Consider the following 144,179-nt stretch of genomic DNA (forward strand, 5'->3'; position numbering starts at 1 on the left):
GATATACGGCTAAAGTTGGCAATAGCTGGTTAAATGTGTGTTTTGAAGGTAATTCTCGGTAACATTACTGAGCATGTTCTTTTTGCTTAATTTTTCTATAGCGATCACAATTAGTAGAAGTTACGGAACATGTGTTCAGTGACATTATTAACTTCACAATACAATGCATTTTCATATTTGTAGTAATTGATATGGAATCTCCCTTATAACACATTACTAACTCACCACAGTCTAGATAACACTATTATTCTTACTTTGTTGATATTGATATAACATATGAATTGTTCACACATGATGAGAGCTCTTTAAACAAGGAATATGTAAACGTACAGGAACTATTTTGGAGTTTTGCATGCCACTCTTGTATCAAACAATCTTTGTTTCGTCTTACAAGAAATTTAAAGCAATGCTGTTTGTCTCCAATCCCTGCTGTTTGTCTTCAACTCTGTGTCAGCTTCTACACGTAGTTAAAGTGTGGGAATATCTATTACAATTGAGGTATAGTTGCGGCATTATACTGGCATTGACAATATGCCACTGTTTACTATATAGGTACTTCTAAAATGTACCCCAGTCAACCAAGTTTAAAGTATCAAGTAACTACTGTTACCATAGTGACATGCATCCTACACCGATGAGGTGACGACGTCTGAATCTAGATAACCGACCTCCATAGATGGTAGGTCTCTCTTCCTCCCTCTCGCTTATTCCCTCTCTCATTCTTTCTCCCACTCCCTCCTTATTCTCTCCCTCCCTCCTCGCTTATTCCTCTCTCTCATTCTCTTCCTCCCCTCCCATTATTCACTGCTCCTCATGATTCCTCTCTCATTCATTCCCTCCCTACCTTTATTCTCTCCTCCCCTCCCCATGTATTCCTCCTCTCCTTTATTCCCTCTGCTATTCTCTCCCTCCCTCCCTTGTTCTCTTCTCCCTCGCTCCAGCTTATTCCCTCTCTCATTCTCTCTCCTTCCTTATGACTCTCCCTCCTCTCGCTTATTCTTTTCTCAGATTCTCTCTCTCCCTCCCAATGCCCTTATTCTCTCTCTCATTCTCCTCTCCCCCTCCCTACCTTATTCTCTCTCTCCCTCACATTCCCCTCCCATTCTCTCTCCCTCCCCTTATTCTCTCCTTCCTGCTCACATTATTCTCATTCTCTCTCCCCTACCTTATTCCACTCTTCCTGCCTTATGACCCCTCTCCTCATTCCTCTCCCTCCCTCCCCTTTATTCCTCTCCTCCCCTCTCACATTCTCCTCTTCTTTATTCCCTCTCTCCCCCTCCATTCTCCTTCCTTCCCATTCTCTCCACTCCTCCTTATTCTCTCCACTCTTCCATTCCCTATTATTCTCTCCCTCATTCCCTCCCTCCTCTTTCCTCTCTCTCCTGCCCTCTTATTCTCTCCCTCTCTTATCTCTCTTCCATTCTATTCTCTCCCTCCTGCCACCCATTCTCCACCTCCCCTACTCTCCACCTCCCTCCACTTCTCTCTCCACTTTCCTTATTCTCTCTATTCTCTCCTCCCTTTATTCTCTCCCCTCCTCACTGCATATTCCCTCTCCTCATTCTCTCCCCCTCCTACTATTCTCTCCCTCCCGCTCGCTTTATTCCCTCTCTCATTCTCTCTCCCCTCCTACCTTATTCTCTCCCTCTCATTCTCTCCCTCCTCTACCTTATTATCCCTCCCTGTTATTCTCTCCCCCTCATTCCTCCCTCCTCCATTTCCCTCTCATTCTCTCCCTCTCTCATTCTCTCCCTCCTCCTTCCTGTTATTCTCTCCCCTCTCTCCCTCCATTATTCCCTCTCTCATTCTCTCTCCCTCCCTCCCTTGTTCTCTCCACATGATTCTCTCTCCCATTCTCTCTCCTTGTGTCCCTCTTCTCTTTTCCTCTCCCCTCTCCTTGTTCTCTCCTCCCGTTCTCTTCTCCATGTAATTCTCTCTCCTTGTTCCTTATTGTCTCTCCTTGTTCTCCATTGTTCTCTCTCCTTGTTCCTCTCTCTCCTTGTGCTTGTGTCTCTCCCTCCATTCTCTCTCCTTGTTCCCTTTTCTTTCTCTCTCCCTCCTCCACGTTCTCTCCTCTCCTCCTCGCTCATCTCTCCTCCTTGATTCCTCTCTCCCCTCATGTTCTCTCCTCGTTTCCTCGTTCCTCCTTCATTCTCTCCTCCCTTCCATCATTCTCTCTCTCGCTCCTTGTTCCCTCATTCATTCCTCATTCTCCCTCCTCCCTTATTCTCTCCCATAGCTCATTCCCTCTCGTTCTCTCTCCCTCCTTATTCTCTCCTCCGCTCTGCTCATTCCCTCTCGTTCTCTCTCCCCTCCTTGATTCTCTCCCTCCCGCTCGGCTTATTCCTCTCTCTCATCCTCTCCCCCATTGATTCTCTCCCCTCCCGCTCAGCTCGTTCCCCTCTCATTCTCTCTCCCTCCTTATTCTCCTCCTCCCGCCGGCTCATTCCCTCTCTCATTCTCTCTCCTCCCTTATTCTCTCCCTCCCGCTCGCTTTATTCCTCTCATTCTCTCTCCCTCCCTTTATTCCTCTCCTCTCTTTTTTCTCCTCTCTCTCTTGTTGTCTCTCTCGGCTCCCCTTCTCTTTCCTTTATTCTCTCTAACATCTATCTATCTATCTCTCCCCTCCTCCCTCTTCGCCCGATAATGTATGGGACTAATTAGTTTATGGTTCTTTGGTGTGTTGTGTAGGATGGTAGAAATAAATCCATTAAAAGTTCGATCATCCTCATTAAGTCATTCTTAAAGTGTATTTTGATCCTGCTATTTTGTTGTGTTGTGTGATAAGTCCTTCATTTTCTTCTTACGAGGGATCCTCAATAGTATGCTTGTACACCTTCACCGACACATACACCCTTGAAGCTCAAGCAGTAACGAAGAAATACATTTTACGATGTAATAAATGGAGCCACAGATGAATACAAAGCTATAATTACTAAAGGGATTTTTCGGTTATGAACTTAAAATAATTAAAGCAATAAAATAATAAAACATCGATCAAACGTTGCTGCTTTCTATTATATTGTCGATAGGGTCCTACCAGTAATACGCAAAGGGAGGAACTAGTTGATGAAAATCACTCGACCAAATTAAGTTGGAACCCTAACGATGTTGCCAGGCAATGGACCTTTGATTGGATGCTGCCGTGAGGTATTAAATGCAATTCGAGCTTTACAGTGTTGCATGATATAGAAACATTTAAACATGAATTGGTCACCCGCCGAGTCCACGCAATTATCGTGTGCTGATGATGGTTTGCCGAGACCCGCCGAGTTAATCCAGTGCGCCGATAAGTTGGTACTTGAGCTTTGACCTGCTGGAGTCCACGCACGCGAGTTACCTGAGTTGATTATTGAGTGTGCTGATGTTGGTACTTTGCTGGTGAAGGGCAGGGTGGCTTTCCATTCCTTTATATCATTTTGTGTGTTGGTGGTGCACCTCCTGGAAGAAACGTTAGGACCCTTCGCTGATTTTGATTGCTTTGACACTTCAGTGAAGCGGAAGACTTTTGGATTGGTGTGTTTCCAAGAACTGTTCAATCTTCTTTCAAATCATTGTATCCAAACTGTGATGTTAGCTTTTTTGTAAAGTTAAAGTTGAACATGCAAATCGATACAAATACTGCACTAGACGTACATACCGATTAGTCCTTATCACCTACGTCATCACTGTCAATATAACGTCTTGTACAGTTTGAACATGCACAAATGTGCTAAACGTATAACCCATTTGTCCAAATAATTTAAAACTGATTATATTTTGTAATCTTTAGTGGTGTTTTTCTTAACATGATGAGGGTACAATGTATTGCTGGAATATTGTAAAACGATGCTCATTCACTCGCTCACTCAAACCTAACAAGACGACTTGTACTGAATGTAACCACAGATATTTTCTAGCGGTTGACATTTTGTTCGAACTGTTTAAATTCCTGTACTCGGCAGAAAGTCGTTTCCCCGCTGTTTTATTATTGATACTTTAAAGGCCAGACTATGCACGCAGACATGTACTTAATATGGAATACTGTAAGGGACATTCGCGCGATCGCATTCTCGCGATCTCGTCCTTTGGAAACAAGCTAAAAATGCCAAAAGAAGTGCGAGAATGCGAGATCGAGAACGCGAGATTTGGCCAAAATCTCGCGTTCGCGAGAATCACAGAATCGCGGAATGTCACTTACGGTATTCCATAAATATCTTCTTAGTGGCATAATTAATTTTTCTAAAATATAATGCTGGTATAGATGTCAGTAAGGAGAAAATTTCTGGTTTTGTGAAGCCTGTACTGCCGATCACAGTACAACTCTTTTCATTAGAACTATACAGCCGTGAGCATAAATCTGAGAACTGTCTGAGGAACTGACTGTGGAACTACTGTCTTTCCAAGCTCATGGGTTATTACCTGTGCGGATTAAGGTGCTTATTGCCCAGTTATGTATTTATAGATAAGCCGTTTAATAAAGGCTCAGTAACCTGGCATAAAGGAAACCAGAAAACATGATCATATTCAAGAATTCTTTATTCCGACAAGTAAGACAACGCATGAGGGAGAGATTTACATCAGTCCTTGAAATTAGTCAATCTCAGCATAGACGAAAAATCTTAACACCATGGTCTACAGGGGCGAAACATCTTGATTGGTAAACTGCAGGGGAGAAATGGTGTTGGATTTGATTACTTCGGTCTTATAATTCGCATTAGAAAAACAAATTCTGTAAGGTTTCATGGAATCTATGTTCACAAATGGAAAGATCGACAAACACATAAAGAAATTACGGTCATAAGCGTATCAAAATTAAATTGTGAAAAACATATGAGTTGAGAGATCTGCATTATACTCTTTGAAAGTAGCCAATATACACGAAGATGTGCAGTAACACCACAGTACTAAGAGGGTCGAAAACTCTAATTCTGCCATGATTTCAGTAAATACTGGATTGTGATTAGTTAATCAAAGTCAGTCAGAGGTATATAATCACGTTATATACCAGCGCTTTTGAGCATGCACTAGTTGCCTGAATATGTGCGCCGTATACCAATATCCTACTCAATTAGGGAGATAAACATACTGTATTTGGAAAATCAGAGGTATATAACGAAATTATAATAGCTCCTAAATTTGATTTAAAACCAGAACGCGTAGCATTATATACCTCTGATTTTTCAACACAGTACGTTTATCTCCATTACTGCCATACCACCATTATGCTCTTCCATCCATACCATGTTGGCATCCATTCCTCCAATATTCTGTGTGTTGTCCTTCACCATCCATTCCTTCCTTCATTTCTTTATATTTATGGCTTCCATATTCTTCTCATGTCCTTTCTTTATCTATGTCTATATACCCTTTTCCCTTTCAGCAAATCCATTTTCCTTCCTTTCCATTTCCACTTTCCATTTCTTTCCATTTCTTTTCACCATATGCCATGCACCATATCCACTCCATTATTTATTCCATATTATTCTTTATTTTTCATGTCCATTATTTTCTTTTTATTTCCCTGTAGATGTCATGGCTTTTCGTGTGTGTTTATTCCTGTTTCTTCACTGCATTATTTATAATCCATTATTCCTTTATTATTCCACTATCCTCCTTTTGCTACTGCCCATCCATATATGCGTTCCATTTCTGCCATTACCATTGGCTGTATCCATTATATTTATTCCACTTGTTATTGCTGTCATATTTATTAAACTACATTGCCTTTGTCATTATACTCATGGTGTGTGCAGTGCCGTTCATTTCCGTTATCCTTGTGTCCCTTCTTATTTATGCATTCATGTTATTTCCTTTGTTATTTATGTGTTTCTGTGTGTTCTTGCTGTGTCATTTTCTTCTGTCTATGAGTTATCCATGTTATCCATGTGTTGGCATCCACTTCCTTTGTGTCATATCCATGTCTATCAGATACACTGCCTCCAGTGTGGATCTATGGCTGTTATTCTGTCTGCTGTTATATGGCGTCGTTGATTCCTGTGTGCTGTGTTCTCTGTGTCATTCCGTGGATCCATATTTTGTGCTGTGCTGCAAGTTGTGTGTGTCCTTCCTTCTGTCCGTTCTGTCCATGTGTGTGTCCATGTGTTGTCCTGTGCTGTGCTGTCATGTTCCATGCTTTCGTTCCTTCCTGTGCCACGTGTTCCATGGGGTTTCCGTGGTTGTGTTCTGTCATGGGCTGTGATTCTTTGCTGTGTCGTGTCTTCTTGTCGTGTGTCATGTGTGCTTCCACTCTTGTCACCATGCCTTCTGGCTGTGCATTTGTCTGTGTGTGTCCTGTGATTCCTGTGTCCATGTCCTTTGGGGTTATGGCTGCTGTGTCCGTTCATGTCCTCCTCGTTGGGGTGTGTGTCAGTGTGTGTGTGTGTGCTGTGGTTGATTGTCTTTCCTGTCATGGTCTCATGTGTTTCCTTTGTTGCATGTCCATGTCCTTCTGTGTGTTCCATGTGTCCTTTCTGTGTGTGGGTGTCAGTCAGTGTGTGGTGTGTGTCCTTTTCCGTGGTTGTTGGCCTGTGTGGTCTTCGTTGATTCTGGATGGTCCTGTGTGTTCCTGGGTCTTCTGATTCTGTCGTTATCTGTCTGGTGACTCCTTCTCCTGTTGTGTGGTGTCCCTGTGTCGTGTCCGTGTTCATGTTCCTGTGTATGGGAGGCCACATTTGGCTGGGGCTTTCTTGTATCACCACCTTCATCTTGACTCCACAGGGCTGTTTCCTCTGTCTGGGAGATAAGATCCGGTCTGTGTCCATCTTTTCATTTCCATTCCTTGTGCTGTGCAGTCTGCTAAGACCTCAGTAAGTTATAGTGTCCTTTGGGCTGGGCTCTGTCATCTCAGTGTCTCCTCGGCGTCCATCCATTCCTCCGTCGGCTCCTCCGTCCTCGGCTCCTCGTCATCCATGATCCTGTTTCCACTGTGCTTCACTGTTGTCCACCTCTTCTGCTTCTCCTGTTTATTTCTGCCTGTGCCTTGTGTTCCTGTCCTTCCACCTCTCTACCTCTGTTCTGCTGTGTGTCCACCTCCAGTTCTGTGTCCACCTCTTCTCCTGTTCCTGTCTACCTGTCTTTCTACCTCCACCTCGTTTCTATCCTGCCTCTGTCTGTTCTGTCCGTCTGTCCATTCTCTGTTCTGTCCAGTTCTACCTCTGATTATCCTGCCTCTTCTACCTCCTTCTCCTACCTCTGTTCTATCAGCTTGATTTCTGTCCTTCTGCTGTTGTCATTCTTCCTCCTTCCACTCCTACCTCTGTTCTAATTCTATCCCAACTTCCTTTATTTCTACCCTACATCTTGCTCTGTCCTTCTACTGTTATCCCCTGCCTCTTCTCACTCCTTACTTCTCCTACCTCTGTTCCTACCCTATCCCAACTTTTATTTCTACCTCTACATCTCCTGTCCTCTTCTACTGTTATCCCTGCCTCTTCTTCTTCTCACCTCTACTTCTCTATACCTCTGTTCTAATCTCTATCCCTAACTTTTATTTCTACCTCTACATCTACCTGTCCTTCTAGTGTTATCCCCTGCTACTCACCTTCTTCTCCCACCCTGTTCCCAATCCTCATCCCAACTTTATTTCACCTCTACATCTACCTGTCCTTCTACTTGTTATCCCTGCCTCTTTCTACCTAATTCTACTCTCCCCCTGTGTCTCTAAAATCCTATCTCAACTTTTTATTTCTACCTCTACACCTGCCTGTCCTTCTACTGTTATCCTGCCTCTTCTACTCAATTCTACTTTTCATACCCCTGTTCTATTCCTATCCCAACTTTTATTTCTAATTCTACACCTGCCTGTGCTTCTACTGTTATCCCTGCCTCTTCTTTCTACCTCTACTTCTCCTACCCTTGTTCCAACCTCTATCCCAACTTTATTTTTTCTACTTCTACACCTGCCTGTCCTTCTACTGTTATCCCTGCCTCTTCTACTACCTCTACTTCTCCTACCTCTGTTCTACCCTATCCCAACTTTTATTTCTACCTCTACATCTGCCTGTCCTTCTACTGTTATCCCTGCCTCTTCTTCTACCTCTACTTCTCCTACCTCTGTTCTACCTTATCTCAACTTTTTATCTTCCTTTACACTCTACACCTGCCTGTGCTTCTACTGTTATCCCTGCCTCTTCTTCTACCTCTACTTCTCCTACCTCTGTTCGACCGTATCCCAACTTTTATTTCTACCTCTACATCTACCTGTCCTTCTACTGTTATCTCAGCCTCTTCTTCTACCTCTACTTCTCCTACCTCTGTTCTACCATATCCCAACTTTTATTTCTACCTCTACATCTACCTGTCCTTATACTGTTATCCCTGCCTCTTCTTCTACCTCTACTTCTCCTACCTCTGTTCTACCCTATCCCAACTTTTATTTCTACCTCTACATCTACCTGTCCTTCTACTGTTATCCCTGCCTCTTCTTCTACCTCTACTTCTCCCACCTCTGTTCTACCCTATTCCAACTTTTATTTCTACCTCTACATCTACCTGTGCTTCCTTTGTTTCTACTTCTGTTTCTTCTTCTGTTACAACTTCTCCTCCACTGCCTGTGCGTCTTCTTCTACGTCTTTTTCTTGTGTTCTACTTCTCCTCTACTTTGACTTCCGTTTCGAGTTCAGCATTCAACGTTTATACATTTGCCTCTACTTCTATGTCGTTATCTCTCCTTCTACTTCTTCCTCTACCTCCACTTCTAATTTTCATTCTTCCTCTACGTCTACTTCTACGCAACGATTATAATTCTTTTAAAGTGAAAACCCGTTTGTATTTTTCCGTGTGTTCCATATGATAAGCGTTAGTTTGTAGGAAGAAACACGTTTCAGATTTAATAATCTGTGGATCACAATCGGACAAACTTCAATTAAGAAAGTATAATGTCTGATGTCTGATATAATGTGTTATACACATCAGTTCCTCCAGAACAACCAAGTAGACATAAGTGAAATACGAGTTTCACGCAAACATGCAGTGTTATAACCAATGAGGGGGCGGTGGGGTAGCCTAGTGGTTAAAGCGTTGACTCGTCACGCAAACATGCAGTGTTAAACCAGTCATGGCTTACTACATCAAACTTGATACGTTTTGTGTTTGCAAAAATAGTTTTCAGCTTTTTCTAATTTTGCTGTGTGGTATCTTTAACTAATTGAATAACCAGTGCCTATGATAAAATCATAGGCAAAGTGTATTCTAGTCCCTTGTATGGAATCACTAAAGTACTTTGTATATTATAGTTTTGCGTGCATAGGAGCGTTTTCGTAGAATAAACGCAACAGTTATTAGAGCAAGTCACTATAATTGCTGTATTTGCCTACATATTTCTGAACGGTTTGTCCCAGCGGTTGTTAAACTGATCATTATTATTTTTATTTCCTTTTGTTTTCTCTACTGTTTCTTCAGGATACACATCTGCTTGGCATGCTGAATGTTTTTCGCTTCGAAGGCAAATCTGATACATGCATACATGTAAGACTGAATTAATATTTATTTAATGTTTGCGAATCAGTGAAGTGTGAAGTATGTAAAAAACAAGGAATATGTTTCACACTGTATTAACGAATAATGGTTACAAATAGTTGTGTATATACAATGTCCCTAAAATGCTGCTTTGAGCTCTCATATAAATCTTACGGAAAATGTGGGTCCAGATTAAAGAGTGAATTTAGTTTTACACCACTTTTAGCAATATTCCAGCAATATCATGGCGGGGAACACCAGAAATGGGCTTCACACATTGTACCCTTGTGGGGCATGGAACAAGGGCCTATGCTTAAACCACTAGGCTATTCAGGTCGGCACAACCATTATAGGGCAAACACAAAACGACTATCATGAAATTATTGTCTTCATGAGGAAGAATCATTTTAGCGAAATACCTATAGCCCAAGTTCATGATGTTGTGTCATGAATACAAAAGTAATTACATACGAACACTATATATTTTGTTATGGTGTCGCTGTTTAATAATTATTGGAATGCTTTGTGTGGATATTTGAATCGCTGACACATCAGGCATGTTTGAATATACAGTGCTGACCGGTCAACCGCTATTTTATTCTTAATTAAATATTCAACCGATCGGGATGACACCATCATGTCTTATCGCTCGCAGCTGCTTGGTAAAATATGTTAAGTAGGGTTAAGGTTTACTGTCTCAAGGCTGACATGACCCTGTGACACAACCGAGCGCCTCGGTGCGAGGTCACATGTTCTTGATCGCATGCAGGAATAGTGAAAATAGTATAAGTAGTGAGTAAGTGAGTGAGTTTAGTTTAACGCCGCATGCAGCAATATTCCAGCTATATGCTAAATGAACGTCGCCTTATTAGGACTTAAACTGTAGGTGTCGCTTCCAGGAACAGCATAGACACGGTTCATTACCAGACCAGACACTTTTATTAGTTTGATGAATATCGCAACACTCGTGCTTTATGGCGGTACACTTTTATTAGTGTATAGGCCACTCGGTCAAAAGTCCAAGTGCCATAACAGAGTGGATTTCTATGATTACACACTGCCATTTTGAAAGTGGTCAAATGTAACATGTGTTATATTTGGGATTACACTTTCTTAGTAAAGTACAAATTCTAGAACTTTTTGAGTTGAACCCCATGCAGGATTCGAACTTCCACCCTCGTTGAAGTCGCGGTAGCTGAGCGGGTTAGGCGGCCTACTTTGTGTGCTGGCCATTAGGTGCCTCACTCTGAGGGTGTGAGTTCGAATCCCGCATGGGGCTCAACTCAAAAAGTACTAGAATTTGTACTTTACTAAGAAAGTGTAATCCCAAATATAACACATGTTAGAGTGGATTTCTGTTCATAAGAGCATGAGAAATGAAAAAAGCAATATTTCAATTAATATATGGCTAAAAGCAGACAAAAGCTGGTTAAATTTGTGTAAATTAACTGAGTATGTAGCTATTTCTAAGGTTACTAAATTTATAATGATCACAAATTAGTAAAACATGGTAACAATATTTTCATATAGTAGGATTGTTAGGAAATTTTCCCTTATTAAATCATTATGAAGTCGAGATAAGGCTATTCTTACTGTCTTGATATTGATATAATGCATATATGGTTCACACATGAAGAGTTCTTTAGACAGGAACTATTTCGCAGTTTGGCGATCATGTTTAAGTCAATGTTTGCTTCATCTTACAAATAAGTCTCCAACTTCATATATGTCAGCTTCCAGTTAAGGTGTGGGCATACCGTCTATACAATATAGGTATAGTTGCAGTATTATGCTGGTATTAACAATAAGTCACTGTATACTATTTAGGTTCTTCTAAAATGTACCCCAGCTAACCAAATCTGAAGTATCAAATATTTACCGTTACCATATTGATATGGTTCCTTCCCCATTGTGGTAACGTCCGACGTAGATTGATGGTTAGTCTGTCTCACAGTCCCTGAACCACATTATTTTCCCAACTGCCAAGCCCTCTCTGCAGTGCTACAGCCCTAAATAAAGCAAGTCTAGATTTCCTTAGGTTCTGAATCTCTGGTCCTTCTAGGGCTCCTTTTCAATTTAAATGGGCTTGTTTGTTACTATCAAAATTATATATATTCAGAGACTAAGCATTAGTCTAATTGATGGTAGGCATCGGCCACGCCTTGAAGTTGCATGCTGCAAACCTGCCCTGATAGACTTTGTGTGACACACCTTTGAAGTACCAATCACCAGGCAGTAAGGCAATACATTTTACCATGCAATGAAATAGGTCAGATGAATACGAAGTAGTACCTAAAAAGATAAGGTATGTACTTAAATAATTAAAGTAATAAAACAATTGAAATAATAAAACATCGATCACACATGGCTGCTTTCTATTTTATTGCCCACAGGGTACTACCAATTATACGCTTTGTGGAGAAAGTAGTTATTGAATACAACATTCAGTTGTATATAGTTAGAAAAATACTAAGATTTTACAACTTTTAAGAAACAGTGTTACCAATAGCTTGACCCTTCATTAATGACGCCGAGTATATATTTCACAATTCATAAATGTATTTTGAATTTTTTAACAATGCAACTCCGTTCCTGCTTTGGATCTACATTTTATCAGCTACTTTGTTTGTATAGAGTGCTATGTCCCTCTACCCTTCTGACGAGGAGATCCTCAACAGTACATGCGAGTATACCTGCACTGACACATACACCTTTGAAGCTCCAAACAGTACCGAAATACATTTTACCGTGAAATAAATTAGGCCAGATGAATTACCCAAATGGATTTGTCGATTATGTACTTTAAATAATTAAAGCAATAGAATAATTAAAATAATTAAACACCGATCACACATTGCTGCTTTCTATTATATTGCCAATAGGGTACTACCAGTAATACGCTAAGGGGAGAAAGAAGGTATTAAAAGTCAGTCGACTAGAAATAAGTTGGAACCTAACGGTATAGGCAATGGACCTTTCGAACCATGGGAAGTATTAAATGAGGACTTTACAGTGTTGCATGATGTAGAAACATTAAAACATGAATTGGTCCTAAAACACTTAGTTTGTGAGTTAATCCAGTGGGAGCTAGGTGACCTGCTGAGTCCACGTACCGAGTTGATTATTGTGTGCTGATGTTGGTACTTTAGTGGAGCTAGGTGACCCGGTGAGTCCACGTACGAGTTGATTATTGTGTACTGATGTTGGTACTTTAGTGGAGCTAGGTGACCCGGTGAGTCCACGTACCGAGTTGATTATTGTGTGCTGATTTTGGTACTTTAGTGGAGCTAGGTGACCCGGTGAGTCCACGTACGAGTTGATTATTGTGTACTGATGTTGGTACTTTAGTGGAGCTAGGTGACCCGGTGAGTCCACGTACCGAGTTGATTATTGTGTGCTGATTTTGGTACTTTAGTGGAGCTAGGTGACCCGGTGAGTCCACGTACGAGTTGATTATTGTGTGCTGATGTTGGTACTTTAGTGGAGCAAGGTGGTTTTCCATTCCTCTATATTCATTAGCGGTTTGGTGTTGCAGCTCAAACGTTAGGTCATTTCACTGTTTTGGTTCCTCTTTGGCACTTCAGTGAAGCGGAAGACGTTTGGATTTGTGTGTTTCCAAGAGTGAGTGAGCGAGTTTAGTTTTACGCCGCACTCAGCAATATTCCAACTATATGGCGGCGGTCTGTAAATAATCGGGTCTGGACCAGACAATCCAGTGATCAACAGCATGAACATAGATCTGCGCAATTGGGAACGGATGACATGTGTCAACCAAGTCAGCGAGCTTGACCACCCGATCCCGTTAGTCACCTCTTACGACAAGCATGAGTTACTGAAGATCAATATTCTAACCCGGACCTTCACGGGTGTGTTTCCAAGGACTGTTCCAGGCTTCTTTTAGATATATTATCCAAACTGTCATGTAACGTCTTGTAAAGTTTCAACAAGCACAAAAATGCGCTAAACGTATAACCCCATTTGTCCCTATCGCCTACGTCAATACGCTTTGAAGATTTTGTCCAAAGATGCGTTAATCCCAACAACGCAGTTACACATGAAACCAGTTTTGTATCACGCTTCGTGCACTTGGTAACGGAAATGTGATTAGATATCTGTACATACTGGTTACACTAGACCAAATCAGATTTCGTAGTAGCTTTCAGCGCAGGTTGAATCATCAGAGAGATGTGATTGGATGATTTTGTGTCAGATTTTTGTGTTATGTAAATGCACACCGATCCAGTAACAACTGACCGTATTTTGTAATATTTAGTGCTGTCTGTTTTAAAAAAAGATGTCTTATGCTGAATTTGACTACAAGTATTTTCTAGCGGATGACATTTTGTGTGGAACTGGGGTCGGTCTATTTAGATTCCTGTACTCTTTAAGGCCAGACTATGTACACATGTACATGCAATAGCTGTTTTTTATTGAAACTTATAAATATTTGGTTTTGTGTCGCCTAGACTACTGGCAAACAAGGATGAATTGAGCACCTGGCAATTGACCTGTATTAACATGCATGAGTGCCGCCCACTGGAACTTGCCATTGTTACAGAAGGGGCCCCAGGTTGTCCGCGATCAAGTGTAGTGCGACTTGCTACACCGACCAGAGAGTCTTATGAGCAAGGCGTGTGCAGCTACACGTGGAATCAAATTCATCGTCACGTGCACTAGCCGACATCTGCTCTACCTTCCACAAACCACATGGGTTCGCTCATTGCCGTGCACCGCCTACTTCTCGTAAACGCGTTCTCTGCGCCGGTCCAACTTGTCCTTGTTTGCCAGTATGAGAACAGTCTCTCTGATAAGAACGCCCCCAATAGAACTATTCAACTGTGAGTATAATTATGAGAAATCCCAACTTCACTGACTGAGAATTGACTTTGAAACTATTGTCTGTGTATATCATGGGTTATAACACGTGTGGACTCTCGTGGAATTGTGTTATAACTCGTGCGGAATCTCGTAGAATTGTGTTATAACAAATGTGGAATGTCGTGGAATTGTGTTATAGCACGTGTGGAATATCGTGGAATTGAGTTATAACACGTGTGGAGTCTCGTGGAATTGTGTTATGACACATGTGGAATCTCGTGGAATTGTGTTATAACACGTGTGGAATCTCGGGTTATTATTGCCCAGTTATGTGTACATATATAAGCCACTTTATACGGTTCAGTAACCTAAGTAACACAGAAAATATGATTATATTCAAGAATCATTTATTCAGATAGGCATGACAACACATGACTAGGAGATCTACATCACTCCTTGAAAATAGTAAATGTATCTCAACATATACGAAAGATGTAACACCAGAGACTAAACATTCGAAACATCTTAACTGCAGAAGAAACGTAGTTTGATTTGGTCACCTCGAGATTGTAGTTCTACAAAACATATTTCTGTAAGGTTTCATGGATAATATATTTACAACAGGACAGATAGACAGCACACATGTTTCCGGAGAAGTAAGTAAAGGTATCAAACAATATAAAATTCTTAAAAAGCATCCCCCATAAATCCACCATCCATAACCCCAGTGATCCCAATACACCTATGGCTTATGTCTAGTAATACTGGTAGCCGCTCTTGGAGCCTCCGAAACCACCAGCAAGGCCACGGCCGTATCCAACGCCGACGACGCCATTTCCGACTCCGAACCCCCCGAATCCCTTTCCGACACCAACTCCATGGCCGACACCAACGTCATGTCCAACTCCGAAGCCGTTGTTGTAGGGGGTTCCGTGTTGAGTGGCGGCGGCGTGGTTGGTAGCAGCGCCGTGTGCATTAGCATGGGCATTGGAATTGGAGCCATAGTTGTTGTGGGCGTAGTTGTTGAGGACGTTGGCGCGGGCAGCAGCAGCGTTGTTGTAGTCGTTGTATTTAGAAGCAGCGGCGTTGTTGCTGTCTCCGGCAGCTTTAGCAGCGCCCTGGCTGTAGTAGTTCGATTTCTTAGCAGCGTTGCCGTTGGCGGCCTGAGCGACGTCATTGTATTTGTAGGCGTTATCAGCGTTGTTGGCGGCGTATTTGTCGTTGTTGTGGGCTGCTGCGTTGGCGGCGTCGTTGTAATACCTCTGAGCGTAGTTGTTGGCATTAGAGTGGGCAGCGTTAGCGTTCTGGGCAAAGTTATCCTTGTAGTCCTTCTTGTTGTAGTTGAGGCGTTCGTAGTTGTTACCGCCGGCGTTGTTGTGGTGGTGGAACTTCTTGACCAGATGATGTTTCTTGGCAGCGTCGTTGTAATTGCGTCTGTAGTTGTCCTTGGCGTAGGCAGAGTTGGCACTGTCGGCGGCAGCAGCTTGAGCATTGTAAAGGTTGGCAGCATCAGCACCGGCGTGGTCGTATCCGTGTCTGTCAGATGCAGCAGCATCGGTGTTGGATCTGTAGGCGTTGTTCTTGTCAGCAGCAGCACCGGATTTGTAGTAGTCGTTGCCTTGAGCGTTGTTGTAGCCGTTCCTGTGGTAGGCAGCGCCGGCATTGTTTCTCTGGTAATCATTCAGGTGAGATCCATATTTACCATTCCTGACATTGGCAGCATTGGCAGCGGAATCATAATGGTTGGCGTGTTGACCCTGGGCGGCGTTGTCGTACAGACCGTGTCCGTTCTGACCATATTGTTGACCATATTGCTGACCGTATTGTTGACCATATTGTTGACCTTTGCCGTAACCGTTGCCGTAGTTGTTCCCGTAACCGTTGCCTTTTCCGACACCTCCAGTGCCTACGACACCAGAGAATCCGCGTGTTCCGTAGACGCCGTGGTTGCCGTGTCCAGCGAGGTTGTGTGCAGCTTGTGCAGCGGCGTTAGCGACGCTGTTTCTGTCGTAGACGGCGTTCTTTTTGGCGAAGTTGTCGTACTGATCTTTGGAAGCGTCGTGAGCGTTGTCGTAGTATTTGTTGCTTCCAGCAGCTTCGCTCAACTTGGCAGCAGCGGCGTGGTTAGCAGCACCGTTGTTGGCAGCGTGGCTGGTTGCGGCACCGTATTTACCGTTTCCGTATTGCTTTGCTGCAGCGCCATGTCCGTACCCATTGCCCTTCTGAGCGTGTGCGGCATCGGCGGCGTATTTTTTGTTGGCGTGGTCGCGGCTGGCGTAGTTGGCGGCTCCACTGTGATCACGGTAGTCGCCGAGGTTGTGAGCACTGCTTGTGTCAAGGATTTCGTAGTCACCATCCTCGTTGGAGTTTTTGTTGTATTTCTTGTCGAAGCCGTAGTTGACATCGGTGTTGAAAACGTCCCCCTTGTTGTAGTAGTTGTTGTTGGCGTGGTTGTTGTAAGCAGCAGCTCTTGCGGCGTTGTCTTTCCTGTCGTAGTGGTTGGCGGCGGCGTCGTGGTAGCCGGCTTTGTTGGCGTGTCCGGCGTCACCGTAAGCGTTATTGGCGTGGGCGGCGGCCTTGTTTCCGTAATAGTTGGAGGCAGCGTCTCCCTTGGCGCCGGCTTTATCAGCTGCTTTGTAGTAGTTGCTGCCGTGGCTGGCGTAGTTGTTGGCAGCTTTGTTGTAGTTGTTGGCGGCGTTGTCGTATGTGTTGTATTTCTGGTCAGTGTTTTGATTAGCGTATTGTCCTTTCCCGTAGTTGTTGACGCCGGCTGACAGGTGGCCGTTGTTGGCGGCGGCGCCATAGTTGTCGAGGTAGTCGCATGTGGCAGCAGCCACACAGATGGCGATGACGGCAATGGAGAAACTCTGAAAACAGAATATACACACTTGCTTTAACTTTGAATATCTGTTTGAGTGGCTCTCAGAATCTACAAGCATTTAATTAAAAATTACAATTCAGGTATCACCTGTACAAAAGCCGCTGATGGGTATGTCGCCATCATTCACATCATCAGTGTTTATAGTATGGGGGGGAGATAATTTGCATACACATTTTGAAACTGAGCGAACTACTGAAATAGGAAGCAAGACGTTTCAACTGTATCTTACCTTCATCTTGACTCCCACAGGTGTTTCTCTGTCTGGAGATGAGATCCAAGTGTGGAGACTCGCCGGCAGTGTCCGTCTTTTAAAGCACAAACCATTTCCCATTAAACTTCACGAGACGCTGATAACGGTAACTGTGCGATCCGCTTCGCTGGACACTCAAGTCTATTGTCGTAAAGTTATAATTATTCAACAACAGCAACAACATCAACATGCCTTTGTTTATGGATTATAAAATAGGAGATGACCCATATACTAAGTAATACAGAAATAGACACCCCACCACCACCACCAAAATACACACCCCTATAAAAAATTAAATGAAATAAAACAAGAGTACATGGCACGTTTTGTGGATAACGTTTTTTGGCACGGCGTTTCAGAGCTGATTCTTGCTCCTTCGTCAGTTGAACGTCGTGTCAGTACAATGAATGAATATATATATATAGATTAAAACATGTTTACACACAAGCATAATTTATACCGAAACAAACGCAAACATCGGCAAAAACGCAAAGACAAAAGAAATGTACTACTATATCCTAGAAAAAGGTGCCCTGATGCCTGCTACTATATTTTCACTAACTCCACACTACCCTTCCCTCCACTACCACTATCTCTACCGCTACTTTACCTCTACCCTTTTCTCTGGTACTTCTTTACTATCTACCTGTCCTTCTGTTATCCCTGCCTCTTCTTCAACCTCTACTTCTCCTACCTCTGTTCTACCTTATCCCAACTTTTCTTTCTACCTCTACACCGGCCTGTCCTTCTACTGTTATCCCTGTCTCTTCTTCTACCTCTACTTCTCCTACCTCTGTTCTACCCTATCCCAACTTTTATTTCTACCTCTACATCTACCTGTCCTTCTACTGTTATGCAACCCGTGAAGATCCGGGTTAGAATGAACCTTCATTAACCCATGCTTGTTGTAAGAGGCGACTAACAGGATCGGGTGGTCAGGCTCGCTGGCTTGGTTGACACATGTCATCGGTTCCCAGTTGCGCAGATCGATGCTCATGCTGTTAATCACTGGATTGTCTGGTCCAGACTCGATTATTTACAGACCGCTGCCATATAGTTGGAACATTGCTGAGTGCGGTGTAAAACTAAACTCCCTGCTACTTCTTTTTCTACCTCTGTTCCTACCTCTACCTATCTTTCTACCTCTGTTCTACCCTATCCCAACTTATATTTCCACCTCTGCTTCTACCCGTCCTTCCTTTGTTTCTACCTCTGCTTATGCTCCTACTACCACTTCTCCTCCTCTTCCTCTGCGACTACCTCTTCTGTTCTACTTCTACTTTTACTTCATCTACTTCGATTTCAACCTCTGTTTCTACATTTACGTCTACTTCTCATTTAATTCTACCTCTACCCGTATGTGTATGATTCTTTAAAAGTGAAACACTGTTTGTATTTATCCGTGTGTTCCATATGATAAGCGTTATTTTGTAGAAAGAAACACGATTCAGATTTAATACACTTTGTATCACAATCGGACAAACTTCAATTAAGAAAGTATAATGTCTGATGTCTGATGTAATGTGTTATACACACATCAGTTCCTCCAGAACAACCAAGTAGACATAAGTGAAATACGAGTTTCACTATCTGTGCACACATGCAGTGTTATAACCAATGACCTACAACATCAACGTTGATACATTTTAAGTTTGCAAAAATATTGTTTGAGTTCTTTTCTAATTTTCCCGTGTGTGGTACCTTTAACTAATTAGATAACCTGTGCTTAAAATCGAAGTCAAAGTGTATTCTGGTGTCTTGTATGTTTTCGTTGAAGTATTCTGTATTGTAATATAGTTTTGCTTGCATAGGCCCGTTTTCGAGAGATTAAAGCAATTTTTACTGGAGTCGGTTATAATTGCTGTATTTGCCTACATATTTCTGAATGGTTTGTCTCAGCTGTTGTTAAACTGGTCATTATTATTTTCATTTCTTTTTGTTTCCTCTACTGTTTCTTCAGGATATACATCTGCTTTGCATGCTGAATGTTTTTCGCTTTGAAGACAAATCTGATACATGCACATACGTAAGGCTGATTAAGCTGAATTAATGTTTTATTCATATTTGTAATCAAGGCAAATAATTTGTTTGTGTAAAAGTGTCTGTGTGAAGTATCGCGAAACAGAAGAGGGACGGTAGGGTAGCCCAGTAGTTAAAGCGTTCGCTCGTCACGCCGAAGAACCGGGCTCGATGACCCACATGGGTACAGTGTGTGAAGCCCATTTCTGGTGTCCCCCGCCATGATATTGCTGGAATACTGCTCACTCACTCACTCACTCAAAACAATAGATATTCTTTAATACTGTATTAAAGGAGTACTTAGCCATATACAACATCCTTAAACACGCACCCACAAACACTCATTGGTAAATTTAAGTAATCCTGACTTATACTGAATTCCAAAAGAAACGCGAATATCACAAGTGTTTGAAATTACATGGAATGAAACATAAAACGGGGATAAGTGGTGTGTTCGATGCTCAGATGGTCATTCCTCATCGGTTGTGTGTTCGGATGATACCGAAGTGGCTGCGAATGGGGCCATAATCGATACTGGACTGTCATTTCCAATGGCTCTAAGGTGACGTTAGCAAATGGCGCAATCTATCGTCTTATTTACTTTTACACAAGTCACCTCAGGTTATGAATCAAGATCATTTATGTGTTCACTTATGTGCTGCCATGCGCTCTCATACAAATCTTATGGACAAGGTGGTTTCCAAGCTCACGAAGTCCAGATTAAAGAGGTTTCAGTGTATACGTTTATCACGCTGTGACAGGACGCTTCACCAGTCGGCGTTAAACTCATGTAAACAAGTATCTGTCAAACTGTAGCTGCTAAATATAGACTTGCATTGTAATGTGCCTCCGTATATGTTTATTTTTCGTACATCAAGTACATGAACTGCCATCGATAATAGTAAAACAAACCCGAACGAATAAACTATTTGTTTTCGCTCAAGTACATGAACTGCCATCGATAATAGTAAAACAAACCCGAACGAATAAACTATTTGTTTTCGCTCAAGTACCCAAACTGCATGATTTAGGTCGGCATAACCGTTAGTGGCCAAACACAAAATGACTGTCACTGAATTAACGTGTGTGTTTAAAAAATTAAGAAGAAAAAAGAAGTTGTTATCCATTAAACGTGTTATTGTATTCATGCTCTTCCAACTTCTAAAAGCCTTTCAAGAATTTCAGCAGGAAGACGCATTTCGACAAAAAATTATTCAACAGCGGCAGTATAACAAAATGTCTAGTTTTTGTCAGCAAAGTTTTATTCATGACACTACATGCTGAACTACAGCATGTAGTGTCATGAATAAAACTTTGCTGACAAACACTAGACATTTTGTTATACTGCCGCTGTTTAATAATTTTTATTTGAATGCTTTGTGTAGATATTTGAACCACTGACACATCAGGCATGCTGGAATATACAGTGCCGACAAGTCAGCTGCTATTTTATTCTTATTTAAATATTCAACCGATCGGGATGACACCATTATGTCTTATCGCTTCAGCTGCTTGGTAAAATATGTTAAGTAGGGCCCAGATTTATTGTCTCAAGGCTTAAATGACTGTATTGTGAAGCTGTGACAACCGAAATCCATACTTCTGTACACGTACTATACCTGCACCATTTGTTAATACAGCGATGGGGTAATCCGAAGATTTCACCGAGATCGATACCGTCCGGATTAGCCAGGTTTCACTGTACAAAATATAACAAATTTATCCATCAACTATATTGTTGGGCCTTCGTACGCATACACACACGCACACACACCCACAAATAGACGCGCACACATATATACTGAATCGCAAAAGAAACGTCACCTTTCTAAACCAAATGCAAAATGTTGTTCTTACAAGGTGGCGTTTTATTATGATTGTAACGTCTTGTTAACATGTCATGGATGCCACACACGATACTGACCTTCAGGTATCTTAATGGAACCATTTTTAGTGATTTTGTTTGTGTGAAGTCTAAATGTGATTCCCGAACATGTGTAAACCATAACTGTCAAGTTTGAACTCAGTCCTCCGGTTTGATTGTTAATTAGAGTGAATCAAAGTATGTGCTTTCAGAAACCTAAATCGATGTGCCGTTTCTTTCGAGTTTCAGTATATATGTATACATGTGGGTGGGTGTTTGACTGTCAGTGAGTATTACACTGTATGGTTTTCTTTTCCCTTGACTACACAGGGTTCTGATATGCATAATGTTTCGGAATTCAGAAGGTAAAGATAAGCATAAGTTTTTCAATCAATATACTTACATATATAGATCATTTACTTCACTGAATTTTATTTACATGAATAATTTAAGTAAAGAGAGTGTGTCTTCTGGCTAATGTCACCCTGATTGGTAATTTAGGTAAGTTGAAGTATTTCTGATTTAAATTGAATTCCAAAAGCAATGCGAATATAACAAATGTTTGAAATTTCATGGAATAAAACGTAAAACGGGGCGACATGGGATGTTCGATGCTCATACGACCATTCTCATCGGTAGTTTGTTCTGATGATACCGAAGTGGTTGCTAATAGAGGCCATACTTGATACTGAAATGTCATTTCCCATGGCGTGTAAGTGACGTTACCAAATGGCGTAATATGACATCGTCTTATCGACATTATCGCCAGACACATCTGGTTGTGAATAAAGATCATTTATGTGTTCACTGATTGACTTCTTTTCATGCACGTTTTCAAACACACACACACACACACACGCACGCACGCACGCACGCACGCACGCACGCACGCACACACACATATATATATCTATCTCTTGATTCACACTGAATCCGTTTTATATGATTAGCGTTTCTTTTGGAACTGCGTATATGTTACATACCACTGTTATGCTAGTTACATGACGTGTGCCGATGTTAATCAGGTTAATTTTACAGACATAATTGCAGTTTGAGTTATACAGATAGTTATAATTATCTCACATCTTTTTGATGTAACTATTTGTCAGGAAGCTACAGTAACTAATAAAAATACGTGTATTTGTACAGTGCTGACAAGTAACAGTTCATATGTACAAGGAAATACAAGGGTTTATGAAACATAGCGTTGAAAGAGATGTGTTTTGAGTCTGTTTTTTGAAGAATGGCATATATTAAACATACGATATTTGCATACGACTGGATATTAATTCGTTTTCTTTTTTATAACAAAAAGGTCATGCCTGGGATTAATTTCTATATGGAGGTAGTGTTTGCTATAGCACAATCCGAGTATATCATGAGTATATCTATATCTGATGAATGTGGGATTAAGTCGCTTTTCTTTAATATTTACATAATTATTTTAAAGAAAGTGCCTTAACCCAATATAAAAAAATGCCATTTCGGAAAAATCAAAACTAACGTTGCAAGTAAATGTGGCAATGTCATGTAGGTTTTGTATTGTCATGAATATTTCGTCAAATACCCATAAAATAAAATTATCCACAAAAAAATCAGAATAAATAATCATGATAATATTCATAACATAAATTCCAAAGAGTACCGAAACCTAAGTGACATGAGAAGTAGATAATACAATCCACTCTACCATATCAACTGTAACGATATGCGAAGGCAAAATGAAACAGTTAATATTCATTACTAACCTGTCATTAAAGGCCGATGTATATGAATATGTATGCTGTGTCCCCTATGTATCCCCTACCCCCGGGGATTGTGAGGTAACGCGGCCATCTGCCACCACCCGTCTCTCTACGGCCTCGGTTTAATGACGGAGCTGCCATTGTTTGATTAAAGAAGGTGGTCGCGGTGTGATCCCTCGTTATGGTCCATTTAAACTTTACGACGATGAAGACGATGGTTTATAAGGAGTGTTGATGCAGGGAGACAGCAGATCAGCCAGCCCTTCAGCGGACACAGGCACAGACACAGACAGGCAACAGTCAGAATGCAGGTGAGATACTTTTACATCTCTTGAAGTAAAATGCGGAACAGGATTTGACCAAAATGCGTCTGCTTGCTTTGTATTTTGTATTAAGAAACGAAATAGATTTTAACAAAAATAAATCTGCTGTTCATGCTTGGGTTAGAAACCAAAAATCATTTGACACTGAAAAGCTTCGGAGTGAGAAACGTAACTTGATTTGAAACTCAAAGTCAGAAACGAAAAATCATTACACATTGATGATCTTATGGTATATTGTAGTAGGAAACGAACTATGATTGACAAAAAGTGCGCTTGATAAATATAAGTTGCAAGAACGAAATGTTATTCAGCAATGCAATTCTTTGTGAAAGAGAAAAAAGAACCCGAATCAAATTAAACGCAGTAGTATGAAATATACGCGAATAAACCAGTCTTTGTATATGGTAGAACTTACAGGACTAAAATTCAGATTCCTTCATGTTCGTTCGGGACAAACGAAATATGTCTGCAGCGCATATTTTCAAAAAAAACAAAGTTTGAGGGTCAAGTAAAATATGAATAAACAAACCCATAATTTGACCAACGTTCAACAATGTGTTTTTCAGTGTCTCCTCGTCGCCGTCGTCGCTCTGTGCGGCATTGTCGTATCAAGCATGTCCTACAACAACAACTTTGGCGCTGCCAGACAGCTTGGCCACGTTGCCTCGGGTCTCAACGACTACGGCAAGGGACAATATGGAGGCGCCGAGGGTCTTCGTCGTTACGGAAGCTACAACAAAGCGGCCAATGTCAACAATAAAGCCGCCGACAACTACGCCGCCCGCGGTAACAACTACCACAAGGCTGCTGACCATGCCAGCGCAAAGGGGGACGCCGCCTCCAACTACTACGGCCACAAGAACGCCGCTCACGCTGACAAAGCCTCCGGTGCTGCCGCTCTGGCCAACAAAGCCAACTACCACGATGCTGCTGCCACAAAGTACGCAAGGAAGGACGGTGCATCCAAAGCTGCTGCCAACAACGACTACGCCAACAACAACTACTACAGAAAGGGGGACGTCTACAACACTGGAGTCCACTACGGCTTCGACAAGAAGTATAACAAGAACGCCGATGAGGGCGGTGACTACGAAATTCTTGATGACAGCTCTTCCCACAACCTCGACGAATACCGTGATAAGAGCAAGGCTTACAGCGCTGCCAACAGCGACCACGCCGCCAACAAATATGCTGCTGATCGCTCTCATGCTCTGAAAGACAGCAAGTACGGTAAGGACGCCAGCAAGGCTCAATACGGTAATGGTAAATACGGCTCTGCTGCTAGTCAGGCTGCCAAGAACGGTGCTGCCAACCACGGTTACGACGGCAAACTTAACGAAGCTGCCGGAAGCAACAAATACTACGCCAACGCCCACGATGCTGCCGTCGACAAACATGACGAGTTCGCTGGCAAGAACGCCTACTACAACAGAAGGAACGCTGCTAATGCTGCTGCACAGGCTGCCAAAAACATCGCCGGATATGGAGGTCTCGCCCATGGTGCTCATGGCGTCGCTGGTGGTGCTGGTTTCCAAGGTGTATCTGGAGGTGTTCTCGGCGGAGTAGGATACGGCAAGGGCTACGGTAACCAGTACGGCCGTGGATACAACAATGGCTACCTTGGACATGACGCACACAACAACAAGTACTACGGTGCTGCCGTCCAAGGTCAACACGCTAACCACTTTGATGGTGCTTCCAATGCCGCCCTCGCCAAAACCGGAGGATACGGATCTAAGCTGGGTGACTCAAGCCGAAACAAGGCCGGTGCCGCCTATCACAGAGACGGCTACAACAACGCTCACGCCAATGACTACTACAAGTCTGGAGCTGCAGCTGCCAACAACAACGCCTACAGATACAATAAGGACGGTGCCGCTGCCGACAACCATGGATTTAGTCACTCCGGTGCCGACGCTGCCAGTCTCTATGACAACAAAGCCGCCGCTCACGACAATGCCAAATCTGCCTACGCCAAAGACGACTACAGACGTAAGTACAACGAGGGTGCCAAGAAACACCATCTGGTCAAGAAGTTCCACCATCATTCTAAAGCCGGCGGCAACAACTACGAGCGTCTCAACTACGACAAGAAGGACTACAGGGACAACTTTGGACAGAACGCCAATGCCGCTCATGCCAACGCAAAGAAATACTCTCAGAACCTGTACCAGAACGCTGCCAATGCCGCCGCCCATAACAACGACAAATATGCGGCCAACCACGCCAACAAAGCCTCCAACTACTACGATGCTGCTGATGCTGCCAACGGCAACGCCGCAAAGAAATCCAACTACTACAACAAAAACGCCGCTGCCTCTGCTGGTGCTGCCAACGCTGCTGGCAAATCCTATTATGGCAACCACAACAAAGCCGCTGCTACGTATGCCAAGGGTCTCAACGACTACGCCCACAACCAGTACGGCAACAACGGTCACGCCTACAACGCCAAACATGCTGCTGCCAACCACGCCGGTGCCGCCCACAACACCCCAAGCTACGGTTACGGTGTGGGACACGGACTTGGAGGAGCTGGACGTGGAGTTGTCGGCCTTGGTCACGGCGTCAGTGGATACGGTAATGGTTTCGGCAGAGGAGTTGTCGGCCTTGGAAATGGCGTTGGTGGATTCCGTAACGGAGTTGCCGGCCTTGGTAGAGGCTTTGGCTCTGGTCAAAGTTATGGAGGTTACAACCAGTACCCTTACTACGGGTAAACGGTCATACTCGGATTTCAGTGTGAAAGAGACTTCGCTATTGAAAGCGTAAATGATCAGCGTTGTGTGTTCAAGATATGCCATCTGTATCAGATCCCGAGGTTGTCATGAAGTACTTCTTTAATATGTGTTTTGAAGCAATTGTTGAAACGGGCTTTTATAATTTTATCGTCTTATGAGCAAAATTTCATTAAATCAAGTTTAGATGTAGCGATTGTATGTTAATTATACACAATGAATTGTAGACTTTTTAAATGTTGATAAATATGTTTAGGGCAAGATACGTTACATTGATGTTGACCTAGCTGGCATTCGACAGTACTTAAGGGACATATGGGAAGAGTCTTTGCTCGGTGGTTTCTGTGTGTGAAACAGTTTTCTTTTCTTTTTTCAGTGTTGTTGATGATAATTCATATTGTCAACATAATGCATGATCTTAGCTTAGGTAAATAACAGTACTTTCATGACAACTTCAGATTCTTGTACATGTCTTTGTGTAAGGTGCCCTTTTTTTACCTATCTCCAATAAATATTTTCTTACCAGAAAAATGAATGCTTTGTTATTTTTACTGGGGAAAAGCTTGCTACTTAACATATTGTTTGTATTAGTTTCAACAGAATAATTAAAAGTACTCTCGTGTCACAGGATTATGTTGACTGATTTCTAGAAGTCCATTTATTTAGTTGTTGGAGATACTTGGTATTCTGTTGTAATACTAATTCTTTGTTATCATCGCGATTCCACTTGCCCTAAATACACCCTAGAGCAGACAACATTAATAAGAAAAACAATAATGTTTAAAGGTTTTGAAATATAAAGACGACATGAACGGTTCTAAGCTTAGTTTGACCACTATCTGAAACATGGTGGTGGGGTGGTTAAACCGTCGAGTCCGCTCGTCACGCTGATAGCCTTGGTCGATTGACCACAATGGGTACAATATGTGGTGTTCACGATACGTTTCCCTGGTCTAGTGGATGGGGCGTTTACCCGGAGAACTTAAGGTACTTGGTTCGATCCTAGGTTTCATGCCAAAAGAAGGACGTTCTTGCTGTTACCCTTTCGAAAGGCTGAGTCAGCATAATGTGTTTGAGTGGTGGTGTTCATGATAAACTGAGATATGACCACGGTATCTCCGTGGCTGCACTAAAACAAAACTGCATAACTCTGGATTAGCACACACAGCCACCCACACATGTGCAGATACGTCGATAAATGGAATAGACTTGAATGCAACGTTTAACCCCATTTCATCTTAATCACCCCCAGTCCCCTCAGCCATAGCGCTGGAATGTTTCTACAAGCGGCACAAAACTATACTCATTTACTTTAACTTGGTTTCTGCTTTATCATTATTTTGAGGCGGTTTTGCGTTGAAGGTTCACAATCTGGGGATGGTTTGGCCTCCTGAAGAGTGCAATTATGCTTAATGTTTAAAACATGTAAGTGTTCCATTATTTCGTTGATTTCCCATTTACTCTAGTGTGGATTATGATAAACGTCTTAATGTTTGTCCTGACGCTAAAAACTGCCGGATGTATGCACTAGAAAGACTTTGACCAAAGACTTATAACAAACGTTATCCAAAGTTTACTATGCTCATTACAGTCGCTGAAACACTGCAAATCTATTTCCCGAAACAGAACTATGATACCCGTATAACAAACGTCATCATCGAAAAAACATTATTGTTTGTGTTATTTTTAGCCCCATCTTGTACTTTCATTCGCCCAGCAGCTGATTTTTCAATGATTAATTTCAAGGTTAATTTTCCTCTCCTTTATACGACTGATCATGTGGATCATTTCTGACCAATCATCACAAATGGGCTCTTTAAATCGTGGACAACGGTTCTTTCTTAGAAGAAGCTACTTTCACTTTCACAGTTGCCTTTATAACAATTAGAAGTTATACTATTCAGTACGGCTGCACTAAACAAATCATTACATTCTCGTTCCTTTTGATACAAAATGCAAAACACGAATATTTTTTAAATGAAAGGAATCTAAGTACATTTGTTTCATGAGTGAGTTGGGTTTATTGCCGCTTGAACTATATTCAAAGCGACATCAGGGCATATCAGTTCATCGTGGAAGGAAGGGGCGGTTGGGTAGCCTAGTGGTTAAAGCGTTGGCTCGTCACGCCGAAGACCCGGGTTCGAATCCCCACATGGGCACATTGTGTGAAGCCCATTTCTGGTGTCCCCGCCGTGATATTGCTGGAATATTGGCATATCATTCAATGAGGAATCTTTACAACTCAATATATCTCACCACGGGTATGGTTATGGGGAACATAAAACATAGCCGGGGCGAACCGGGCGAACACCCTAAATTTGTGTACATGTAGTGAGTGAGTTGGGTCGAGAACAGGGTAGGGATGCTGATCTCATGATATCCCCTTGGTACCCAGATCCAAGTTCCCTGTTTGTTGCAATATACGACAATACCGTTATTACTATAGCCTGGCTGCTTTTGTGTTGACTAGCATATGGTAATGGAATCTTTACAACTCAATATATCTCTCCTTTTTAAATAAACAAAATAACCGTGATGTTTATATATGTATCATCTACCTAGATATCTTTGCCCGTTTTTATCATCTAGACTTGAAACCAAACGTTGATGTTTCGGTGATCCCGAAGCATACAACGTCATGGAAACAAGTTCCTGTGTATTCAAATGAGTGACGTTTCAATATGGATTCTTGCATCATTACTTTATTTTGATAACGGTGAAAGAATCTGTATCGAAACGTCGCTATAGATGAAAAACAAGAAGTTGTTATCTATAAAGTTCGTTTTTTTGTCATCAGCTTCTGGAATGAAGTTCGTGAAAGTTATAAGTTGGACGAACATGAATACAGGTCACCTGATGAAGGAGTGAGTGAGTGAGTTTTACGCCGCTTTTAGCAATATTCCAGCAATATCACGACGGGGGACACCAGAAATGGGCTTCACACATTGTACCCATGCGGGGACTCGAACCCGGGTCTTCGGCGTGACGAGCGAACGCCTTAAACACTATAGGCCTGATGAAGGAGCAATGGGTAGCTTTGAAACGTCGTGAAAAAGAATTAAAAGGTTGTTATCCATAAAAATACGCGTCATGGATTCATCTTTTAGAATGTTCATCGAACAGTAGGAATACATGATAACAGTCGAGAAACTGTTAACAATTCCTATCGATGACAGGGGTGAAAATAACCCATTGCCCGACGTCCGAGTCCAGTGTTTTTTTCTGTCGGGCAAGCAAATTTGTATATCACACTGTACCGGTGTCTAGTTGACTTTCCAATGTTAATTATGTTGTTTATCTAAAAAATCAACAAGAAAACGGACGGTATAGTGGAAAAATTATCAGGGCAAGTGATTTTACATGTGCCACTGTACCGGAGTACACTAGCAATATTAAAGTTATTTCCACCTCTGCGATGATATACCAACATATCAGGGTAAGTCTGACTGGCTTGAAATAGGTAGCACCGGGTCCGTTCTAAAAAGCGCTAAGTTGATCTTCCGTTCCTTAACCTACTTATGTTGACTATTGTAGCACCGTGACCGTTGTGTGGACCGAGGCACGGGGGTATATTTGACTGCACACATTTGACCTTGGATAAGGACAAACTTTATGGATGAACAACTTCTTTATTCAGGTGATTGCGACGTTTCGATACAGATTCTTCTATCGTTGTCAAGCAGGTCCTCCTTTCACAAAGCACTAAGGTGATCGTAAGTCACTAAGGTAACCTTAGTGCAATGTTAAAGAATGGGAGTTAAGGTTAACCTTAGTAAAGGTTGCTTCGTGAAAAGAGTCCCTGGACGATACAAGAATCTTTATCGAAACGTCGCATAACTTGAATAAAGAAATTGTTCATCCATAAAGTTTGTCCTTATCTGACTATCCAACTTCTAGAGATGCCACTCAAAGACGTTAATGGCCTAATTTGCGTATTGTTCTGTTATATTGTGTTAATGTAAATCCGTTAGATTCCTTAGATAAAACACAAGGGAACATTTTCCAGACAATATTTATTCTTTGTTTAGGAAAAATGCATGAATCACAATGCAAAAGCAAACAAGACAACAATGTAATCTTTACAACGACAACGAATATACTGGAATATCTACAAAACAATTTCTTGAATTTAAATTTTTAAAAACAGGTTGATGAGTCTTATCAATATCTTCTTTTTTCATTATGAATATAAAATCAGTTGCGTAATATGCTGTTCTTAGCTTAAGGCTTTTACTGCATGTGTTTTATAGAGGGCAAGTAACAGTACTTGCAAATTACAAATCTCCGCTTCACCAGCGGATTTAGTTGCACTCGTCATAACACATAATACGGATAAGACATACGAACACGCACACACATAAATCAGGTAAAAATCATTCAAACGTTAAGCCCTTGCACACTGCACACTTTTCCCATGTTCCTAGTAGTAGGGATAGTGTCCCACCCCTGTGTTCACTCCGAACCCTCCCACAGCACCAAATCCCTTCCCAAGGCTAGAAACTCCCTTTATAACGCCTGCAGCGTTGTTGAAGCTACCGACGTGGTTTCCAAGACCGACAACTCCTTTACCCACACCGACCCCGTTACCGAAGCCGCGAAAGCCGTGACCAAGGCCGACAACTCCATGTGCAGATCCTCCGTGTCCGACACCGTAACCGTAGCTTAGGGTGTCGTGGGTGGCATCGGCATGGTGGGCAGCAGCACCGTGAGCGGCGTTGTAGGCGTGGCCGTTGTTACCGTACTGGTTATGGGCGTAGTCGTTGAGACCCTTGGCATACGTAGCAGCGGCGTTGTTGTGGTTGTCATAATAGGATTTGCCAGCAGCGTTGGCAGCACCAGCAGAGGCAGCGGCATTTTTGTTATAGTAGTTGGATTTCTTTGCGGCGTTTCCGTTGGCAGCATCAGCAGCATCGTAGTAGTTGGAGGCTTTGTTGGCGTGGTTGGCAGCATATTTGTCGTTGTTATGGGCGGCGGCGTTGGCAGCGTTCTGGTACAGGTTCTGAGAGTACTTCTTTGCGTTGGCATGAGCGGCATTGGCGTTCTGTCCAAAGTTGTCCCTGTAGTCCTTCTTGTCGTAGTTGAGACGCTCGTAGTTGTTGCCGCCGGTTTTAGAATGATGGTGGAACTTCTTGACCAGATGGTGTTTCTTGGCACCCTCGTTGTACTTACGTCTGTAGTCGTCCTTGGCGTAGGCAGATTTGGCATTGTCGTGAGCGGCGGCTTTGTTGTCATAGAGACTGGCAGCGTCGGCACCGGCGTGACTGAAGCCATGGTTGTTGGCAGCGGCACCGTCCTTGTTGTATCTGTAGGCGTTGTTGTTGCCAACTGCAGCTCCAGACTTGTAGTAGTCGTTGGCGTGAGCGTTGTTGTTACCGTCTCTGTGATAGGCGGCACCGGCCTTGTTTCGGCTTGAGTCACCAAGTTTAGATCCGTATCCTCCGGTTTTGGCGACGGCGGCATTGGCAGCACCATCATAGTGGTTAGCGTGTTGACCTTGGACGGCGGCACCGTAGTACTTGTTGTTGTGTGCGTCATGTCCCAGGTAGCCATTGTTGTATCCGTGGCCGTACTGGTTACCGTAGCCCTTGCCGTATCCTACTCCTTTGCCGAGAAGACCTCCAGACACACCTAGAACACCAGCACCACCAGCGACGCCATGGGCACCATGGGCGAGACCTCCATATCCGGCGATGTTTTTGGCAGCCTGTGCAGCAGCATTAGCAGCGTTCCTTCTGTTGTAGTAGGCGTTCTTGCCAGCGAAGTCGTCATGTTTGTTGACGGCAGCATCGTGGGCGTTGGCGTAGTATTTGTTGCTTCCGGCAGCTTCGTTAAGTTTGCTGTCGTAACCGTGGTTGGCAGCACCGTTCTTGGCAGCGTGGCTAGCAGCAGAGCCGTATTTACCGTTACCATACTGAGCCTTGCTGGCGTCCTTACCGTACTTGCTGTCTTTCAGAGCATGAGATCGATCAGCAGCATATTTGTTGGCGGCGTGGTCTCTGTTGGCAGCGCTGTAAGCCTTGTTCTTATCACGGTATTCGTCGAGGTTGTGGGAAGAGCTGTCATCAAGAATTTCGTAGTCCCCGCCCTCATCGGCGTTCTTGTTATACTTCTTGTCGAAGCCGTAGTGGACTCCGGTGTTGTAGACGTCCCCCTTTCTGTAGTAGTTGTTGTTGGCGTAGTCGTTGTTGGCAGCAGCTTTGGAGGCATCGTCCTTCTTTGCGTACTTTGTGGCAGCAGCATCGTGGTAGTTGGCTTTGTTGGCCAGAGCGGCAGCACCGAAGGCTTTGTCAGCGTGAGCGGCGTTCTTGTGGCCGTAGTAGTTGGAGGCGGCGTCTCCCTTTGCGCTGGCATGGTCAGCAGCCTTGTGGTAGTCGTTACCGTGGGCGGCGTAGTTGTCTGCGGCTTTGTTGGCGGCATTGGCGGCTTTGTTGTAGCTTCCGTAACGACGAAGACCCTCGGCGCCTCCATATCGTCCTTTGCCGTAGTCGTTGAGACCCGAGGCAACGTGGCCAAGCTGTGCGGCAGCTCCAAAGTTGTTGTTGTAGGACATGCTGGATACGACAACGCCGCACAGAGCGACGAAGGCGACGAGGAGACACTGAAAAACATAGATTATCCTGATAATTGCTGATCTAACGATGTTGTATTTTCAAAATCTTCAACGACGGAATTTTCCATATTGAGAAGCTTGAGACGAACTCGATTCCCAATTTCGGTACAACGTACGTGTGAGGCCCTACATTGGTGTCCCAAACTTCACTGTGTCTTGATTTCTGGTAAAGGGTAAAACCTAGTTTATATGTAGTACTAAATATTTCTGATATTAAACCGAAATAAAACACGTATATTCGAGAATAGAGTATGTCCATTTTACACAAGTTATAAAAAACGAAGATGAATGACTTATTACGAGTAACGCCAACTTGGACTGCTTCGTGCATGTATCAACATACATCTATTACACCTTTCAACAATACAGTTTAAGTGACCAAATAGAATACAAACGAACACAAGATTATGGAAAAGGGGTATGTTGACAAAAATTCGTGTAAAACTGGAGATAAAGAGAGCCGGATGTTTAGAAGAATCAGACAATTTTGTTTGCGCACCTGGAAGGACAAAATGCATTTCGTATTTTCCTTGAAATGGAATCTAGAAATTAGAAATTAAAGGCGATAGCTACTCATGGGATAATATCTATGACGTGCACACACGCCTTTTCACCCATAAGAAATATACCTGTATAGTCTGTAGTATATCTTTATTATATTTAAAAACTAGTCATTTTCAATTCAGAATTAACTTCTGACGTTTTTAAATACGGGAACGAAAAGAAAGGTTCTATTTCATAAAAACACAAAGCCAGTGGCTCAGAGTTATCCGCCCTTGGTTTGCACTTCAATCATGAAAAACAATGCATGATAGAAGTCAATCCAGGCAAAGTCGTTCCTGACTCAAACCCAAACATTATAGGACTGTATCAACTGAAAACCCATATTTATGAGACAGATGAAACCAGAATGTTTTTAGGTGAATCGTGCCTAACAAACTCATTTCAGTATGCAACATTATTACGTGGAAAATATTACTAACCACACAAATGAAACCAGAATGTTTAGGTGAATCGTGCCTAACAAACTCCTTACATTTTGCAACGTTATAACGTGGAAAATATACTATTACACAGATGACACTGAAAAAATACATTATAATCCTTTCCTTACGAACAACTTACATTGAGGTATTAACTGAATAATATACGTATATATGACACAGATGGGAGCAGAAAAAATCTCCCAAGTGGTCTAAATCCTAAATCTACTATGTATCCTTACAATCTATCTAGGTATTAACTTTATAGCAACAGTATAAGAGTAGATACAAGATCATTAGCAGTAGAATAACTTGCAACCAGGAGCTCTTACCTTCATGCTGATGGAGAGAGTGTTGTGCCTGGGCTCTGTGTTGCCTGACTTATATCCCTCCGTAGTCAACGTCGTAAAGTTTAACTGTAGCTTAATGAGGGGTCATATCATCACCGGTGTCGTTAAAGAGACAATGGCGGTCCCGTCATGAAATCAACTTCAATGAAAGGGGTTTGAGTCAGACAATAGTGTTACCTCACTCACGGCGGGGGAGGGGCATTAGCGAGGACAGATCTGATGAAAACTTTATTTCATCAGGTCGAGAAAGTCTGCATGTGATTATGAAGTAAATAGACGTGAATATATTACAGGATTGTTGGATTCAACTGGAAAATCGCTGTGTTTAGAAATGCTTCGTGAGATGCTAATCTTATTAATATTAAAACTTAAATCTTTGAAGCAAAGTTTGAAAAGTGCAGAAATTATATGAACATTTTTTACCAACAGTAAAATAATTGATTATTAATGTAAATGTTCACCGCAAAATAATTTATAAATAAGCACATAGTCTTTTTTCTGGTCAAGTTCTCTTATCTAAATCGCTCAACAATAATTATTACAATTAGTAATGAGAGAGAAACCATTGAATCAATTAGCCGTGATACGTTCAAGTGTGATATTTTTGTTATATCTTGCTGACTCTTTATTCCAGTGATTGAAATTCAACTTGAATATCATTTTACATAAGCCAGGCGGTTTAGAATAATTAAGTCACCCATACATTTATATTAATTGCTTCACTGAGAATACCAAGTCTCTGTGAACCTAATCGGGATGAAGATATGTAAATAGAAGGCCTGAGAGTTGGGTTGTTTTTCAGTAATTAAATCTGACGAGAATACTTATCATACAATTTGTGGCTGACAGCATAGCATTTCACTATCAAGTATCTAATCTAAATACAGAAAAGTGGACTTTCAAGTAAATATGAACTTTTTTTCATGAAATAATGTGCGCATATGTTTAACTGTATGCCCCACTCACATATTCTGTATACGTGTAAACCAGGTGACCCGTTGTTCGAGGCACCGTAATTATAAATGCACAATTTCGCCCTTTGATCGTGAGTTCAAATTCCGGCTTGTCCAGATTGCATGTATATTTCTAGGTTTGTCAATACATTATTTGTGCTCGGGGTTCAGTAAAGTGTCTTTAATCAACATTCTATAATCACGAGAAATCTTTAAATGTTTTCATTATTCCGACTACATATCACAAGCATGGTACACATAATCAAAGCTTAGAACCCCCTCCTATACAGATTTACATAAATACCTATATACAATAAATACACCAAATGACAGAATGGGATGAAGCAAAATACAGAAATCGTTTGGTTTTCTTCATATATGCATATTTCGTTCATATGCTTAAGTATAACGGCATTGCCAACTCGCATCAGGTCAATATTAACACCACAAGTACATGTATTTTTCAGAGGGGCAATTCGTTTCTAGATGATTTAATAGATAGACATGCAATGAACGAATTATATGGATTCACATGGGCACCTTTGTTGGAACCCTTTCCAAATAAATTATGTTGAACAACCCTCCATAGATGCAGCTAACTGACCGTCCGTCACACGATCAAACAGGTTGTGTGTCTTTAGCTTGAGATAAAATTTTGTGATGATGATACGTATCAAGTGGACCCGTGAAGATCCGGGTTAGAATTGGTCTTCAGCTTGTCGTGAGAGGCGACTAACGGGATCGGGTGGTCAGGCTCGCTCACGTGGTTGACGCATGTCATCGTATCCCAATGGCGTACATCGATGCTCATGCTGTTGATCACTGGATTGTCTGGTCCAGACTCGATTATTTACAGACCGCCGCCATTTAGCTGCAATATTGCTGAGTGTGGCGTTAAACAACAAACAAACCAACCAACGTATCAACTGAGCCTTCAGTAATAAGGCATTTGTAACATTTACAGAAAATTAAACAAACATCCCATTTCACGAGTGCATCCATCTCAATACTGTGTATTTAGTTTAGCGTATTGAATAACTCAGAGTCCAGCCAAGCTCGTATGTCTATGCGTTTTCCCATATTTAACCTCTAACATATGCATAAATGTATCGCAAGTGACCATTCTGTAATAAGGTTCATGTATTTGTAATATTTAAAGAAATTCCCATTTCACATTGAATTATTATCACGAATGAATCCATCCAAATGACAACTTTTAATTTTTAAAATGTTTCAATCATTTCAAGTTCAAGTTGAGCCATTTAGGCCACAGCAGGCATATCGGCCAATCATTGTTCCTCAACTATTGTGTGTGGTAACACTTGTCTGCAATGAAAACTGTCTGCAATGTAAATCTACACAGAAGAGCACATGTGGAAGAGCTCTATTAGAAATGTCATTATATAGCCCAAACATATTCAATGATGTTAAAGTTAATATTTATATAGGGCCTGTTCCAACAAACTGCACTGAGGCACTCGGACAAAGGCACTGTAAAAAAAGCTGTGTTTTTCGCATTCGCTTGAACTGGTTTGCACATGTCCTGGATGTTGTTTGGCAGATTACTGGGTCCTGCTTTGGAGAAGGATCTATCATCGAAAGTCTTTATTTTGGTAGGTGGTATCGCAAACATTCGTGATGCTCTTTTTCTCAGAGTCCGCAAGGTAATGTAATGTCTGACAATTTAAAAAAGAAATTTGAAAGCTGTAGTACTCGCTATATCCGTTACCCAGTGAACTCACATACTTATTAGCGTACACTTGTCAAAGGTGGGTCATACTTTTCCGTCTCCGTTTTAACTAAATTTACATTACAAATATGTTTAGAAACACAAAACAATTCTAAACCCGCAATATGGACGCGTTGAGGTCTGAACGTGTTTAGGCTCTAGGGAAAGAACTGCGGATCTGTAATATGGAATGAGTGAGTGAGTGTGGTTTTACGCCGCTTTTAGCAATATACCAGCAATATCACGGCGGGGACAGCAGAAATGGGCTTCACGCATTGTACTCTTGTGGGGACAAGAAGAACCCGGGTCTTCGTCGTGACAAGCGAACGCTTAAACCACTAGGCTACCTCATCGCCCCAAATAATATGGAAAGTGTGAGGGGGGACAACCTAAAAACATTAAGGGTCTATTGTGGTTATCAAACATAGAATTAATGCCAGCTTAACTTTTTCTCGGTGAACGCAATGACATTAGTGACACAGAACCCCCAACATTATATTAACACTTCACTTTTAAAAACTCGACGGGATCAGAAACTGCAACGTTTTGTTATGTGTTCCTTCATGACACCATTCGTGCTGCGGAGTCTTGCGGAGACCTGCGGAGACCTGCGGAGACCAGCAGAGACTGTTGTTGCCGCAGGTCATAATTTTCTTATCACCTTTAATTCAGCTTTGTTTATTAGTATATTTAAATGTTGTTATTAGTGCATGTGAACCTGAGCTACACATGTCATTTCAATGGACATTATACGTCTAACCCAAACATGCCATTATGGCATTGCTTTAATAATCACTTTATTTCAACATAATCCCAGACATGTTATATCACCGGGATGTTGTGTTTTGGTGGTGTTAAGGCCGTGAGTCGAAAGCGCATATGATTATTTCGTAATGTAATCACCTATAACTAACTACTTAATCTGAATAAGAAAAAACAGATAATCTTTCCTTGATGTAGATCATGTAGATCATAATCTTGATGACTTGTAACATTTAGATGATTAAGAAAACATTCAAGGATAAGGCGAATGTCCGAATAGCTCAGGTAACATATTTCACGTGTGATGGCAAGCATAATTATGGATCCTGTCATTTTGTTGTTGAAATGTTATATGGAGCCGTTGACAGAGCATTTCACCGATTACACACCGGGCGTTCAAAGTGTTAGTCACTCATGAAAATACAATAGGATGAATCCGAAATTTTGATGAGGCCCTGGTCGAGAGCATTCATACTGTGTCCGTTTTGGAGACGCCCACGAAGAGGATCATGACCGTTCCCCTTCCGTAAACCTATGTTAAAGTAGTGGAGCTATGATCGTGCTATTGTCGATTTGTTGAAAGGTGCTTCATTCAGGGTGTTCACCTGGACAGATCACTGCGAGGTGTATCCCAGCTTATACAGTGTCATACAGAGACAGCCATGTTAAAGTATTGGAGCTATGATCGTGCTATTGTCGATTTGTTGAAAGGTGCTTCATTCAGGGTGTTCACCAAGACAGATCACTGCGAGGTGTATCCCAGCTTATACAGTGTCATACAGAAACAGCCATGTTAAAGTATTGGAGCTATGATCGTGCTATTGTCGATTTGTTGAAAGGTGCTTCATTCAGGGTGTTCACCAAGACAGATCACTGCGAGGTGTATCCCAGCTTATACAGTGTCATACAGAAACAGCCATGTTAAAGTATTGGAGCTATGATCGTCCTATTGTCGATTTGTTGAAAGGTGCTTCATTCAGGGTGTTCACCAAGACAGATTACTGCGAGGTGTATCCCAGCTTATACAGTGTCATACAGAAACAGCCATGTTGTTAAAGCTATGATCGGCTATTGTCGATTTGTTGAAATGATCGTGTTCACCTATTACTCGAGGTGTTTGTTGAAGAAAGGATCGTGCTTCATTCAGGTTCATTCACCTGGACAGATCACTGCGAGGTGTATCCCAGCTTATACAGTGTCATACAGAAACAGCCATTGTGTTAAAGTATTGGAGCTATGATCGTATTGGAGCTGCTATTGTCGATTTGTTGAAAGGTGCACCTCATTCTGCGAGGTGTATCACCTGGACAGATCACTGCGAGCTATGATCGTGTATCCCATTTGTTGAAAGGTGCTTCATTCAGGGTGTTATATACTGCGATGTGTCATACAGTGTCACAGCCATGTTAAAGTATTGGAGTTATGATCGTCCTATTGTCGATTTGTTGAAAGGTGCTTCATTCAGGGTGTTCACCTGGACAGACTGCAGATCAGTGCATACAGAAACAGCCATGTTAAAGTATTGGAGTTATGATCGTCCTATTGTCGATTTGTTGAAATCATTCAGGGTGTTCAAGACAGATCACTGCGAACAGCCAGTGTTAAAGTATTGGAGCTATGATCGTCCTATTGTCGATTTGTTGAAAGGTGCTTCATTCAGGGTGTTCACCTGGACAGATCACTGCGAGGTGTATCCCAGCTTATACAGTGTCATACAGAAACAGCCATGTTAAAGTATTGGAGCTATGATCGTCCTATTGTCGATTTGTTGAAAGGTGCTTCATTCAGGGTGTTCACCTGGACAGATCACTGCGAGGTGTATCCCAGCTTATACAGTGTCATACAGAAACAGCCATGTTAAAGTATTGGAGTTATGATCGTCCTATTGTCGATTTGTTGAAAGGTGCTTCATTCAGGGTGTTCACCTGGACAGATTACTGCGAGTTGCACCCAGGCTTATACAGCGTGTGGAATGTGTACACTAGCCGCGTGACAGATGCCAGTTCATAATTTGATTCAGACATAGAGCAATATACGCAACCCATCAAAAGTTTAAACTCACTTAAAGCACTCACTACATGTTACGTATATATATATGATTTCATCGAAGATGAATTTCTCCACTAACTTGGGGGAACCTACTGCAATCCTCATGCAGATGAATTGCACAAGGATCATGCATCAAATTGCTGAAAAGCATGTGCAAATATCGTGCATGTAAACAGCTGAGTTTCGGTGTAAAGTTTTGCTAAGAATTCGCCAATTTTCACTGAGTTTCATCATTTATTGAACTCATGACAATAATCTTTTCAAGGTTACGAATTTGTTTTACAATACATCAGTGAGTTCAAAGTTGTGATGGGTAATATATTTGCTGAAGGCGGTGTAAGGCTACATTCAGTGAAAGTATTGTGTTCCACTCGGTCTTGTTTTGTATAATGGACACTAAACAAATTTATCCGACAACATTTATTCTTACGATTGGGTGAAAGTAAGACATAAATCACATGACAATTGACACAAAAGGTACTACATGCAAAGGAACCAGTTAGAAATACTGTGTGTACAGGGAAATTCTTGATTTCTTCTGAAATGTTCCTTTCAATACCACCTTTCTTAACATAAATATTTCACTATAGGTATTTATCTGAACAGCAATTACATGTACAATCAAAAAGTTATCTAGGTTCCGAACTGCACTTATTTGTTCCAGATTATACCTTACAATTTAGTAAAACAAACAATACACACACACACACACACACAACACAAAACACACACACACAACAAACGAGAGGTAAAAAAACATTCACACTTCCTCATTCATATCAAAGGCACAGGGTTTGTGCAGTAAGGATGGTGTTGAAAACGGTCGACCACATATCACCGTTTACCCGTAGTAAGGGTACTGGTTATAACCTCCATAGCCTCTACCAAGGCCGGCAACTCCGTTCCCGAATCCACTGACGCCGTTACCAAGGCCGGCAACTCCGTTCCCGAATCCACTGACGCCGTTACCAAGGCCGACAACTCCACGGCCAGCTCCTCCAAGTCCGTGTCCGACACCGTACCCGTAGCTGGGGGCGTTGTGGGCGGCACCGGCGTGGTTGACAGCAGCACCGTGAGCGACGTTGAAAGCGTGACCGTTGTTACCGTACTGGTTGTGGGCGTTGTCGTTGAGGCTCTTGGCCTTGGCAGCAGCGGCGTTGTTGTGGTTGTAATGAAGAGACTTGGCGGCAGCGTTGGCAGCACCAGCAGAGGCAGCGGCGTTTTTGTTGTAGTAGTTGGATTTCTTTGCGGCGTTTCCGTTGGCAGCATCAGCAGCATCGTAGTAGTTGGAGGCTTTGTTGGCGTGGTTGGCCGCATATTTGTCGTTGTTATGGGCGGCGGCATTGGCAGCGTTCTGGTACAGGTTCTGAGAGTATTTCTTTGCGTTGGCATGAGCGGCATTGGCGTTCTGTCCAAAGTTGTCCCTGTAGTCTTTCTTGTCGTAGTTGAGACGCTCGTAGTTGTTGCCGCCGGCCTTAGAATGATGGTGGAACTTCTTGACCAGATGGTGTTTCTTGGCACCCTCGTTGTACTTTCGTCTGTAGTCGTCCTTGGCGTAGGCAGATTTGGCATTGTCGTGAGCGGCGGCTTTGTTGTCATAGAGACTGGCAGCGTCGGCACCGGCGTGACTAAATCCATGGTTGTTGGCAGCGGCACCGTCCTTATTGTATCTGTAGGCGTTGTTGTTGGCAGCTGCAGCTCCAGACTTGTAGTAGTCGTTGGCGTGAGCGTTGTTGTAGCCGTCTCTGTGATAGGCGGCACCAGCCTTGTCTCGGCTAGAGTCAGCCAGTTTAGATCCGTATCCTCCAGATTTGGCAAGGGCGGCATTGGCAGCACCATCATAGTGGTCAGCGTGTTGACCTTGGGCGCCGGCATCGTAGTACTTGTTGTTGTGTGCATCATGTCCGAGGTAGCCATTGTTGTATCCGTGGCCGTACTGGTTACCGTAGCCCTTGCCGTATCCTACTCCTTTGCCGAGAAGACCTCCAGATACACCTAGAACACCAGCACTACCAGCGACGGCATGGGCACCATGGGCGAGACCTCCATATCCGGCGATGTTGTTGGCAGCCTGTGCAGCAGCATTAGCGGCGTTCCTTCTGTTGTAGTAGGCGTTCTTGCCAGCGAACTCGTCATGTTTGTTGACGGCAGCATCGTGGGCGTTGGCGTAGTATTTGTTGCTTCCGGCAGCTTCGTTGAGTTTGCCGTCGTAGCCGTGGTTGGCAGCACCGTTCTTGGCAGCCTGACTAGCTGCAGAGCCGTATTTACCGTCACCGTATTGAGCCTTGCTGGCGTCCTTACCGTACTTGCTGTCTTTCAGAGCATGAGAGCGACCAGCAGCATATTTGTTGGCGGCGTGGTCTCTGTTGGCAGCGCTGTAAGCCTTGTTCTTATCACGGTATTCGTCGAGGTTATGGGAAGAGCTGTCATCAAGAATTTCGTAGTCACCGCCATCATCGGCGTTCTTGTTATACTTCTTGTCGAAGCCGTAGTGGACTCCGGTGTTGTAGACGTTCCCCTTTCTGTAGTAGTTGTTGTTGGCGTAGTCGTTGTTGGCAGCAGCTTTGGAGGCATCGTCCTTCCTTGCGTACTTTGTGGCAGCAGCATCGTGGTAGTTGGCTTTGTTGGCCAGAGCGGCAGCACCGGAGGCTTTGTCAGCGTGAGCGGCGTTCTTGTGGCCGTAGTAGTTGGAGGCGGCGTCTCCCTTTGCGCTGGCATGGTCAGCAGCCTTGTGGTAGTCGTTACCGTGGGCGGCGTAGTTGTCGGCGGCTTTGTTGGCGGCATTGGCCGCTTTGTTGTAGCTTCCGTAACGACGAAGACCCTCGGCGTCTCCATATTGTCCCTTGCCGTAGTCGTTGAGACCCGAGGCGACGTGGCCAATCTGCCTGGCAGCGCCAAAGTTGTTGTTGTAGGACATGCTGGATACGACAACGCCGCACAGAGCGACGACGGCGACGAGGAGACACTGAAAATACATAATTATGAATAAACTGAAGTTTAAAGCCTGTTGGTAAGATGGTACACTTGATGATGGTTTGAAAAAAACTGTTTGGAATCATCATTGCAGCTTTTCACGTTTTACTCTTACAAATTGCTTTTGCAATTCTTCATTGAATTCTAAGGCACATATCCATATTGCTCCATTGAATTTTCTAGTTATTAATACACACTGTATGTAAGACTGATTTTGTTATTATCAAGTAAGAATCTTGTGTTGAAGTGATCATTGTTTCTGGATGCCACCATCATTCAAGCCACATCACAGTAGGGAATACTCATTGAGTTTCACTCATCGTACAGATTCGAACCCATGCGTCTACTGAACGTGCCAACGCTTTAACCATTAACCTATCCCATTATACTTTAATGTGTGATGTTGATGTACAGTATAGACATGTGTATCACTTATAACTGCACTTTAACTTTTAATTTAATTATGAAAATGCCGAAACGCTTTAGACATGAATACTGGAAAGTGTTTTTCATAGCACGATCTTACATTTACTTTACTTCAAGGATGTGGATATGTTTACAGATAAAATCGATTTGAGAAAGAGTGTGGTAAGATCATCATTATCTTTAAGCAATCAAGCGTAGACTGAAGAAACCTTTCACAGAGAAATCGCATCCTGTACGCTTATTATACACCAGGAGGCCACCGGCCGTTCTCTAGTTCCAAACATTATTGCACTATCATGGGATATCGCCAAATCTCATAGATAAATGAACAGAATGACACTGGTACCTACATAACCATAAGGGCAAAAAGACCTCATATGTCGCCAGTTTCATAATTGCAATTCCTAAGACTTGATCCAGTTATGTGAATGCAAAGCGAAGAGTTTATTTCTTGTCATAAAACAGTTACAAAACATGCACAATAATTTTGTGAACAAAATGTATTTTGTAAGTTTCATAAAGAAACATACAGAAAGTACTGTTTATGTTCCAGGTTATAAAATCTACTGAAAGGAAGTAACTTTTATAGAAAACCCGGTTCTACTGTACATTTCATACATCGTTAAAATATTTAGTTCTGTATTTAGTCTCCCCTTTTCTTTATTAGATAAAATAGATTATTGGTCGAATATGTTGTGGGTCGAGTAAACATCATATATATGGGATTAAAATGCACCGTTACAATAAGGAATCAAGTGAGAGTATAATCTGATGTAATGTTTTAATCTATATTTAAGCCATGTTTTCATTCACTATAGTCACCAGAAACTGCACACGGGTGTAGTGTCAGTTTGAATTTCTCCGTTAAGACTACAGTGCCAAATGATATGCAGTCATATTTGTGTTTAGAAGGTCTCGGGGCGGTGGTTAAAGCGTTCGCCCGTCACGCCGAAGACCCAGGTTCGATTCCCCACGTGGGTACAATGTGTGAAGCCCATTTCTGCTGTACCCCGCCATGATATTGCTTGAATAGTGCTAAAAGCGGCGTAAAACCCACATCACTCACCCACTCACTCACTCATAAGGTCTCATCGGAAACCATTAATTTGAACTGAAAGGTACATCGTTTAGGCATGTTTGTACGGTTTTTAGGCAATAGTTTTTCTAGCAATTAAGCATCGATTTAAGGTTGGGGTTTAATTAAAGGTACAGTAAAGAACTCGTATAGCGAAGACGCCTTTATCGAATTGAACAACATGATACAATTTCATGCAACTAAAAGAAACGAAGTATGATTCGAAATTTAAGAAACCTTCTACAATAACGTATTTCGCCAGAATAACCAGTGTATACAGTAGGAACAGAAGGAGAAGTTTCATCATAATGATGAAAGGATGATTACTCTTACCTTCATGGTGGCTGAGATGATGTGTCAAGTCTCTCTCTTGCCAGGCTTATATACCTGGCCATTCAACGTCGTAAAGTTTAACTGTAGCTTAATGAGGGGTCACGTCGCCACCGGTGTCGTTGAAGAGACAATGGCTGCCCCATCATGAAATCAGCTTCCATGAAAGGGTTTGCGTCAGATAAAAGTGTTACCTCACTCACGGCAGGGGAGGTGCGGGTCTGTATATTTTCATACTGACTCTTAACGAGTAAATATTTAATATGATTAAAGGATCAAAGCATTACTGAACAGCGTGATACTGAAAACAATAAACCAAACTCTTTCCACGCCTGCAATGTCACACTAAAGAAAAGTTAAACGTACGTATATACAGTTTGCGTATAGCCCTAAACGAATTCCCTCGAGGAGTGTAAAATGAATAATTATGAACTCGGACAATGTCGTCCTTTTGAAAATATGCTATCGTGCATGTATGTTTAAGATAAGCCTGTTCCTAAAAAATATATTTTTATTTTATTTTGCACCAGAAGAGCATTGTGCATACACTGAATAGGACCTTGCATGATGAAATGTGAACTTGCGTTGCTAGGCATCACTCAACGCTTTACCATAACATTAATATCTTTAACTGAAATGGTCGTTGATCATAAACTATTATTCGTGGGTGACCAGTTTCTGTTTCCTTTTTATGTCTCTGTACATAACGAGATAACTCTTGAGAAACATAGAATAGTTCAGGGAAAAGGAAACACATCTAAACACAAACGTGAGAATCAGCAGAAGTATGATTACAATCGCGATAAAATCCTTGTATAACTGATCACTCTGAAGTATTTATATGAGATGCTTGATGCTGGGGAACATTTTCGATGTATTTTCCATGTACGTCGTACATGCATGCCAACCGCGTAATCATTGTATTATAAGGAATTGTTTAATGTATCCCCAAACTGGTAAAGTGTCATCTAACACACGATGCGTAACTCTGACGAGATTAATGGCTTAGTCTTTGAATAATTATATACTGAACATCATTGAAAACGACCAGTCTAAAATTGTCCATATTTTCATCAAGATGGATTTCAGCATGACAATGATCAATGAATATAACAAACATAAATGTCGAAGGGTATGTCCAGTTGAAAAAATGCTTTAGAAACACATTCCTGTCCACAGTATGACTCTTAATTCCAAAATGCATCAACATGCAGCCACGCCATGAAAAAAGCGCTAATTTCATTCTGAAATCATGCTGACTGTGACATTAAAAGCAGGTGTATGAGAACCGATTCTCATTGCTTTACTAACGATTGTGAAACGAGGACAGAGATGCCGAGGTTAACACCTCACGAAAGAGAACGTGCACTAGGCATGATTCATACTCGACAACTTGGACTTGGCCATTCCACCATCGTTAGGCTTCATAGACGACATCAGTAGACAGGCAGCACCAGTGACCTTCAATGCCCTTGGCAACAACGTGTTACGACGCTCCATCAGAATCGCCATATTGACCTTGTCCATATCAGTGATTGAACACTGCCGACTGCCAGGACTGCTGCACTAGTTCAAGGTTGACGTGGGGGTCATCAGCGCTGACTCAATGCGACGCCGTCTACACGCAACAGGGCTCGACGTCCTTACGTTGGACCAATTCTGACTGACAGACATCGTAATGAGCGTATACAATGGGCTAGCAGGCATTTTCAGTAAAGGTTACAACAATGGCATGGTGTGGTAGTCACTGACGAGTCACGTCTTCATCTACGTAATGCTGACGGCCGATTACGTGTTTGGCGTAGACGTTGTGAACGTTATGCTGATGAGCGTGTGGTTCACACAGACCTTTGGGTGGTGGGAGTGTCATGGTCTGGGGTGGAATAAATTACAATCACAGGACTTCCTTCATGTCTGTCAAGGGAGAGTTAATGCCCTTTATTATCGTGAGCAGTTCTTCAGAATCACATCGTATCTGTCTTCAATCACCATCAAGATGTCCATACTTTTCAACAGGACAACGCACGGGCACACACAACAAGACTTTCCATGCAGTATCTGGCCCAGCAACACATCCATATTATTCATTGGCTAGCACAGTCGCCAGATCTATCCCCCATGGAGCACTTGTGGGGCGAAACTGGTCAAAGTCTTTCGCGGCGAAACATTCGGGAACTTGAGGCTGCACTACTGCAGAAGTGGAATGCCATCCTCAAGAACTCTATTCGGACTCTTATTGGCACAATGAGGAGACGTTGAACTGCATGTGTCAATGCAAATGGCGGTCACACGCGATATTGACTTTTCGATTTGACCCCAAGTGTGTTTGATCCTTTCTGACTGTGGAACATTTCAATGAATGAACGTCTTTTCTGTGTTGTTGGTTTTGTCAGTCGTCCATCTGTTATTATCCACTCAAAAAATATCAATTCCTTACACGTGCTTTTAATAATCTGAACTTTTGTAAGTGGTGCGTTTTCAATGATGTTCAGTATATATAATTTCGATAGAAACAAATAATTCCTTTCAATTTGAAAAGGAGCACGCACTTGTCAGATGTAAGATTCATGGTGGTATGTAGGAAGGGGAGCCTAAAAATATTACGGTCAGAGGTGGTTGTGGTGGGGGTACGTAAAATAACCTGAAACGTTTTTTTGGGCTCAGGCCGGGATACTTGGCAGAAGACGTACAGGTATACAATTAAGTACTTACGAGTTCATAGGATGGCGGGATGGTTTACATGGAAGATTGTACGGTTTTCAGGACGGGATTACAGAATGAATAAGAAACACTTATATTTTTATTGTTAAACAATTGTTTAAATTTTAACACATTGTTTTTTTCTTCAAGATAATGCTTTTGGATATATGTATTCTTATGACGTTTGAAGAAAGGGCAGAGTAAAATATAATGAAATTCATCTCCAACATCACACGTATCGCAGAGGTTAAGTATTGTTTCTTGTTAGGGAATATTGTTCACCTACCTATTTCTATAGGTAAACGATGCCACGATATTCTGAACAATAAGACTTTAAGAGCCAAGGAGAAAGGGATATATGTGAAATAGTTTTCAAAGACAAGTTGAGATTTGAATATGCGTCCGTTGTTGTTATCAGACATACTGTCATTGCCAGCTTCCGTTGTAGTTATCAGACATACTGTCATTGCCAGCCTCGGTTGTAGCTGTCAGACATACTGTCATTGCCAGCTTCCGTTAAAGTTATTAGACATACTGTCATTGCCAGCTTCCGTTGTAGTTATCAGACATATTGTCATTGCCAGATTCCGTTGTAGTTATCAGACATACTGTCATTGCCAGCTTCCGTTGTAGTTATCAGACATACTGTCATTGCCAGATTCCGTTGAAGTTATCAGACATACTGTCATTGCCAGCCTTGTAGTTATCAGACATACTGTCATTGTCAGATTCTGTTGTAGTTATCAGACATACTGTCATTTGCCAGCCTCGGTTGTAGTTATCAGACATACTATCATTGTGAGCTTCCGTTGTAGTTATCAGACATACTGTCATTGCCAGCCTCGGTTGTAGTTATCAGACATACTGTCATTGCCAGATTCCGTTGTAGTTATCAGACATACTGTCATTGCCAGCTTCCGTTGAAGTTATCAGACATACTGTCATTGCCAGATTCCGTTGTAGTTATCATACATACTGTCATTGCCAGCCTCTGTTGTAGTTATCAGACATACTATCATTGCCAGCTTCCGTTGTAGTTATCAGACATACCGTCATTGCCAGCCTCGGTTGTAGTTATCAGACATACTATCATTGCCAGATTCCGTTGTAGTTATCTGACATACTGTCATTGCCAGCTTCCGTTGAAGTTATCAGACATACTGTCATTGCCAGATTCCGTTGTAGTTATCATACATACTGTCATTGCCAGCCTCTGTTGTAGTTATCAGACATACTATCATTGCCAGCTTCCGTTGTAGTTATCAGACATACCGTCATTGCCAGCCTCGGTTGTAGTTATCAGACATACTATCATTGCCAGCTTCCGATGTAGTTATCAGACATTCTGTTATTTTCAGCCTCGGTTGTAGTTATCAGACATACTGTCATTGCCAGCCTCAGTTGTAGTTATCAGACATACTGTCATTGCCAGATTCCGTTGTAGTTATCAGACATACTGTCATTGCCAGCTTCCGTTGTAGTTATCAGACATACTGTCATTGCCAGCCTCGGTTGTAGTTATCAGACATACTGTCATTGTCAGATTCTGTTGTAGTTATCAGACATACTGTCATTGCCAGCCTCGGTTGTAGTTATCAGACATACTATCATTGTGAGCTTCCGTTGTAGTTATCAGACATACTGTCATTGCCAGATTCCGTTGTAGTTATCAGACATACTGTCATTGCCAGATTCCGTTGTAGTTATCAGACATACTGTCATCGCCAGCTTCCGTTGAAGTTATCAGACATACTGTCATTGCCAGATTCCGTTGTAGTTATCATACATACTGTCATTGCCAGCCTCTGTTGTAGTTATCAGACATACTATCATTGCCAGCTTCCGTTGTAGTTATCAGACATACCGTCATTGCCAGCCTCGGTTGTAGTTATCAGACATACTATCATTGCCAGCTTCCGTTGTAGTTATCAGACATTCTGTTATTTTCAGCCTCGGTTGTAGTTATCAGACATACTGTCATTGCCAGCCTCGGTTGTAGTTGTCAGACATACTGTCATTGCCAGATTCCGTTGTAGTTGTCAGACATACTGTCATTGCCAGCTTCCGTTGTAGTTATCAGACATACTGTCATTGCCAGCCTCGGTTGTAGTTATCAGACATACTGTCATTGTCAGATTCTGTTGTAGTTATCAGACATATTGTCATTGCCAGCCTCGGTTGTAGTTATCAGACATACTATCATTGTGAGCTTCCGTTGTAGTTATCAGACATACTGTCATTGCCAGCCTCGGTTGTAGTTATCAGACATACTGTCATTGCCAGCTTCCGTTGTAGTTATCAGACATACTATCATTGCCAGATTCCGTTGTAGTTATCTGACATATTATCATTGCCAGCTTCCGTTGTAGTTATCAGACATACTGTCATTGCCAGCTTCCGTTGTAGTTATCAGACATACTGTCATTGCCAGCTTCCGTTGTAGTTATCAGACATACTGTCATTGCCTGTTTCCGTTGTAGTTATCAGACATACTGTTATTGCCAGCTTCGGTTGTAGTTGTCAGACATACTGTCATTACCAGCTTCCGTTGTAGTTATTAGACATACTGTCATTGCCAGCTTCCGTTTCATCTGTGATAGCCTAGAGGCTAGAGCGTTCTCGTCACGCCGAAGACCCGGGTTGGACTCGCCACATGGGTACAATGTGTGAAGCCCATTTCTATGGTGGCTGATTAGGGCCATCGCTTTTTCGCCTTAAAATTCGGAGGCGAGAAAGCGAGAAAGCGATATCACGAGACGAGAAAGCGATATCAGGAGACGAGAAAGCGATAACACGAGACGAGAAAGCGATAGCACGAGACGAGAAAGCGATAACGCGAGACGAGAAAGCGATAACGCGAGACGAGAAAGCGATAACACGAGACGAGAAAGCGATAGCACGAGACGAGAAAGCGATACCATTACGCGAGAAAGCGATAGAGCGAGAAAGCGATAAAGCGAAAGCGATAAAGCGAGAAAGCGATAGAGCGAGAAAGCGATATACCAAGGCGAGAAAGCGATAGAGCGAGAAAGCGATAGAGCGAGAAAGCGATATACCAAGGCGAGAAAGCGAGAAAGCAAGGAGAGAGCGAGAAAGCGAGAAAGCGAGAAAGCGATAAAGCGAGAAAGCGATAAAGCGAGAAAGCGATAGAGCGAGAAAGCGATAGAGCGAGAAAGTGATAGAGCGAGAAAGCGAGAAAGCGATAGAGCGAGAAAGCGATATTTCACATAATTCTGCCCTGTCTGCACATGACGTCTAACCTGCGTATGATTTCATCCAACAGGAGGCTTTAATTTCATTCGGTTTAGTCGTATAGAAACAACATGAACATGCTTTCAAATTCTGTGGCACTTTTCTAATTAATCCTTTAACTTGTCCAAACAATAATCCAACAATAACTCCAGAAACCGAGTGTGTTTTCGCTGAAATAAATGAGTGCTCTTAAAAAGTCTGTAAAAAGGATAACAATCATTTAATTTATTGTTACATCACTAATTAGGTCTGGATTAATTCCTGGCTTACATTTCTTTATTGTCATTTCCCTTGTTAAATGCCACCATTGTTATCTCATTATTCATGCCGGGATTAACAATCCATGGCTTCAATTTGTCCATCCACCCTACCAATTTAGCGCTAATTAAGTACTGGCTTCCCTTGTTATCTTATCACTGTTGTTTCAAATGTACGTCTTTAGCTTTCTGTTTCCTAGTTTCTAGTCTCTTCATTCACCTGATGAAGGATAAGAATATACTCCGTAACATCGTGTTCCAGTGCGGCGTTAAACAACAAACCAACCAAATGAACTCCCCGTCGGGCTTTATTGTATCAGTGATGGAATTTTTATACACCCTGTGCCTTTCATCTGGTCTTTTTATGTGTGCCTATTTCACACATACATATTTCTACTTTTATGTGAAAAAGGTATTGTTCTAAATGTATGTGCCATCGTCTTCCATACTTCTACAAGAATGGCTTGTCTACATACTTATATGTCTGTCTGTCCCCATATCCCAGCTATCTACTTGAGACAGTGCCACAAGTCATCGACCGACGTGATAGGTGTTTAACAAAAACGTAATATAATTATTACTTGGGGAATAAAGCACTATATCATAAAACACCTGTATATTGAAAATAATTTAGTTTAGATGGGGAGTTGAGAAGTTGGACGTAAGAGGGTTGGGAACTTGATTGCGTATAAGTTCAACTAAGTAAGTAATGTAAAGTATATTGTGACTTATTGGTTGTGAAACGTGCGGTGTGTGGCCTTGACATTGTGAGTTAGTCTGGATAATCGAGTTTACACTGTAATGTGTGGCTGGATAGGGATGTTTTAAAGGGTTTATTCTGAATTTAAGGGTGCTTTTTTTTTTTGTTTGGTGTTTTGATATTTTGTTTTCAGACCCAGTATAGTAGTTATTGAGTAATTTGGTTTCTTCTAGTAACTACTAGCTAGTAGGTACTAGTCTTTTCACCTATGGCTTTTTTTTTATATATTGTAAGGAGTTTAGTTGGGGATAGAGAAGGACGGGAGCGACTCACTCCAGTGTGTACATGATAAATGTTTTGTAGATGTGTAGGAGGGTTTATTTGGCTGCAGTGACCTCAATGCTCACAATATGAAACATACATTTTAGAAAGTCCGATATGCTCATGTGGACTAGTAAAAATGAGGATAGTTTTCACTTTTTCTTGTCCAATATATACTGTAACTCGAAATAACATGTACTGTTACCAAAATGGATATACATTAGACTCAGTACTATTCGGAAATGCCCATGCAACTGCACCTGTAAATATGCAGATTCTTGATATATGGTAAAATCAGGCAGATTTGACGCCCTTTTCTCATTTGTCTGCATCCCAGTGAATGTCACCTATTGCTCTCATTCGGTTTGAATCGTTTTGACATGAGTTGACCAAGTTATAAACAAGATGATACAGGTAGATAGTTCCATATATTGAACGAGTTTCAAGTCCTCCTCTGGAAACTAATCACTTTTTCAAAACCTATGCGACCACGTCTAGCTGTAGCCTTTGCTTTACTTTTATTTATTTATTTAATAGACCACCAATGGTGGTATAAGAGTACATATCACACACATCAATTACTACATACAGTCAAAGTGGCGGTGGAGGGTAACAATATATTGTAGAAAACCAGTTGTTGGTATAACATGTCTATTATCAAACTTTTGTCACAAGAAAACATGGTGGAAAAGATGGGTTTTGATAGATATTTTGATGGCAGAACAGGTTTGAAATTGGCGGACCAAAATGTCGCTTACATTATAATAAAGGAGTTGTATATCCATATAACTTTCCCCGTTGTTCAGCACACCAACTTCTAAATGCCATCCAAAGAAGTTCACTATATATGGCTAGACCAGCGTTTAACTGCGTACTATTTTCAGCTTTGATTAGACGAACGTTTGACTGCATCCTTTTATTTGCTTAGATTACACCATTGACTGTGGAATGGTTCAATTACTACATTGAGGTACCAAGGTGCTTTACTGTCACGTGCGTCTCCTCTATCTTTGGGTAGGAGCGAATTGGGTTCATGTAGGTGAAGTTCTTCAGTTAATAAATTTCATCGTCTTTATTAATTCAAAGAAACTACAGCTGTATTTGGATCACCCTGAAATACAATAAAGTGACATGAACATAAACGGTTAAGTTCCCATGCCTCATTTCTAATTCCTTCACCTATAACCAAACAGCGAGAATTGATAATTATTTTTGAATTGTCTACATACGGCTCATTTATAGTGTCACATACTTCAAAACTCTCTGAATGTGATGTATATGTAATAAACTGAGCTGCAAAAGAAACGCAAGCTCCAATTTGTTTGAAATGTAAGTGTAACTCACCATTCCATTAAGTTGGAATTGAACTGATGGCGTACAATATGGCGTCACAAAACCATCAACAATGAACCTAAAACATGAATATTGCTCTTAGGCGACATATATTTAAATTCACACACTCACTCAGTGATTTTATTTTAGGATGATGGTTTGGATGTGGTTGATTGTCTTAGTGCTGGCCACTCATGGTGGAAATCACCATGAAAATATACTCGTCACAATGCCTTATTTGTCATAGGTCCCTCCCGTTCATCTGGCACTGCCGACACATTTGTCACACAACATCATAATTCAAAGAAAACCATAGAAAAGAACCAGTCAGACTAGAAAATTCGGAAACTTTTGGAAGCAGTACACATCAAGAAGATACGATCCGCTCTCAACAGAGATGAAGGATAGTACATTCCCAATGCCTACCATCACTTGATAAAGTAATCAATAATATTTCTTGTGTACATTATCTGTTTCAATTCAACTATGTACATCAAACCCATCTTTTGTATATACATCCACCTGGCCTCCTATAAATTCTAATTCAGTCCTTGTATATCACCCTTCTGGCTTCCAATCAACTTACTCAATCTCTTCTACAAGCGTTGTACATCAACCTCATTTATTGTATAAACAAGTCATTCCCTATCTACTGTAACAACAACTCCTGTATATATTCTCTCAATTTGTTACTCATGTATCACTTGCTTGACAACGACATTAGAACTTATGTCGAAACATCGCCTCCACAAAATAAAAGAAGTTGTATATCCAATATAAGTGTCATTATATTTCATCAACTCAACTTTAAAATGCCCATCAAAGAAACAATTCAATTGGTTGGTGTGATTAAGTTGGTTAAGACAATTCGAATCCAGTCATGTCCTAAAATAAGTAATTCCTTAAGTCACATCACAAAATGAACGTTTCCGTTATTTCACGATATGACTATTGCATACGTGCAAATTGCATGTCAAAGGAAAGTCTACATCCCTATTATATATTCTCTAAACATCAAGTCATACACCGCCATTCGTGGGCAAGAACATTACTGAAAACCATTTAATAATATCCAGAAATTACGATGGCGACTGAGCTCCCGTTTGTAGTCGATGGTGCGCAGACAGCACCGAATTGTGGGTAATATCGCTTTCTCGCTTTCTCGCTCTATCGCTTTCTCGCTTTCTCGCGCTATCGCTTTCTCGCGCAATGATATCGCTTTCTCGTCTCGTGCTATCGCTTTCTCGTCTCGTGCTATCGCTTTCTCGTCTCGTGCTATCGCTTTCTCGTCTCGCGTTATCGCTTTCTCGTCTCGCGTTCTCGTCTCGTGTTATCGCTTTCTCGTCTCGTGATATCGCTTTCTCGCTTTCTCGCCTCCGAATTTTAAGGCGAGAAAGCGATGGCCCTAATCAGCCACCATACATTTCTGGTGTCCCCCCGCCGTGATATTGCTAGGATATTGCTTGAAGCTCCACTCCACTCACTCACTCACACTCACTCACTCACTCCACCTCCACTCACTCCTCACTCACTCACTCACTCACTCCTCACTCACTCACTCACTCACTCCACTCACTCACTCCGCCACTCACTCCTCACTCCTCACTCACCTCCTCACTCACTCACACACCACTCACTCACACACCACTCACTCACACCACACACACCACTCACTCACTCACACACACACACACACACTCACTCACACACTCACTCACACACTCACACACACACACACACACACACACACATGTAAAGTTGTAAGTTGTGCGTAATACAAGTGCCCGTGAATCTGACTTGATTTAAATGAATATTATGCATTTAATCCAAACGTGTCTTCATGCTCAATCACTTTACGTGTTTAAAGCTTAAACATGTCTATATTAAAAGTATGTTGCGTTCAGGCTGTGTTTCGGCTGTGAGACGCAAGCTCATTTCATGGAAGTCGCGATGGCTGAGCGGGTTAGGCGGCTGACTTTGTGTGCTGGCGATTAGGTGCCTGAGTCTGAGGGTGTGGGTTCGAATCTCGGATGGGACTCAGCCAAACAATAGTACTAGAATCTGTACTTGGACCTTAAACATATGCAGATACACAGTCACCATGTTTCGTTAAAACATTCAAACACCTTCTTGAGCATATCTGGATCAACCATTGTTTTAATCGTTTACTTTAAACACATATTGTGCAGTGTTATCAGGCTGATAGTGTAATGCAATGTAAACCCGTCTCTCGCTACGTAGTGAATGCCATCAATCATCTGCCACCATCGACTGAATCTAACATTTATACATTTTATACACTTAACTAGTCTGAACATTTGCGTCAACTGTTTTAACTAATGTAGTATGTAAGTGAAGAAAGGAACAGAAAATGTTTCCTTGATGTAGACCATGTTTGATGACTTGTAACGTTAAACTTTATATGACTGGAGGGGAAACATTCACGATTGAAACACATGGCATCAAAGTGAGGACACATTTCATGTGGGATTGATAGCATCCATGGAGCCCTAGGCATAAATAATTCCACCTATTAGACACCGGATGTTCCATCCAATGAAAGTGAGTGACTATCACTTCATAGAGAGAATATGGGGAAATTTTAGGATTTTGCACATTGTCTTGTAGAGAACTGAAAAGCATCCATGAGAGCATTTATTTGTACAGTTATTACCATGATGATGGCGTAGATAATGATTCCTTGTTATATAAAGAACTAGGCCTGGTAATTCACCGATTAGACACCAGGTGTTGAAACCAAAGTGAGTGTTAGTCATTTTATATGCCACGATATAAAGACAGGCGTAGCTATTTGGAGCTGGGGACGACCACAAAGAAGATAAGCTGGCAGACATGGCTCCAATTCATGGCCTGTTCCCGTTCCATGAACCTATGTTATTGGACTTTGTATCGTCATACAGATGAGTGTAAAGCTAGGGATGGCTAAAATGGTCGATAATCGGAAATATCGTCGATGGGAATCATTATCAATAATTATCTATATGAAGAATTGTGAAATAGTTGAAATTTTTACTCAGAAAATACACAGAGTTAGGTCTTTATTCACGTACTGCTCCTAAGGAATGTTCAGGATGTCGTTTTGCTGGTAATCCAAGCCAACACCGCTCATCGCTGATGTGAAATATGTTGATTGCTTTCATACGTTTTAGTTATTTTTGCTCAAAGTTACCTCTCCGATATATATCAATATCCATTTAACGAAAATCGATCTGTTGATCCATATCGATTGATAGCCCTATTGATAGGTGCCCCGTAACAGGATGTTCACCCAGACAGATCACTCCGAGGTGTATCCCATCTTACACCGTAAGTCGTACATGACCGTTTGACAACCGCTGCTTAACGACAGTTCATCAGTTGCTTCAGGCATAAGTTGCTTAGAGCAATATATACGCTGAAGGCGTTGTAAGGCTCCATGCAGTCGAAGCATTATTGTCCAGCTGGTGTTGTTGTGTATAATATAGACAAAGAACAAATTTATCCCACAACATTTATTCTTACGATTGGGTAAAAGTAAGACACAAATCACAACACAATAGAAAGGCAAGGTCCAACGTGAAAAGTAAACTCTTACAAAGAATTTGGATACAAAAAAATTGGATTCTGAAATGTTTTGCTTGTTTATTACCACCTTGTTGGAACATAATTGTTGCTTTATAGGCATTTCTCTGAACTGCAATCAATGTCTACAACTGAACTAGGTTTTGAATGACACTTATTCGTACCAGCATAAAATGGTATTCTTGTGAAAACGGTATTTTTCTGATCAGATTAGCAGGAAGTACTTTTCAATTTCCAAAACAAAAACAGAAAATACTTGAGAAACACACAGTTCACAGACACATCAAACGAAAGGTAAAAAACCATTCACACTTCCTCATTCATATCAAGCGCACATGGTTTGTGCAGTACGGTTGGTGTTGAAAACGGTCGATCACATATCACCGTTTACCCGTAGTAAGGGTACTGGTTGTAACCTCCATAACTTTGACCAGAGCCAAAGCCTCTACCAAGGCCGGCAACTCGGTTACCGAATCCACCAACGCCATTTCCAAGGCCGACAACTCCTCTGCCGAAACCACTACCGTATCCACTGACGCCGTGACCAAGGCCGACAACACCATGTCCAGTTCCTCCAAGTCCGTGTCCGACGCCATAACCGTAGCTTGGGGTGTTGTGGGCGGCACCGGCGTGGTTGGCAGCAGCACCGTGGGCGACGTTGAAAGCGTGACCGTTGTTACCGTACTGGTTGTGGGCGTAGTCGTTGAGGCTCTTGGCGTTGGCAGCAGCGGCGTTGTTGTGGTTGTCATAATGAGACTTGCCAGCAGCGTTGGCAGCACCAGCAGAGGCAGCGGCGTTTTTGTTGTAGTAGTTGGATTTCTTTGCGGCGTTTCCGTTGGCAGCATCAGCAGCATCGTAGTAGTTGGAGGCTTTGTTGGCGTGGTTGGCAGCATATTTGTCGTTGTTATGGGCGGCGGCATTGGCAGCGTTCTGGTACAGGTTCTGAGAGTACTTCTTTGCGTTGGCATGAGCGGCATTGGCGTTCTGTCCAAAGTTGTCCCTGTAGTCCTTCTTGTCGTAGTTGAGACGCTCGTAGTTGTTGCCGCCGGCTTTAGAATGATGGTGGAACTTCTTGACCAGATGGTGTTTCTTGGCCCCCTCGTTGTACTTACGTCTGTAGTCGTCCTTGGCGTAGGCAGATTTGGCATTGTCGTGAGCGGCGGCTTTGTTGTCATAGAGACTGGCAGCGTCGGCACCGGCGTGACTGAAGCCATGGTTGTCGGCAGCGGCACCGTCCTTATTGTATCTGTAGGCCTTGTTGTTAGCAGCTGCAGCTCCAGACTTGTAGTAGTCGTTGGCGTGAGCGTTGTTGTAACCGTCTCTGTGATAGGCGGCACCAGCCTTGCTTCGGCTGGAGTCACCCAGCTTAGATCCGTATCCTCCGGTTTTGGCGACGGCGGCATTGGCAGCACCATCATAGTGGTCAGCGTGTTGACCGTGTGCGCCGGCATCGTAGTACTTATTGTTGTGTGCATCATGTCCGAGGTAGCCATTGTTGTATCCGTGGCCGTACTGGTTACCGTAGCCCTTGCCATATCCTACTCCTTTGCCGAGAAGACCTCCAGATACACCTCGGACACCAGCACCACCAGCGACGCCATGGGCACCATGGGCGAGACCTCCATATCCGGCGATGTTGTTGGCAGCCTGTGCAGCAGCATTAGCAGCGTTCTTTCTGTTGTAGTAGGCGTTCTTGCCGGCGAACTCGTCATGTTTGTTGACGGCAGCATCGTGGGCGTTGGCGTAGTATTTGTTGCTTCCGGCAGCTTCGTTAAGTTTGCCATCGTAACCGTGGTTGGCAGCACCGTTCTTGGCAGCCTGACTTGCCGCAGAGCCGTATTTACCATTACCGTATTGAGCCTTGCTGGCGTCCTTACCGTACTTGCTGTCTTTCAGAGCATGAGAGCGATCAGCAGCATATTTGTTGGCGGCGTGGTCGCGGTTGGCAGCGCTGTAGGCCGCATTCTTATCACGGTATTCGTCGAGGTTATGGGAAGAGCTGTCATCAAGAATTTCGTAGTCACCGCCCTCATCGGCGTTCTTGTTATACTTCTTGTCGAAGCCGTAGTGGACTCCGGTGTTGTAGACGTTCCCCTTTCTGTAGTAGTTGTTGTTGGCGTAGTCGTTGTTGGCAGCAGCTTTGGAGGCATCGTCCTTCCTTGCGTACTTTGTGGCAGCAGCATCGTGGTAGTTGGCTTTGTTGGCCAGAGCAGCAGCACCGGAGGCTTTGTCAGCGTGAGCGGCGTTCTTGTGGCCGTAGTAGTTGGAGGCGGCGTCTCCCTTTGCGCTGGCATGGTCAGCAGCCTTGTGGTAGTTGTTACCGTGGGCGGCGTAGTTGTCGGCGGCTTTGCTGGCGGCATTGGCCGCTTTGTTGTAGCTTCCGTAACGACGAAGACCCTCGGCGCCTCCATATTGTCCCTTGCCGTAGTCGTTGAGACCCGAGGCAACGTGGCCAAGCTTGTCTGGCAACGCCAAAGTTGTTGTTGTAGGACATGCTGGATACGACAACGCCGCACAGAGCGACGACGGCGACGAGGAGACACTGAAAAAATAAACACATAAGGATAAATAAGCTGAAGTTTAAAGCCTGTTGGTAAGATGGTACACTTTGATGATGGTTTACAAAAAACCTTTTGGAAATCATCGTTGCAGCGTTACATGTTTTACTCTTACACATAGCTTTCGCTCCATTGAATGTTTAATTCTTCATTGAATTCTAAGGCACATATTCGTACTGCTCCATTGAATTTTATAGTTATTAATAAACACTGTACAGCATTATTATTTTATTAGTTTAAAGTAGGAATCTAGGGTTGGAGTGATCAGTGTTTCTCGATGCCACCAACACTCTAACCACATCACGGTAGGGAACACACACTCACTTCACTCATCGAACAGATTCGAACCCATGTGTCTACTGAACGCTTCTATCAATAAGCTGTCCCATTCTTATGTTTTAAGTTGTTGTTGAGTATAGACAAGCGCTATCACTTATAAATGCTCTTTAACATTTAAACATATTGTGAAAACGCTTGAGGTGAACACTGAAAGTTTGTTTTTGTCCATGGCATGATCTTACATGTGCATTGTTTACTGAAAGTGTGGAGATTCTTTTAGAAAGGATGTGATCAGATCATCATTCTTTTTAAGCAATTAAGCGTGATCATTTAAGAAATTGCATCCTTTACACGCATGTATATTATACGGTGTCCGCCACATTTGAAAAATACCAATTGCCACTAAAGCCACATTTCAAGTACAAACCTGGGTGCCGCGAATCGCCGCGAAAGCCACAATGAGTAAGGATATCAATACCGTTTTTTCTCAAATAAGCGTCACCCATTGATCACAATGTATTGATGGGCGGCTTCTTTATTCCCGTTGAAGTTTTTAGTTAACATATGATAATATTAATCTTTGTATGTTTATTTTGTTCTTTAATCTTGCATTCTCCGCTTTTATTGTAGATTGTATTATCTTCATTTCTATCTATAGAATCTGTTCTGAAATAAAATGATACATGCTAATGGGTCATTCTATAGAAAAGAGCAATTTCAGCTTTTGCCGGGACAGCCACATTCACACGATTACTCAACCATGCCCATTGCCGGTTGAGCCACACCATTTTCAACTCTGTTCTTCTTAAATGTGGCTCTCAAGGGTTATAACTATATTATACACCTTGAAAACATCAGCCCTTCTCTGTTTTCTGATGTCACTGCACTGCCATGTGTCAATGGGGTATCTTCAAGCATTTTATTCGATAAACGTATAAAATGATACTCGTACCTGATTTACCATTAGTGCAAATAGATCTCATATGTCGTTAGTTTCACAATTGCAATTCTTAAAAATGCATCAAGGTAGGGGAATGTGAAGCGAGGAGGGTGCAAATAGAAGGGTTGTCAAGTATTTGTTGTGACAGAAAAATAACTTACAAAACATTTATATAATAAATAATAATTGCGTTAACAAAATGTATTTCGTCACTTTTATAAGGAAATATATATAGTAAGTAGTATTTATATTCCAGGGCCTTCTTTCACAAAACACGAAGGTGATCGAAGTCACTAAGGTAACCTTAGTGCAATGTTAAAGAATGGGAGTTACGGTTAACCTTAGTAAAGGTTGCTTCGTGAAAGGAGACTCTGGTGTACAAAAATTACTATGAAGAAAATATTGTAAGTTATGGAAAACCCGATTCTATTATACATTTCATACATCGTTAAAATATTTAGTTTTGTATTTAGTCTCCCCTTTTATTTATTACATAAATACAGATTATTGATCAAGTGTGTTGTGGGTAGCGTAAACATCACATGCATGGGAATGAAATATTATATAATATACCGTTACAATAAGGAATCAAGTGAGGGTAAAATCTGATGTAATGTTTTAATCGATATCTAAGTTATATTTTCATTCACTATAGTCACCAGAAACCGCACACAAATGCAGTATCAGAGTGAATTCCCCCGTTAAGGCTACAGTGCCAAATGATTCATACTATTAGAAATTTCGAGTGAGTGAGTGAGTTTAGTTTTACGTCGCTTTTAACAATATTCCAGCAATATCACGGCGGGGGACAGCAGAAATGGGCTTCACACATTGTACCCATGTGAGGAATCGAACCCGGGTCTTCGTCGTGACAAGCGAACGCTTTATCTACTAGGCTACCCAATATAAGTAGACAAAACCATATTTCTTCTTTTCTCAACATATGTAAAACTATTGAAATGCGATCATTATACAATTGATTACAACAGAATGGAACAAGATTTAAGACAAATATACTTCAATTACCTATGTGTATCGCCAGAATAACCAGAGTGTACACTAGGAAAAGAGGGAGAAGTTTCATCATAATGATGAAAGGATGTTTACTCTTACCTTCATGGTGGCTGAGATGATGTGCCAAGCCTCTCTCTTGCCAGGCTTATATACCTTGGCTTCACAACGTCGTAAAGTTTAACTGTACCTTAATGAGGGGTCACGTCGCCACCGGTGTCGTTGAAGAGACAATGGCTGCCCCATCATGAAATCAGCTTCCATGAAAGGAGTTGAGTCAGATAGAAGTGTTACCTCACTCACGGCAGGGGAGGGAGATCAACGGACGGTGGGTCTGTATATTTCTCCATTCTGACTTTTAGTGAGTAAACATCTACGATTAAAGGATCAAAGTCTTACTGAACAGCGTGATACTGAAAACATTGAAACACTCTTCATACTTGCAGTGCCACACTCAAGAAATCTTACACGGACGTATATAGAACTAATTCCCTCGGGAGATATAGCCACACGAAATATTCATAAGACAATAGTATAAAATATATAGGATCTATCTACCTACTCTTTTATAATGAATGATTACACATGATCTTGGACAATATTGTTCTCTTGAAAATTTGGTGAGTGAATGAGTTTAGTTTTACGCCGCATTTAACAATAATGCAGAAATATCGCGTCTGGTGACACCAGAAATGGGCTTCACGCGTTGTATACGTTGGGAATCGAACCCGGGTCTTCGGCGTGTCAGGCTTTTACCACTAGGCTACCCCACATCCCCTTTTGAAAAACTGGTATCGTCCGCGAAGATGAATGAAAACGTGCATGCATGTTTAGTATAAGTCTACGCCTATGATATACTCAGTCTGTATTATGCACCAGAAGCACATTGAGCAAACACTGTATAGGACGTTGCAGGATACAATTAATTGGACTTGTGTTTCTGGGATCGTTCGATGCTTTGTTACATAAAAGATTCCTGTATTTTCACAGAAATGGTCGGTGGTCATAAACTATCTTCTCCCAAAAAGGAAAATAGGTGATATTGCTATTTGAAATTTCAAATAATTTTCAAAATAAGTGTTAATGGTTATATTTTCGCCATTATAATGCTGGTGTGTGTACATGGAACGAAAACGCAGCGCAAAAACACATCTTAGGAAACTTTACGTTCGAAAGTGTCAACTTGGATGAAATTTTTCATGGAGAAAAACTGGTTGGCAATATGCACATGCAGTTCTGAGGAATCTTGAGCAGGGACATTGCCTATGTAAGGCCGTTTTGCTTTTAGACGGTCATTTTAAGGGAAAGAATTATCGTTATGACAGGGCTCACTGCTGAAAATCGAAACATTGTGATATATCTGCCTATATTATACGCAGGTAACCAGTCTCAGAGTTTCCTGTTTTATGTCTCAGTAAGCACACAACTCCTTAATCACTTGAGAGTTAGGGCAGCATTTGTATTGTTTGTGTTTCTCATCACCCGACCGACCCTTCTAATTTTATTGCCGACCCCCGGAAAACACATTCCAACACCGCCGACTCGAACCTAAAACGTACCGCCTCGTCATATAAAACGTTTATCTATCAAAAATGTTTTAATCAGTTGCTGCCACAATAGCCCAGCGGATAAGTGATCAAATTGTGCACTTCGTGTTACAAGCATGAAATTTGGCATGATTGTAGCTTATACCATTCTTATTAAATAAAGATCGAGAGGCCTCGCAGATTTTTTATATTTTTCATATTTTTGGGGAAAAAAGTGAAAAATGATAATTTTTTCTACTATTTTCGTCATAACTTTTTCTAATATTCTCCAATTCTCATAAATCATATATCAAATTGTAGAATATTCATAGCTGATCATTTTCCATACATACATGTCTTGTCTATCTTTAATGGTTAGGTCTATGGAAGTCAATTTATATCATGACAACCCGATAAAGGGAAAATTGACAAACATTTTTCAAAATGGCCACAACAGTAAAATAAATATGAGATCATCCCATGATATAACATTTTTTTATCATTTCTTTGCAAATTCAAAACGAGAAGCCTCGTAGATATTGGCCATTTTTCATTTTATTGGGGAAAATTGGGGGAGAAAAAATGAATTTTCCGGAAAATGTTATCTCGTTTTGACAGTACAATGCTCTGATTTTGTACAATGCTCTGACAATGCTATGACGTCATGAACTGATGATGTCACAATGCTATGACATCGCTGCACTGCAAGTCTAATGGTAGTACAGTGTTGAGAGATTTACAGTTTTCATTGAAAAGTTATGAAGAATGATTTTTTATGATAAATAGAATCTCACACTCGTGTCTACTGATATCAATTATATCAACTCTCGTTGATAAAGGTAAAAATAAAATTTGTACCTTTATCAAATCGTGTTGATATGATTGATATCAGTAGACACGAGGGTGAGATTCTCTATGTATAATGTATGAGTTTGGTTGCCTATGGATCACCTATAAAAACCATATCAAAATCAACGCAAACATGTTTGATTTCAACATCAATGTCAAAGTAGCTATATTCAACAATCTGTGGCAGGTTACTCAATTATGTCTTCAGTGGAATTGTATCTAGCTTGACTGAATTAGAAAATCAATTAGTCTCTTCCACATTTGCACAGTGCAGTGCACTTTGGAGCTGGTTTTACATACTTGGACCGGTTTCAACATTTTTTACACAGTATGTATTATTATTAGCAAATTATAGGATATTTGTATAGCAAAAAGTTCTTTCTTGTTGGCATCACACCTCATAAAATCTTGTCAGTTCTGAAGAACACATGAATTGGCTTCCACTCGTCGTCCTTTCCACTTCCTCTGTTTGTTCTTGCACTGGATTTTACGTTGCGTGTTGATATTTGTCCAAAACAACATACACTCTCTGATTGGAGTTCAGAGGAGTATGGAAGTATTTCAAGAACACATTATAAGATATCCATCCAATGTTATTTGAGCTACGGGTTTTAGCATGTTTATTACTGCGACTCCATCAAGGTTTGATACGTCAACATCTGGTTTCGAGTCAGTTTGTGGTGAAATGTCTTCAAAGCAATTGAGAAGAACTGATTTTGTGCATGGACGTAGAGAACCTTGATGAGATATAGATGGTACGCAAGAGTGATATTCATGTCTGAAAAACTCATTCAGGCTTCCATCCCTTGACTCGTCTGTATATATCTTGTCTTTATGGAAGAAATTTTACATTCATACTGTTGACACAAATGTGGTTGTGTTGGCCATAGCTGCAACAAGCTTTTTCGATCCCTACCAATGTTTCACTGCTTCACAGGAAGTGACAGTGTGTCATCCTTTGGTAGAATAGGAAAGAAGACATCGTGGAATGGATGGAACGCGTTTACTGAAATTACAGGCACCTTTATTTCCCTTGCTCGTCCACCACTTGAAATCACTAATGCACAGATTCATCAGCTTGAGAGATTTGTTGTGCTGCTCACAGAGCAAGCAACCACATGAAAGTGAATGAAGCAAGAAAGCATTTGTTCCCCACGAAGGGGAGAACATTGGACAATATACCCCCAACAGAATCAGCTTTGATCCAACATATAGAGAGCTGTATATCAGAGGAGTTATGTTTGGGGGCAATCTCTGATGAAATCACAGGAGTTACCAAGCCCTCTGGATAGGGGCTGGCAATAACTTTCTCAGGGAGAGCTTGTACCTCTATTTTCAAGTCTTCTGAAGGCATCAAAGAGCTGCCAGGAATTGCTGAAATGCATTGTGGGCGAGCGGGGGGCATGGTGGGCGAGCTGTCTTAGGCACCAGGCTAGTGATCCAGCGAGCTTGCCGGGATCGAGCCCACCTGTAACCAGCTGTAAAAACCTTGGAGTCAACTTTCTGTGCAGACTTTTTAAGTGTTGTCACAACCCCTAGTGTACAGTACGCAACCCTGTGCACTTAAAAGAACCCATGAATCTGTTGGTAAATGACAAGATGGCGGCCACATGAATACGTGCAAATACCTAGTTGCGGGTACAGCAAGGTGCAGTAAACTTGGACAAAGTACTGTGACTATGTGTCCCAGTCCACCCAGCTGTGAATGGGTACCTCGCAAGGATGGGAAAGTCGCAATAACTTGGTGCGCCGAGTGGCTGCAAGAGTTGTTTGTTGCCCCGGGAGTTGAGATTGATAATACAATGTGCCGTTGAGATTGACATCCAATGATCAAGGGGGAAAAAACCAAGCGCCTTGAGCATGTATCAGTTCGTGGATATGTGCGTTATATAAATGTCCTATAATATAATAATAATAATGATAAATACTGTGTAAAAAATGTTCAAACCGGTCCAAATGCTTAAAAGCAGCTCTAAAGTGCACTGCACTGTGCAAATGTGGAGGAGACGATTTTCTAATTCAGTCAAGCTAGATACAATTCCACTCAAGACATAAATGAGTAACCTGCCACAGAATGTTGAAATAGCTACTTTGGCATTGATATTGAAATCAAACATGTTTGCGTTGATTTTGATATGGTTTTTATAGGTGATCCATAGGCAACCAACCTCATACATTATACATGTAAGTAAATCTTCTGACATATTCCTTCAAAAACTTTCATCTGTTCTCGCAATATTCATGATACATAATTTATTAGGATTTGGAAATCTAAGACTGACTTAAGGTAAAATATGTTGAAAAATTCCAACCCCATTGTATTAAAATGAATTGTTAAAATATATTACGCATCATAAACTAATATATTGTCATCTAATACGCGCCGAATGACTCTGACTCGACTAACGCTAAATCTCTGAATATGTATTTTTTAATCAAAGCAAGCAATTCCTTTTAAATGGAAAAGGAGACTTAAATTGAGATGAGGCTCTAGACTTGTTTCTTTGAGGGCTTTTGCATTGCAGAAATGGCTGGGCGGGAAACTAATGCCGTTCAGGAACTGAGAGACACACTTGACTGACGATTTTGATTAAAAGAATGTTGAACGCTTGTAATGCGCATAATATCTTGGATCTGTTGTAAACAATTACCCAAATGTCAGCGTACACTTGTCAAAGTCGGGTAATACTATTTTGTGCTCATTTTCATCTCTTCTATATTAACCTTTTAGAACGTGTTTAGATCATAAACACAAATCCTAATACATGTACCATGGTATGAAACTCCCAAAAATTTCAGCCAGACCACAGGGCTGGTTAGATGTAAAACTTGCCAGACCTGACCAAAACTTACCTGCCCACTAAAAATACTAATTTACTTAGTATGATTAAATTAAAACTTGTAAAATATTGAAAGAACTAATACCAGTGCAAGAAAAGAATTAACTGTTTATTTTAGATTTGTGTTTAATGCTTGACTTCATGTTATCACTGCCGCATGTTTTATTATCCTGAAATATGATGAATATTTTCATATATACATGTCTAAATTTTATCCCGACCGTCGGGCAGGTGAATTTGAGAAACTGGCAGTCCGTGTTGAAAATAACCCGTCCCGGGCGGTCGGTCAGGCAGGTATTTCGAACGCTGCTAATACGTTCCTGCTGTGTGGAAAACAACAAAACTTTTATTAGGCTCTGGCCGAGACACTCGGCATAAGAGGTATACGCATACACAGTTAAGAATACGTAACATGGCGGGATGGTTTACGTGGAAGATGGTACAGTTTTCATAATGGTATTACATATATACAGTTTTTATTAAAAACGTATTTGTTTATAGTTTAAACATTCTTTAAATTTTAGCAGACTCTTTTTGCAACATATGGGATGTGTGTTTTCGATGACGTTTGAAGAAAGGGCAAAGAAAAATTAAATGAAATTCATCGCCAACATCGCACATGCACATATCGCAGAGGATACATATTATTACTTTGAGGGGGAGGGGCGTTGGGGAAGCATAGTTATTAAAGCGTTCGCTCGTCACGCCGAAGACCCGGTTTCGATTCCCCACATGGGTACAATGTGTCAAGCCCATTTTTGGTGTCCCCCGCCGTCAAATTACTGGAATATTGCTAAAAGCGGCGCAAAACTAAACTCACTCTTTGGTGGGAATTTCGTGCCACCTACCTATTTCTATAGGTAAACTATGGCAGGGAGTTCTAAACAAGAGGAATTTAAGAGCCAATGAGAAAGGGATATACGCCAAATAGTTTTCAAGGACAAGCTTAGTTTTGAATTTGTCTCCTTCGTCTTATGAGACATGCCACCATTGCCAGCTTCCGTTTCCTCTATGATAGAAATACTAACAGCCACACACTGTACTTGTAAAATCTCGACGGGATCAGAAATTGCAACATTTTGTGTCTGGTCCTTTCAATTTTCCAAGTCACCTTTGATTAAGTTTGGTTTATTTGTATATTTTCATGATCATTTTGTACCGTGGTTTTAGTAGGTTCTCGTGGCACATGTGCAATGCAGGTGTCAATGAATATTGTGATCTAATTTAAACTTGCCTTCATGCTCCATTAATAGCTTTATATAAATGTGTTTCAACATGTCAATATTATGGGGATGTTGTGTTTGTGTAGTGAAGATAGAGTAGTGTGATGAAAATCGTGTAATGTGATTAAATGAATGCAATCAATCATTTGCCACCAAAGACTGAATCTAACATTTATAGATGTTAAATATTATACACTGGAGCATTTATTTGTACATTTTCATATCAATATTGTACTTAGTCCGTGGTGGAACATGCGAAATACAAGTGCCCGTGAATCTGATATGCACATAAAAGTTTAATGAATATTATGCATCTAACTCAAACTTGACTTTGTGCTTAAATATTCACTATATTTCAACATTGTAATCCCAGATATGTTTATATTATGGTAATGTTGTGTTTAGGTGGTGTTTTGACCGTCTGTACTTGCTCAGACGTTAAACGTGTGTAGATACACACCTAAATTAGTATTTCGTTAAAGATTTAAACCCCATCCTGAACATGTTTGGATCAAAATGAGCTGTCGTTAAAAATAATGTTATGATGATTGAGTGATGTGATCAAAATCATTTATGGGAACTAAAGGCTACTAATGAAATCATCTGCCACGAACGAATGAACCTGAACATATATTATGGATGAAAGAAACGTACAATCTTTCCTCGTTATATGGAGACCTAGGCTTGACATTTCACCGCTTAGACACCTGGTGTTCANGTCCCTAACTGTCCTCAAGTGTCAGGAATAATCCTTCAGTGAAAGTGTTGCAATTAAAGGGCAGGGTAATTTTAAATCATATTTCGTTTTTAATGTTCCTTTTCCGTTCCATGTCCATTCCTAGTCCTCAAGATTTTTGTGTGACGTAATTCTAAGTTGGGATATGACCTATGTTAATTGAATAAATAACAGAAGGGAGCGCTCTATGTTTGTTTATGTGACGGTATATCAACCCATCTAATCTTAGAACACCTCAAAACGACACGGGCACCAGAGTGATTGTGAGGTAAGATAGAGACCGCTTCACCGAACGACTGCCTAGGTTCAATTATGAGTTGCTTCAGGCTGAATCCCACAGTTCGCCTATAGTACATTGAAAATAACAGAAGAGCGCTCAGCTAATATAAGTTGAAGGCGAGGTAAGTAAGACCGCTTAAACTCATGAGTTGCCATTGCCTATAGAGCAGTATAAGCATTATTGTCAAGCTGGTCTTGTTTTGTATAATGAAGACAAAGAACAAATTTATCCGACAACATTTATTCTTACGATTGGGTAAAAGTAAGATATAAATCACAGCACAGCACAAACACAGAGTACAACGTGATAAGTATCCTATTGCAAAGGAAAAGTATGCAAAGAAGTTCTGAAATGTTCTTTCCAATACCACTTTATTTAAACATAATTCTTGCTTTATAGGCATTTCTCTGAACTGCAATCAATGTCTAAAACTGAACTAGGTTTTGAATGACACTTATTCGTACCAGCATAAAATGGTATTCTTGTGAAAACGGTATTTTTTAGATCAGATTAGCAGGAAGTATCTTCCAATTAACAAAAAAACACCAACAAAACATACTTGTGAAACACACAGTGTACAGACACATCAAACGAGAGGTAAAAAAAATCCATTCACACTTCCTCATTCATATCAAGCGCACAGGGTTTGTGCAGTAAGGATGGTGTTGAAAACGGTCGACCACATATCACCGTTTACCCGTAGTAAGGGTACTGGTTATAACCTCTATAACTTTGACCAGGGCCAAAGCCTCTACCAAGTCCGACAACTCCGTTACCGAATCCACCAACGCCATTTCCAAGGCCGACAACTCCTCTGCCGAGCCCATTACCGTAACCACTGACGCCGTGACCAAGGCCGACAACTCCACGGCCAGCTCCTCCAAGTCCGTGTCCGACGCCGTAACCGTAGCTGGGGTGTTGTGGGCGGCACCGGCATGGTTGACAGCAGCACCGTGGGCGACGTTGAAAGCGTGACCGTTGTTGCCGTACTGGTTGTGGGCGTAGTTGTTGAGGCTCTTGGCGTTGGCAGCAGCGGCGTTGTTGTGGTTGTCATGAAGAGACTTGGCGGCAGCGTTGGCAGCACTGGCAGAGGCAGCGGCGTTTTTGTTGTAGTAGTTGGATTTCTTTGCGGCGTTTCCGTTGGCAGCATCAGCAGCATCGTAGTAGTTGGAGGCTTTGTTGGCGTGGTTGGCAGCATATTTGTCGTTGTTATGGGCGGCGGCATTGGCAGCGTTCTTGTACAGGTTCTGAGAGTATTTCTTTGCGTTGGCATGAGCGGCATTGGCGTTCTGTCCAAAGTTGTCCCTGTAGTCCTTCTTGTCGTAGTTGAGACGCTCGTAGTTGTTGCCGCCGGCTTTAGAATGATGGTGGAACTTCTTGACCAGATGGTGTTTCTTGGCCCCTCGTTGTACTTACGTCTGTAGTCGTCTTTGGCGTAGGCAGATTTGGCATTGTCGTGAGCGGCGGCTTTGTTGTCATAGAGACTGGCAGCGTCGGCACCGGCGTGACTGAAGCCATGGTTGTTGGCAGCGGCACCGTCCTTATTGTATCTGTAGGCGTTGTTGTTGGCAGCTGCAGCTCCAGACTTGTAGTAGTCGTTGGCGTGAGCGTTGTTGTAGCCGTCTCTGTGATAGGCGGCACCAGCCTTGCTTCGGCTGGAATCACCCAGTTTAGATCCGTATCCTCCGGTTTTGGCGAGGGCGGCATTGGCAGCACCATCATAGTGGTTAGCGTGTTGACCGTGGGCGGCAGCATCGTAATATTTGTTGTTGTGTGCATCATGTCCGAGGTAGCCATTGTTGTATCCGTGGCCGTACTGGTTACCGTAGCCCTTGCCGTATCCTACTCCTTTGCCGAGAAGACCTCCAGATACACCTAGAAACCAGCACCACCAGCGACGCCATGGGCACCATGGGCGAGACCTCCATATCCGGCGATGTTGTTGGCGGCCTGTGCAGCTGCATTGGCGGCGTTCTTTCTGTTGTAGTAGGCGTTCTTGCCGGCGAACTCGTCATGTTTGTTGACGGCAGCATCGTGGGCGTTGGCGTAGTATTTGTTGCTTCCGGCAGCTTCGTTAAGTTTGCCGTCGTAACCGTGGTTGGCAGCACCGTTCTTGGCAGCCTGACTAGCAGCAGAGCCGTATTTACCGTTACCGTATTGAGCCTTGCTGGCGTCCTTACCGTACTTGCTGTCTTTCAGAGCATGAGATCGATCAGCAGCATATTTGTTGGCGGCGTGGTCTCTGTTGGCAGCGCTGTAGGCCGCGTTCTTGTCACGGTATTCGTCGAGGTTGTGGGAAGAGCTGTCATCAAGAATTTCGTAGTCACCGCCCTCATCGGCGTTCTTGTTATACTTCTTGTCGAAGCCGTAGTGGACTCCGGTGTTATAGACGTTCCCCTTTCTGTAGTAGTTGTTGTTGGCGTAGTCGTTGTTGGCAGCAGCTTTGGAGGCATCGTCCTTCCTTGCGTACTTTGTGGCAGCAGCATCGTGGTAGTTGGCTTTGTTGGCCAGAGCAGCAGCACCGGAGGCTTTGTCAGCGTGAGCGGCGTTCTTGTGGCCGTAGTAGTTGGAGGCGGCGTCTCCCTTTGCGCTGGCATGGTCAGCAGCCTTGTGGTAGTCGTTACCGTGGGCGGCGTAGTTGTCGGCGGCTTTGCTGGCGGCATTGGCCGCTTTGTTGTAGCTTCCGTAACGACGAAGACCCTCGGCGCCTCCATATTGTCCCTTGCCGTAGTCGTTGAGACCCGCCGCAATGTGTCCGACCTGTCCGACAGCGCCAAAGTTGTTGTTGTAGGGCATGCTGGATACAACGCCGCACAGAGCGACGACGGCGACGAGGAGACACTGAAAATAATTTCACGTTTCAATCAAACATATTCGTTTTGCTCGACTGAATGTTTTTATTAACTCAGTCCGTTGACGAACTTCAACGTGGGTGAGTGAGTGAGTATGGTTTTACGCCGCTTTTACCAATATTTTAGCATTATCACGGCTGGGGACACAAGAAATGGGCTTCACCACATTGTACCCATGTGATGAATCGAACCCGGGCCTTCGGCGTGACGAGTGGACGCTTTTACCACTAGGCTACCCCACCTCCCCAAGAACTTTATTGATTCGTTATTATGAAGTATTAATCTTTGGAGTGAGAGAACAGTAATTCTCGACACCACCAACATTCAGGTCACTGAGCCTAGTGGTTAAAGCATTCACTAATCACGCCGAAGTGGTTAAAGGATTCGCTCATCACGCCGAGGACCCGGGTTCGATTCCCCACATTTGTAAAATATGTAAAACTCATTTCTGGTGTTTGCCGAAGTGATATTGCTAAATGCGGCGTAATACCATAGACAATATGGGCATCGGATGAGTTTCTCGCACTGACAACCGTATACGTTGAAGAAGAAATAGGAGAACATAGCCTAATATATTTTGTTAATTAGATCATGCTGGCGGTAACACTTTTTTGTCTCTAGGGTTATCCATCCTTGATATTAAAACAAGGAACCAATGTAAACTGGAGAAACCAAACTATTTCTTTTGTAAAAACAATGAATGTGGACGTGATACAATTGCATGCAAATAGTAATAAACGTATGAGACAAGATTTAAGATAAATATTCTAAAATCAGTCCCTATATAAGGATAATAACCAGTGTATACACTAGGAAAAGAGGGAGAAGTTTCATCATAATGATGAAAGGATGATTACTCTTACCTTCATGGTGGCTGAGATGATGTGCCAAGTCTCTATCTTGCCAGGCTTATATACCTGGCCACACAACGTCGTAAAGTTTAACTGTAGCTTAATGAGGGGTCACGTCGCCACCGGTGTCGACGAAGAGACAATGACTGCCCCGTCATGAAATCAACTACCATGAAAGGGGTTGAGTCAGATAGAAGTGTTACCTCACTCACGGCAGGGGAGGAACGTTAGCGGATCGCAGGCATGTATATTCATTCACAATAGCATTTAATGAGTAAATATTTACGATTGAAGAATCAACGCATTACTGAACAGCCAGACACTGTCAAGTGAACATATTTAACCAAAACACTGTTCATACCTGCAATGTCACACGAAAGAAAAGTTACACGTATATATGAAGTTCGTTTACATGCACATAGCAATTTCAGGAACATGATGTTCTCCTGTCATAAAATAACAAACACTATTTTTAAAGTTTTCATATAAATTTCTTGTATTTATGCTTTGTATTTTACGTATAATTTGTCAACTTTCCGCACATATGTGTGGCATTTTTAGAAGCACACATCCATCTTTTGGTAAAGTACAAAGTTTGAGAAAATGTGGGGTAAAAAGAATTTGCTATGCATCAAGCCAATATCACACTCTCAAAGACAGTTATATATTAAAATAATTTCCTCAGCAGATGGGAAATGGCGGCCATATTTGAATTCTGTTCAAATGTAAAACCAGGAAACATAGGTTTTCTTTATAGGAGGTGCACCTTAACGGTTTTATACATTGTTTCCAAGACTTTTACCACATTTTTTTCGTGCCATTATTTCACAATTACAAAGTATCAGTTCTGCATCATTCGACCCGGTAATATGCATATATATACATCAACTGTTCAATATATACATCGAGGTGACGAGAGGAACTGTATGTTTTCCTTCACAAAATGGTTCAAGCTATGTGTAAATGAGCTTCTTCTGTAACCTTGTGTCCTTCTTACGAGAAGTGTCCTCATGCTATTTTTTTAATTCGTGTGATTTTGGCAACAATGCCTTAAAAGCTAAATAGTATCCAGGAGAACTTTATATAAAGGCTTAAGAATACGAAATGTTACCCTTAATATGCACATATTTATAAGGAGTTGCAGATAATACTTTGATGAAGACACCACTGATGACATGAAGTTTTTCCAGTATGGTGTCATTTGTATTATGGACTAGTATGGATATACCTTCATAGGGGTTTGCTCACGAAATAGTGCAACAGCAGGAAATGTTATGAACAGAAGCAGACATGTACACTTCCTTCTAAACGATACCTCATGACAGTGAAAGCAGTGAAGTCCCTGACTAAGGAGATTTTACTGTCTATTGTATCATTTGTTTGTTTGTTTTAACGCCGCACTAAGCAATAGTCCAGCTATATGAAGGCAGTCTGTAAATAATCGAGTCTCGACCAGACAACCCAGTCATCAACACCATGAGTATCAACCTACGCAATTGGGATACGATGACATGTGTCAACCAAGTCAGCGAGCCTGACCACATGATCCTGTTAGTCGCCTTTTACGACAAACATGGGTTACTGAAGATCAATTCTAACCGGGACCTTCAAGAGTCGTCTGTTGTATGAATATAGATTTGAAATACAGAGCACGGCACTTAAACTCCACGTTACAGTGCGAATGCAGGAATTACAGAAGGCTAAAGATCAACTGAATTGGAGGTGCATTAAATTACCTTTATAACGAACACGCTTATAACGAACTGACGGATATAACGAACTGTTTTAGTACTCTAAATACGACTACAGTCATAATATACTTCAATTAGTGGTCCCTTTGGGTTCGGTATAACCGTAGTTGACTGAATTTGCACTTTCGACTCTACCAGGGCCCCGTTTCACAAAGCTCTCGTAAGCCTAAGATCTCGTAACTTTTCTCGTAGCATTCGTACCTCATATGATACAGTATAGGAGGTACGAATGCTACGAGAAAAGTTACGAGATCTTAGGCTTACGAGAGCTTTGTGAAACGGGGCCCAGGTCCGTAAATGTCTTAATGACGAATTTTGAATTACCGATTTGTTATTCATGTCACTGTTTCTGTAGATAGAAATATTGAATAAAATATTTTCACAAAATATACGTCCATCGGGAGTTTTGGTCTGACAGAAGCTGCATACCTGCTCACACAAAAGTAATATTTAAGTCTTCACTTGGTTAAAACCGACGACCACCCAAGTTAATCGCTTGTCTCTTTCATCTCATTAAACTGTTTGTGGTATGTTAACTGAATATGAGGAGATGATAGGCAGGATATTCCAATGTGAACTTTGAAGATAATCGTGTATTCAATGCTTATAGCGAGCACTAAGTAATTCCATGCTGTTCCGAGTCTAGTCAAATCGTCCGAATTAAGAAGTCTCTAGATTAACAAACCATTTGTAGACCGTAGTGTTCCTATTGATATAATACATAGTGTTCAGACCAACGTGTTTCCTTTCGCTGTGTTTACCGTCACGGTGTTAGATCTATTTTGTGCATTTGTGTTTAAATGTATGTTACTATTTTTCTTGAAATTTAGATACTAAATTCAAATTTCACGATACTGTGTTCATATTTCAATAAATTGAGCTGAAATGTTTCGATACACACAAAGTTGAATTTTCAGTATAATTAGGAGATAAACATCATGTGTTGGCCAATTTCAGGGTTCAGATTCGACAGACTGTCAAGTATTTTCCACTGTCACTTCACTAGATAATCTACAGCGTTATATAGTCTCCTTGGTATAATGAACTGAATTTTATAAATACTAACTTGAAATACGCTACATTGGAACATATTTATACTGTGTACATGTTGTGTTAAAACATTACAGTAACATGGAATGTCGACTTACATATCCTGAAATTCAAACATAGTAAGATGAACTTTCATCTTTCAAAGCTTGATATTTCAACTTAGTATCTTGAAATTCCCTGAAAAGGTTGTAGAACGTAACACATCGCAAAAAAACATTTAATGATTAAAAAACCCATACGTACACCCCAGCCATCCGACAGTCATTTTATGTAATTAGATTGTTTATGCGTGAGCAAGAGCTAATATGCTGTTAAGTTTCATTTATTGCACATATGCATTCTTCACTATATCACAACTCTTTTCCGTTTCCAGTGCCACCACTTTTATAACCACTTTAAAGATGTTATTAAGGGAACATGGCTGAAAGATAGTTGAATTATGTGCAGATAATGTCCAGTTAACGTGGCAAATATAAATTAACTAAAGCAGTTTTATGTATATATTTTATACGCGTGCCCTTGGCACTGGGGCCCTTGGGGCACTCATGAAACAGCCAGACCCTCCTTATACTAGGGAGAAGAAAACTGGGCTCCACACATGCCACGGCTTATTTGCTTTAAGCTGTTATTTGGTGTATGAAGTTGTAAAAGTTTGAATTCGCAGTCTTTGATTAGCAAATTCCTTGAAGCTTAATCACCCGTGAACAGACGCTTATAAACCTTCTTACCGAATTGGCGTCTTATGAGATGGGGTCAATTTTCACTGTATGAAATATCTTGTCTGTTATTTGTGATGGGACCTTTGTGAAGTTCAAGCCGAATTTCAGAGCACCTGATAGAAACAAATACAGCATTTTGATAATGTATTTTTCATAACCAAAATCAGTTGGTAAAATCTGCAGAAATTGTTTAAAATATAGTTGGTTTAAACATATTTTACAGTCCAAAATGCAACGGGATTAGGCATAAGTGCACCACTAATTGTCTATTGTCGCCATCTCCGAAATACAGTTTAACATAATATTACATGATGGGAATGAACAATTTACAGTGGAAGCTTGTGTACAGTGTTGATATATGTATATATATATATATATAATGTGTTTTACAGGATATATACAGCATGCTGGAAAGCGAAAACTATGCATCTCATACATGTGCAAATATTATACAGTATATTATTTATATATAGATAGAACTATAATTAACATGTTGGAAACGATAATATTATATTAGCTGGTGAATCTGTTTGTAGTTTATTATACGTAATACTTCGTGTTTCGTGTTTCAGAGAGAAGTCAAACGGATTGACTTGTATCCATTACGAGGACGTGATGAGTATGTAACTTAAGCAATACTAAAGTACTGTCGGAAATAGAAAAAACTGTTTTTAGGCTGTTACTCTGTATCACTAAAATTTACACAATTGCAAATAGCATATGTCGAAATAACCCACATCGGCCTAACTGGGCGTTCAGAGGGATGCGTAATAGGATATCCAGAAAAGCATGTTTACGCGTGAAATCGGGCAAAACTTAGAAAAAAAATACGAATAGCTGCTGAAAACAATAGATGGCAATTAGGTCGATCAGCCAGGTATGACGACGGATCGTCGACTCACATGGCATGAAATGCACGTGCTGCCCACAGACACAAGGGGTCATCTCTAAGATATTTTATGTTTTTTCATGTGTATTGAATATGTCTCTATTGATTTTCTTATCTTAGCTAATATCTCAGTTCCCCAGCCCGACCCCAACCACCGTCTGCGACACCCGTCCTGGTTTTGCTTTTGAGACGATCCCTCCTACCTGTTTCTTTTTATAGTGATAGTGAGATGTCATGGTAGCTACATCCTTAATAGTTTCAGTATTAAATTTATTATTTTTTACGTCTGCTATCGTTTATATTGAAGCAAAGACTAATTTCAAAATGATCATTTAAAAAGTGTCCTTTGTAATACAATATCATCGCACACTAATTTGCATAAAGCCATGGTCTGTTGTGAATAAGTCGCATTGGACCGCATTGCTCATTTCTGCACTAATCTCTCCTCAGTAAAATCCTTTTACGTTTCCTATCTCCCTCCCACTGCGACTGTAGTTAGGCCGAATTAGTTTTAACAGATATTTCACACTTTCAAATATTAACTACCTAAATTGTAGATATAAATGTGAAAAACAGGTTTTTTTTCTATTTCCGACAGTACTTTAGTTCCTAGTACTTTTTTTAACTTTTTTTCATATTATTCATGTGTTGATCAGTCCAGGTCGCTGCAACATACCACTAAATTTGCGTCTCAAAGACGTGATGAAGTTGATTCCTGTTATTTCAACAATTTCTCAAGATGTACATATGCATATGTAAAGCTCTTTTCATCCACAATCCACGTGATTTTTGTGTCTTCTGCAACCTATACTTGTCAGAAAGGTCGATTCAAATGATAGAGTGGTCAGGCTTGATGACTCTGTTGATAGCTTGTCATCGTTTCCAAACTGCGTGGATTTTTGCTCATGGTGTCAATCTCCGGATTGTCTCGACAAGACTTGATAATGTACTGACCGCCGTTATATAGCTGTAAAAAGCTGCATGTAACAACAATCAAACCATTGTCGTGCTCATTAGCGCAATCATCAGAGACACACGACGTGATAAACCGCAATACCTTTCAAAGTGACGAGCCATCTGTTTTAGCTATAGCACCTGAGGAACATCTGTCCTATTCACGATGTGAAACAAGTCGAAATCATATCATAAGTTGAAATAAAACTTGAATCCATTTAAAGTACCCGTGAAGATCCGCGTTAGAATTGGTCTTCGGCAACCCATGCTTGTCGTAAGAGGCCACAAACGGGATCGGGTGGTCAGGCTCGCTGACTTGGTTGACAAATGCCATCGTATCCCAATTGCGTAGATCGATGCTCATGTTGTTGATCACTGGATTGTCTGGTCCAGACACGATTATTTACAGACCGCTGTCATGTAGCTGGAATATTGCTGAGTGCGGCGTTAAACAACAAACCAACCAAACAACCAACCAAGCATATGAAGTATTCGTGGCTGAAAGAACGTTTATATTAATAGTTCAGTGTAATTCAATTTCAGGAAAGAATTCTCCAAAGGTTGGTCACTGTTTTTACCATCACCTATAACACAATAGGGTTAAGTTCCTCAAGATTCGTCTTGATCATGATTCAAGGTTTATCACCTCCAACAATGTGCTCTGTGGTAGTTTGTCTGGGGAGAGTTAAACACAATATCGAACAAACTTTATTGACTGACTGAGTTTGGTTTTACGCCGCTTTTAGCAATATTCCAGCAACATCACGGCGGGGACACCAGAAATGGGCTTCACACATTGTACCCATGTGGGGATTCGAACCCGGGTCTTTAACGCTTTAACCACTTGGCTACCCCACCGCCCCCAAACTTTATTGACAACAACGTCTTTTATTTCGTGAATGCGACATTCCTGCTTGACAACGATTGAAGAATCTCTATCGAAACGTCGCACTCACGAAATCAAAGAAGTTGTTATCCATAAAGTTTGTTCAGTATTGTACGTTCCAACTTCTAAAATGCCACTCAAAGAAGAATTAGATTTAAACACGCCTTGGACATGCCCATTGTTCATCAGTTCCCGGTTACTCATCTCATGCATTTGCATTGATTATATCGTGTGGATAATATGCAAATTATAGACCACAGTAATATGCAAATTATAGACCACAGTTAGTGAGTGGGTTTGGTTTTACACCGCTTTTAGAACTTTCATGGCTGTGGACATCAATTAGGCTTCACACATGTACGCATGTTTGGAATCGAAAACGGGTCTTCATCGTGATCCAGCGAAAGCGTAAACAACTTGTAACAAAATATGAGTATGTTTTCTCATTAAACCAAAAATGATGAACACACAGTATAGTTTGCCATATTTTGCAAACATTAGTATGTAATATATATTTCTTAAGAATATGGAATTTATTAATTAAAAATACTTTTCACATATAAATGAAAATGAAATCGTACTCTTCACTCGTCAGTGTACAACTTGTCTTCAAAAACAGTTCTCTTTTGCGTGTTGATAGTAGTGTCCATGACCATGTATGAACTTTTCAAACGTACATCGCTACGATAACACTAGCAACAAATAACATATAAAAATAATTTGACCATTTCGTTGATTATGATGAATATAATTTGGTTTTGTCTTAAAGATGATCTGTTGTTGGTACGACTGAGGAGGCTCTTACCCATCGCGAAGATCGGCGAGAACGTTCTCTTCAAGAGCCCGGATGATGGATGGTACTATTCAGGTACGTTTATATCTCACAACCTCACAGCTAACAGATTTGGTATGGCATCATTTCACCATCTCACAACCTGTGGTATAGGTTTGTTAACATCTATAATTCTTACAATCTGTAGCACAGGTACGTTAACATCTTACAATCACACATCCTGTAGCTACAGGTATGTTAACTATTTATCATCCTACAACAGGAAGCACAGGTACCTTAAAATATTACCCAACGTACAATATTAACATCTGATCCCTCTCACAAAAGTTAGCCAGGTGCATTAACCTCGATCCTTCTTACAACAGGTGGCACAGGTACGTTAACGTCTTATCCCTCTAACGACAGGTGGCCCAGGTACATTTACATCTTATTCCTCTCACAAAAGTTAGCCAGGTGCATTAACCTCGATCCCTCTCACAACAGGTGGCACAGGTACGTTAACATCTTATCCTTCTTAAAAAAGGTAGCCCAGGTGCATTAACATCTGATCCCTCTCACAAAAGGTACAACAGGTACGTTATCCTTCTTAAAAAGGTAGCCCAGGTGGATTAACATCTGATTCCACTCACAAAAGGTAGCACAGGTACGTTAACGTCTTATCCTCCTAAAAAAAGTTTGCCCAGGTGCATTAACATCTGGTTCCACTCACAAAAGGTAGCACAGGTACGTTAACATCTTATCCCTCTAACGGCAGGTGGCACAGGTACATTAACATCTTATCCCTCTCACAAAACGTGGCACAGGTACGTTAACATCTGATCCCTCTCACAAAAGGTAGCACTGGTACGTTAACGTCTTATCCCTCTAACGACAGGTGGCACAGGTACGTTAACATCTTATCCCTCTAACGGCAGGTGGCACAGGTACGTTAACATCTTATCCCTCTCACAAAAGGTAGCACTGGTACGTTAACGTCTTATCCCTCTAACGACAGGTGGCACAGGTACGTTAACATCCTATCCATTTAACACGTACCGTTAACATGTTACAACAGGAAGCAAAGGTACGTTAACACCCTAACATTTCAGAGCATCGACCACAATTACATTAACTTAAATATTTATTCTCTTACAGCTCATAGCACATTGTTCCTGCTATCGATTACTAGTTTGTCTAGCCCTAACTGCATTATTTACAGCTTGCCGTCATAAATCTAAATTATTGCTGAGTGAAGTAATTGTGTAAATTAAAGAGAGCAAGATAGTTTGGTCTAAACAGGAATTATAATTAATGAACGACGGTCTACGGTGTTGGGTTACGTTAGCACACTATCAACCATGTCGTCGAGCCTGACCGCCCGTTCCATACGTCGCCTCATACGATCAATCAAGAACGTGTACTTGGATCATCAACTCCTTTGTCACACACAATTGTAAGCTGATGTACAGCGAAACCGACGATATATTTATATAGCACGGCCACATTTACCTCATTTGCACCCTTCCTAATCCGTCTAGCCCTTCTCCACGTGTAATTCTGAATATTATCACAGGCGAGGTGACCTACGACTGCTGTGACTTCAGCTACATCATTACTGACTGCAACGGCTTCCAAGAGAAGATCTGGCGGGAAGACATCATCTGTGAATCAGACCGACATGTTGATGCAATCAGGAAGCGTAGCAAGGTGAGCAAGAAGTGTTTCTACGCTTATAATGCGGCCTAGACCAGTTGCGATGTCGATATGATTCCCTGGATATAGACCGTTGAAAATGTCTATCGTTTCAATCTTGTCGTACGTATTGCTGATGATCATATTAAGGTCTTGCGTGTTACTCTGGAAGGCAATGGTGTCCAAAGGTCACGTTTTGACGTCTGTGTGTTGATGATGTGATGATACCACGATGTTTTGGGCGGGGATGGTGTCCAAAGAAAGACCATGCCTTGCAGTTCTTGGCACCGATGTCGTCCAAAGAAGGACCACATTGTATAGCTCTAGCCGCTGATTGTTTCCAAAGAAGGACCACGTGGTATAGCTCTTGGCACCGATGTCGTCCAAAGAAGGGCCACATGGTGTAGCTCTAGGCGCTGATGGTGTCCAAAGTAGCTCCACGCGGTATAGCTCCAGGCACTGATGTCGTCCAAAGAATGATCACGTGGTATAGCTCTAGGCGCTGATGGTGTCCAAAGAATGATCACGTGGTGTACCTCTAGTCGCTGGTGTCTTCCAAAAACGGACCACGTGGTGTACTTCTAATCGCTAATGTCTTCCAAAGACGGGTCGTCATATGAAATATTCTCAAGCACGACGTTAAACCCAATTCCACCACCACCACCATTCCAAAGACGGACCACGTGGTGTACCTCTAATCGCTGAGGTCTTCCAAAGAAGGACCACGTGGTGTACCTCTATTTGCTGATGTCCTGAGACCTCGTTAGGTACATCTGAGCGTTGATGGCTGATGTACTGAGACCACTTCGTGTATTTATAGGTGGCTTTGTTGACGTTAACAGATTCTGCATCTAAACTGAAAAACTCTTTACAGACTATTACTTCTGTCTCATCTAGATAATAATTATTCAGACTATTTTCTCTGTGCAGGTGCTGGTGATGCACTCCTTTGTACCCCAACAGCTACTGTCCCGCCACTGTGATTGAGGTGCAGGACAAGGCATGGAGAGTACACCTGGCCGGACTGACCAAGACCATAAGTGTGTCCCAGGAAAGAGACTACATCGCTTGTTTAGCTTTGGAAAAGGGTGCCTACGACGAAAAGATAATCACAATGTTAGCAAAGAAATGGGAAACAATGGAAGTTCTGGCAAAACACAAGAAAGGAGAATATCACATAGGTGAAACTGTTGTTCATGTAAATGGAAATGTTTTTTTATATACATTCGGACGAAATTCTAACAACGTCATACTATAAAGTGTTTAAATACAGATTAAAACATGACGAAAGCACATGCCGGTTTGAGTTTCAACTAAATCTGGAAACGGACTGCCGCGTCACCAGACTATCTGGTCCGCTGTCTGGTCAAGACTCGGTAGTATAGTGTCAAGGCAGGGGCACCGTCGTGTGACTTTATGCAACAAACTAACGCTTACCTATTATGCAAATTGTGTGAGAACCGGTTGTTAAGGATAGAGCAGAACATGCTTACCGTTTTCGCGAACACTTGGTGTCATCACCGATATATTTTCACTAATTTGATCAGTAAATATTCCTATACAGTCTGGATCATATCTATATCGTCGTTAAACTGATGAAATGATATCTGTTTAAATTATAAGAGCTTTAGACACGTAAAGATCAGTGTTAGAATTGATCTTCAGTAACCCATGCTTGTCGTATGAGGTGCAAACTGGATCGGGTGGCCAGGCTAGCTGACTTGGTTGACACATGTCATCGGTTCCCATGATGTTGATGCTCATTATGGCATCGTATCCCAGTTGCGTCGATCGATGCTGATGCTGTTGATCACTTGATTGTCTGGTCCAGACGTGATTATTTTACAGACCATACAGCTGGAATATTGTGTGAGTGCGACGTTAAACAAACAAACACATATAAGCCCTTAACACAATCAGTGATAAAACCCACCATCATAGGATTCTGGTACGCCTAAGGGACATAACTTTGCACAGTGATTTGGCCATTCGTGCTAATAGCTAATACGAGTGATTTTATATCACCCAGGTACAGTTAAAGAATTGTTAAGCGGGAGTTTAACCAAATACGTCATCACCTGGCTGGACAAGACAGAAACCGTTGTGGAGGCGATCCATGTGTTCGGGGGCCTGACGCCATTGCGGAAACTACGGGTGAACGACCACGTGTTGGCACCGGTGACGACTGACGGGCCAAAGAATCCTCTGTGTTACCTGCCCGGTGTGGTGGTGGAGAAAAACACCAATGTAACTGTCACCATCAAGATGATCCGCTCACACAGGTAACCAGAGGAGTTGTTTCTTTCTTTCTTTCTTTCTTTCTTTCTTTCTTCTTTCTTTCTTTCTTTCTTTCTTTCTTTCTTTCTTTCTTTCTTTCTTTCTTTCTTTCTTTCTTTCTTTCTTCTTCTTTCTTTCTTTCTTTCTTTCTTTCTTTCTTTCTTTCTTATTTATTTCTTTCTTTCTTTCTTCTTTCTTTCTTTCCTTCTTTCTTTCTTTCTTTCTTTCTTTATTCATTACACCACAGTCAATAATATAATGTCCAATCACGCGAAATAAAGATAATCGAGTGTTATAAACGAACATTAGGTTAATCTTATGAGCAATGCCCAACAAAGTCGGTACTTGAAATCGATAAACGAAGCCACCAAGTCTGACCGCCCGATCACGTTTACGTTGCTATTATTAGCAACTTTATGCACTATGCGATGCCATCCCCTCACTCACACCTTTCTCTAAATATTACTTACTGTCATTTAGTTTGTGCCTAGTGCTACTGATATTTGGTTATTCAGTCTGGGGTCTTAACAAAATATCTGTTTTAGAAATTGCACAATCACGCTTTCTAAAAATGCTATTATCTGTTCAAAAAAGTACTCCCCTACAATTGTATACGGAGAATCGGGTTCGTATTCTTTTTTGACGTCACAAACTATATATTGTGTTACTGGTCTAAACTTGTGCAAAGTAAATCTAATATGTTGACCTTTATTGTATATAAAATGTTAATATTTTCAAATTATGAATCTGACCATTATTTATTTATTTATTTTTATTGTTATTTTTATTTATTTTTAATTTTGTTTTATTTTATTTTATTTATTTTATTTATTTATTTATTTTTTTTTTGGGGAGGGGTTGTGAGGGTGTCTGTTATTGCTTGGAGCCAGCTGAGTGAGCCTGTTTAAATTAAAGTGTTATTGTGTTCTTTGACGCTCGGGGGTGCTGTTACTATGCCCATTAGTAATTAGTAGGCATTAACTGGTTGTCTGGGAATCTATGTGATTTAGTTTCCCTATAACGGAATCAGTGACGAGAAGAATACAGCACAAGCCCATCCCACTCTTTTATTAGCCAATAAGGAAACAGTCTACTCGTCATTTAGAGGGCGTGCCTATATTTTCTGGTTTCGAAAACATAAACACAAGAAAACAATTGCATGCCTAATCAAATGCCAGGGAATCTCTAGGAATTTATTAATTTGAATAATAATACATCTATAAGTTTGTATGATTTGAGCCAACGAAACTTCTGTAACAGATACCACCCGCCACCCCTAACACACCCCAACCCCTACATCCACTCTCTTAATATTCACCATGGCCTGGACTTAGGTGTACATATCATGGGAGGTAACTCGCGGTGTATTAATACGGACATGTCGTTTTACATCATATTTCTCGGTTGTGGGTAGAATCACGGACCTGGAATGGTTTCACTTCGCGTATACCACCGTCATACCACAACAGCTTCTTTGATATGAGATTTACTGAAAAAAACCACATCGATGCAGATACTGGTTCCTAGCATCGTATGGAAATAACACCAAACAGAAGATAGAAGTTGACTATCCATAGTTCTTGGTGTTCCTTCATCTTTACAACTTCCAAAATGCTTCTTAAAGAAGTAACACTAAACAGTGTTGTCTTAAGACAATAGACAGTGCCCTGGACTGACTGACTGACTGACTGAGTTTGGTTTTACGCCGCTTTTAGCAATATTCCAGCAACATCACGGCGGGGGGACACCAGAAATGGGTTTCACACATTGTACCAATGTGGGGAATCGAACCCGGGTCTTCGGCGTGACGAGCGAACGCTTTAACCACTAGGCTACCCCATCGCCCAGCATTGGTAGAAGAGAAACCTGACGTCAGCACGACCCCGTCATATTAGTAATTTAAATTAGGATTAGAAATATCAGATTTATATGAAAGACAACCATTGCTTTCTTTTCAGAAGTTTTCACAGAAGGACACCTTCTAAAACCTTGAATTAATTTAGTATCCGTGTTGCACAGGCCGGATGACCACACCACAATCGATGAGAAGGAGTGTTTCTACATCAGCCCTCTCTACTACTTCACAGCAGCAGCAGACTACCTCAACAACCACCACGCCGACGACAGATAATGATTTGAAAAAGACCAGGACTCTGGATGTTGTAGTGTTAACGTACGGTGTGTTTGTTTGCACCTCTTGTACGTGGTGGTTAATGTACGTCGATGTTTTCAAGATGTCTGCACACAGGAGTTATAGGAAAACATCTACGAGAAATAAGAAAGTTGTGATTGAAGCATGCTTACTATATCTGACATGTCCAACTCCAACGAGAGATAAATGCCTTCGCTCGTGACGCCAAAGACCCGAGTTCGATTCCCCACATGGTTGCAATGTGTGAAGCCATATTTCTGGTGTCCCGGCGTGATATAGGTGGAATATTGCTTATAGCGGCGTAAGATCATACACACTCACTCCAACGCCAATTAACGTCCTATCAAATCCGTGGCTAAAGCTTCATTTCTATCGAGTTTTGTACGGTATTCAAATCTAGGTCTGATCTAGATTCAAGCGCTTGCTTACATTCAAATATATATTATAACACTTACGCTAACCCTTCTACGTCGGTGTTTTGTCCGCATTGTATATCGGCTGACTGCGACAACAAAACACGTACTTACTATACAAAGTTTGTGAGAGGATATCCTACCGGGTAAGGGGCGGTGTGGTAGCCTAGTGGTTAAAGGGTTCGCTCGTCATGCCGAAGACAAGGTTTCGATTCCCAACATGGTTGCAATGTGTGAAGCCCATTTCTGGTGTCCCTAGTGATATTGCTGGAATACTGCTAAAAGCACACTCACTCAGCTCGCTCACTCAGGTATACACACCACTTTCTTGCCATTGAAGCCCATAGGATCTGTCCCGGTGGGAAAGCCACACACATGCACACACATCACGTGTATTTGTAAAGGCTGTCTGGACTACGGGCAGTGTTATTACTGCTAGCATACTGAGATACTATGCCTCAGTTTAACATTGATACTCACTCCAACACAGTAAACTGACTTTGTGCCGTTCAGCACTTGTATCCCCTTAATACCAAAAGCCAGGCAGGGAAACCATAAATATAACATATTTTTAATCTGGCGCTACCGGGAATCGAACTATACCGACCATTCATGCAGACGATCTATAAACTGTACCACAGAGGTGTTCGACATTCGTTGACCAAAGGACGGGATCACGTCACGTCAGCACAGGGTAAAATTTGTAAAGAAATGTAATACGGGTGATATTTTGCTGGAGCGAAGCAACGAGTTTGAATACATAACTCTTTTTAGAATGTGGTCAAATTTAACGGGTACGCTTTCTCAGTTAAGATACATATTCTAATACGTTTTTTGAATTGTAGTTGAGTCCCATCCGGAATTCGAACCCACACTCTCAGAGTGAGGTACCTAATCGCCCACACACAAAACCACAGATTTAATCCACTCGTCACCTCCACATAAATGGTAGTCTGGACCAAGTACTTTGTGTACCCCTCTCTCTCCTTCCCTCATGTGAAGCCATTTCTGGTGTCCCCCGCCGTGATTTTGTGGAATATTGCTAAAAGAGGCATAAAACCATACTCACTCACTCACTTACTCTGGTGTCCCCCGCCGTGATATTGCTGGAATATTGCTAAAGGCGGCGTAAAACCATACTCACTCACTCTCCTTCCCTCTTATGTCAAAGAGGGGCGGTGGGGCAGCCTAGTGGTTAAAGCGTTGGCTCGTCACGCCGAAGACCCGGTTTCGATTCCCCACATGGGTACAATATGTGAAGCCCATTTCTGGTGTCCCCCGCCGTGATATTGCTGGAATATTGCTAAAAGCGGCGTAAAACCATACTCACTCACTCACTCTTATGTCAAAGACGTACATCACTAAGTTGCCCAAACAACCTTCACATCAGCCCGTACACTGACATCAGCATGTACAACACAACCTTGTCAAGTCAGGGGCGGTGGAGGTACGCCGGAGACGATTCCCCACATTGGTACAGTGTGTAAGACCACACTCATTGACTGACTGTCTAGACAGCATTTATTTCAGCACGTACATCTTTACCTTGCCAAGGCAACACTCACGTCAACAAGTACATTATTAAGTTAAAAAACAACAACAACCAACACTCACATTCGCCCGTATATCGCTACCTTCCAAAACAGCGTTCAGTCGAACACATTATCGCTACCTTACCAATATGGTGTAACACCAACGTGTGCATTTTCCTTTGACAAAAGATCATGTTTAAAGGCACAATGCCACACCACATTTCTCTAAAAATACATAATGCATTCTCGTAGCCCTCAGGGAAGCTACCATGTAATATATTTTTAAAACAATTACGTATTTAGATTACAGTATTAAACTAAAAAGTTCGAATGAATTAATACAACGTTTCATTAAATCGACTTATTATACCGGCCGAACATTTTTCAAGCGAACCCCATAGAGTTATGTCCCTTTTTACGACTATCTTTACGAATATCCAACGCACATGATTGAAACCAGTTCGGCGAACACCGACAGTTTTGTTTACATTCTGTTTGGAAGCTGTTCGCCTCGATGTTTCAATTATCGATTTCAGGCAAGTCGTAAGGGATAACAAATCTTTTATTGCATCAATAGGAAGCTTAAGTGAGCGTATATGCCCCTTATATAAAATATAGGTTAAAATATTGTCGAAAAAGCGTAACATTGTTCCTTTAAGAAAAGAAAGGAACAAGTACACTTGCTCCAGGCTCGATACTTCGATTGCTCCGATTGTTTGACCCAGACAATGTCAGTTTGTTTCAGGTTCAATATGGACTTGTTTTCGTGCCACATTGTTTTTATCTACGTATATGATTATTACATCTACGTAGAAGATATTTACTTCCCGACATAGACGATACTTACAACCACCCAGACGATATTTTCACCCCGTAGAAGATTCTTCTTCATCTCCATATGGCACATTATGATCGTGCGTATCGTAACTTAGACCTCGATATTGTCTAGCGAGTCGCAACTTTAACATAACCTGAACTTAACTAAATGAAAAGTTACTTTATTGATTGTTCAGATAGTGCTTTTAAAAACACATAACATGTTTGAAAGTCATACAAATCGTATGGAATCCGAGAAGGGAATTTGTCGCTATGTCGCATTGTCGCCCTCTCAAAAACAAGAAAAGTGAGGCAAAATACACCAAAACGCGACACGCGACATCGCGACAACGCGACATTTCGCCTATTTGTCGCATTGTCGCGATGTCGCGTGTCGCGTTTTGAATAATATTTTTCTATTCCTCCAAAGAGCGACAAGCGGCAATGCGACAACGCGACAATGTCCCTTCCAGGATTCCATAAAATCGTCCTATTTAACTGAGCAATTTGTTCAAGGTTACACGAAACAGTCACGGAACTGTTGTCGATCAATAGAGAAAATATGGTTACGATATAAATTGATAATTCGATAGTAAATAATACCTTCTAAGTAAATTATAATATCATATGGATACATACATTGTATACGTATCATCTACGGAGAAATGAGAACTGTCTACGGTGATGAAAGCACCTTCTATGTTGATCAAAGTATTTTCAACCAAGATGAAGGTATCATCTAGGAAGATGATGATTGTGTTTGAAATGTAGGATTAATACGCTTTCATATTACTCTCCAGAAAGAACTCTGCGCTCATCACAACAACTGTTACTTGCTGTCCCGAGCTACAATCTCAAATCATTTGGCTCAAGGACCTTTTCATATGCAGCAGCTTCTCTGTGGAACTCTCTCCCTATCGAGTTAAAATCATCTCCTTCCCTAAGTACATTCAAAACACGACTAAAGACTCATCTATTTCTTCGCTACAAGTGACTTCCAATCATCCGTACCTGCCAACTGTATATAGTTTTAACTTGAGCTCAGGAAGCGCTTTGAGCATATCCCTGTGACGTGGAAAGGCGCTATATAAATGGCCTATTATTATTATTATTATTATAATGTTGCACTCAGTAACCCCCCTGCTATATAACGCATTTGTGTAAATAATCGGGACTAGACAGACATTCCAAGTGACAGTCATCACGAACATCGATATAGACAATTGTGATGCGATGCCATGCATCAACCAAGTCAGCAATCCTGACCAACGATAATGCATTCCTTAAACCTGTAGCAGTTGCTGCTGAATAAAAAAACAACAATAATCATAGGCAGATTCGAACACATGATCATTGTGTTGATTCTGTCCTAAGGGACGTAACTCCCGACAACATGTCCCAACATGGGTGAAACTTAGTGGACATTTTACAGTACACACAAGCGTAGGCATGTATACACTTACAACGCGAAAATGCATACCGGGCCGCGAACATAAACTTATATATCGGATCCAAACCAAATTTGAAATTGTAAGCCTCCGCCTCACTCTTATCCTATTATTATCCCCCGCCGCGCGTTTATCGCGAAGCGGGGGATATAAAGTATTAGGCTTGAGCTTGTTGAGATTGTCAGCGAGATATCTCAAGAACCGTTGACTGGAATTTCTAAATATTCAACACCAAGCTTTATCTAGGGAAGGCGCAGAGCCTCGGTCGATTTTGGTGACCTTCACTTAATGTTCAAGGTCACAGCGACACTTTGAAGATTTCAGCATGTTAACATGCATGTCGAGCCTGTCAGCGAGATATCTCAAGAACCAGTCACTGGAATGTCTTCATATTCAACACCAAGCTTTATCTAAGGAAAGCACAGGGCCCAGTCGATTTTGGTAACCCTCACGTCATGGCGACACTGTGAAGATTTTAGCATGTGAAGCTTCATGTTAAGCTTGTCAGTGAGATACCTCAAGAACCATTGACTGGATTTTCTTCATAGACTTTCAAGACTTCCCTTGAATGTTTTTCAATAAGCAATTTCTTTATTACTAATTTTGCATATTTCATACACTAAGACATTCATGTCAAAGTCAAAGTGAGTCTTGAAAATATTTGTGCGTTTGAACAACTACAGAGCAAGATATCAAGAGAGGATGACTGGTCATGTTTTTGTTGACATTTAACTTCATCTTAAACTACGACCTTCGCTTTCATTACTTTTTAAGTTTGATTTGATAATTTGCGGCGGGGGATTATGTCACCTTTGTGATAATGCTTGTTCTATTTTATTCCAAACGCATAAATTGCTCAGTATTTTGGTTCAGCAAATGCTTGTGCTGATCTGCGCCCCTTAGCATGGCAGGATCCGTTGATCGTTAGATCAAACCTCAGATACACACACGCTCGTTTGTTTCATGAAAGAGTGCGGTGCGTCACTTCGGGCTTTGCACTCACTACCCATAATCCAGAATGAACATGTCTACTAGAAACTGACACTGAGTAATCTACGGTATAAACGCCCGCTCACAGATCAAGGTCCACACACAAGCTATACAATCAACTAAGCTATACAATTCAACGCAACAACCGGGAAGTAACAGCTGGTATTCTTCGCCTCTCATTGGATAGTGTACCTGCTGACCGACATCGGGGACCTTCTCAAATGAGAATTCAATATGGCGTATTTACTCCCGACTCTTCACTCCCTACGACATGACCAAGGCCTCTGTGAATTTCAGATAAACAGCACCACACACATGCACGCACGCGCGGCACACACACAGATACAAAACAACAACAAACACACACACGCACAAACGCATGCACGCGCTCACATTACGGGTATTTGATAATGGCCTTCAGATATTATTGTTTTTGTATGGGTATTATATCATGTCCTCAGGATTTTGAGGACCGGTGTGGTAGCAAAGTGGTTAAAGCATTCGCTCGTCGCGCCGAGCTCCCGGGTTCGATTCCCCACATGGGTACAATGTGTAAAGCCCATTTCTGGTGTCCCCCGCAATGATATTGCTGGAATATTGCTAAAACCGGCGAAAAAACAAACTCACATACTCACGCGAGATTTTGATGAAGTGTGGTTGCACTATGTCCCTAACAGATTTCCGTACACAGCCATGTGTGAGTGAGTTTAGTTTTAAGCCGCACTCAGCAATATTCCAGCTATGTGGCGGTGGTCTGTAAATAAGCGAGTCTGGACCAGACAAGCCATTGATCAACAGCATGAGCATCGAGCGCAATTGGGAACCGATGACATGTGTCAACCAAGTCAACGAGCCTGACCACCCGATCCCGTTAGTCGCCTCTTACGACAAGCATGGGTTACTGAAGGTACATTCTAACCCGGACCTTCACGGGGAGACAAGCATGGGTTACTGAAGGTACATTCTAACCCGGACCTTCACGGGGAGACAAGCATGGGTTACTGAAGGTACATTCTAACCCGGACCTTCACGGGTAACCGTTGATAAGAGAGACCAGGATTTCAACAAACTGTCACGTGTTCGTAAAGAAATATTCGAGGTCACCTCCCGGGTAGATTAACGGGGTGAATGCAACTGAATGGGTCGCAGTACACGTACTTTTATTACCACTGTAGGACGTCTCCACACGCAATCCAAATATGTTCCACTTTACGATTACAGTCATTTAAATCCTTGACTGCAGCGTGAACGCTAGCGAATGGGTTTTGTGACTTTAACTACAGAGGGCTTCTAAGAAACGAAAAGGATCCGTGTCGGTGTTCCACTGACAGAAGCTATCTGGAAATGAATCATTTACCTGAAGTTTATGCTGACCTATAAGAGGTCAATTCGTGATATCACAGTTTGATAGTGGTTCATTGACGCATGACCATGTTTTAGTCGGAATGGTAATACTATAATGGATTCCGCTTTCAGCTGAAATTTGTTATGACTTTGGAAACGGTCTTGTTGTTTTGTTTGTTTGAAAAACGAAGCCATCGTTTGCCGCCTGGTGGAAGCCTTGTCGTCTTCTTTGTCGCTTTTCATTCGCAGAAACTATTCCAATACGAAAACTAATATGGCCGGTGACCAACGGGTTGTTTTAGACACTAGAAGTTTTCTCCTTAGTAGAGCAAAACAAACCACTGATACGAACCGGCGAAAGTTCACGGCAAACTTGCAAGGAATTGTGGCAAATCTACCACGTATACGTTCTGCAAAGACCTGTACACCGCGTCAACGCCACCAACACCATCGACGTGGAATCACAACTCCCGAAGTGCAGTCTTCATATCATGGGATTACAGCACTATTGGAACCCGTCTTTAGCAGTCTTGCAAGGAAAGTCGACATCAAATTGCTGCCTCAAAAGAGTAACAGGAAGGATTCTACCCGTGCTACGGTTGATGGAAGGCTGCCGAAATTAACACAAGGAACTCCTTTACGCTTGCGCGTAGCTCTGCGCAAGTCAGAAAGCAGTTTCTTCTCCAATTATTGCCCTAAGGTATCCTTTGCAAAGCCAATACGTGAAGCCAATGATAATTGCAAATTGTGTGGTGGTGGGATGCTTCAAAGGGTAGGCGATGCCAGATGCTGCAACAAAGTCATTTGTCGGTGTTTCTGTCAGCGTTGTGACCTGGAAAGTGGAAGACATTGTGTCACGAGCACAGTTCCGGGTCAAGGTCAACGTGCAGGTCACATCACGCCACGTCAACGAAACATCGCTACCGTCAAACAGAACTTCGTATCTGACGCAAACATCTATTTTCCCTTCAATGGGTACAGTCCACGGAGACCGCACACTAGGCAACATGTTCAAGTGAGTTATCTAATTACATTCTTTGAATTCGACACATGATTGTGCTAAACAACTTGCTGAGGTGGCACGATAATTCGTTAAATAAATGCAAAATATTTTGTTCCAAGCCGGATTTTATCTTTGTCGGTGGGTGTCTGCATCAAAACTATTTTCCTCTAATGTCTATTTAAGATAATTATAATAATCAGTTAAAATCGTAGAAATATATAATGTGCTTACATTCATTGCGCAAGCCTCGATGCACGCGGAGCATTATCTTAGCACCAGCATTTTTTATTACAATGAATCGGTAGTGTGTACTCGAATTCTATACTCTTAGTGGTCAATGGAATACAAACCCAAGCTGACTTGACAGGAGCTAGACGGGTAACAATGACATTACCATGCCATCCTTCCGGGTACCCATTTTACTGCTTGGTGAAAAGAGACATATTTCAAACAAAGTCACTTGCCTAGTGACTGTGAGCACCTGTGCTATATGTGCTTCATGTCCTTTATCCCCGTACCATCGCCATATTACATCACATTTACTATAGCTGTAATAATATGTTATCCGTAGGTTATGCTCCTTAAAACTTGTGTGTGAGTGAGTTAGTGATAATATTCCACGCCAAACTGTGAATAACAAAACCGGTTGAAATTTTAACGCCCTGTCATAATATTAGTCGACTCCTACGTTTGACGGTATAACAAAGTGATTACCATTTCCCAGATGCTGGGAAACACGGTTATAGCTCCGAAGACCGAGCTCAAACGTCAGAAAGAAGATCTCAGACCACCGCCGGAATATGGTAAACACAAATTCTACAATGAGTGAGTGAGTGAGTTTGGTTTTACCCCGCTTTTAGCAATATTCCAGCAATATCGCGGCGGGGGACACCAGAAATGGGCGCCACACATTGTACCCATGTGGGGAATCGAACCCGGGTCTTCAGCATGACGGGCTGACGCTTTAGGCTACCCCATTAGGCTACCCTACCGCCCCGATTCTACAATGAAAAAATGAACAATCCTAGCTGTTTAATCAGATGTTTCAAGTCAGAAGGATTGAGATTGGTTGGTTGGTTTGTTGTTGAACGCTGCACTCAGTAATATTCCAGCTATATGGCGGCGGTCTGGACCAGACAATCCAGTGATCAACAACACGAGTATCGATCTACGCAACCGGGATACGATGACATGTGTCAAGCAAGTCAGCGAGCCTGACCACCCCATCCCGTTTGTCGCCTTTTACACATGGATGGGTTGTTGAAGACCAATTCTAACCCGGATCTTCACGGGTAGAATGATTGAGAAAACTGTGCTGTCGGTTCTGAATACAATTGCAGGTTACAGGCAACCACCAGTACTAATCTCCTTTCTGATAGTAACGCAACATTGCGGTGACTGCTTGTCCCCATGACAACTATGTCATGTCATGACTGGTTGCAAGATGACCAGGTCCATTCCGCCAACCTTGATACAGACATCCATTGCCACACTGAAATATAAAACCCACAATATCATGATACAGAATTTTATAGGCATACTGAGTTTACCAAGAGACCGCCTCCGTGGTGTAGTAGTTAGAGCGTCCTCCCGGAGAGCGGAAGGTCGCGGGTTCGATCCCCGGCCGCGTCATACTGGTACTTGTTGGTCCCTGCCTGGCGCTCGGCATTAATGGGTACAACAAGGACTGGTCGGCTCGGAGTCAGTATAATGTGTCTGAGTGGGGTATTCATGCTTCACTGCGGCATGGTATCTCAGTGGGCTAGCACTATAAAACCAGCTTAAGTCTGGGCTAGTACAAGCAGCCGCACATACACATACACACGCATGCACGTCGTCATATGGGCGAAATATTCTCCAGCACGACGTTAAACCCAATTTCACCTCACCTCAACTAGTTTACCAAGATATTTTATGGATTTAAGCTTCCTTATTCTTACCCACACGAAAAATATGCTTAAATCCATAAAATATATTGGTCATCTATAACAACTTCCAAATACCGCTAAAAGACATCAAACTTAGTTTAGTTTGTTGTTTATTTAGTTTTGGCTTGTTGTTTGACGAAGCACTTAGCATATTCCAGCTATATGGCCTTTTTTGCAAGTAATGAATTGTTAGATTTTCCTAACATCCCACGTGACATTCTATTGTCCCAAAGTGACCTATGCCAATAGAGTATTGAATGTTCCATTCCGTATTGGACAGGTAATTTTGGGAAGGGTGACTGAGGAATTGTTTGGGTGGCCTATATTAACACTGTCTAACAGTAACTTCAACCTTGGTTGCACACACTTATATACACGAAGTGCACTTGTCTTGGAAGATGGTGGACGGAGGGTTAGTCGGCTGGTTTTACTGGGCGTACCCAATGTCAATTGTTCACATGGGAACTATTGCTTGGTGGAGCGCAAGAAAAACATTTATTACCCACGTGGTCAACGTATTGGTAGGTGCATACTTATCTCGTACGTCAAACGAGTGTCGTATCGCGTTGACCTGTGTGGTAACGACTTGACCTGAGATTCTAACGATTTGATTGGATAACCGATGACCTCTCAATTAGGTCACGTTGTGACGGAACTACTTTTTTTATACGTGAATTCATTCATTCTACAACTTATATGCATTGTGGAAATGTAAACATTCCGAACGTTGCCTCGCGCTCTTTAATTATGAGTCGAACTGAGGCATTATATGCGTCGGAAAACATAAACGCAAAGTTTCCACTAGTGATGTTAGCCGAATGAAGCAACTGCAAACTAAGAGACGGGGTGCTACGGAGTAGTTTAATGTAGGAGGCTGTACGAGGCGATGACAACTGACATACATCGTGACGTCGGTTACAAAGGGGGCAGACGAGCAAGGCGTGGTGACGTCATTACAATGTGACGTCATGCAAAAGTGTACTACAGAACAACATTCTTCCGCAACCTCTTTGTGAAACCGGTTTCGGTTTGAAACAATAAAAATAACAAAAATACGCTATTTCGTCAATTTATAGAACGTGGGGTAATAAATAAAATACCACACTCGGTCTCATAACATACGAATTCGTATGTAATGAGACCTCGTGTAGTATACTCTATTTAGTATAGCCCTATTCCGTCTCGTCTAACAGGTACGCTGGGGACGTTGGAGCTGCGGGCGCGGTTACCGGTGGTGGAAGAGGGGTCAGAGGTCCTGTTCAGGTCCACGGATGACGGATGGTACTATTCAGGTATGCACTGACTGACTGACTGAGTTTGGTTTTACGCCGCTTTTAGCAATATTCCAGCAACATCACGGCGGGGGACACCAGAAATGGGCTTCACACATTGTACCCATGTGGGGATTCGAACCCGGGTCTTTAGCGTCACGAGCCAACGCTTTAACCATTAGGCTACCCCACCGCCCCATGCAGGTATGTAGGTTACATGACACTAGCAGGCTAGATTACACCTACTACACCTCATATTTTTCACACATATGGTATGAAGCCACAGTCTTGACTGGCGTTGGGGTAGCTAAGTAGTTAAAACGTAGACTCACTTGTAGCAAAATGTGAAACTGTCACTTACAATTGGTAACAATTTGTTTTTATTCTAAAAACTACAACCAGTTGAACTCCCTTTCTGCTGAACCGATGCGTGAGCTACCGCCGCATTATGGCAGCAATATGACTGTGACCTGTTCAGGACCACTCAATCAAGTGATTGATATTATGAACAACGGTCGAGGACGACAGTCAAGTCATCCGATGTTACAACGAACATTGCTTTCTGGGGCCAACTGACCCGTGAAGAACCGAGAATTAATCTTCATTGCCCCATGCTTGTCGTAAGACGCGACTAACGGGATCGGGGGGTCAGGCTCGCTGACTTGGTTGACACATGTCATCGATTCCCAACTGCGTAGATTGATGCTCATGCTGTTGATCACTGGATTGTCTGGTCCAGACTTGATTATTTACAGACCGCCATATAGGTGGAATATTGCTGAGTGCGGCGTAAAACCCAACTCACTCACTCACTCATTCTGGGGCCAATTATATCCTTGTCTCTGAGCTGAGAACATGTTGGGTTTTGTTAGTATGCCAGATAATACAAAAGCAGCTGTGTTACGGGAAGGTGAAGGTATTGACAATAGTACACAATAGTTCCTTTACCATTGCAATACGATGTCTCCCAACTTGTCGTCAGCCATGATCACAATGCCCTACGTCTTCAGGGACAGTGTCCAGGGACTGCACTGACTACATGTACATCATCACCGACGGCTATTGTCACCAGGAACAAGTGTGGCGGGAGGACATTATCAGCGACTCGGACCGGAAGTCACAAGTCACCATTGGCCAAAAGGTGAGGCTGGCTAAAATGTTTGTACCTATGCATGCGTCTCTCCCTGTCTCTCTCCCTCTCTTTCCGTCTCTGTGTTTGTCTGTCCATCTCTCTATCATTCTACTCTGGCTGAACATCGCTTTCCTCAGTTTGTCATTATTTGTTTTAGTATTTTAATACAAGTGAAGTTTCACAAATTACAAAATAAGGGTCGAGATCGAACATTATTTCTATATTTTTTATTGTTTTAAAAACACATTTTACAGACTTCAAAAGGACAATCAGGTTAGAATCATGTTACAAAAACGATTTAGAAATTTTATAAACAATCCATGACATAAAGACCAAAACTTATAAATGATATTGCACTCCATTAGAGAAGAACGCTTAGTGATGATATAGTAGTGTCTAGGTTCATTCTGGAGAACATGAAAAGGTGGCACACTGTTTTTGAATCTGCTTCCAAAAATGGTTTTTATAGATGATGATAATAATATTGAGAGGGTCATTGTTTTTGTCTGGAAAACCACGCAATATTTGTCTTTTTGTTTGAACATTTTGGTTTGTAATTAGATATCAGAATGTTACCATCTTTATTGGGTATTCAATAGTCACAGTTTGTTCTGCTGTTCTGTCCCAGGTTGTGACTCAACACCCAAGATTTGCCTTCAGTTATGCCCCAGGAGAGGTGGTGGCGAAAGAGAAAGGCAAGGTCAAGGTCATACTGTATGACGGGAAAACGACGGAATGGACTTACGACTTTGCCCCTCTGACTAAATGGAAATATGACCGCGATGTCACGTTCATTGCTAAGATGAGAGAGCAATGGCTTGGAGAGCCGGTTATAGCAAGGATTCCGTCTGGCACGTACGAGTTTGGTAGGTTTCAAATTTGGTTGGTTGGTTGGTTTGTTGTTTAACGCCGTAATATTCCAGCTAAAGGCAACTAACGGGATCGGGTGGCCAGGCTCGCTGACTAGGGTGACACATGTCATCGTATCCCATTTGCTCAGATTGATGCTTATGATCTTGATTGTCTGGCGCAGACTCGATTATTTACAAACCACCTCCACATAGCTGGAACATTGCTGAGTGCGCCGTTAAAGAACAAACAAACAATCCAACAATCTCACTCGTTTACGCTCTTGGAGTGGAAGCAAATCATAGGACTTCAAATACCACTTTCGCCCAGTTCGCCTGACGTTCCTAGACACAGCTCACACTTACTTAAACCATCTCTTTTCACCATCAGGTACCGTATCCGAATGTGTAAATGGTCACCAATACAAGGTCACCTGGACACCAATGCAGGGTCGCTCTAACAGCAGTATAGTGGACGTGAGGCACCTGTTTGGCTCCCTAACTCCTTACAGAGAGATACAGAGAGACGGATATGTCCTGGCTCCCCTGGACTCGTGCTACCTACCAGCCAAGGTGACCGTCAAAAACGAAGGCAAGATGAAGGTCGCTTTTGTCGAGAATTCCGTAAGGTAAGTAAGAGTATTTGAAAATGACAGAAAAGAGATGTCCTGATCTGTTTTCTTGTTGACGATGCTAGAGGTCGTGCCTAAGCTCGTAATTATTCCATCTTGTAAATGTCGGTGGTACGTTCAAAATCCCGTCGACTATCGAAAGCACAGAGCCACCATGATGATATTTATGAGTTTATGCTTTTCATCACACCAACGGCCTTTTTCCAACACATTCCGAACGATATCCTTGATATGCATCTGTATATATTTTTCAGTGAAGTGGAAGAGAGTGACTGCTTCTGGATCAGCCCGTCTTACTACTACGATGCTGTTGCTGTGTATTTCAACGCGAGGATGAGAGAAGGAGATTGCAGGAACACGGAGCGATGAGGAATGAAATCTTCAGAGACAGAAGACCGATGACATTTGCGCGAACTCTACGTTTAAAACTTTCATATGATGGGTCATAGACATTTAATCAGTGTCCAACTGTTATATAAGCGTATGACAGTAGTCGAGATTGGGCAAGATGAGGGCAAATGTGGTACAACGTCGCGTTCAGGAAACTTGCACCTTTTTTGGCACGCATGTGTGTGCGCGTGTGCTTCTGTTTGTGTGGCTGCTTGTACTTCCCTAGGCTCATGCTGGTTTTATAGTAATAGCCCACTGAGATACCGTGATGTTTCACACATATATACCACACTGCAATGCCGAACACCAAGCTGGGAAACATCAAGTACCTGGGTATAACCTATTTTAGTATGATACGGTTGGGGTTCGAACCACCGATTTTCCGCTCTATCCGGGCAGGACCTCTATCCACTAGACTACGGAGGCGGTCTACAGTTGAAGAACAACGACGGTAGCACCTCACTGGCAGAAGAGGATAATTTGTAAAAAAATCTGAGAAATAAATTCTTAAGTGAAATAAACATTTTTGTCTGTTACACCATGCAATGACTCGAGACAAGATGTCTCAGCCAGCCACGAGTGTCTGACGAGACAAATTCTAATGGGCGTTTAAATAAAAATCGGTTAAAAATACGTAAACGAGTCACAGAAAATCAGTGACATTAGATGTTCGCAAAAAGTAACTTCAAAGCATGTTCGGCCCTAACGGTAGTACCGTCGCACACACAACTGTTTGTTTGTTGCCTGCCGCAGAGCAGCTAATGATATTATGTGTTATTAATGTTATTACGTGAACGAGTTACAGAAAATCAGTGACATTAAATGTTCACAAAAAAAGTAACTTCAAAGAATGTTCGGCCCTAACGGTAGTACCGTAACTGTTTGTTTGTTGCCTGCCGCAGAGCAGCTAATGATATTATGTGTTATTAATGTTATTACGTGAACGAGTTACAGAAAATCAGTGACATTAAATGTTCACAAAAAAAGTAACTTCAAAGAATGTTCGGCCCTAACGGTAGTACCGTCGCACACACAACTGTTTGTTTGTTGCCTGCCGCAGAGCAGCTAATGATATTATGTGTTATTAATGTTATTACGTGAACGAGTTACAGAAAATCAGTGACATTAAATGTTCACAAAAAAAGTAACTTCAAAGAATGTTCGGCCCTAACGGTAGTACCGTCGCACACACAACTGTTTGTTTGTTGCCTGCCGCAGAGCAGCTAATGATATTATGTGTTATTAATGTTATTACGTGAACGAGTTACAGAAAATCAGTGACATTAGATGTTCGCAAAAAAGTAACTTCAAAGCATGTTCGGCCCTAACGGTAGTACCGTCGCACACACAACTGTTTGTTTGTTGCCTGCCGCAGAGCAGCTAATGATATTATGTGTTATTAATGTTATTACGTGAACGAGTTACAGAAAATCAGTGACATTAGATGTTCACAAAAAAGTAACTTCAAAGCATGTTCGGCCCTAACGGTAGTACCGTCGCACACAACTGTTTGTTTGTTGCCTGCCGCAGAGCAGCTAATGATATTATGTGTTATTAATGTTATTACGTGAACGAGTTACAGAAAATCAGTGACATTAAATGTTCACAAAAAGTAAAAAGTAACTTCAAAGATGTTCGACTAACGGTAGTACCGTCGCACACATAACTGTTTGTTTGTTGCCTGCCGCAGAGCAGCTAATGATATTATGTGTTATTAATGTTATTACGTGAACGAGTTACAGAAAATCAGTGACATTAGATGTTCACAAAAAAGTAACTTCAAAGAATGTTCGGCCCTAACGGTAGTACCGCCGCACACACAACTGTTTGTTTGTTGCCTGCCGCAGAGCAGCTAATGATATTATGTGTTATTAATGTTATTACGTGAACGAGTTACAGAAAATCAGTGACATTAGATGATCACAAAAAATGTAACTTCAAAGAATGTTCGGCCCTAACGGTAGTACCGTCGCACACACAACTGTTTGTTTGTTGCCTGCCGCAGAGCAGCTAATGATATTATGTGTTATTAATGTTATTACGTGAACGAGTTACAGAAAATCAGTGACATTAGATGTTCACAAAAAGTAACTTCAAAGAATGTTCGGCCCTAACGGTAGTACCGTCGCACACACAACTGTTTGTTTGTTGCCTGCCGCAGAGCAGCTAATGATATTATGTGTTATTAATGTTATTACGTGAACGAGTTACAGAAAATCAGTGACATTAGATGATCACAAAAAAGTAACTTCAAAGAATGTTCGGCCCTAACGGTAGTACCGTCGCACAATAACTGTTTGTTTGTTGCCTGCCGCAGAGCAGCTAATGATATTATGTGTTATTAATGTTATTACGTGAACGAGTTACAGAAAATCAGTGACATTAGATGTTCACAAAAAGTAACTTCAAAGAATGTTCGGCCCTAACGGTAGTACCGTCGCACACACAACTGTTTGTTTGTTGCCTGCCGCAGAGCAGCTAATGATATTATGTGTTATTAATGTTATTACGTGAACGAGTTACAGAAAATCAGTGACATTAGATGTTCGCAAAAAAAGTAACTTCAAAGCATGTTCGGCCCTAACGGTAGTACCGTCGCACACACAACTGTTTGTTTGTTGCCTGCCGCAGAGCAGCTAATGATATTATGTGTTATTAATGTTATTACGTGAACGAGTTACAGAAAATCAGTGACATTAGATGTTCACAAAAAAAGTAACTTCAAAGCATGTTCGGCCCTAACGGTAGTACCGTCGCACACACAACTGTTTGTTTGTTGCCTGCCGCAGAGCAGCTAATGATATTATGTGTTATTAATGTTATTACGTGAACGAGTTACAGAAAATCAGTGACATTAAATGTTCACAAAAAAAGTAACTTCAAAGAATGTTCGGCCCTAACGGTAGTACCGTCGCACACACAACTGTTTGTTTGTTGCCTGCCGCAGAGCAGCTAATGATATTATGTGTTATTAATGTTATTACGTGAACGAGTTACAGAAAATCAGTGACATTAGATGATCACAAAAAATGTAACTTCAAAGAATGTTCGGCCCTAACGGTAGTACCGTCGCACACACAACTGTTTGTTTGTTGCCTGCCGCAGAGCAGCTAATGATATTATGTGTTATTAATGTTATTACGTGAACGAGTTACAGAAAATCAGTGACATTAAATGTTCACAAAAAAAGTAACTTCAAAGCATGTTCGGCCCTAACGGTAGTACCGTCGCACACACAACTGTTTGTTTGTTGCCTGCCACAGAGCAGCTAATGCTATTATTATTCCATTCACCCAGTTAAAATTTCCCCGAAACGCGTATTCAACAGACATGAAAGGTTTCGTGGCACGGCATACATACAAGTATGTCAATCCGCTGTGTGTGGACATATGTCTGTGTTGCCAACGGTAGCCGGGGTACGTATTATTATCAATGTAACCCAGTTGACGCAGAGTTTGATAAGGTGTGCACACCATAGCCAGTGTTCGTTTTCTTTGTGATCATGTACACCTATCGATTACAGATAATAGGGTCACAATACATGGGGCTGGTATAAACACATCGGCATTTAGTGAACCGGTGACTGAGGTCAAATATCTCATGTATAACCATAGGAAAAGTCGGATCGCACCACCATGACTTGTCACACCGTTTATGCATAGATTTTTATTCAGTGCCGACATGCCTGCTAACAAAGTTCAGTTTGAGCCAATTTTCCAATACAAAAATGTTATTCCTCTCATCGGACCCAGGAAAAAAGAGGATGAAAAACGGAAGAAACTTCTCACAAATCTTGGTGGAACAGTGACCGGGAGATCCGGATTGTTTCAACCCTGCTCCAACGCCCATGACTTCCGTCATGTTCCGTCTTCACCTTATACACATACACGAAGACCAGGTAGCCAGCAAAAACAGAAGACAGATGGGCAAGGTACGCTGCATTCACCGCTTCAGCAAAGGCAGAGGTCAGATGGACAAGGTACACAGTCTTCGCCGCGTCAGGAACTACAAAGGTCAAAAAGATTACGCACGCCATATTTATCCCGCCTTGGGTCGGATGGTCGAAGACCATGGACTTCACCTTATGAAAAATCAAAGACGTCAACGCAAATAACTCCTATAGCTGTCTTCTTGCCACCAGCGCTCCTGAATTCAGTCATCAACGCCCGGAGTGGGTCACTGAATATAGATCTTTATCCCAAAAGGCCACAAAGTACAGCTAGTTTGAGAGCAGTTTCACGTGGCCCACAGGGGAAAGGGTTATGGTCGCACGACAGATGCCAAAGTGGATTACCTAGAAAAGGTTCCGTAATTTCTTCTGCAGATGTGCTGCATCAGGGTCATCGTAAGAAATGTTCATGTGATCAGAATTTGTGCGTACACAATGAAAAGGTTCGTGAAGATGGTGGGTTGGTGTGCACGGCCAGGTGTTTTAATCATTTACACAAATCCTGTCTGTACAAGGTTAACTTTTGTCAAGCAGCCAGTGCTTACTTCCCGTTCGATCTCTACAAGTGGAAGGTGAGTTCTCAATCATGGGGTAGCCTAGTGGTTCAAGCGTTTGCTCGTCACGCCAAAGACCGGGTTCGATTCCCCACAAGGGTATAATGTGTGAAACCCATTTCTGTGTTCCCCGTCGTGACATTGCTGGAATATTGCTAAAAGCGGCGTAAAAACATACTCACTCACTCACTCACTTATCTTTCTGGAGGTGGGGTAGTCGAGTGGCTTCAGTGTTGACTCATCATGCTGCAGGTTGGTTTAATTCTGGTTATTGGAACAATGTGTAAGGCCATTGTGGTCTCTTTATTCGTATGCAGAGATAGAGCAAAAATGCTCATACGTTTGAAGTCAAAAATTTTGAAACGCCGAGGTAACAAAATACCGATTGCACTACTAGGAATATTTTATCTGAAAGTAGCTTCCAAATGTTACCATTCACATTTCCAAGCAAATGGTACCATTACAGTCATTTTGCATGCATTCCAAGAATGTTTTTCCTAAATGTACAAGGGTAAAAAAGTAGTCAGCCTACATGTAACTATATTCTCGATGTCCAATGTTTGAAAAGCTTCCATTTTATTTTGAAGGAATCATTGACAAGGCCATGTCCAAAATTTCACATATGTGGGTAATGTGGTTAGTGAGATATTGGGGTATAATATTTCTTTAAAAATTGAAGAAAATGAAAACCGATCTGTCATTTGGAACCTCTTGGATAATGGTATGCCCTCAGATATTATATAAAATATGTTCAGTAAAGTATTGGATGGCTACGCGTCACAATCAATATTCAACAATTTGGAATGCTTGATATATATTTAGACGGGGGCTGTTTTTTAAGGACACTCCGATTTTAATCTTTCAAAAAACATTGTGTCCAGATATTCAAGCTGGCACTGTTTACAATATATTGAGAGCTGATACTTGTGTGACCATTCAGTATTTAGTTTGAACCCTTAGCATCATGTATGAATATGTGAAAACATGAGAATAAGTTATGTCCTTAAGATTACGTCATCTGAAAGCGATGTAGTTCTGTCAGTAAACATGAAAGGGGGAGTCACTTTAACAAAGCAACTGTAGATTCAAATTACTTTTGTACGCACTTTGATATCTAACACTAAGTTTGATTCTAGCGGACTTCTGCCTATATCAAACACACAAAATGTTTCTTGCATATTTTGTTTCTTGAAGTTTGTGATGCATTTATTGCAGATTTTGCGGGGTTTTTTTGTTTTTGTTTTGTTTTTATTGTTTTTTTGGGGTGGGGGTGGGTACCAAGATAAAAAAGTCAAACAAAATAGGCATCGTGAGGCTGGAACATAGCAAAACCTATTTGCTTGAGGTTGACAGATAATATGTAGAAAAATACAACATAAAACTGCTGCATTTGTATCATCTTCTAAGTGGGCTTAGGACTTTATGAACACCCCTCGAATAACAATGTATATTTGACGTGTTGAACTAAATTTTGACGTGTCGAACTAGATACGTAGTATGTCAGACATGAACACATTCTTATAAGCGTTGATAGCTCTGAGAATGTCGACAATGCGATAACAGTTCTTGGAAAGCATTTAGAAACACACACACACACACACACACACACACACACACTCTCTCTCTCTCTCTTTCTCTCACTCTCTCTCTCTCTCTCTCTCTCTCTCTCCCTCCCTCCCTCCCTCCCACGGGCTACCCTGTGTACTTTCAGGAAGTGATACAAACGTACAGCTAAACACAACTAAACGTATACATCGCTTGTACGCACGAATACAAAGTAAACCTGGTCAGTTTTAGAATCACATACAAAATGATGCACTCGCTATCCCTGTGTGTTTCTTTCGAGTCCAGGGCCTAGATTAATGTTAATGTATTGCACTTACGACTATCTTAGCGCTAAGAGAGCTTCGAAAATCTAGGCCCTGTTATTTCAAATCGGGCACTCAGATTCTGCCTATACTTTATTGTAAGTTTGAAATGTGTTCTCTTCATTTTAATCATCTGGACAGAACTGACTCATTGCTTTTAGTATACGGTTACAGTAATTATCAATATACAAAACCATATCATCACAATATTTATGATTCCGTTACATTGCTTGGGGTGCAGTTACTGCAACTGCACCCGTAATTAGTAACGCAATCATCGTACCAATGTGTGTGGAGCAACAGAGTTTTATATTTTATGGACGCTTTTTTCATTTTTCAATGACTCTCCCATTAACCCACAATAACAACCGCCACCGGGAGATACAGAATTAATAATTTTACGTTTGTTGCCTTCAGAAAATAGAACCAAAGACACCTGTAGCGGGAAAACACACAGGACATGAACTGGGTCCAAGTAGGTTCAATTCATTCATTTAAATTTTTTTTAGTTTCCTGTGCTTCCATCTGTGAAGTGATTAAATAAATTCCAACTTATCTTCGTGTGTATCTATCTGTGTAGAGACTAAATTAATTTCTATCTTATTATGTCAGGCGAGTCATTATCTAATTCCGGTTGTCGTTGGCCCTGGTATCTTTATAGCATTAACTCTGAGTTTGTAAAAGTGTTAACATATGTACACGAATCTGGATAAGTATTCTGATACTTTCATATCTCTTTGTTCCTGTTCGCAGGAATAGAAGCATCTCCCGTGGACAAAATAGTGCCTCAACAAAATAAACCAAATTGTGAGTGTCTATACACATGCATTTTAAAGCACGATTTTCCATGTTCATAAATTATAAGATATAAGACAACATCGACTTATTGATTCACTGACAAGAATTAGAGTCAATGAATGCTTTAATGTCGATAATTCTGTGTTACAACAAAAACACATATGATGTAGCGTTTTAGGAAATACAGTGACCGTATGCTTATAGTGTGAACGAATCAGGTTGTTCTAGACTGGGGAAGTGGCTTGTGTTTTACCAACAAGTGCTAATTCATTTTACCAACAAAAGCTAATTCATTTTACCAACAAAAGCTGATTCATTTTACCAACAAAGCTAATTCATTTTACCAACAAAAGCTAATTCATTTTACCACAAAAGCTAATTCATTTTTCCAACAAATGTTAATTCATTTTACTAATAAAAGCTACATTTTCACTTACATTTTCTGCACATTTTCACGTACGGAATATTCACAGGCACTTGTAGGCCTTGACCGTTTCTGAAGATCACTTATAACATGTACGTTTTATATTTGAGCTCTTTATTTCTTTATGCTTTAGTCAGAAATTGTCTGGGTCTGGTAGTTTGTGATGAACGAAAAAACCCAAATTCTGTGTAAAATGAAATTGTTTTCTACTCTCTGATATGTTGTTTTTGTCTTCTTTTCAATATTCTCTGCAACCGTCGAAACACCCGATGAAACTCGAAGTGACCAAGCAACAACAATATGGTGAGTATAAGGTCTAATGCATTGCGGATCAAAGTGTTATTTTAAGTGTTGCTCCAAAAGGGTAAACCAACCCTTACACATAACATCCAGATCAAAATAATCCTGAAATTGAGTGACCACATATTTTTCATATTGTCGTTGAACAGATACACTTGCCTATGTGAAACTGCGACCACTTCTGCCTAAATTGAAAACAGGAGAACGAGTGTTCTTCAAGTCCCCGGATGATGGCTGGTACTACCATGGTATGTTTTAGATGAGATCTGATTGGAAGCAAAGGCTGCATATTATTTAGTCGTGTGTACCATACATCGTGCCTCGTCAGGCTCGCTGACGTGTTTGACACATGTCATCGTATCCCAGATGTGTAGATCGATGCTCATGCTGTTGATCACTGGATTGTCTAGTCCAGACTCGATTATTTTTGCAGACCGCAGCCATATACATGTAGCTGGAATATTGCTGATTGCGGCGTTAAACAACAAACAGACACACAAATACTACATAGATACCGTATGAGAAATCATGACGGAAAGCGCACTTAAAATCTCCAAATCATCATCATCATCATCATCGTTATCATCAACTACAAGCCATGTTTATACAAAGGTGATACACGTCAACTATCTGCATAACTTCAAAGCGGCGTTGAACCTAAGTCTTTCACACACCATCGTGTTCTAGGTACTGTGCTCCAGAACTGTCAAAACAACCTCTACGGCGTTAGTGACGTCAATGGTCACCAAGAAGAAATATGGCGGGAAGACATCATCAGACAAATGGACCTGAAGACAAATATCAAAGTTGGCCGAGGGGTACTGAATTTATTCTTATCGTTTTGCATACAGTGGAACACACGACATTTGGAAGACATGTTGAATCATACGACCATGAGAAAGTCCCAGTAAAATTAAACACTTTTCGGGGCACATTCACATGCAAGTAGAGGTGAGTCGTTGACTCACGAGGATTTGTCTGTGCCAGTTGTACGTCTAAATAATAGTGACATTTTTTTCCACGGCTGCACAATAGGACCATAAATTCAAAATAGGGAATTACCTCGACAATTATTTTTGTCCATGATGCTTCGAACTTGGAAAAGACTTTTTAAAAGCTTCATTTTTGGCTTGAATGTTTCAATCTTGATCAGACAACGTTTGAGCAAAAGTCACATGAAGCCATTTGAAAGTGACAAAATAATAAGCTTGGATCACAAATGTTAAATTATTGAAAAATACTTCTCTAAAGATTCTGAAATCATATAGCTGGAATTTTGCTTAGTGTGGCGTTATAAAAACAAACAGACAGAACGCCTAATTGAATTATGTATGTGAATGATACATTGAGAGACATGTTGCGATTACGTTTTCAGTTGCTGGACAACTTTAAATTTGGCTTGGAACATTAGCTAAGGCTTGGAAGCTTTAACCTTTGGCAAGCGAATGATTCCTATGATGATTTTTAACACTACAGGTTTTAGCAGAGCACCCTTACTACCCTCTAAGTTATGCTCCTGGGAAAGTGGTGTCTGTAGGGCGTCACGGGATGTCGGTGAGGATGTATGATGGGACGGAAACTGTAGTTACCACAGCCCACGTTGCTCTGGCTCCAGACAAACACAACAAAGATGTTGCAGATATCAAGGCAATTGCGGAACAGTGGGTGCATCAGACGGTTTTAGCAAGAAACAAAGTCGGTGAATACCATCTAGGTAGGTCTGTTTCTTTGAAACTTAACGCTGCACTCACACGGCGGCGGTCTGTAACTAATCGAATCTGGACCAGACAATCCAGTGATCAACACTATGAGCGTCAATCTACGCAATTGGGATACAATGACATGCAAGTCAGCGTGCTTGACCACCAGATCCTGCTACTCGCCTCTTACTAAAGCCGAGGTTGCTGAAGACCAATTCTAACCCGTCCATGACAGTCCAAAAGTTCTACGATTGGGTTCATATCGGGGCAACATACGGGCCATGGTAATGTTTGGAGGACATTGGTTTATAAATGGCGGATGTCGACTCCAGAAGACTAGCGTTTCTCATCCATGAATATCGTGCAACTGGCAAGGGGATGGTTATCAAAACGTGGCACAACGGCAGGATTCAGTACTCAAAGATTAACATGTGCACTCCAGTGTTGGAGATTATGATAATTAGGAGATAAACATCATGTGTTGGCATATTTCCGGGTGTTATTGAGTATTTGAAGCACGGGAATATTTCATTTGAAACCTCCGGCTGACGCCGTCGGTTCCAAATGAATTCCCGTGCTTCAAATATTCAATAACACCCGGAAATTGGCCAACACATGATGTTTATCGACATTGTAAACACAAAAGTAAACCAGAAGGTCCACACACGTTTTTGTGTCTGCACTCATTGACATCGAGTACGGGTACAGCAGTGAAATGTCATCAGACGGGCGTTTCGGCTGTCTCCCATGGTAGCATCTGGAACTGCTCATTTGTGACGTCATTTGGACTTTACGTCACAATATGATTTAATGACGTCATCACAGCTGACGACGTAACAATACAATGGTGTGAGCGATGTTTGTATGTATTGATACGCAGCGAATTTCCGGGAATCTAATACCATTTGATCACGTTTTTCAACCAATCAGATTAAAGAACACAGTGGATTTTGGTTTACAATCTGTGTTGAACAACGTTTTGAAAATGGCCCTTAGAATCCAGTGTTGCTTTATTAATGTACAAATGTATGGCTTGATTATTGCTGAAATAATATTGTTGAAACAACTAGTCGGTACTTAGACAATTCTTAGACAAACCTGTCAAGAATGGAACGTAAAATGTTCACAAGTTACAATATCAAGAATTTATCATATTATTAATATTCTTACCATTCAATGAGTGGCTATAAATCAACGTATAATTTTTAAACCAAACCTATGTAATTTAAATGGAAATCATGCTGACTTACACTAGTGAATGAAAAACTGTAAGTGTGTGTGTGTGTGTGTGCATGGTTTTACCCCATTTCTGACAATGTTTCTACTACATGTATATTAATCATAGAGTGAGCCTCCAGCTTGATGTACGCACCAGAATGTACAGCGTTTTCCTGCTGATGACCACTGGTAGTCTGTGCTTAGTTGTATACTACTATATTACAACATGTGCATTTATAACACACTGTTGCTTCTGTTTGAAGGAATGGGAAATATATAATTGAGGTTGACATCTTCAATGTGCTTTACTTGTTGCAGCTCGGATTGTTGGCATTGCCACGACTCCACATCACTACAAGGTCGCCTGGCAACAATCTGCAAGCAGCAACAACTCTGCAGAGGAGGAGGTTGAGGTCGTGCATCTGTTTGGTGCTCTGACACCGATAAGGCCCATTTGGAAGAATGACTATGTCCTTGCCCCAGCTCAAGATAAATCTCCGTGCTATCTACCAGCAAAGGTTACTGAAAGCGGGTCGAACCTCAAGGTCATGTTTGTCGGTAAGAGTGAAAGGTGAGTGGTTTCCAATCGATCTGAACATAACTGCGAGAATGGACTGTTTTATCGGTGCTCATTACAATAAATGACCTCACACTGTATATACCCACAAGGTTGTCTGTTTGTTATTTAACTCACACTATATTACGGCGGTCTGTAAATACTAAGAACCAGACAAGCCAGTTATCAACAGCATGAGAATCGATCTATACAACTGGGATACGATTAATGTGTCAAACAATTCACCCGATCCCCGTTAGTCGCCTTTTATGACAAGCATGGGACGCTGAAGATCAATTCTAACCCGGATCTCCACGGCTCCACGGATCTGAAGCCGGCCTGACGCTTTAACCACTAGGATATCCCCGTCCCGTCTATACCAGAAGTAGTATTCGAATTTAACTATGCCTATCTATGGTATACTTCTTGTTCATATCAATATCAATCTGTCATGCACATTAAATAACATCAACATTATTAATATCTCATGCTTATAGAATGTTGTGCTTGTGATATTGGTTTGTAACGGTAGCATTTCTGCAATAGTGTGACGGCCTCGCCTTGTGATGTTAACAAAGTTAATACTGTTGCCCTATTTTACCCACTACAACAGTCCGTTTGAGTCAGAAACGGACCGACGAATTGCAAATCTGATCATTGCACAAAATTGCCACAGAAATATAAATGGTACACATGTTTATCATTTACTAATACCCAACAGCTTTCTTATATTTGAAAATTTCCGGACTCCACCAAAATGTTTTTACGAAACTATCATCATTGAAAACGCAAAAGTTGTTATCTGTCCAGGCGGGGTGAAACCGCAGAAACGGAACAGCCACTATCTCGTCGTGCACGGGATACACATGCCTGATGAAAAAAGAAGTTGAATGCTGACGTGAAACAGTTGATGATTAAAGTGTACGATTTTTTCCGTGCTGAAGCCGAAAGGGGCAAACCATTTTATGCCGTTAATAAATTCCGTAAGCGGGCAGCAAAAGCTTTAGGAGTATCAGCAAGGGTACTGACAAATGTTCTGGAACACAAACATTGTGAGGGTGATGCGAAGCAGGTAGGGGTCGTGTCAAAATCACACAAATTTAAACATTTGGACAACTTTCAAAAGAACCTTGTAAAGCAGCCTATCAACAAGCTCTATTCTGAAAACAAATACATGTCGCTGAAAATTTTAAAAAAGCATTTTATATGAAGCAAGAACACAACCTCAGAGTATCAAAGTACATACTCTGGCGACTCTTACACTCTTTCGGGTATCGTTATAAGAAAATTTCGGGGGAGAATAGGTCAGTACTCTGTGAACGCCCTGATATCGATCGCTTGAGAAATAATTTTCTCAGGGTTATAAAGAAGAAGCGCGAGGAAGGGTTCGAGCTAGTGTACTTGGACGAGATCTGGGTCAATGCCTCGCACACTGCCAGCAGTCAGTGGGAACCCGATGGGGGTGATAAGCGGTCACGTAGAAATCTGCCTCTAGGGAAAGGAGAGAGACTAATCATTCTCCATGCTGGTTGCTCCAGCAAAGGCTTTCTTCAAGGCTGCGACTTGGTATTCAGGGCAAAGTCCACAGATAACAGAGACTACCATTCCGAGATGAATGGTGCGGTTTTCCTCGATTGGGTTAAAAACAAGACTGTTGGTACCAGCTCTACCAGAGAAGTCTTTTATCGTAATGAACAATGCCCCATACCACAGCGTGCAGGACCCTGACAGTAAAGCCCCAAAATCGAACAGTCGAAAAGGTGATATGATATCATGGCTCGACAAATTTCAGATCGCACGGCCTTCAAAGGCAACGAAGCCTCAGCTATATGAGATCATAACAAACCACAAAGGCGAACCAATCTACAAAGTTGACAGTTACATAAAAAGTAAGGGTCACGATATTCTGCGACTTCCACCCTATCACTGTGACCTTAACCCCATTGAAATGATATGGGGTATTGTCAAAGGAGATGTTGCCAGATCAAACACAACTTTTAGATTATGTGACGTAGAGGTTTTGGTTAAGGAATCCCTTAACAAAATCACGACTGAAACTTGGCAAAACTGTGTCAACAAGGTAGCTAACGTCATTGAACAAGGTTACTGGTCTCGGGATGGCTTACAACAGGCAACTGTGGCACCACTTGTCATCCCTTTAAGTCGTGACTATGACACTACCACGGACGAGGAACCGACAGGTCTCCCGGAATAGATTTTGAGATGTCCCCCGCCATGACTGGCTGTTCCCTTTCTGCGGTTTCACCCCGCCGCGACAGATAACAACTTTTGCGTTTTCAATGATGATAGTTTCTTAAACAACTTTTTTGGTGGAGTCCGGAAAATTTTCAAATATAAGAAAGCTGCTGGGCATTAGTAAATGATAAACATGTGACTATATATTTCTGTGGCAATTTTGTACAATGATCAAATTTGCAATTCATCGGTCCGTTTCTGACTCAAACGGACTGTACGTGTCCTAAAACATATATCTGTTTCAGAGAGGGGCGGTGGGTTAGCTTGGTGGTTAAATCGTCAGTTCGTCACGCTGAAGACCCGGGTTCCATTCCCCACATGGTTAAAATATTGATATTGCGGAACGACCCGTGAAGGTCCGCGTTGTAATCCATGCTTGTCGTAAGAGACGACTAACGGGATCGGATGGTCAGGCTCGCTGGCTTGGTTGACACAGGTCATTGGCTAATAGTTGCGCAGACTCGATTATTTACAGACCGCCGCCATATAGCTGGAATATTGCTGAGTGCGGCGTAAAACTAAACTTACTTTCTCACTCATATTGCTGAATATTGCTAAACCTAAACTCACTCACTCATCCACTTTTTCAGAGATGTTGCTGAGTCAACATGTTTCTGGATCAGTTCGAGTTACTACATGGATGCTGCACCTAACTATATACACTGGCGGCAGAGGACAGGCAGGTCCACTCCCTGAGGATACTGTCACCAAGACGGAGATTGTCCACACAATCAATTCTTGACTATAGATTGTTTAGATTTGTTTGGTAACATATGTAATATCTGGGATTACACTTTCTTATTAAAGTACAAGTTCTAGTACTTTTGGGGGTTGAGTTCCATCCGGGACTCGAACCGACACCCTCAGAGTCAGGCACCTAGGCGGCTGACTTTGTGTGCTGGCGATTAGATTCCTGACTCTGAGGGTGTGGGTTCGAATCCCGGATGGGACTCAACCCCAAAAAGTACAAGAATTTGTACTTTAATAAGAAAGTGCAATCCCAAATATAACATATGTTACTTTTGACAACTTTCTAAAATGGCATTGTGTAATCATAGTTTTCGGCCGTGGGAGCCGTTCCAATTTTCACTTCCCAGAGGGGAACACAAGGTCCGCAGTCTAGACTACCAGTTGTCCGACTTCCATTTTTGTACTTTACTAAGAAAGTGTAATCCCAAATATAACACATGTTAATATTATATCGGTATAAATGACAATATCAATAAATGGCAGTATCGCAATCATAACATATGTTACTTTTGACCACTTTCTAAAATGGCATAGCGTAATCATACATTTGGTTGGGTTTGGTTGTTGTTTAACGCCGCACTCAGCAAAATTTCGGCAAAGAAGCGGCGGTCTCTAAAAAATCGAGTCTAGACCACATAAACGAGTGATCAAGAGTATGAACATTGGTTTACGCGATTGGGATACGATGACATATGTCAACCAAGTCAGCGAGCCTGACCACATGACCCCGTCAGTCTCCTCTTACGACAAGTATTGGTTACTGATGACCAATTCTAACCCCGACCTTCATGGGTTGTTCAGACCAAATTGCACTGTTCTTTCTATTGGCTTTGACCCGTGAAGGTCCGGGTTAGAATGAACCTTCAGTAACCCATGCTTGCCGTAAGAGGCGACTAACGGGATCGGGTGGTCAGGATCGCTGACTTGGTTGACACATGTCATCGGTTCCCAATTGCGCAGATCGATGCTCCTGCTGTTGATCACTGGATTGTCTGGTCCAGACTCGATTATTTACAGGCCGCCGCCATATAGCTGGAATATTGCTGAGTGCGGCGTAAAAACTAAACTCGCTCACTCACTCTACTGGCTTTGATTGTTAGAATAGTTGGTCATCTTAGACAAACAATTGTTGGAAAATCGTTTTGTTTCACTGGCTCCCACGCAACGGTTATAAACCTGTACAAAAAGAATATTTTCGGATTTTATCAAGTGGTTAGGTAAATATATGAGTATCAATGAAAGGCGTGACCAAAAGCCATCAGTAGTTTGTACCAGCGTGGGTTTCAGGCAAGACATGGTAATGTCAGTATGTCTATGTCAGTTGTTTTACTAGAACACTTGTTCATACTAGAACACTTGCTTAATGGCGCACTGTCAAGCTTATTGACTTTGTGAAATTTGAGCTATCAGGGGTTTTGTAGTTAAATATACATTGGCCTAAACATTAGTTTTACCGAAATGACTAACTGCTAGCTTAAAGAAGATTGAGTGTTAATAAAGCATAACGATATGTGTGTCTTGTGACATTTTTTTAATGTAATCGTCAACTTCCAATACAAAATGCAAAAACAAACCGAAAGACTGCAAGACCTAAGGTCACACATAACCTAAATACATTGACGTCACAATCGTAATTCTTTGCAGGACACCAAAATTGACACCATTTTAGATGTGTGAGTAGAAAAATCTGTCCACAAAAGTAGGCCTCGTTTTAAGATGTAGCATCTCTCGGAAGGATGGGTTGATAACTACATTTAATCATTAAAGGAGGTGAAGTCTTTTTTGACACGTGAAATGTCACTGTCGATCAATATACAAACAGCAGCACCATCAGGAAGTTTTAACATATTGGGCATAACCGTTTCCATTATCATCTCACCACTATACTGCACTATTTTATGGTCATGACACGCCATTTACCATTTTTCACATTATCAAATTTCTTCTCAAAGCTGAAAGCTGTTTTATCTATTACAGGAAGAGGTTCTTCCGACTGTTTGCAATACAATCAAAATGTCATACATTTTATTGGACACAAACATAACCCCATTAACGTTTTCCAATTCAGATGTTCCAATGTTTTTTATCTACTTTTGTCAGAATATAGAAGTAATTACAAGAGCTGCGCGTAGTCGGAATGTACATATTTGTAATGTTGACGGAAAACTTGGAATACTTCAATTAACCGGCTCATAGCCTCCGCACAAAGCGTTCCAAACATTGCCAGGATGAAGGTGGAACCGGCGGTCTCTGTAAAGGATGGCATGACACTGAGAGAAGAAGTACTTATTCGGTGGAAGGAGTTATGGCGGGACTTTCTGCGGGATACAAGCCTCCAAGGTTGTAAAAATATACCCTGTAAGAAACGCCATATCATTGTGAGGTGAGGTACTTTGTTCTTAACATATATTTTGTAATATGTAACCACAAGGAAATAACTATCCGTGCGTATAAAACGGTTTAGATGTAAATGCTGTTTTAATTAACGTTATCACTTCTGTAAAGAAGAAGTTGACATTCAAGTCTGAATATATTTTGTACACGTAAGATGTATAACGGTTTAATTTTAGGTGCACACCACTTTTAGCAATATTCCCGCAATATCAGGGCGGGGGACACCAGAAATGGGCTTCACACATTGTACACATGTTGGGAATCGGCCTCGGGTCTCCGGCGTGACGGGAGAACACTTTAACCACTATTAAAGTAACATCTTTTTGACAAATAAGAAGAAAGTATCTGCAATTCAACGTTTATTGCTTTATTTGCACCAACGACAAAAAATAACATTTAAAATATTATTAAGAGGTAAATTATCAGACAATAATAAAAACAAATTGTTACATTTGTTTTAAAAAATGACGTTCTATGATGACTGCAATGAACATTAGATTCGAACAAAATCATTGTGGCCATAACGATCAAATCAAGGTCAAATTGTAATTATCGTTCAAAACGGTAACCTTGAACCTACATCACCAAATATGTATTTGGAGAGTCTAAAGTAGATGAAGTGAAAATAGAAAATATATTTATTGACAAGTATAACTTTGTGAATGTTACTAGATTACATTCAGTATATATACTGGACAAAATGAGTTAGGGATATTGGTATTTTATGATTGATATTTTATCAATGTGTCAATGAATAAATACATCATTATTCATAATTTCAAAATTTACATATATCCCAAACTATTTTTGTCCAGTATAGAATAAGCAAGACTCTGTATGTACAAAATACGAATGTTGTATTCATAATTTGGGTAAGTCATCGCTGATCCAAGCCAAAAACATCCCTGCTAGCTATGATTCAGATAATTAAAACTTTCATATTTTCTGTATTGTCTGCACTTTTGAGAAAACTCCTGTTAACCTAAAACTGACCTAGATCCGTTTACAATTGTCAACACGTTCGCATATACATTCTTGTATACGGAAAACAATATATTGATAGTGATGTTTACTCGAGGCAACATTGAATTTCAAGTTGAATATATCACTCACACTGGTAGAAGCAAGCACTTGCAAGGCGACTTAACCAGAGTGAATCATACAAACGTAATTTTTAACGCTAGACCGCATACACTGCATGACACAGCAGCATTCGTACCGAGCCACAATATACCGGTCCATAATATACTGGTACACGGTGTCCCTCTCGATCTTCCGCTTGTGAACCTGGTAAAACACACCTGGAACAAACTGGATCGCTGCATACGACAGTTTGTACATGCACAGCTGATTGGATTTACTAACCTCAAGTTGTTGTTTTTTCTATTCTCTCTTCGTCCTTTGGTGGACGTATTTGACGCCAATGGTAGCAGCACGATAAGTCCTCATAACTTTGTCATTTTCACTGAAATGCTTTTTCTGTGTTTTTTTGGTTTTTTAACGCCGCACCCAGCAATATTTGAGCTGTATGGCGTCGGTCTGTACATAATCGAGTCTGGACCAGACAATCCAGTGATCAACAGCATGAGCATCGATGTACGCTTTTTGTTTGTTTGTTGTTTAACGCCGCACTCAACAATATCACAGCTGTATGGCCGCTTTTTGTAAATAATCCAATATGGACCAGATACTCCATTGATCAACAACATGAGAATCAATCTATGCAGTTAGGATACCGTGACATGCGTCAATCAAGACAGCGAGCCTGACCACCCGATCCCGTTAGTCGCCTCTTACGACAAGCATAGGTTACTGAAAACTAATTTTAACCCGGATCTTCGAGAGTCCCGCTGAAATGCAGTTATAAAGGACAGGTATCCCCAATTAGAACCTGGTTCGCAATGGTATTTAACAAAACTATTTATTGCTGTTTCAGAGTAATATGGCTCTTGTTGGTGTTGGCAATGGCAGGGATGTTACTGTCCGCGTTGGCGAATCTATACAACAAGTACTACAGCTACAACTTCACCTCAAAGATTACAAGAAAGAGCAGACAACGACTCAGGCTTCCTGCCATCACTATTTGCAACAAGAATCAATTTGATACATCCAAACGGAACCTTACCTCAGCGGAACTGAAATTTGTTCTTCAGAAAAGTAGCGTACAATTTATGTTTAAGTCTGTTGATTGGAACGGACAAGAAGGGAGAGAACTGGATCGGACTGACCATGTTAAATTCTGGGAGGATGTGTCCTACGAAGCTAAAGATATGTTCAAGTTTATACATCTTAAACGGTTTCACAAGGCATCATCCATGATCTACAGCAAGAGATGGAACAGACGTTGCTTCACATTCGATGCTAATGCTTATGACCTAGGAGTGGAAAACAGTTTAACGCTGCTCATCAATATCATGCAAGGCACATACCTTAACGGAGCAACGTACGAGGCAGGGGTAGAGGTAAGTGCCAGGCCGTACAATTATTACACGACCACGGTTTGTTATACTACCTCAAAAGTTCAATAAATACAGACGTTGGTCACCTTTAAAAGACTGAAAAAGCGTATTCGGTGAACACTTATTTACAGATGATTCTTTATCAAGGCGTAAATAATTACATATTGGAAATAGACACTCAATAAGCCCCATTTTGTTGCCAAGTCACACTCTGTCTATATCATGATTAACGGTAGAAAGTGAGTGAGTGAGCGAACGAGCGAGTTTTACGCCGCACTCAGCAATATTCCAGCTATATGGCGGCGGTCTGTAAATAATGGGAGTCTGGACCAGACAATCTGGTGATCAACAGCATGAACATCGATCTGCGCAATTGGGAACCGATGACATGTGTCAACCAAGCCAGCGAGCCTGATCACCCGATCCCGCCAGTCGCCTCTTACGACAAGCATGGGTTGCTGAAGGTTCATTCTACCCCGGACCTTCACAGGTATCACAGAGATGGTAAAACTAACATGTAATCATAAAACGATATTGTTATAGAGAACAATACAATATACAAATTGGCGAGGGATCACCAGCAACTGAAGGTAGATCACCATACTAGGGACTCTTAGGCTAATACATTTGACCAGCCAATCAGGAAACAAACTGACTCAGTCACTCAGCCAATCACAGGGCATGGTGCCAGGTTACTTACTCAGGGTGATATACCTTGCGAGAATGGACCGATGAGACTTCTAACCGACCGACTAAGCCTCATCAACATATAAGAACCTACTCTCTACTCAATACAGGAGGGAAATGACGAAAGGATCCAGGAATCGCCAGTCAAGACAACTGCTGCTTACTGACGTCAATACATTGGTAGTGATCACGAATATCCTGGCCCAGATGTCTGGGACAAAGGATTGGATTGATGATTGGAAACGGACAATGTGTTCACCAGCTGTGCACGCACCTGACCAATTTATTTCAAGTGTTGTCCAGACCCTCCGCCGTATAGGGGCATCAGCTGGATCTCATCATCACAAGACGGCCCCATTTCAGCAACAACCTCATCAAATGGTTACCAAATTGATGTTCTTTCGTTGGTGTGGACATGAACTACAGCTCTGTACTCGGTTTTATAATGTTTCATGATATCAGCAGGGTATAACTCTTCCAGTTATCACAATATTCATATTGTCTGTTGCGAGGTGTTGAAACTTTCGCAGGTATCTCATGAATGATCAATGTATGCAATACTACTAGCTGTTTCACAACTTTAGGTAGTGAGTTCTCAAAACGTTTGACCAGCCGTCGTATCTTCGCGAGCTGTGCACACACCAGACCCATGCATCAGCAATTCATTTCAAGGGGTGTTGAGATATTCCTCCATACAGGGGCATCTGCTGGATCTGATCATCAAGGGGTGTTGAGATATTCCTCCATACAGGGGCACCTGCTGGATCTGATCATCAAGGGGTGTTGAGATATTCCTCCATACAGGGGCACCTGCTGGATCTGATCATCAAGGGGTGTTGAGATATTCCTCCATACAGGGGCATCTGCTGGATCTGATCATCATTCCTCCATACAGGCCCCATTTCATCAAGGGTGTTGAGATATTCCTCCATACAGGCATCCCAACAACAACCTCATCAAATGGTCACCAAATTGATTCCACTACACGCAGGACCAAACTGTAATGTAAACGTATGACAGTTTTATAATGGAAAACAAGTGTATAATCAACACGTTTAATCTAGAGACGCTTCTAGCAAATCATCATCCAGCTTAGTAAAGCAATTTCTCAAAGACTATTCATCTGTGTGCTTTGGCGATTTCACATCAAGACCACCAGACAGTTAAGATCGCGGTCCGAATTGGAATTTTGATGATTTGTGACGATATGTATTTACTCAATATAGCGTGGAAAACTACAGATCGATAGTGGGAAGAAAGAAACATACATTAATGTGTGACTGTGTTGGTGTCCGTCAGGTCTATATTCACGAAGCAGAGGAAACGAGCTACAGCCAATCTTCATCCGTTGCCGTACCCGCAGGACTGGCGACAAAGCTTAAACTGAGCAGGAAAGAGGTAAGAACTCCAAGAAATGTTTTTGAAATAAAGTCAGAATTAATCATCAACACAAATTTTTATTTGAAAACACATGAAACAATAAACTATCCATAATATTTAACTTCATTCTGCAAGAATGAATGTCTTATTAAAGGGAATTTCTGAAATACTATTTTCGCCAAGTGGAACACAAAACAACCCACATTAAGTCATATTGATTTGAGGTGGTGGGGTGAAATGGGGTTTAACGCCGTACTTGAGAATATTTCGCTTATATGACGACGTGCATGCGTGTGACTTAAGCTGGTTATATAGTGCTAGCTCACTGAGATACCATGCCGCAGTTAGGCATGAATACCCCACTCAGATTCTCCGAGCCGACTAGTCCCTTATTGTAGCCATAAATGCCGAGCGCCAGGCAGGGACCAACAAGTACCATATTTAAACGTTTTTTGGTATGACGCGGACGGGGATCGAACCCGCGACCATCCGCTCTCCGGGCGGACGCTCTAACCACTAAACCACGGAGGCGGTTCCTTTTGATGTCAACACAAATCAAATATTTGTGTTTGGATTCGAACCTCTTGAATTTATCTGTGTGCCATGGGAAGACATGATTTCATAGGTCCAGATACTTCTTAGAAGGTTACGATAAACTCCAAACAAACAAGGCACGACACAGCCACTAGACTTTTAACGACTGCAGATTTTCATTTTTTCGTTTATCAATGTACTTGAATGATGTGCTGACATTGTTATAAATCATATGATGAATTTGATCGTCTAGGTAGGCTGTACGTTTGAAAATCATTGCATTAAATTCTTACGTTTAGATGAAATACCTTCCGCACCCCTATAATTCCCGTGGGACGGACTGTGTGGACACTAAAGCCTCGCACTTTGTCAACTCTCTTGAGTGGTTCAAGCACTACAGCTTTGACGGGTGCATCCAGGAGCGTAGATTAAAGGCTGCCAAAGCTGCCTGCAACTGTTCGGCTGGATGGGAACCCCATAATGGTAAAATACTCTTTCTGGTCACCCATATCCTTTAAGTTTCTGAGAGACGCAACTATAATAATTATTACTTTAGAGTAGTAATGATACACATAAACCGAGTTACCACATATCTTTAGCAGCACTACATCCTGTTGACAGACAAAATAGAAACATAATGGGCCCCTTTTCATATTCATCATAAGAATGATCCAGTGTTCGGTTACGACTATATCTTTGAAAGAAATACCATTTCACTTGTCAGAAATCACTAGTTCGGTTTCATAAGCATGGATTTAACGATTGCCAAACTGTGATGATACGTCATGAAGATCCATGGAAGAATTGGTGTTCATCAACCCATGATTATCGTAAGAGGTGATCGGGTGGTGTGGCCCGTTGACTTGGCTGACACAAGTCATCATATCCCGATGCTCATGCTGTTGATCACTGGATTGTCTGGTCCAGACGTATTATTAACATATCGCCTGCTTATGACTGTAATATGGCTGAGTGTGGTGTTAAACAACAAACCATCCAACCAGCCAATCGTCTTCTGAAAAGCGTATACTGAACCTCACTTGCCCCATATTCGGAATTCTACCATGGCTACGTGAAATGCTCGAATTTGATTGGTCAATCAATAAAATATCCACTATCAATTTCGATTGAAAATGCGTCTGATTTTATGACCGCCTCACTGCGAACGTATACAACACTGACGCACTACTTCCGCTTGACCACCAACATGGAGGATGTAAACACAGCAGACACGATGGATTTCGGTTTATTTTCAATCGGCAGTTTTACGGATGTATATGGTCCGGACCTGGACGAATTCGGCGATGACGAGTTTGACTCAATCCTGGCAAACCTAACCAGTTCAGGTGAATTGACCCCAGAAACTTTAGCATAATAATATCTTGGATATAAATCAATTGGAAAATGTCGTCTGCTAATGTCTAAGCCTGCCTGTCTGAGGAAAACATCTTTTTTCTTAAATATTTGTAAATATTTCGTTACAAGATAACAAAAGTACATAATCATTTTCAACCTCGTTTATTCTCAGAAATCACAGAAAGTGACATAGCAGAGCATACTACATTTGCACCAACCATGCCTAAGGAGGAAGAAACAACAATTGGCGTTGGGAACTTGAATACGGGTAGGGCGAATATAACTAATGAAAAAGACAGTAGTCCGGAACTATTGAAAAAGCGAAAACAACCGGTTACTATGACTGTACGAGCTTTGTTTACAATTTTATAATGGGGCCTGTCATTAGCCACCTGATTAAGATTGCAAAGAGAATAGATCTACATTTGTATTTTGTCTCGTGAATGGATTGTTTCTTTTTTAAATAAATACATACCCAATACATTATTCCCACAGACACAAGGGATGCAAAACAAACAACTTCAGGAAAAGCCACGGCCGCTTCGCAGCAATAGATGAAGCTGACCTGGACTCAATTTTCTTAGATGGCCGACCCAAATCAACCCTACGGACAACACACTGGGGAGTCAGGATTTTTCAACCTGAGCGAAATATTAATAATAAAACATTGATTAAACCTGGTCTCAAAAATAACATTATATGAAAATTCCCTCCTTATTTGTGAGTGAACCTCCCTATCACATAAGCTTCCATTATAAGAATTTGTAAACACAATTACAATTAATAGGCCAAACCATAAACAGGTCGGGGAGAACCTGAAAACGACCTATAATAGTTAGATCGAGCTATAGTAGTTCAAACGAGCTGTAGGCCGATAGGTCGATCGAGCTATCTTAGCACATACATGGAAGAGCCCCTTTAAGAACAACTTTCCGCACCGCGGTCATGGCATTGCTACACACGACTGGAATCGTCTAACCAATATTTGAAGCCAATTTGTAATTCATGCAATCGTCAAGTTCAGCCGTTCGCGAGGTGGGCCTCCAAGTTTCGGTGTATATTTTCTGTTTTTCGGTGTGTTATTTTGTCTCCCAAGTCTAAATGTCCATTGGGTTCGGTAGTTTAGCAGCTCATATATCACAAACGCTCGGGTTTGTGGTGCAAATGGCTTCAAATATGGGTTAGACGATTCCAGTCGTGTGTAGCAATGCCATGACCGCGGTGCGGAAAGTTGTTCTTAAAGGGCCTCTTCCATGTATGTGCTATGATAGCTCGATCGACCTATCGGCCTACAGCTCGTTTGAACTACTATAGCTCGATCTAACTATTATAGGTCGTTTTCAGGTTCTCCCCGATCTGATAAACAAACAATATTTGACATTGCACAAAACCTTGTAAAAATACATCCCTATTTATGTAAAAGATAACAGCAAATGTTAGTAAAATATGTGACACCTGGTAAACGATATGTTTCTTTCCGTTCAGAATGGCTCACACATCCTGAAATATCCAGTAACTTTGAAGCGTTTCCAAAAGAACAACTGGCGTCACACCTCCGACACTTTTATGCGGAACTTCGCACTACTGAGGGCAAATTCTATTCAAAGTCTTCTTTCGTCGGCATCCGATCTCCTCCGTTTGAAAGAAACATCAATATTTTGCAGGACATTGCGTTTCATAGCGCCAACAATGTATTCCTAGGAATGCTAAGGAAAATTAAAAAACTTGGTCTGGACAATGCACAACACCACGAACCCATCTCACAGGCAGATCTTGCAAAAATTAGAAATTCTCTATCTGTCGACACACCACTTCAGTTACAAAGAAAGGTGTGGTTTTATTTAACTTTGGGCTTTGGTCGCACGGGGAATGAAAATCAACGTGATTTAACGATTCATTCATTTGCTGTAGAATCCGATGATGTAGGTATGGAGTATATAACAATGACACATTCCGAATCCACCAAAAATCATCCCGGGGGGTTGCAAGATAAGGGCCCGGCGAAACCCCGAATTTACGCCACTCACACTGCATCATGCCCAGTTGCGTCCTTCGAAAAGGATGTTTCCAAATGGAACCAGCAGAATCCTACTTTCTACCAGCTTCCCCGCAAGACTGTCACTGCTGGCGATTCATGCTGGTACACGTTAAAACCGCTTGGCCACAATACTCTGTCGCACATGATGAAAACTATTTCAAATGAATGCCAAGTTAGTCGCACTTACACCAATCATTGTGTTAGGGGCCACCACTGTCACTCTTTTGTCGCATGCCGGAGTAGAGGCACGTTACAACACTGACTCGTCGGTCAGTCAGAAAAGATACTATTCTTCAATTCTGCAAGGTTCACATTCGACAGTCGGTACAGTAGCTTCTTCCACTGTCACTTCTAATTCAAATTTCAATCTCGCGCAGAATGTAAAGACTAAGCTCGTCCGCCTCCTTCCAACTTTCAAACTGTAACGTGACAGTAAACAACTATTTCCAAAAATCTAAGTAAGTCAGACCAGTCCATTATCGTGTTGGGAGGGGGGTACAGTGGCATACCCAAATAGACTCGTCGTGTTTGGATTATTTTATATAAACCAGGCTGTTAAGTATTAAATTACTGCAATGGATAGATAGTTGTTTGTTTTCTGTAGACATACTTTTTTTATGTTACAATGTATTTAAATAAATACGAAAGGCACCTACAACACCTTTCACAGACGAGTTCAATTCGCCTCTCGCACCATGCCGGATTACGCAGTATCTTCCGCGGAAGGAAGGAGTTCGATATTAAATCGATTATGGTAGAATGGAGATAAACGTACTGTGTTGGCAAATTAGATGAATGTTAGGCAGAATTGATAGTCTCTAAATTAATCATTTGCGCGTTCGGTTCCAAATGATTAATTTAGAGACTATCAATTCTGCCTAACATTCATCTAATTTGCCAACACAGTACGTTTATCTTCTGAATATAACACAGAGATGGCTCATTCAACACTGCATTTCAGGGTGTAATTGTAAGAGTTGTCTACTGTTGTGTTTCTTCTTTGGAGATAATTACAGCCGCAACCACCTTTGATAATAGTACCGTTTCTGGTGTCCTCCCTCGCGATATTGCTAGAATATTGCTAAAAGCGGCGTAAAATTAAACTCACTCACCCATTTGATAAAAGTAACATTTCTGGTGTCCTCCGTCGTGATATTGCTGGAATATTGCTAAAAGCGGCATAAAATTAAACTCACTAAACCATTTGATAATAGTACCATTTCTGGTGTCCTCCGTCGTGATATTGCTGGAATATTGCTAAAAGCGGCATAAAATTAAACTCACTCAACCATTTGATAATAGTACCATTTCTGGTGTCTTCCGTCGTGATATTGCTGGAATAGTCCTAAAAGCGGCATAAAATTAAACTCACTCACTCATTTGATAATAGTACCATTTCTGGTGTCCTCCCTCGCGATATTGCTGGAATATTGCTAAAAGCGGCGTAAAAGTAAACTCACTCACACATTTGATAATAGTACCATTTCTGGTGTCCTCCGTTGTGATATTGACGGAATATTGCTAAAAGCGGCGTAAAATTTAACTCACTCACTCATTTGATAATAGTAATGTATAAAACCGAAGATGGTGAAATAAAGAAGTTTATACGTTCTGTCTCTCTTTCCAGTCGAGGTAAATCTGCGGCATTGCTCCATAAAGGAAGTCGAAGTGTGTTACAGGCCAGCTTATAGTAAGAACATTGGACTTATATTTTTATCATATATATACAATCCACATCTATCCTGGTCTAGCTGTTTTTCCGATTCCATTCTTTCATGCAGAAAATTTCCCCAAAAATATCAATAAATGCATAAGCTTGCGTAATAACGTAGCAGCCCCAATCTGTAAAACTGCAGTGGAAAGAAGTTATTATTACACAGTTATTAACTTTACTACCTGAGATAGCCATAACACTGTTCATTAAGATGTTGTCTGTTATTGATCGGGAATCAATGATGGCCAAGAAGGGAAGGAGTGGCTCATGCTTGCAGGAATGCCAACAAACATCCACGACGTGCAGGTCTCCTTCATGCCATTCCAACAAAACCTCACATTCCTGATTGCCAAGCTTGCTGAGCTTGTTGATGTTCCATCCGTCGAGAGCCTGAGGTAAGTTGGGACAAGCTGTGTTTCTTAGATTTACGATGGCAGGTTATGGTCCTACAAAGTGTTTATATGTTACAGAGCGGCCATTTGACCTTCAGGTAGTATATGATTAAATAGAGGAAATACTTTGAAAGCATCCTGTTTGGAAGCAATGCCAGAACAATTCCTGTCTTCATTAAGTATAATAAGGCCCCTTAACTGCGAAAATCGTTTTAGTAAAGTATTAGTGCTACCTTACCGTTAGGCTAATGGTACTGACAGACAAGAAGTATTGAACCAATGAAAATTGGATCCTGGCATTAAAGACTAATTGAATGTTTATCTTTATTCACAAATATATGTCCTACTCTTTATCTGACTAATCACTGGATTGTCTGGTGCAGACTCGATCATTTTTAGACCGCCGCCATATAGCTGGAATATTGCTGAGTGTGGCGTTAAACAACAACCAAATCAAAGCAAACTTTATCTGACTGTCAATTACGTCTGTTATTTTCTGCACTGATTGTGAGTTTTGTTAGCTCACCATTACTGGCTACTTTGTCCTTTTGTTGACATCATCACTTAATCATTGTCAGAAACGATCATCTTGTCCTGGACATCGGCTTTTCCAGCATGGTGGTGGACAGGACGGAACATGTACCAACAATAACACGGAGTGATGTGTTTGGTTTGTACCATAACTTCACATGTGTAGCACTATCCATTCATGAGAAGAAATAAGGGTGTTCACAGAGGTGCAATTCGAAAATTCATCCATGTGTATTTCATATTGTATGCGAGAGAAAATGTGACAAAATATTTCTTCTTGAACGTAAAGATTAAAACTCTCTAGGCAAAAGCAGAATTCACTGTGAGTTGCGGTCGGATCTGGAGATTGAGAGATACCAGTTCCATCGTTTGTCAGCACCACACTCGTTGTCATGGATCCTCCCCCAATGTGGAAGAAAAAGAAACACCGTTGTTTACCTAAAGCTGAATTCTTAACCTGGAGTGTTAAATTCAATATTCCAACTATAGGATACATTTAGAATAGGGTTGTAATATTGGAATAGGTCTCCAACAGCCTCTTGTGAGTGATCATTAGAGACGACGTAATGTATCGGGTACGGTGCCGACGACGGCTTCTAATGTTAATCACGGGTTTTGTCGGATACAAATGGTTTAATGGACAACTTCCAGGAATGTTGCTGAATGCGGATATTTACAGTTTCCAGGCATCATGTGAACTAAGACGTCCCTTATGATATAATAATACCTGGAGGTTATATTTGATTTGATTATTGTTTATTCCGTGATAATTTTAATCAAAGAGCATTTTTTCTTCCTGCAGCCATAGCTGGAGGTGAAATGGGACTGTTCCTTGGAGCCGGAATACTCACCATTATCGAACTACTAGAACTGGTGTCTGCATGTGTGTATGTCGGCTTCATGTCGCTCTGGACAAGGTATAAACCTCGGACCTCAGCCACACACAGTTCGTAGAACTGCTATTTTCTTTGGTGAAAACGGTACAAAGTGCTGAAACTGGTAGAGCAGCAATCATTTACCATTCAGATAAAACTGCCTTTTCGTTGAGGGTATTCTTGTTTTGCAAAAACGTGAGCTGCTGTTGTTTTCAGCTCAATTTAGCAACATTGAACTAAAATCACTGTGAAATTGAATAACGGAGTTAAGGTCAAGGAAAACCACGAGGAACAATCCAGACCAACTTCATCCAAAGTTTAAACAGCACTGCCAACAACACACAAACCTGAATTCCATTTGGGTAAAATGTGATACTTCAATAAGAGTGAAGCTCAATTTTCACTGCCATCCACATAGTTTAGTGGTTGGGAATTTGTGAAAGTATCCCAGGATGAAAACATAATATTCAACAAGATTTATGAGACATCCTCGTACAGGGTTGTATGAATGATGCCCCTTCGTGGAATGCTACGACGTCAAGTGTCGCACCTTCGGAGCTTCCTTTGATGAGCTTCGTTATGTTCCATGTATGTTATTTCCTGCACTGATTGTGAGTTTTGTTAGCTCACCATCACTGACTACTTTGCCCTTTTGTTGACATCATCACTTAATCATTGTCAGAAACGATCACCTTGTCCTGAACATCGGCTTTTCCAGCATGGTGGTGGACAGGACCAACAATAACACGGAGCGATGTGTTTGGTTTGTAAGCATTACCTACATATGTAATATCCATTCCTGGGAAGAAATAAGGATATGCATAGAGATGCAATTCGAAAATTCATCTATGTGTTATTTTCATATTATATACGAGAGAAAATGTGACAAAATATTTCTTCTTGAATGTCAAGTTATAACAATAGTTATGAGACATCCTCGTACAGAGTTGTATGGATGATGTCCCTACGTGGAATGCTACGACGTCAAGAGTCGCACCTTCGGAGCTTCCTTTGATGAGCTTCATTATGTTCCATGTATCTAAACGTTGAGGATTATCATCAATAATAACTACTATCCACATTGTCTGCTCTCTCATATTGTTTTTATATAAATTCATAATTTTTTATACCAAGTGGAAAATTATGTGCCCAACGAAATGATGGAAATGGAAACTTTTGGAAACTGTATTAGAATCACGTGTTTCTTTGCTATAACATGTACGTTGCTCTATGTTTGTGTAGAATAAATGACACTGACATAAAGAGCGAAAGTGAAAAAATAAACAAAAAACTTCAGTCTTCTGTTTTGCCCTACGAATTACATATAAAATGACCTCATAACTTCTGCTGACTGAGAAGAATATTGTATATCTCCATTATTTCATATACAGTGTGTACAAAGGGATATTTATCCTTATATAAATTGTATTTCCTGTCAAGTCTATTGTTATTGTATTTTGTATGTATTGCTTTATCTATTTACATATTGTAGTGAGGAGATGGGTTGGGTTTAACGCTGCTTTGAACAGTGTGCCTCTGTAAAACATCCGTGTGTCAGCTTGGTATAGGAACAACGGCTGAAGTGATGGAGGTATTAGACGTCCATCACCTTGGCAAAGGCCAAGAACACAGGTATGTTGCTGAATAACATCTACACAGGAGGTTTCTGTCGCTAAGCGGGATTCGAACCCAAGATCGTAGTTTTCTGCCAAGAACCGGCATTCGAACCCACGATTCCAAGGAACACAACTCAGTGAAATGCGTCCCATCCGCTGTCTGGGCAACCCATGTCTCCTACACATGTTGTAATATATATCTATGTTTAAATACTGTTACACACAGACACTATTTTTACTGGTTTTAACAAAGTTCCACTCACTGCATATACCGCCAATTGCACCAGCTAAACTTTGTAAAGGCACCGAGTAACTGTAGAGACATATCTCATTCTATTGTGTGAGTGTATTACACACTTATAATCGTTCCGAAAAAAATACGTTTAATGGTTGATGATAATTGAGTAATCACGGAATGAAAAACATTATCAGAGGTAGAACAGGCTAGACAAAACCACGTGTTTACATTTTACGACTCATTTGTTAATGTGTTTGACAGGACTGGCTATTATACTGGCTAACACAAGAATAGTCGCATACTGCTTTAATGCAATCCTTTTCCCCAGGATATCCATTCTAGCCCTGACATTGTTAAGCATTAAACATTCATGATACTGAAAGTCAGCATTACCACATCAATGGACAGAGCGCATTGTCACTCACGGGAATTCATCGATGCTACTTCTGAATGAAACCTGTTCTGTCAGCCTATTCTGGGACTACACAGCAAACATTAATCATATCCTTCACACCGGAGTTCTGTAGAATAGCAGCATGAAGGTGGAGTCGGTTCCGACGCTGAAGGATGGTAGAACATTGCGAGAAGAAGTATTTTCGCAGTGGCATGACTTACGGAAGGCCTTCCTGCAGGATACCAGTCTCCACGGTTGGAAATATGTTCCTTGTCAGAGGCGGCATATATTAGTCAGGTATGTCGCGTCCTTGTATTTCTTGTTCTAAACAAATGCTTAATATTTATGCATGTTCTGACGGTTTTTGTGGAAAACGTAACTTTTGCAAAATTGATCTAATCAACTAAACACTTATTGTCTAAAATGTAAAACCAGGAACTAAACGTGATAACAATGCTTTCTAAAGAGGAACCGAAGAACTAAATATGATAACACGTATGGATTAAAAAACGAATGTGTGAAGAACTAACTAAATATGTAAACTTTTGCGTTGATGAATTTCTAAGAATTTAGCTAATTTTACTAAGTCCTAATATCTAAATTCTAACTCCATTAATAGTCAAAACCCGACTAATTCTAAACTAATGTAACCCCGAATATCTAACCTCCAACTTTCTTTACTGACTAAACCACACTGAATATCTAAGCTAAAATTATTAATCTCTATGGACTGACTGACTGATACTCTAACCCAACTCTAAATTTCTAATGTCTCACTCAGCGATGTTTAAAAAAAAGACTAAAATTCTAACACCTGATATCTGGGAGCGTGTGTGGTTCACTTGCAGGCAAATCTCGTGCACTTAGTGTCTACGGAAATTTAACTCCAATTTACCTGCATTTTGTTGTATGTTTTTAATTCCATAAACACAAACTGAACGAAATGCGTTTGAGTGAACTGTCATGAACAATGCATTTTATTCTTTCAATGTGTATTTGTCCGCCTGGTCACTTAATAGGTCCTTGGATGGAGGCTGCGCAAAACTTACCTGAGACTAGTCATTTCTGGGGTTGGTTTGACATACATACATTTTAACTGACCTGGAAGTCTGTTGTTATGACCTCTCGAGTAGTATTCCGGTTACTTTGGGTTCAAATTACACCTCATCACGCAGGTGTGTGACCTTTAACTTTCTGGTCCAAATTGACCTCATTTCGCAGATGTGTAACCTATTTAGGCGGAGATATAGAACATTCATATGACATCATATGATATATACTGATTATCCGGTTTAATCCAGTTTTGCATAAGTCTATAAAAATCATGCTTCAACTCCGATTACCATCAAAACACCATTCGACATTGCCAAATTCACATCTCTTTGTGTGACATCACATCACATCAGTTCTAGTAAAATCTTTCTTTCTACAGTATTTGGAGAAACAACAAAGCACAATAGAATGTGTATTATGCAGTGATTATTGCGTACAATAATTCTGTATGTGTTGTGTATAAATTAGCGCGACAACACAAATTTGTAGACATTCTACCACAAATACGTGATTCTTCTTTACAAAGATACTGCTTGCCTGCCCAATCTAGCTACTTCACGATTCGGTGAATTTCTATTGACAATTGAATTGATATTGTGTTTGAGCACTCACAACTGTCAGGGGGCCCCTCACGAGGCGCGTGCTGAACATCTTGAATGACTTTACAGTTTAGTGAAATTGTGTACTAGTACTTGAATGAATAAGGTATCGCTCTTTTGTTAGCTACTTCACTAAAAGAAAGATTTCTAGTCATAAGGACGTGTCCAGTAGTGCCTGCCGCCTCGCCTCACCTGTTGATAAAACACTCCATTATTAATTCAGTGACTTTAGGCTATTTCAATAGCTATTGTCAAGTTGCCAAGCACTTAAATCGATAAAGACGCTACATACTGATTTCCTCGCGGTTTTAGTGAATTTGTATACACGCACGAATTCTGATTAGCCATTTATTGTTCCAACAGAGTGTAGGGGCGCATAACACGAACCCTGTTGTTACCGGTAACATTTTCTGACAAATGCAGGACTATGAATTGTATGGTTTCTGATGAAACACATAAATTCAGTGGTAATAATTAAACACGATCATGTATTGATATCTTTGATTACACAATGCCATTTAGAAAGTGGTCAGTTGTAACATATGCTATATTTGGGATGACATTTTCTTAGTAAAAACAAATTCTAGTACATTTTGGGTTGAGTCTCATCATCGTCAGGCACTAATAGCGTCAAGCTAATCTTCATTATCAGTTGTGTTTATATTGGATATCTCTTTTAAGTAACAGGTCATGTTTATGTTATCTGGTTTAATATCAGTCAGATGTATTTCGTACCATAATCAAACAAGAAAGATATACAGATTTCATATAATAGTTATCAGCTCTGTTTCAATCAGTAGATATTAGGAAAGGAGCACTCCAAAAGTCTACTTTACATCTTTTGTGAATTACAACATCTTATTGTTCCTTTTCCTCCTACTGTCCAAATACTTCACGCTCTGTATCAGATATCATGTCTTCATCATCTCCAACCAAATCTTCCACCGAAGATTTATAGTTGTACAGTTTGTACAGAAAACACTCCATGATATATATTATTCGTGTCTTGTACTTGCTTCAGTATTTCTTGTGTCTTTACACCCAACTGCATATAATACAGATAATTGATAACTCGTGCATACGTCTCTTTAAAAGTGCTCCATATTAATTTCTTCAGTCTGTCTTCTATCATTTCTTTCCTTGTACAGCTGTTGCTTCTCATGGAAAAAGTCTTTATTTATAACTTGTGCATATGTAAATACATTTGTCTTATACCTTGCTGTTCCAGGTCATCCATCTTGTTTTTCTTCTTATTTTCATCATCTTTAACATCACTTTAAGATTCCTTACCATCATTTTCCATATCAGGAGAGTCTTTATCATGTAACTGTCTTTGTAAATTGTGGTATATGCTAAACACCTGACCACAGTAGACACAGTCCACCAGATGACAAGGCGTCTCCACAGCAGAGAAGTTGTCTTCCTTCCACTTCCTTTTGAATCCCACTTGGGGTGTCCCACGTCGACTTACTGGGGACTTTTGGGGACACCAGTTTCTTCTATGTTTTGCAAATCGTGCATGTGAGTCCACAGACATCACAAGATGGCATTGTTGGGAGGTTTTCTTCACATCTGCTCACTCTGTAAGTCTCACACTGAATTGTCTTGGCTTGGAGGTCTACTTTTGAACTGAATGCATTGGGACAAAGTCGCAAATGGAGAGGTGTTTGTGGTTTAACATCCACCAACAAGTATCCATAAGGATTCTGGGTAGCTGTTTGGAATGGGTCGATGAAATATTAATAATATTCTAGATACATTTGCTTTGCCAAATCATGATGGGTTGTTTATCAATAGGATTGTTGAACAGAAGCAGATAATGACAGTTTCTTCTGTGAGTAGGGTCTTTGCTGTAATACAAATAACTCTGGTTCAAGGCTATCACAGGGAGATTATGATGATGACTTCCTTTGGCAAAGAGATCTGCAATGTGTGGTTCTTTGCTCGCTGTCAACAGTAAGTCATCAAGGATAATGACGTTCACAACACTTGGGTCCAGAAACTCATCTTGTTTTAGGTCAGAAGGAATGCCTTGATGGACTTCAACACTTGGATAAACACAGTTTTGAATGGCATTATACAGTGGCTGCCATCTGTTGTAGAGCCATATGATATGTTCAGGATATGGTCTAATGTTCTTCCTTTCTAGAATCTTCTTTGCTAAGCTTGTTTTCCCACAGCAGGTCGGCCCAGAGACGAGCATGGTGAATGGATGTAGTAGCCTACATTCTTCAAAAGACGGGTTAGCACTCTCTGATTGATGTGGTTGCAGCTGGTTTAGATGGTGTGCAGATGTAAGGAGACCATTTGGTATCGACTGCTGCTGCCAAGTCAGGGGAAGGAGGAAACTGTCATGGATCCGACTTAAGTAAATTGACTTCAGTCATTCTGTTCATCTCTTTCAACCAGGGTTTTTTTCTTGTGTACTTTTGATAAATGAGTGGGTACTCTCAATAAATGTCAAGCTGAACAATCGGGTACAGGACAGTCTTTCCTTACATGATCCACTGTATTGAATGTAATTCATTTATCAAACTAACCCTACTATAGTAGCTGCCGAATGACTCCCTATCGCTCCCTATGGCTGCCAAATGGCTCTGTGGCCCTGAGAGTGTGGCCCTGTGGATCTGAGCATGGTTCTGTGGCTTTGACTGTGGCTCTGAGTGTGGCTATGGAGGTGGACGTAGTGGTGGTGGGAACTGTGGTGGTACTTGAGGTGGTTGCATTGCTCGTCCATGTTGATTCCTGAGATGTCTGAGCATGACATCCCTACTTGGAAAGTTGTGATTGCACATGAGCCACATTGTTGATGACTGCATGGGGGTCCTAGTCTAAATGACGGCTAACCAGTCTACTAGCTGCTTTTATCTAAACATTCATCTTCCATTTCTTTGTGCGATTCTGGGACAAAATTAATTTCCTGGCTTTTAGCTGGATGTCTCTTTTATAGACTTCTGCATCTGAATACGCGCCTCTCCTGTTCGACTACTTGTTGAGTAGGAGTGATGAAATACATTTTAGGCTGTTCTGAGGTATGTGGGTCCTTTTTCTTCCATTCTGAGACATACAATTCCAAAAATCGATCTACAGAGATCATGGCAGATTTTTCTCCACCACGCATTATCGAATCATAAGGGTCTCCTTTCGCTTCAGCCCTGGGCAGATAATGTCAACATCAGGTTCAAACTCTTTTTATCACGGATTCGTGATGAAAACCAAAATGGGAGCAGCTTGAGATGATGTGTCACTGTCACTGGTCCACGGATACATGAAACTAGAATGTCCTCGTGGCCTTTGATATAGATATCCACAGTCTTAACTGACATTCACCTTTCACAGCTTCATAGAACTCAACAGGGCCAGCATAACTCCCACAATGTTTTGAATCGTAATACATACGCTGGAGATACTCTTCCCACGAAATGACTCCAAATGAGTCACAGACAACCAATGCAAATGTATTCTAATATTGATTTATTAGTAATAACAGATAGAGTTTCACAAATGGAAATATACAGTATTTTACAACGAACATCACACTCTTAGTTACATATGTAAATCCACATGACTACCTCGGCGAGTCACATCTTTCTGAGGTACTCCCTCAGAGCCAAATGCTGACAGTATTGAGACCATTTTTTTATGTTCAACCCAGGGATCATCATCTACTTCCCAGTTCTTGAGAACGAGACCACATTGAAAACACTTGCAAGCGTCCCCTCTGATAATGTACACAAATCCTGCCTGGGCCTTTTTGTCTAGAAGGCCAGTCCTTAAACGAATCAAGCCATTTCTCGATGATGTCCAATCGGATTTAGCACTTAATACACAGCAATCGGCAACGGCAGTCTCGCTGAAGGGGTAATGTCCTCACACATCCATGATATCCAAGGGGGAGAGAAACGGAAACACGTCTACACAGTTCAGTGTCTAAAACAAAAACAGTTTTACACTCAGTGACTGCAGTCTCTAAGGTTACAGAAGGAACACATTGAAGCTCCTGGTTCTGATGATCTTCCTGTAGCATACACAGCACCATATCTTTCAATTCTGGTACAAAATCTTCCATGACTTCTGTACATTATCCTAGTTTCTTCCACTGGTCTAGGGACAACAGAATACCTTTTGCAGTAGGTATGACTTTCCCTTTATGAAGATTCATTTCCAACTTTCTGAGACCCACACCATGCTCATCATCCAATGTGGCATACAGGTTAGTCCCCATATGTGCATAAAAACCTGAGTGACTAGACTTCATGACGTCCTATTTGCTGGAACACACTGGGGAGCTCCAGCCAGTGTTTCAAGGTGAGCACAATCAATCGCTCAGGGGGTAAGACTTTCCACTCGAGTACACCTCATATTTTCAGATTTTCTGTAACTTTCTGTTAGATTTTTGTCAGTAGGATCAGGAGTGTCAAGACCCAGCAATGTCATTTCTTCTGTCTCTCCACATTCCTCCAAAGCTCTACAAGAGCCGGCACCCGTGAAGAGCCACCTCCTTGTGGTGGGTGTTGGGTAATGCTAAGCGCTCTTCGACCCCCCGTTGTGGACCCGGGGGTATATTTGGTCCAACAACCCGTTTGCCGTGGGTTGCGCCCCTGTGTCGGTGGAGGACGGGAGTCTGGTGGTTGAGGGCACTGGTTCCAGGAACAGTGTTCCTCTGCCCAACACACCACTTCGCCCCTTACTTCACCTAGACGGGTGGTAGAACTGGCCCGGTTCTATCAATCGGCTGGTCATGTTAAGCCCTGTACATTTAAATTTTGCTGCACAAATTTTAGAAATTATTTCAAATTTTGTCAGTGATCTTGGCTTCAAGATGATATATTTATATTTTCATTGTACAACTGCGACTTAGTATTATTGTGATTGATTAACATGAATGTCATCAATAAAATGTTCTATTGAAATTTGCCTAGAGTCCTATGTCCAGAAGGCAGTGGCTCATGGGCCAATCTGGTGGAATAATTGCTTGTTGATTGTTCTGCTTGAGTATATCATCCAGGTATCCTTGGTGCTGCAAGTCGGAAACCCGCTTGTGATTAGCATTGTCCTTGTGATACTCCGTGGTGGGTGGGAAGCCCGGATGATGAATAAAATTAAACTTACCATGGATTACCAAAACCCCCACAAAAAAACCAAAACGTCCACTCGATAATGATGATGAGCAGAGTCCTTCCAAATCAACAGAAAATTGGCCACGTTTCCTGGTTCTCGACACTGTAGACGAGACACCACTCAAGCTGAATCCTTTTGTGATTTCTAAGGGTATATATGGCATCGCTGGTGAAGTAAAGACCATAAAACGCTTGCGTTCGGGATCATTATTGATTGAATGCCTTCGGAAACAACAAGCTGCCAACCTGATGACTAAGGAAACATTTGCTGGAATCCACGTTTCAGTTACTGCGCACAGAACACTGAACACCAGCAAAGGAATTATAAGAGACAGAGATCGTTTGTTGGCCGACATGTCAGAACTGGACATCGTATCCGAAATGAAAGATCAGGGAGTGACATATGTCAAGCGATTTACCACCCGCAAAAACAATGACGTAATTCCGAAAAACACGTACCTCTTTTCGTTCTCTTCACCAAATCCTCCAAAGTCTGTAAAGGTTGGTTACTGTAACATCACAGTTGCTATTTACATCCCAAATCCCTTGCCATGTTTCAGGTGCCAAAAGTATGGCCACGGTGTCAACACTTGCACAAAGCCTATAACATGTGTTCACTGTAGCGAAACTTCACACGTAACTGAAGATTGTGAAAGTGCCTTAAAAAAATGCACAAATTGTTCAGGTAATCATTCCTCCTTTTCTAAAGACTGTCCCATATCCATATGGAAAAAACAAATGGAAATAAACAAGGTGAAATTCACTCAAAACATTAGCTTCGCTGATGCCCAAAAGCTTGTTGATTCAACAGTTCCAAATGAATCATATGCATCAGTCGTCAGGACACCCTCCGAAAGCTTGTCAAAAGTAAATTCGCCAGTATCCAGTAGTTCAATAGAGTGTCAAACAGACTTGACCTGGGTTACAAACGATACCCCTCACCTTCTTACACCTGAACAATCTAGTCAGACTTCAGAGTCGGGACAAACCAAAGTTCAGGATGTATTTCAATTATTGCCCACTCAGAACACTGGATCTGACACAGTTTCAAAGAGTGTGGTCAAAAATACAGTTAAACCTAGGACGGAAAGTGTGCAAAAAAGTGGTAGACCCTCTAAGGGTTCAGAAAACCGTATACAATTATATAACAAATACGGTTCACTCGAGGACATGGATGTGTCAGAAAGCATCCATCCCAGGGCACATAGCTCGTCGCCCTCGAAGAAAGTGAGGGGTAGGTCCCCTATCAATCCGCCTAAAAGATAGGTCGTTTTACTAATATCGTGCAGTGGAATTGTAGAGGTCTGAGGACAAATTTTAATGAACTACAGCTATTAGTCCAGGATCTAACACCATCAGCATTCTGTCTGCAAGAAACGCATCTGAAACAGACGGATAATTTTACTTTACGCCAGTTTACAGCCTTTCATCATTATTCTCCTCTGGGTGATAGGGCCACTGGAGGATCTTCTATCCTTACACGACAGGATGTTATTCACAGCCCTGTTACACTTAAAACTAATCTCCAAGCTGTTGCTGTGCGACTTACTCTGGATGCAGCATTTACATTATGCTCTGTATATATTCCGCCCTCATGGGCACTTCATCAGACTGATCTACAGTCACTCTATGATCAACTCCCGAAGCCCTGTGTTATTATGGGTGACCTAAATGGTCACAACCCGCTCTGGGGTGGTAAAACACTAATACTTAAGGTAAAATACTGGAAGATTTTATCTCCAATAATGACCTATGTATATACAATGATGATTCAAGCACTTACCTGCATCCAGCAACCGGAACCTATTCTTCTCTAGATCTGTCTCTTGCAGACACTAACCTCCTAAACGAATTTGATTGGTCTGTCCATAGTGACCTCTGTGGAAGTGACCACTTCCCAACTATTCTTTCAGAAATAACTCCATCTGATTCTCCATCATATACAAGATGGAATTTTCGAAGGCTAACTGGCCTTTATTTCAAACTATATGTAAATCGAAACTACGACCTGAATGCTTCAGTGACGTACCTGACCCAATTCAGATTTTTGCTGACGTTTTAAAGGAAATAGCTGATGAGTGTATACCGAAATCCTCTACAACTCCACACGTACGGTTTAATACAGACTGTAGACAAGCCAGAAAAGCGAGGAAAAAGGCAGAACATTATTTCCGCCATCATCCAACTGTCCATAATTTAAATAAATTTAAAATACTCAATGCGAAGGCCCGTCGTACCTTCAAACAAAACAAACGACAATCTTGGAGGAAATATGTCTCCAAACTTAATTATAATTATAATGAAGTGTTTTCATTACATGAGCTACATACTGCTCTTGAGCAAGCTCATGACACTGCAGTGGGTGATGACAATATACATTACCAGCTACTGAAACACTTTCCTGAACCATGTCTGATGACACTTTTAGAAGTATTTGACCAAATATGGACGTCTGGAGAATTTCCTCCTTCATGGCGTAATGCCATTGTAGTCCCAATACCAAAACCTGGCAAGGATCATACAGATCCGTCGAATTACAGGTCGATCTCTCCAACTAGCTGTGTTTGTAAAACCATGAAACGTATGGTGAATAATAGATTAACTTGGTATCTTGAAACCAATAACCTTATAACCAATATTCAATGTGGTTTTCAGGAAAAATCGTAGTACCATTGATCATTTGGTACGTTTAGAATCCTTTGTTAAAAATGCTATAGTAAATAAACAACATGCTGTATCAATTTTCTTTGATCTTGAGAAAGCTTATGATACAACCTGGAAGCATGGCATTTTGAAGGATTTACATGATTTTGGTTTGAGAGGCCGTTTGCCTCTTTTTATATCACAGTTTTTAAAAGACAGGCAATTTCAAGTCCGAGTGGGTTCAACCCTGTCTAACCATTATAATCAGGATCAGGGTGTCCCCCCAAGGAAGTATTTTGTCTGTCACTTTATTTAGCATTAAGATCAACAGCTTATCCAAGGTTTTAAACGATTCAATTGATGGATCACTTTTTGTGGATGATTTTAACATTTCTTGTCGCGGTAAGAATATGCATACTATTGAACGGCAACTACAGTTGTGTTTAAATAAAATACATAAATGGTGTCTTGAAAACGGCTTTAAATTTTCTAAATCAAAAAACTAATTGCATACATTTCTGCCGTAAATATAAACCACATATAGACCCAGAACTGTTTTTAAATGGCACTCCCATCAAGGTTGTAAAAGAGGCCAAGTTCTTAGGTCTCATTTTCGACTCCCATTTAACTTTTCTTCCGCATATCAAATCTCTAAAAACTGAATGCCTGAAGGCACTCGATTTATTGTCTAATTCAATGTGGGGAAGGGATCAAGCTACGCTCCTACACCTTTACAGATCACTTGTCCGCTCGAAGCTTGATTATGGCTCCATCGTATATGGTGGAGCCTGTAAAAGCAACCTAAAACTCTTAGATTCAGTCCACCATCAAGGTCTGAGACTTTGTCTTGGGTCCTTCAGAACTTGTCCTGTTGACAGTCTTTACGTCGAGGCAGATGAACCTTCTCTTAACCAACGCCGTATAAAATTATCTTTACAATATATTACAAAATTATATTCTAACGAGTCTAATCCTGCATTTCACTGTGTCTTTAATCCTTTTTATGAGGATTTGTATAACAAAAAACCTTCTCTTGTTCCGCCTCTTGGGCTCAGAATTAAGCCATTTATTGCTGCTGCCGGCATTGAGCTGGAAAATATAGCTCCTTCCCGTCTTCTTTCTTCTCCTCCTTGGCAGTTAGTTAGACCAGAAGTTGACTTAACACTTACAACATTTAAAAAATCGGAAACAAATGAATTACAATATAAACAAGAATATAATCAATTAAAAAGTAAATATAATACATATAAATCCTTATTTACAGATGGGTCCAAGTATGGTTGCGCGGTTGCTTGTGCCACTGTCATTGGGTCCAAAACAATATCTTCCAGATTACCCAATGACAGTTCAATTTTCACAGCAGAAGCAAACGCAATACTAAAAGCTCTTAAATATATTTATAAACACCGTAAATATAAACAATATATCATCTTTTCTGATTCTCTTTCGTGTCTTCAGGCTATTACAAATCTTTCTTGCAAACATCCACTTGTATCAGAAATTATTGAATTGTACAATGAACTTGCTACTGGCCAATGCGACATCGTCTTTTGTTGGTTACCCAGCCACGTTGGCATTTCTGGGAACACAATGGCTGATATTGCTGCTAAGGCAGCACTCAACAAATCTGTGACACCACTTCTGATCCCATACTCTGATTACAAAGCTGCTATAAGATCTTATATCCGTGATCTGATGCAAGAGAAGTGGGACACCCAAGTAGGTAGCAATAAATTACATGAAATAAAACCCTATATCGGTTACACTTACTTGGGTTGTCAGTCCAGATTTGAAGAGGTCATCATACGACGATGTCGTATTGGCCACACAGGATATACGCATGAGTACCTATTAAAAGGTGAGGATCCTCCGTTTTGTATCCCTTGTGATGAACGAATCACGGTCAAGCATGTCTTGCTTGACTGTGTTGAGTACTCCATCACAAGGGATATCTATTTCAAATCCCGAACTATGAAGGATCTTTTTCCTAATATAAGTCCTCATTTAATTACTGCTTTTTTAAAAGAATTAAATTTGTTAACTGATTTGGAAATAGCTAAATATTTTATGATTGGAAGTTTGAATTAGTAACATAGATTGTTAGTGGCTGTATCCTCGAGGGGGGTGAAAGTACTGTAAAATTATTGTCCTCCTAAGAGGGTACGTAAGTCCCAAAAACATTCAAAGTAAATTTCAACTTTCCGTTTTTTAATCGTAAAATATGTGTAATTTTAATGTATGGCTAGATATATCTCAATTGCTAACGGCTGAGGGGATGATGTAAATCCAGCTAGGGCCCATGCAGGAAGCAAATGTACTGTAAGTCCCCATGGTCCCTAGTATGGTGATCTACCTTCAGTTGTTGGCGATCTATAGCCCATTTTCATATTGTGTTGTCCCCTATAGTTAAAATGTTTTAGATTCAATTACTAGTTTTACATATATATCTGTGATACTCTAGTTGCTTTACTGTCCTTTGTCGGCAGGTTTTATAATCTCTATATATATTCTATTCCAATGTCAAGTGTTCTCGTCACGATATGGCTGAAATATTGCCGATGTGACGTTAAATAACTCACTCACTCACTCACTCACTCTACAACAGTCAGTGGGCCCCCCGTCTAGATAAGATAGACAGCAGTTCTCCAGCACAGTCAAAGGAGGTTTGAGGTTTTTCAATAATCTCAGCTTTCATGTAACCAAACTGTATCAGTTTGTCGACCACGTGGTCCACATGTTGTATAGCTTTCACTAGTCCAGACTGATCCTTCCTGAGAATATGTAGACCTAGAGGGTCCGAAGGGCTGTGCTCCCTTTGGAGAAGCCGGGCACTCTACTGATCTGTGCCAGGCGGTCAAGACGCTGGGTATCTCGTTTTGTCCAATCAACTACTCCAAAGGAATAGGAAAGAACTGGCAAAGCAAAAGTATTGGTGGCTTCGACCTTGTTTCGAGCATTTAGCTCTGAGCTTCAGATTTTCTTTAAGCGAGTTTATACTCAGTTCGAAGTTTGTCTTGAATCTTTACATTCTGGAGCTTGTCTCGTACGTGCATTCCAAGATAAGTGTAGGCCTGGTCTTAAACAACTTGCTCAAGAAAAGGACTTGACAAGAAGTGCACTTTCAAATTGGTATCTCTTTTGGCAAGGAGCTCGATGTCATCCATGTTAAGGAGGTAAGTGGTGGTAACCCTCCTTTTTTATTGAGCAGAAAGCTCAAAGGATCATGTTTTACAGATTAAGGTAAATATGCAGCAGATAGGGTTCGGGTGACCCTAGCACAGTCAGGCTGGTAAGGTTCATCTTCAGCTCAAGGCCCTTGCCCCCCTCTACACGCAGCGTAGACAGCAAATGGGACTTTCCCCAGGAAACACTGCCCAGTCAAATACACCAAGAACTTCAAGTACTACATGTAGACTCCCCAACACTGCAGCTTTCTGCATTACCCAATGTGTCAGAAGGGCTGTGCCCCCTTTGGAGACCCTGGGCACTCTCCTGATCTGTGCGAAGAGATGAGGATGTACCAAACCAAGGGCACCGAGAACAATGGGGAGTCTGACGACAGTGTACTTTGGATGCAAGCGAGACATTTCAAAGGCGAGGTCCGCATATTTATCATGCTTTTCCTGAATCTTGCCAATCACGTTGCTGTCAAAAGCGAATGAAAATTTAATGTTATAAATAAATTCATTAGCTTTATGAAAAAGGACAAGATCAGGTTTGTTGGGAGGTATTCTTCTCAGACTGTGTATGGGGATATTCCACAGAAGTTTGAAAGCAGCATTTTCCATGACGCCCTGGACATATTCACGGTCGTACCATGGATGGACCTCAGAGTTAAAACCACAGGCATGGCGGAGACGGTAGTAAAAGCAACGAGCCATGCCATCATATCGTTTAAGATATGCTGTTTGTGCCAAGGAAGGGCATCCACTGACGTCTCTGTAAATTAATTGCACAATCGACATTTCATGCAAATATTTTCTTTTAGAATCACATTTTGGCGATTGCGAGTGGGAAGTGACTGGTCTTGAGCAGCAAAAAGAAAGCGCTCAGTTTCACATTTAAGACTACCCGACGTAGTGAAGAAGTCGGTTGGATTACTGTTCTGTTTTTCACATTGCATGTACACACAATGCAATGGTTTCTCAGAAAGCTTCTCCACAAATGACCGACTTTGAGTAGACTTGGTAAAGGATTTCACCTGGTTTACTCCCATTGCTGCACCGTCCATCAGCACACCATCATCTACAAAATCAACCTCAAATATCAGATTTTCTTCTTGCTTTCATCATGAGTCTTGACATGCATCACCAGAGGATCATCCGAGAAATAAATATGTGCAAAAGTACACAATGAAATTTTGTCATGAAGAGCGTCCACATTAATCAAACCCCGACCTCACGAATTGATTGGCATATATAAACGATTGAGAGAGGAGCGAGGGTGGTGGGCTCTGTTATCAGACATGATCCGTCTGGTCAGGCGGTCAAGACTC

At 41.3% G+C, this 144,179-nt stretch overlaps 9 protein-coding genes and 1 long non-coding RNA gene across 10 annotated transcripts in view; 5 read left to right on the forward strand and 5 right to left on the reverse strand.

The window, feature by feature from the left end:
• Positions 1–15,011: 15,011 nt before the first annotated feature.
• On the reverse strand, positions 15,012–17,454 carry LOC124270545 (probable serine/threonine-protein kinase clkA). Its single transcript, XM_046705565.1, has 2 exons — positions 17,367–17,454; positions 15,012–17,123 (listed from the first exon to the last, which is right to left on the reverse strand). Exons 1-2 carry the CDS (start codon positions 17,370–17,372, stop codon positions 15,012–15,014), a joined length of 2,118 nt encoding a protein of 705 aa, XP_046561521.1. The 5' UTR covers positions 17,373–17,454.
• A 6,498-nt stretch (positions 17,455–23,952) lies between these two features.
• On the forward strand, positions 23,953–26,052 carry LOC124270546 (glycine, alanine and asparagine-rich protein-like). The gene has a single exon (XM_046705566.1). It carries the CDS (start codon positions 23,953–23,955, stop codon positions 26,050–26,052), a length of 2,100 nt encoding a protein of 699 aa, XP_046561522.1.
• A 4,438-nt stretch (positions 26,053–30,490) lies between these two features.
• LOC124270547 (fibroin heavy chain-like) lies at positions 30,491–32,620 on the reverse strand. The gene has a single exon (XM_046705567.1). It carries the CDS (start codon positions 32,618–32,620, stop codon positions 30,491–30,493), a length of 2,130 nt encoding a protein of 709 aa, XP_046561523.1.
• A 7,727-nt stretch (positions 32,621–40,347) lies between these two features.
• Positions 40,348–42,423, reverse strand: LOC124270548 (fibroin heavy chain-like). The gene has a single exon (XM_046705569.1). The coding sequence runs from the start codon at positions 42,421–42,423 to the stop codon at positions 40,348–40,350; it is 2,076 nt and encodes a 691-aa protein (XP_046561525.1).
• A 14,418-nt stretch (positions 42,424–56,841) lies between these two features.
• LOC124270549 (fibroin heavy chain-like) lies at positions 56,842–72,417 on the reverse strand. Its single transcript, XM_046705570.1, has 5 exons — positions 72,412–72,417; positions 70,607–71,537; positions 70,113–70,571; positions 69,394–70,050; positions 56,842–58,916 (listed from the first exon to the last, which is right to left on the reverse strand). The coding sequence occupies exons 1-5, from the start codon at positions 72,415–72,417 to the stop codon at positions 56,842–56,844; spliced, it is 4,128 nt and encodes a 1,375-aa protein (XP_046561526.1).
• A 6,998-nt stretch (positions 72,418–79,415) lies between these two features.
• On the forward strand, positions 79,416–85,964 carry LOC124270541. Its single transcript, XM_046705562.1, has 5 exons — positions 79,416–79,516; positions 80,994–81,127; positions 82,043–82,293; positions 83,142–83,394; positions 85,409–85,964. The coding sequence occupies exons 3-5, from the start codon at positions 82,227–82,229 to the stop codon at positions 85,518–85,520; spliced, it is 432 nt and encodes a 143-aa protein (XP_046561518.1). The 5' UTR covers positions 79,416–79,516; positions 80,994–81,127; positions 82,043–82,226; the 3' UTR covers positions 85,521–85,964.
• Positions 85,965–91,899: 5,935 nt separating this feature from the next.
• LOC124270550 lies at positions 91,900–99,824 on the forward strand. Its single transcript, XM_046705571.1, has 7 exons — positions 91,900–93,099; positions 93,812–93,890; positions 96,209–96,307; positions 97,297–97,427; positions 98,047–98,284; positions 98,658–98,895; positions 99,153–99,824. Exons 1-7 carry the CDS (start codon positions 92,359–92,361, stop codon positions 99,265–99,267), a joined length of 1,641 nt encoding a protein of 546 aa, XP_046561527.1. The 5' UTR covers positions 91,900–92,358; the 3' UTR covers positions 99,268–99,824.
• A 2,999-nt stretch (positions 99,825–102,823) lies between these two features.
• Positions 102,824–113,778, forward strand: LOC124270542. The gene is made up of 9 exons (XM_046705563.1): positions 102,824–103,809; positions 106,077–106,134; positions 106,413–106,466; positions 107,164–107,184; positions 107,331–107,429; positions 107,869–107,999; positions 108,658–108,895; positions 110,418–110,670; positions 113,502–113,778. Exons 1-9 carry the CDS (start codon positions 102,943–102,945, stop codon positions 113,605–113,607), a joined length of 1,827 nt encoding a protein of 608 aa, XP_046561519.1. The 5' UTR covers positions 102,824–102,942; the 3' UTR covers positions 113,608–113,778.
• LOC124270543 lies at positions 105,075–127,746 on the reverse strand. The gene is made up of 3 exons (XR_006896818.1): positions 127,735–127,746; positions 111,977–111,979; positions 105,075–105,202 (listed from the first exon to the last, which is right to left on the reverse strand). It is a non-coding gene; the product is annotated as an uncharacterized LOC124270543 (long non-coding RNA).
• Positions 127,747–130,380: 2,634 nt separating this feature from the next.
• Positions 130,381–144,179, forward strand: part of LOC124270544 (acid-sensing ion channel 1B-like) — a 20,559-nt gene continuing 6,760 nt past the window's right edge. Inside the window, exon 1 of the mRNA XM_046705564.1 lies at positions 130,381–130,566. Within this exon, the coding sequence (XP_046561520.1) occupies positions 130,412–130,566 (155 nt within the window). The 5' untranslated portion in view covers positions 130,381–130,411. The remainder of the gene's footprint in view (positions 130,567–144,179) is intronic.

Source organism: Haliotis rubra, unplaced genomic scaffold (genome assembly GCF_003918875.1).
Source record: "Haliotis rubra isolate DU_JTF1 unplaced genomic scaffold, ASM391887v1 Scf1525, whole genome shotgun sequence".
In the NCBI taxonomy this organism is placed as follows: domain Eukaryota; kingdom Metazoa; phylum Mollusca; class Gastropoda; order Lepetellida; family Haliotidae; genus Haliotis; species Haliotis rubra.

What these genes read in the sequence shown, in the direction of transcription:
- LOC124270546 (XM_046705566.1), top strand. Translation starts at nt 23,953, where the DNA reads ATGTCCTACAACAACAACTTTGGCGCTGCCAGACAGCTTGGCCACGTT.
- LOC124270547 (XM_046705567.1), bottom strand. Translation starts at nt 32,620, where the DNA reads ATGTCCTACAACAACAACTTTGGAGCTGCCGCACAGCTTGGCCACGTT.
- LOC124270548 (XM_046705569.1), bottom strand. Translation starts at nt 42,423, where the DNA reads ATGTCCTACAACAACAACTTTGGCGCTGCCAGGCAGATTGGCCACGTC.
- LOC124270549 (XM_046705570.1), bottom strand. An exon ending in ATATGGAGGTCTCGCCCATG is followed by an intron (nt 70,572 to 70,606) that starts GTGCCCATGGCG and finishes GCTGGTTTCTAG; the next exon opens with GTGTATCTGGAGGTCTTCTC. An exon ending in CGCCAAAGACGACTACAGAC is followed by an intron (nt 70,051 to 70,112) that starts GTAAGTACAACG and finishes ATCATTCTAAAG; the next exon opens with CCGGCGGCAACAACTACGAG.
- LOC124270541 (XM_046705562.1), top strand. Translation starts at nt 82,227, where the DNA reads ATGTTAGCAAAGAAATGGGAAACAATGGAAGTTCTGGCAAAACACAAG. An exon ending in GAAAGGAGAATATCACATAG is followed by an intron (nt 82,294 to 83,141) that starts GTGAAACTGTTG and finishes TATATCACCCAG; the next exon opens with GTACAGTTAAAGAATTGTTA. An exon ending in AAGATGATCCGCTCACACAG is followed by an intron (nt 83,395 to 85,408) that starts GTAACCAGAGGA and finishes CGTGTTGCACAG; the next exon opens with GCCGGATGACCACACCACAA.
- LOC124270550 (XM_046705571.1), top strand. Translation starts at nt 92,359, where the DNA reads ATGGCCGGTGACCAACGGGTTGTTTTAGACACTAGAAGTTTTCTCCTT. An exon ending in ACACTAGGCAACATGTTCAA is followed by an intron (nt 93,100 to 93,811) that starts GTGAGTTATCTA and finishes ACCATTTCCCAG; the next exon opens with ATGCTGGGAAACACGGTTAT. An exon ending in GTCTGGCACGTACGAGTTTG is followed by an intron (nt 98,285 to 98,657) that starts GTAGGTTTCAAA and finishes TTTCACCATCAG; the next exon opens with GTACCGTATCCGAATGTGTA.
- LOC124270542 (XM_046705563.1), top strand. Translation starts at nt 102,943, where the DNA reads ATGCATAGATTTTTATTCAGTGCCGACATGCCTGCTAACAAAGTTCAG. An exon ending in GACCAAGCAACAACAATATG is followed by an intron (nt 107,185 to 107,330) that starts GTGAGTATAAGG and finishes GTCGTTGAACAG; the next exon opens with ATACACTTGCCTATGTGAAA. An exon ending in TTTGTCGGTAAGAGTGAAAG is followed by an intron (nt 110,671 to 113,501) that starts GTGAGTGGTTTC and finishes CCACTTTTTCAG; the next exon opens with AGATGTTGCTGAGTCAACAT.